The 144179-nt window shown below is 39.2% G+C and overlaps 1 protein-coding gene across 1 annotated transcript; it reads left to right on the top strand.

The window, feature by feature from the left end:
* The first annotated feature begins 63158 nt into the window (after positions 1–63158).
* On the top strand, positions 63159–137615 carry cspg4 (chondroitin sulfate proteoglycan 4). The gene is given in 13 exon segments (XM_038706402.1): positions 63159–65374; positions 103404–103567; positions 105025–108582; positions 110121–110309; positions 110472–110747; positions 114640–114816; positions 122995–123193; positions 123720–123851; positions 125740–125900; positions 131757–131940; positions 133076–133389; positions 133392–134037; positions 134040–137615. Coding segments are annotated over 13 exon segments (6969 nt in total). The 5' UTR covers positions 63159–65298; the 3' UTR covers positions 134933–137615.
* The last annotated feature ends 6564 nt before the right edge of the window (positions 137616–144179 follow it).

Genomic DNA, 144179 nt, shown 5'->3' with positions numbered 1-144179 from the left:
TAGACCAGTAAGTTTTTTGCCGAGGGGGGAGCGGTCAGCTCAGCTGGTAGGGCGTGCGCCCCCTGTACAAGGCTGAGGCTTACTCTTTAAAAAAGGTCTGTTATATGTTGTGTGTCGTTGAGCAAAATAAAGCAGCTGTAATGTGTAGTTGGTACTGGTTACAATAAAGTTTGTTGAAACTACAATTGCTATGTGTAATTTATTCTGACTTAATTGAAATAAGTTGATTATACTCGAAAAAATTAAGGTAACAATTTGCATTGACATTTCTGAGTAGATTGAAAGTAAAACAAAGAAGTTTGAAGAAAGTCTGAAATAACTTAAAATTTAATATTTCGACCACTTAATAACACCAAATCCTTATGATTAAAATTAAGTTGGTTCAACTTAATTAAGCTATGTAGATGACACAGCAAATCACATTGGTTATTAAACTAATTGCGTTAGTCTAACTATAAAAGACTCATGAAACATACTCAAAAATGGCTTGGAGTTGGAATTACTTAAAAAGATCAATGCAAATTGTTAGCTTAATTTTTTTAAGTAGAGCCAGTGCAGTGCAGAGTGTATATTAAATCTGTCCCCATTCCGAGGTCTAATCTTACATACTATTTTACAATGTACATCATAATGTCTAGTTAATAGAAACTAAGCATAGTGGAATTTCTAAATCAATTATTAAAAAGTTTTGTGGGTGCTTGCCTTCCAATAATGACATGTATCAGGATCTTGGTCTTCAACAGAACACACCAACTGGGTGTGTTTACAGGCAGAAAATGCTAAAACTGACACATCTAAAATCAAACTTTTTGGAATACACTGTCTGACAAGAAGAAAGAGAAACAAAATATGTAGTGTCAGCCTGGGATCTATGATGACTGAGTTTACATTTGGTTCTATTAAAGATCATGAGATATTTTACTTATTTTATAAGGAAAGATACGCACTTGAGAAATCCCAGCCTCAGCCAACTTTTCAATTGACTCATTTTGAATCCAGATCTCTGTTTTGCACATTCCATCATGCTTTTTCTAACTTAGAATTATAAGCACAGTGCTTGGCTCAAGAGTCCTTACAAATACATCTGAATTCATCCGGACTATTCATTTATGTGATAGCAGAATGCAGCTCAGTGAATACAAAAGTATTTTTTCAGATACTATAGCAAGCATAGAGTGAAAACTGTGCGTCCTGAAAAATAATGTAAAACTGTGATGGTAACCAACATACAAACAATATTTGTTAAATTTTGCTTTAAATATAGCATTCTGTTAGATAACAGAATACATTATTTAGCAAAAAACATATTTTTAGTCAGTAATTTAATCTGTAATTTTGGAATAATTTCCTCTGAAGTTCCCTGGAAAGGACTGTGTAATTTAGTACTAATTATAGGGGAAATGGAAACAGTGTTCTGTGACAGTACACTTTGTTATTAATTTTTGTGTTTGTAAAAAAAGAGCCAAGGAATTATACATAGGAAACAGAAAAGGATAGTTGACTGAATATTCTAGAAAGAAATGCTGTAATCGTAATAATTAGAAAAAATTGGCAAAAATCCATTGAAACCCAAGTAAATATTAAGCCCTTTTTTTGAGAAATGTGGACTTGGCAACCTCTAATGGTAGCTTTAAAAAGACAATTTCATAGACAACAATGCACTCCTCTTATGCCTAAAAATACTTCCCAAATGAATCTGATCTGGGTGATTTCAATACACATTATGCTGATTTTCAGCAGAATTGTCTTTTTTCCACAAATAAAAGTTATGATATCAAAATAATTTTAAAATTGCTATTATCACATTGAAAATCCTGCTGTGCACAGAATAAGACTCTAGGCTATGTCGAATATTAATTAGAATTAATTGTAAGTGTAACATTTGAAAACTGTCTCCATTTACCATATAATTAGTACCAAATTACACAGTCCTCTAAGAATCCCTTTAGAGTTACACATCAGTTCCCTTCTCACAGTTCTACTAACTCTTTGGAAACTATTGGACCAAGAAAATAAAGTGTTATGCACCTGGATGGGCCCATTTATTTTTACAACCTTCTCAGCTCTTTGAAGCATGCAATCTACAAGGTGCTGAAAATGTTCCATGGTGATCTTGCTCCTTGCTGACTCATAACATCACACAGTTTTTGTTGTCCCTCCCATTCACAGCAAACACTGTAGTGCACGCAAGCCCCAAGAGGTTGCCCGCTTTCTGCGATGGCTGCTAACGGTGCTGGGCAGCAACAATCAAGCTAACTTCACTGTCACTTAGATAACACGCCTCCCCCGTCTAACATCAAACAAACTTCCCTTTCTGCATGCTTTATAAAGTGAGTAATAGTCATGTAACTGCCTCAAGAAGAAAGCTGCTAGTGCTAACATGGGAAGATAGGTAGTAGCATGTATCAATAGACAGTTGTTTTTTTTTTACAGTATCCACAGTGGCTTCATTCATAATCATAATTGGTAAATTGCCATCAGTATTACAGGTAAATGAATTAGTCTGTTTTGTGAGTATTGCAAGGATCTTGCAGGGATTTTATCCATCAACTTTTATTTCTGCTGTGGGGTTTAAGAACTAACTTCATTTTATTTTCCCCCGCCAAAACCCATATCTCATCCATGCCTCTTCACGTCATCCTATTGATCTTGATGTATTGATTTCATATGAGTGATGGAATGATAATTTGGTAAAGTTGAGAGGATGGCCAAGAATTCCGACTTCTTCTGAATATGTTGGCTGCAGCTGTCGAAATGTAAATGAATGACAAGCTGGCATTATTTCAAAATTGGTAACTTACAGGCAGTAAGTGAGCTTATTAAAATCTGACACATGCTCACATGCATGAGGGGAATTAGTAACTAGCAAAAGTATGCAGTATTTTGCTGCCCGTGCAAACAAACAACAAAATATTAAAATTTTCTAGCTCCTGTATTTTTGCATAGCAAAGTTTGTCACATCATGCCTGGTTGTTGACGGCAGTAAAAAGTTAAAATAATTTAATTTTGTGACAGCAGACACCCTAAATTTCAAAATATTGAGCAATTTTACAGTTAGTAAATTGCATTTGAAGTTTTCTTAAAAACTGATCTGTTAACAGTGTCTGCAGTTTTGGTCTTGGTATATTTAGTTTGCAGGTACAAAGTGAGTGTCTTGCACAAGGGTATTTCAGCAGAATCCTTGGCTACTAAATGGATACTGTGTTGCGGGAGAGATTCAGCTATGTTGAACAACTGTGATAACAAATTTAACAGATATACAAACATCTCAATGTAGTGTATTTGCTTTTCAAATATGTTTTTAGTCACCTGCTATGCAGGTATATTACCTATTTAAGTCACACAAGGTTTATTTATCTGTGAAGATGTTTTAAAGGGATAAATACAGACAAAGACAAGTTTTGTAACTTGTTTTTAGTGGGTTTGTTTGAAACATTTAAGGCATTCAAAGCTCCTAGAGAAAGAAGGACACAGCTACAACCAACTGGGAAACAAGAAGCAACTGGAAAAATAGTTTTTTATGTTCTGGGGAAGAATCAAAACTAATACCAGAAGTGCATCAGACTTGTCAGCTGCATCATATAATAGTTAATTACGATAGCTACTACATGTCTTTGTTCTGATTTTAATTCTGATGAGCAGCAAAAGGCTGAAAACCTTGAAAGAAATCTTGCTTTCACATTTGTCCTCATTACAAAATCATCCCCATGCATGCACATGTCTCTCTTTTGTTTGATTTCCATCTATCTGGATTGACAGAATAAAAATCTAGCTTTACTTTAAACTCATTTGATGATGCTTTAAACCATGCAAGACCAATACATACACAGAATCAGATTTTTGCCCTGTTTAGACAACCATGAAAAGATTTGACCAAACGGTTAAAAAAACAGATTTTCTGTTCTTGTTTAAACCCAGCCAGATGAATGAGAGGAGGGCATGTGAGGGTCTAGGGCCTGTCATGTTTTAAGATGCAGAGGATGGTTCTACACCCAGAGGCATGCACTTTGGTCTGAAAATGAAATCTGTGTAGTCTGTCATTTGAATTTTATCACCCCAATCCTACGCAGTTCTGTCATAGGCAATAGATTTGTGTGGGAGTTTGGGTGTGAGGGAGAAGGGGGCGGGGTGTCAGGGTGCGGGGGTAACATCTGTTTCAAAGCAACCCGGGGCCCATGCCTGTGTGTTTGACCTTGCGTCAGCAGAGTTGGCTGGGGCTCTCTTCCATGGACAACACGTCGCCCATGGCATAAACAAGAGGAAGTGATGCTTAAACACAGCCCCGTTGTGTATAGAAAAGAGCAGCATTATTCCCCCGAATCACACTTGCATTCACTAGACACAAACACTTTTCTTTGCTCGTGCGTGATGCACAAATATCCATTCACAGACCCACACGTTAATGCTGTTGTGCTGAGCTCCATATTTCCTTGCCTTAGGCCTGGAGTCTGGCTTGCATGATTGCAACATGGGGTCGGTCTTCAGATACACAGCTGCTCCCCCTCACACATCCCACCCACACTTAGCTGCATGCTTATGACAATTATATTAATGTTTGCCATGCACACACACATGCAAACACAAGCAAAAACGCAGCACATGTGCATCCACAAATCCAAACGAATGCAGAAGCGTGTATGCACCAAAACACACACATAGACTGAGACTCTCAAACAGCCCTCTGGGGTTTATTTGTATAAACAGAGGCTCTGCTGGAGCTGTGCAGCCAACCTGCTTTTCAGTGTCTCTGCCTCATTGTTTTTTTCTGTCTTCAACAACAGCTGTCTTGCTCCTGTAGATCTTTCTTTCTCTGACACTGTCTCTCTATTACCCTCTCTCTCACTCTTCCTCTCAGCCTTTGTCATCCTCGTTTCTCTCCCAGCTGCTGTCCTCTTTTGCCTGCTCACTGTCTGTTTATTATTCTGTCTGCCTTTTGCCATGTCTCATTACCAGAGAGGGTAAGCAAATAATGTTTTCCTTCTGTTTCTCTCCCCTACCTTCTCTCTTTCCCTTAACTAACTTCCACTTCACTCCCTCTCTTCCTCTTTCTTTTTGCAGTTTCTCCCCCTTGCTTTTTCTCACCTTTCTCTCCCAGCACTCGCATTACTGTCTATCACAGGCAGGAGTTGCCAAAGCTCTTGCATCCCTGCAGCATCAGGAGGAGGAGGAGAAGGAACGGGGGAGGGTGTTAGCGGGAGGAGAGCGAGAGTTGGCACTGATGTTGGCATCTGACTGGCGCAGGGAGCACCCAGCTAAGTGGAATCAGATACACTGTGCGTCTCTCCAGTGCAGTGCAATGCAGGAATCTCCAGTGTTCCAAAAAAACTGCACCCATCCTCCTCACCCCTCTGTCTCGGTCACAGACTTCCTATAAATCAAATTAGAATTGTAACTACTTTGATTATGAAGGATTGTACAGGGATGTTAGAAATACTTTTATATTTTACCACTGAATGGGTGCCCTAGGACTCCTAGACATGTTGAAAAGGTGGGTACAACAGATGTCCAAAAGTAAGTGGACAACTGAACGTGATTGTCTCATTCCAAAATTATAGGCGCTACTATACTTATACTTATATATTTCCTCAAATTCAGCTACAGGCTCCTCCAGGAGGTCGGCCACTGTTGTTCAGTCATAGGGCCTTGCTTGCAGTCGGCGTCCAACTTCATCCCAAAGGTGTTGGATGAGGTTGAGATCAGGGCTTTTCCACACCATACTGGGAAGCCCTGGCTTGTTACATGCTGACCATATCATGTTGAAACAGGAAAGAGTCTTCCCTAAACTGTAGTAACGGTCTGCCAGTTACCTTACTTAAGACTGGAAACTGCTAGCCTGGCTCTGTCTGAAGGTAACAAAATCACACTTCCAGCACCTCGAAAGCTCACTACAAAAGTCGGCAAGAAAGCAAATAAATAAATAATAATTTATTATTTTATAACTATTTCTTTAAAGGCAATACAAATCATGTAAAATCAAAGGTGGCGCAGGATTTCTTCTTGGCTAACCACTTGGAGCACTGCTCAGCAGTGTAAAAATGCTATTATTAATCTTCCAGCTACTCATTGTCTAAGATATCATTGTGTGCTGAAGCATTAAAATTTTCCCCAGCTGTGCCTATAGCTTTTACAGCTCCAGAACATAAATACACAAAATTATGTGGAAAAGGGTGTCCACATACTTTTGGCCATATAGCGTAGCACCTACAGTAATTAGGCTACAACAGAAGTTCGTAAATGAGTCACTGAAATCTAAATGTTTTTGTTTCCTGTCTCTTGATCTTTTCTACTTCCATCTCTTAATGCAACCCCCCGCTGCCTGCTTCCATCTGTCTTCCACTTTTCCTCTCACTCCTCCTGTCATTATCCTCCTCTCTCTTTCTGTCTCCCTTTCTCTACACTAATCTCCCATTACCAGAGATGCCATGTTAGAGAATGAGTGTTTTGAGGCAGCAGAGGCGTGTGTCTCTCAGTCTGCAAAGAAGCCAGCTAAATCTGAGACTACTCTTTGAAACATATACATCCAAATCTCTTCTGCCCCACACACTTCCCATTGCGCACTCTCAATGCCACTTAGAAAGCTATACATTTACAGAGCAGTCGATGGGAGGTGAGCCTTGTTTTCATGGCGTGTTTATCTGACTTATGCTAAGAAAAAACAAGGGGATTTATTGAAGCACAATGTGGCCCCCTGGTGGTAGGCAGGGGTAGTGCAGATACTCTGCAGAGGTTTTCCTCCCTAAGCCTCCTGACCAGTGCTCTCATTCTGTTCACACACAGTCTAGGCTTTCACTGTCAAGTCTGCAGCTGATTTAAGAAGGATGCTGCACACTAAAGTTCCATCCAGAGGCTGCAGAGCTCTAGTTTGAAAGGCAGATCGTTTACCATGTTAGTGATCGTAATTTCTAAGTGGTTAAAACATTTGCAGTCTGTTTATGGTTTTAATAGGTTTTAGTCCAAATCATGACCTTGTGGTTCTGAGTAGCTCAGTCAAGACAGCATGGCACCAAATTCACCAAGGTCAGGAGACAGATTCCCACTGTGATTATCCACCTGTAACAGGTCAAATATGAGTGTGAGTAGAATCGTGTTGGTGGTGTTCACAGTATTGGCCACATGGCAGAGCATTGCATGACTTGACTTGCATCAACCTTACAACATATCGGACATGTCATTCAAAAAGAAGTAGTAGTTAAAGTACAGTAGCTAGAATGTGATAAAGTTGCTCCTCTGGCCTTACATATAAAACAATAAGTGTGGATGTTTTTTCACATCCGCAGTGGTGTTCTGCCCATAGATAAGTTTATAGCTGTGCTAGCGTCTCTGTGAGGCTGCACAGTGGTGCTTTGAGCGAAATGCTAATGTCAGAATGATGAAATGCTGATGTTTAGGAGGTAATGTTTGCCATTGTCACCATGTTAGTTTATTGTGTTACCATGCTATGATGCTAACAGTTGCTAACAATTGCAGCTGGGGCTGATGGGAATGTAATTTTCTTTGCATGTAGTGTCAAAAAAAATGATTGGACACATTCAAATTTTAACCCAACAATGGCATTAGATGGTAAGTCAGGAATCATGTGGGAACTATTATTGCCACTTTATCTTATAGACCTTTTAGGTGAGCCTGTTCCAGGGTGCTGGTATTATGCATGCTGGCCATCATCAACAAAATGTGTTTCAGCTGTGCTTTTCCTGCTATGATGGCTGCCGTGAAAGAGGTCTAAATCTTGTCTGGACCAGAGTGATGGACCAACCAACCAACACTGTCATTCCTACAGCCACATCTGTAGCATGGCTAAAAATTCATCAGCAATATCTCTTTTCAGAAAGTGACCCTTTAAAACATGAACACACTGACTAGTCATACATTGTGATCTATTAATCGGCTAGTATTTTAAAAACTATCCATCCATACATCCATCGTCAACCGCTTATCCTGCGTACAAGGGCGCAGGTTTTACAAACTAAGACTTTATAATTTTACAAAATTAACATCAGCTTAATGCTGAAGCACATCATGAAAGGAGTTTGGGTCCTATTCACCCTTCCTGATATCTTCAGCTGCAGTACATTTAAACTAATGGTTGAGTTTAAAAGTTCACGTTTATTTGACTGAAATCATTTTTACAGTCAGAACTTTTGAGTAGTGCAACCACATAACAGCTAAACAGGTCTGATATCACATGTATTAGGTGTCTAAAAGCTTGTTGATATTTACTGGTGCCATCCGATCATGATTTTAAATAAAATCCTTATAAGCCTATTATTCAGCCAAAGTCATATTTGAATACAGCTAAACCTTAAATGGCCAAATAAATTTCAGATTGCATTTTTAAAGCTGCAGTGACATAATGAAAACAATACATCCACAAAGGCAGCCAGGCAGACATGTTGACACTGCCTGCACCATTTCCAAGTGTTGTTTTTCTCTTTCCACAGATGCTGAAGCTGGATGGCAGGTTTTCTGTCAACATGAAGAGATCTTATCTAAGGCTGGTGACAATGTGAGATAGAGAGTGCAAGGCACATCATTATACAGGTATTACAGAGAGCATTAACGAGTGAGAGGTAATTGTATGCATACTGAGGTGCACGCAGCTAATGAACAGTGCACTCAAGAGCATGCACAGAGCAAAAGTAAAAGCATAAATGTCTTTGTAATGCCATACTAAAGAGTTGCTTGCCTTGATCTTATCAGTCCTTACCTCTGAATATCATTACAATCAATGTAGGCCTACATCATTATTGTTTAAAGCCGAAGTTTCCATGTAAAAACATTATATCAAAGTAGGTCTACATCATTATTGTTTAAAGCCAAAGTTTCCATGTAAAAACATTATATCAAAGTAGGCCTACATCATTATTGTTTAAAGCCAAAGTTTCCATGTAAAAACATTATATCATTCTACATAGTTCCATCAACATCTGCCAGTAAGTGCAGCATCATTGCACAACACATGAGAATGATTCATCACTCAGGGAATACTGTACGCAGAGCAGTTGGGGAAGGAAAGGAGGTTGGTAAAGAAAGCAGTTAATTGCTGGTTTTTTTCAAACTTAAAGCAAAAATGTGTCGATCAATAAATAATGAAAAAGCACTGCCGCTTTGCTTTTCATAGGGAGCAAATTCCTTGAAGTAGGAAAGCTCAGAGAGGAACATGTTCAACCTGCAAGCACCCCAACGTACCACCCACAACCTACCATCCACTCACCACCCTCTTCCTCACCCCCAAACCTCACCTCATATCCCCACAACCTTCACAACCTTTTTGCAAGCTGTTCACAGCCTCGCCTCACTTAGACTTGTTTCTGATGCAGCAAGGGGCCCTGTGGCTCCAGTTAGTTTCTGCAGCATCCTGGTACACTCACACGCAGGGAAAGGCTTTGTTCAGTGGGTTAGTTCAACAGAAGGAGAAACATATATGCAAGCACATTTTAGTTTATGTGGATTGGGAACTTTCCAAGACACCACTCAGATGGTAAGAAAAATTAAAATAGTCGTGACAAGAATCGGCTCATACTCTAAATGGTGCGCAGAGGATACTTGAGCAAGCATTGCATTCACGAGTCTTAATGGTTTAGTCCCATAATATTTTGATGTTCATTCCTGTATGTTAAAGCTATGGGGTGGAATATAATCTTATATACTGGAGCTATGAAGTGGAATTAATTTAAAAATATCCACGTTCCACTGATCATTAATGGTGGAACTAAACAGAGATTGCTAAAAAGCTCTCCCTTGCAAACACTGGGTTATGTAACCCATCTGTTCCCTGCTCCAGGATGTTTTCTATTAATTGTTTGTAAATTATGCATTTAAGAAGAACATACTGTATGACTTTAAATCAGGGTCTGACATAAGGCCAAAACTCATTAAGCGTGAATTTGACATGCATCACATTGAGTGCTGCTTCTGATGTTGCCATGGGCGCACCACAGATGGGAGAGTTGAAGCATCAAGGGAACAGCTCAACAGAGTTTTGAATTTCACTAGGCATAGGCCATATTAATACAGAAAATATCTTTAAAGATATTTTCAAGCATTTCACATTGGAATTAATCCAACAAACTTCTACCAGTTTGTCCTCTATGTTGCCAAACTGCTGAGAGGCTGGAGACCACCCCATGACGAAGTGAAATCTGAACAAGAGGCGGAAGCTTGCTCCTTTGTCTAGCAAGTCAATAATCAACATTTCATCAGTTTACTAAGCCACAATAATACCCACAGCAGACATACTGTCTGACTCAGACTCTATAAGAAGTACAAGAAAACACACACACACTTTTGTATTGTTATATGACTGATTTGTCCAGTAGAACAACTGCAGCTCACTTATGGTTCTGGTCACCTCCTGGACTCAGTCACTCTCACTCTCTTCTTCAGTCATTTTGCCTCCCTAATTAAAGGAGTCTTTCTGCATTCTGTATAGCTGTTTAGAGAGTGTCCCTTCAATGGGTCCACCATCTGCCATTTTGAGCAGGTTTACACTGATCGTCTACAGAGATGAGGCAGTTCCCTTCCTGTTTCTGCTGAGGCATATCCTTTGTGACAAAAGCCAGTCCTCCACAATCTGTGAATATTCATAAATGACGACACAAAATATTATACACACAGCTGCGTTAGCATATGGACTTTTAAAGAATGTTTTATAATATCTGTAAAGCAATCCTAAACAGTAATCTCAATGCACCTTTAATCTATATTTCTATATTAACAATGGATCACTTGTATGTGAAAAAAGTTGTTCATAACCCCACAGAGAATTATCACCTGACAATGCTGTCTCCTCAGTTTGACTGACTGCTTAAGCATCCTGACCAGCTCATTGTTTAGGTTTTACAGCACAACGTTATTGTTTTGGTTTACTTCCACCGCTTTCATCAGCATCTTTTCCAGGAGGCAAATTAAATGACTATCTAGTGAACATGGTAAAAACAAAGCTAAAAGGAAAGTGAATATTGAAATCAGGTGGCCAGAAACACAACTCCTAACGAATGCTAATGTTGTTGCATGTCTGCTGGATGTGCAACTGTTTGCTAACAACTCAATCATATAAACATAAAAGATGACGAGTTTTTTGCTGCCAAAAAATCTGTTATTGCAGGTTTTAAGTGGTGAAAACATTTATGATTTCTGGTTGTGTCTTAAAGAGCAAAACCACACTGGCCAAAATGTGTACAATTCAACCATTGCCCTTTATGGAAAACAATAACAGTGCTCTCAATTTAGAACAAGACTGTGTTTACCTCTTGGTAGCAAAGTAGCATTCAGTAACATTTAGCATTTTACCAGCCAGACAAAATGCCTTGTTCAATGATAGGCACAATAGATTGTAATACCAGTAACACAGGTCTGAGCTACTGTTATGAAAGGTCTCTTTACCACTGTGGCAACAAACATCTCACGGGGTGGTGCTGATGCTATCAGAACCTGCACAGTGACATTGCTGCTAACTGTAAAGAGGAAAGGAATTTCATTACACATATGTCAAACCTGGTCTAATGACCTTACACAGAGAGAGTGCTGGCTCTGAGTTCAGACTGCTGACTGTCACTCACACCCAGCAGTCTGATATTACTGAAAGACTTGGCCTCTCCTGGCAAATTCAAACTTAACTATGAAGGATTGTGAGGCCAACTCAATAAGGGGCTGTCTATGCTTTGTTTATCCAAGATTTATATAGGCTTGGCCTCTCACCCTTATCTCCAACTCCTGGACTACTGACTTTTGAGAGCTTGTGTAGATATGGTTTACAATTTGATGTGATGAGTTTTGCTTATGTACAATGGTCAGTGTTGATTATGTTGCTTATATTAACATATGCTTATTTTCTGAACTGGCCAAGTTATGCTTGAAAAGATGATCTTTAAACTAGCTGGTTAAATAAACAGTACAAAGAAATTAATTCATGAAATAAAATGTGTTTCCATTCTTGATTTTCTTTGAATAAATGTGTATTTAGAAGTACCGTTGTCCTTTTTTGAACTATTATATAACATATTCTCCTGTCCTCACTGTATTCCACAATAACTGAAGACAGTGGATGACCAGCAACAAGTACCTGTTGTAATTTTACAACAAAAATGTGTTTATTAGATAAGAAACTGACCATAATACTTGCAAGTGCAGTAAGTAATTTAAAAGATATTGGTTCAGTGTTCTCTATTGCCCTCTTTTATGTAGCTTGAGTGTTCTAAGTCTAAATAGCGACAGGCTTTTCATAATATAAATGTCATTGTCAAATGAGTTCATTATGCACTGTTATGATGTTAGATGCACTAGCAATGGCACTGCCTGAGACTTAACTTCTCACTTGGCGTGAGAAGCCCAAATATATTTTGCCAGAATTCAATACCGTAATTTAGTGCTTTGCTCCCTTTCTTGGTTCGACTAATCCTTTTTACTCCCACACTGACGGCTGAAAAGGGAGAGAGATAGAGGGACGGAATGTGATAGAAAGAGGACGAGAACTCATGAGGGAGGTGAGAGTGAGAAATTAAGTCAGAAGTTGTGAGGGGTAGAGGTAAGGATAGAAGAGGGGAGTGTTTCAGTGAGGAAAGGGTGGGAGAATGAGAAAAGTAGACAGGACAGCAAGGAAGAGAAGGTGAGGGAGTGAGGACAAAAAGAGCCCGAGATGACGTGAGGGAGCTCTAGACATCCATTTTCACTAAAGCTTGGCAAGGCACTCTCAGCCTCTGAGAGAGAGTGCTGCCACAATGGTTCTATTACCAAAGGCCAAACCATCACCAAGGACCTCTCCAGGAACACATCCCTTATAAGCTTTCCATGTGTTCCTATCAGCTTGCGCTTCATCAGATTAGTGACAATGGACATGATATCCTTAAATGCAAATAATCTGTGCCCAGAAGAGAAATTCATTTTCACAACCACAAAAGAGGAACATGTGACATTGACATTAAAGTACAGCTGTGGAGGCAATGGATGAATGGTGGATGAGTGTACACATTTGCCCTCATATTTTCTAGTTTGTGTTGTATGTTCTTTTTCAATTTTGTAGTACATCACTCACTCACTCATTGTCAACTGCTTATCCTGCGTACAGGGTTGCCAGGGTTTCAAGCACATGCATCTAAATATTTTCCACAATATACCACTCTCAAATTAATCTTGCACCATAGTTTGATGGCAGGAAGAAAATATGACTGTGACCTTGTAAAATAGCTAATTTGTGTGTTTATTTCATTTATCCCAGGTATTCCCTTTTGTTTTTGCCTTATTTGGTCATATACAGAGGTAACTATCATCTTATCTGTGAATGTTTGACAACAGCAATGTCACACAAGTCTAACATAAATCCTTTTGTGAAATTTCACAAATCACATAACCAACTCTAGCAAAGACAAGAGAAAACAAGTATTTTGTGAAATTTGTTGTAAAGTTATTTTTTTTTCTTTCTCGCAGTATTTGTCTGAAGAAGATACTGACCCTCTCCAAGGTCGAGTCAGCATACAAAATTCGCAGTTAGATACAGTGCTGGAGCTTCAAGTGCATTAAAATATTTTGTTAAATCAATCTAAATCACTATAGTCAATTAAGATTTTAAAATTTGTTTTGGTTGCCTCTAGCCATTGATTGGATTTGGTCACTTTGTTGTACATTATTGTAATTTAAATATATTTAAAAAGCAAGAAATGTGAAGATGACTCCTTGAGCTCCGGGAGATTATAATAAACTGTATACGATGTATAATCTTTATACTAACCGATGTCTAGCCAAATATGTGTTGATGTTGTGCACTCTTGGTGTATGTAGAGTAGACTGAGATTAAGTACTGACTCAGTGTTCACATTAAATATTTTACATGAAGTCCCAGGCTGGAACTGCATAATGTGCATGTATTTGGTTTGTGTTATTAGACAGAAAGATTTACAGTTTGGGAACAAATTAATTTCACTGCAAGGATAACAGGGTGAAAATCAACTGAATCATTGTATTGGCAGGATTATTGAAAACAGCTTCCTTTTTTTCCCATTTTTCAATATACAGAGGAAGTTAAATGACATTTATTGAGCCTATACAGCTAGGCCAGGGATAATGGAAAATTGCTTATGAAAGCGAGGATGAAAATGCCTTGAATAGAAGAAAGAAAAACTGCTTTAAGCTATTACAATAGTGTAAAGGCAGAAAGAAGAGAAAGAATGTAGGGCGAGAAAATGATTGGCACAATTTTGTGGGACCTGAAATGGTTGATTTTGGGAAAGTGGGGGTGGGAGGGGGTTAAAGGATGGCGTGCCATCTTGAAATTAACAACTCCATCTGATCTGTCTATATTTGGCCTGTCATGCGCAGTAGGTAGAATTGAACAGCACGTCTCTCTCATCTTCCGCTCGTGCAGCTCCTAGAAGAGCACATGCCCAGTGCTCCAACCTGCGTCCCTGGCAAACAGGGAAGCAACATCCCCTCCTGCCAGCTTCACGGCTGACTGACCCTCCCATTGCAGCTTCATTTTGTAGCCTAATAAATAATGGAGGTTTGGTTTCTCAAAGGGGTGTCTGCAGACTTTGCACCTGGACACCCTGCATGTCTGCTGGCAGGCATTAAAAAGAGCCCACCAACAAAACCCACATAACCGTTACTACTTCCGGCTTGCCACTACATCATGTTTAGATGAAAGAGGCATTTTGAATAAACTGATGCGTTTTCTCGTGGGAAATGTTGGATTTTTTTCATAGCTTGAATTCACTGGCAATTGCCAAGATAAATTAAAAACTGCTATTCTCTACAAAGTGAGCACAATATTATAAACAATCTGTCCCAGAGGTCAAAATCACTAGCTGGGTGCCAAGATGCATTTTGAGTTTCAGTGACTCGGCAATGACATGACAATAATGAAGCTCATTTGAAATGTTTGTTTGTTCCGTAAGCTTTGGAGAGCAGTGTAATTATGGTGTCATTTCAATATGCGTATCTCTCCTGAACTTTACAGGATATTAATCTAATAAAAAAAAACTCAGGAAACATCAGAGTGGAGACCTAATCTTTAATAAGGGAATCAATCCTTCATATGGAGACAAGTGTAGTTTTATGATTAGACAGTCAGTGGCCAGTTCAAATATCCACACTGACTGTAAACCTGAGTGAAATGAAACTGAACAAGATAGACTTCTGTCTCCCTCAAAAAACACTCAATTTCCTTTGGGCAAGGCACTTACAGGAAACGTCCACCCTCAGGTACTCATATTATTACACATCACAGTCTGATGTTCAATGCATTCCATGCTTTATTTCCTGAGGAAATTGTGTCATTTACTTTTTTTGTTGTGTGCATTTTCCCTCAACCTTGTCCACTTCTACTTTAGTAAGCAATTTCCCACATTGCCCCGAATGACTTGAAAATCCCCAGAGAGCAGGCAGCTGTGGGTTATGCATGTAGGTAGTGAGAGCAAGACTGATAGCAATAGCATTAAAAAAGCAAGGGAGCATGAGCTTTTGCACTCTAGTGAAAGCTGCTGCAGCACACAAAATATAACATGTCTTGTGGCTGCGTTGCCTTCTGGTCGAGGATCCTGTCAGGGTAGAAATGTGTATCTTCTATAATGGATTTCTGCTTATCCGGTAAACATTAGTGCACAATGGTGGTAACCTGGGATTCTGAGGGACTGATGGCAAAACCTGAAAGAAGAAAGAAATGCTGAAAATAAACAAAGAAATAGAGAATAGATGGCAACAAAAGATTAAAATGTGAATTAGACATTTATCACTTTGTTGCCAAGAGTTAGATGAGAAGATCACCCAGTGGTCTCTGATGTGAAATGACTACATTTGTGACCTTTGACTTCTGTTTAAAAAACTAAGCCCTTGGGGAAACGATAAGCATTTTCTGTCAATAAACCAATTTGTATTTGATCTTGAAATGAAATTGAATTAATCAGAGTTCTTATCAGTAAAACATTTGCTGATAACCAGGTGAAATGCAAACTGGAGCGAGACAGCACAAAAGCTCTGCTCAGTGAGTTTGCAGGTGCAGTCCAGTCTAGCTATTTCTTCATTTTCCTGCTGACCGGGCATCAGTACTTTTTAATAAGATTCATTCATCTTCCCTTCATGCTCTCTCTTCTTACTTCTTTATTGGATCAGACTGCTGACGGCTATTATTCCCCATGGAATCTATTTACTCACCATTTAGGTAATATTGCACTCACTTTATATCAGTGTGAAGCAGCAGGATAGTATATTAAGCCTGGTTTTAATAGCTGGATAACAGATAAGCATGTTAGTGGTCTGGATTGACTGGTACATTCCTGGAGGCTAGATGAAGAATTATGCAGTAAAATGCAAAACACTTGAGTGATTAAACATAAATATTACTGTTTTCAGTTGCAGCACATATTAATGCAATAGATTTCTAATGTCTAGACTCACAGATCAGGTGAAGCAGACCGCTGGCATGTTTTGTTAGGGCATTATAATCATTGAATGCATTGACTTCAGCATGCTGGGCATTTGAATGGACATTTAATATGAGCGAAAAAGACAAAAAAAGAAATATAACATGCATCATTGTTGAATAGAGCCTTCAATGGCATTAGCATGCAACAGTATAAGCTTACATACTTAGCCTTCTCTTTATTGGATTTCTACACAGTAAGCCTTTTTCATATTTGCCACCATTTCTTCTAGTTGAAAGTTCAAATATCTGAACTAATACCTCTTAGGTTTTTATTAATACCTCAAAGGACGACAATGCTTTGTGGAGATTCCCGCACTGTCACTTTCTTTTTTCACATTTCAGACAAAAGACTCAACATCCTGATTTAACCAGAATATTTGACAGACTATTTGATTGATCTGATCTTGAAAATGCTGTCGTATCTCACCATTGTAGGCCACAGAAAGCTGTCTGCTTTATATCCTATTGGTGTCAGCTGTAGCTGAAGGCAATGTGATGCATCAAAAAAGCTCTGGGACTCATTACCAATTCTCCCTTCCAAAGAGGGATTAAATATTATTTATAGGGCAGGGGTAGACTTAAGTTCACTTCAATTGCTTCTGCCTCTGTTGTCAATCTAAATGATACGCTTGCAGGCGTGAGGCCTTTATTGGAGAGCTGGATGCATTGGAGAGTTTAAATTCTCCATTTTCCTGTAGGAAGTCTGCAAGATGAGCTGCAACCCAGATTACACCAGGAAAAAAATGATATTGACTGACAACATGCAAGCAATTAGAATCCATCTTTAAACTCTGATCTGCAAGTAATCCTCTGAATATGACTATTGATCACTTTCCCTTTTAGTTAAATATAGATTGAAAGGGAGTAAACTACAGGATAATTAAAGCTTTTGCTAATTCAAGACAACTACTCAAGTACAAAAGACACCCATGAGTTTGTCTTAAATACTCATCTCTAACAGAAAGTCACATAGAACAGGGAGTTTTTTTTTTACTTGTCTTTTTTTTTGTAGCACCTTGCCCATTAGTCTGAGGTTATGGTGCACTAAAACACACTCCACTGCCTCCACTGACCCTGTCCAGCATCATAGATCTACATTACAGACTTGGTCCTGCATAGGCTGTCTGTATGACTGATTCTACCATGTTCCCCTCCCCTCCTCCTTCATTCACAAGGGCAGATATCTGAGTTCTTGTAAAGTTTTTGGAGGGTGGCAAAGCAGTAATGTGCTACAGTGAAGCTGTAATTCACAACTTTTCATTTGTTTATGGAGACCCTTTTATTAGTCGGCGAAGCTTCATCAATTAAGAAAGTAATCTTGGAGAAGGCTTTTTTTTTTTTTAGATAAATTCCTTATACCAGTGATTAATGAGATGCTATGATACTTGCCTTTGCTGTTGTATCTAAACATTTAGAGTTCCTTTGAATCATCTTAACAGTCGAATTTGTGTTGGAGAGACTGAATGATAAGGACAGTGATGTCCTTGAGCACAGCCAAATAGCACTGATCTTTTAGATGTTTACTTTAAATCAGGACATCTCTGCCACCCAAATTCATTTTGTCTGACTGTTTGAACGCTGCTCTGGCAAGAAGCAGCATGGGATTTAAAAGGCTTCCTTTTCATTAGTGATGCTGCTCGTCAATTAGCTACCCTTGTCAAGATTTGTGCATCTGTCACCTGCTTTAATGTTAGGGTCCATATCCTTTGTCACAGGACCATGTCTATATGATCAGGTATCCAGCTCAGTTTTTGGATGTTGATTTAACACAGCCGAGGATATTGATGGGCTGTACCCAGTCTGTCAGAATTAATTTAAGCAGTGGGTCTTTTGATGTGTCCTCCCACCAACGAGGTGTGGAGGTATTACCTCTGTGTCTCTGGCTGGCACCCCTCCTCTCCCGTCTTTGCTCTACCCCTCTGTCTCTCCATCTATCTGTCCTTATCAATGTGTCTGCTGTCAGAGAGGGTGGAAACAAAGGGGGAGGAAAAACATCTCAATACAAAGTAGCCTTCAAAATCTCAGCTCCACTAAAAGCAATTCCACCATGACGCCAGCAAGGCTGAGCTGTACTGTATCAAAGGTGTCAGTTGAGTGCCTGACACAAGCCGTTGGATTTCTGATGGGGTTATTTTCCCAAAGACTTACTTGACAGCACCTGTTTTTGCCTGAACATTTACAGCCTGTCCCCAAACTCTGGATTTTTTGTAGGCAGATACATGGGAGGGTTGTTGAACACGCTTTTTCTCAGATTTACATTTTTTGCCATACTTTTATTGAAAGATGTCAACAAGAAAAGCTGGTAAACACTGTTTCTGGCTATTTTCACCTAGTGCATTGTAGGGGCATTCTCTATATATTTGAAATATTTAACTGTCAAGAAAAAAAAAAAACCTTGAAAACAGAACTTTCAGATTCCAGAAATACCAAATAAAATGTTGTACTGTTTTTGAAAATGAAAACAATAAGGTAGAGCCATTATTTTGGCCTTGATAAATGCTACATTTCTCATATGGACCACTGATCAACTAGAAAACTCTATGAAAATCTGTGTGCATGTCCTAGATATACTGAGCATGAATTTATGAATTCTGTGCATTGAGTCCTTCAATCTATTTCACACTGAACAGCTCTTGCCTTACATAAGCTAACTGACAGAACATGCGTCCTGTGTTGTTCAGTTTAATCTTATTGAAGACCATTAAACTGTCTCATGGACTAGGTCACAGTTGTCCGTCATACTGGAGGGAGAGAGAGGAAGAAGGGAAATGGAAAGTGGAGAGGAGTGTTCAGGATGACTTAGCTGTACTCGCCATGATAAATTGACATTGATTAACTGAGATTAAGACGTAGATGCCTGGCCTTCAGTTTGCCACTATCATTTTGCTAAGGGCAGACAATGTCTCATAATTCCTTCACACTGAGCGACATATGCTGTTGTTTTAGCACCATTGTTACAAAGTACTTCAGTGTCCATGAAATACAATAGCTCATAACTTCTTCTATCTCCTGCTCTTATTACTTCACTGTTATCCTCTTCCTCATTACCTCTGCTCCTTATTCTCATCCTTGTCCTTTCTCTAGGTATTTTTTCAAAACTGGGAATGTTTTTCTCAATGAGATACTACCACTGTCAGTGAATATGGGGTTTCAAAACAGTTGTTTTTGTCATGACATATTAATCAACAATATTCAGTTGAGTCCGTGTGTAAGGTGTATGCTTTACAACAAAATTAAAATAAACCTACTGTCAACTGCAATTTGAATAGGCCTTTTAATAAAACATCTGCTTCACCTTTGCCTTTGCCCTTGAGGTAAAATTGTGATTTGTGATACTGGGATATATAAATAAAATTTGTTTGACTTGACAAACAAATAAAATGCAATGCATTTTAAATTAACTTGTTTTATTGCAGGGGACAAAATAAGCTCCACCTTTTAAAACCACACTTGTGGTTTTTAAGTCTTGTAGTTAGGAACTGATTTGCGATCAAATACATATGTTGAGGGAGCTTGGGTTTACTATTACATATTTTTTCAGAACATACTGGAATTATTTTAAAGAAAACAGAGATACAAAATGAGTACCGACCTACGACCATATTTACACTAAGCAGTTATATATATTTTTTCTTGACTTACTGTATTTCTTTTCCAGAAAAGGCTGGTGGTCTGCACTGATGTGTGGCCATAATGAGATGCCATAGTGATGATGGTGCATTTAAAAGATAACACTTTCATTAAGCTTAAAAAAATCAATTTAGGAAGGCAAAATTAAAATTACCCAGCTATGAACAATTTGAGGCAGTTGCATATTAGCAATCTGTAATTAAAGTGAAATGTAAAACCAGTTAGTCATGGCTCATTAAAGGCAAGAAACCCACTTGAAACTTTAGTTCAAGGAGGGTTCAGAATTTAAGTGCAGATACAAGTGTCTAAATACTAAATATAGACACTGGAGAGGGCATAGCCAAGTACCAGTTTTTGATCAGGCAATTGAAGATGATTTGCTGTGATCTTGATGCAGACCTGGCCAAGCAGCTTGCTGATTTTCTTTCTCTAAGAAAGCATGAAGCTGTGTTTAATTCCTTTAATGCTCTCTAGTAACTACATCTAATCCTGCACTCTTAATTTCACAAATTCTTGTTTCTCATGAATAACTGACTGCTTATCCCTCAGAGCCATTTCTTCATAATGAAATATTAAAAACGCTGTCAACAGAGTGGACCCCAGTCTGTATTTCGTTCATATAGGAAATGAAAGGCTCATGCTAGTTGAGTTTTAGCATGAAAAGGGCATTTGCTTATTTGTAATACCCAGGGCACAGCTCTGACCAGCCATGCTGGAAGGACAAGAGCTGGGCAATAAAATGCAAGGACATCGGGCCCCCTCTGCACCACCTCCACCAGTCGCACATCATCCTGCTCTCCCCTCCCCACTCACAATGAGGGAAATGATGCGTTAAACACGGTGGAGCCACTCATTCTATAAAAGAGTGCCATGGAGGAGAGGAGATACTGCCTGTAAAAAAGGCAGAAATGACAACTTGTTATTCACACTTCTCAGACACTGTGCTTTTTGTTTTATGACTATGAGCTCCACGACTGTGTGCAATGATGAATCTTCCCACAAATATCTCCACATAGCAGATGCAGACTAAAATCAACAGCTACGTAGGTGGTCAAAAATTCATCATCACTAAAAACGGATATGAGGATTGACGTCTAATGGCTTTTGATTATTTATGAAAACTGTCTTGGCAACATCTCTTGACATGCAGTTGTTGAAAATGCAGGTATATGCAATTGCATACTTAAAGGATTCAACTGTGCAAACAACTGAACCGTAGCTTCTTGAAAAATCTCCTCACAAGTCTAAAGGCACTTGGGTTATGTAGGTGTATCAAGTTATGTTTGCTACTGCGGTTAATGTTTGTGCTCTGTGGACTGACAAAAGATCAAAAGATCTCAGAATGTAGCAGGTTTATTGCAGAAATCTCTCACACACAACACAAATATGCACAATACCCACAATGTAGAGGAAGCACAGCTGAAATGGAAGAGATTAAGGCAAAAATTGTATTGCTAAACCTTATTTGTCAGTGAAGAAAGACCAGAGGAGGTGGAAGTAGAACAAAAGATCAACACCAGTCTGAGAGACAATGAAATTCCTCTACTTCTTGTCTTGCTTAATTGCTTCCTGTTTCCTTTCATTTCACCCATTGTAGAACAGTAGAACAATCACTTCTCTTACTTCTGCACTGTTCTGACATCTGTAGATCTTCTGTATCTCTGTAAAATGTTGATATATGCTATATATGTTATTTAAACGTTTTTATTCATGTGTCAAATCCAGCCATTGTAAATGTATTGTGGCTGTTGCACTTCAGACTTCATGGGCCGATCCGGATATATTTTAAAGGATCCGTTTCGGCCAAAATAAAAAGCTCCAACTCTGTCTTTCTCGCAAGCAAAGCGCAGTCTACAAAAAATCAGCTTCTCATTTTTCGCTTGCTCTGACCAATGCTTTCACCTGTTAAAATGACAAAGTTGCCCACAGCAGGCCGTATCAGCTGTCACTAATTAAGGTTAATTCTGTGAGTAACTTGACGGCAGGCCAAAATTCAACTCATCTATTGTCGGGTTAAAGTGCTCTCTGCAAGCCGGTGTCTGTACTCGGCCAAATAGCTTTTGTGAGAGAAGAATCATATTCAGAATCAGAAATACTTTATATGAGGGAGTAGACCTTTTTTTGTAGTTCTAACAACTCCAACAGAGCGATATGTCTTCTCTCTAGTGGGAATGCTTCACCTTAATTTCGGGAGTTGCATATTCCCAGTTAAACTTTTATTCCTATCATGTCAATAATTCAGGCTTGTCAGCTTAACAGTTTTGAAGCAAGATCTTCAGAATTTAGATGAAGTTGCTCGTGGAAAATAAGCTGTGTCAGGTTTGGTAGGCTACAGTGTATCAGGTACATATTTAATTCAAATGTAGGTAAATATCAGATCGTGCTCGGAATCTTCATATAATGTCAAAGGATGAGGGTCACAACTAAAAAACTTGATCATTTTCTTGATCTTGATGTCTGGGGACGTCCAGCTGGACAACAGGACAAGGAATATTACTGTAGCAACACAGCACCCCCAGATCTCAATTATGAAAAATAAGGGCAGGTTGTAAACACTACATTTTCTATTCAATACACCACACATGGTGTAGTTTAGATGTTTTTGTAGAATAGTCCTCCAATTTTTTTCCTTCCTTCCCCTTAAATGTTTGAGCCAACATCAGGTTGTCCTTTGTCTGTTTCTGTCAAAAGTACAATTTGAACTGAGCAAATGAAAAAGACAGTAAATATTGCTGATTGCCCTCAGGACAAAGTAATAAAGATCTGTGCCATGCTATCATTCTGTGTTCTGCGCCGTTTTGCCCAAGGGCCCCCAAAGTCGTCATTCAGCGGTGAACAGACAGCGTTATTAAAATTTTGCTCAAACACACCGGGGCAGCTAATGAACCTGGTCATGGCTGACTGCCTCTCTGAATCACGGCACATTTAAAGTCTGTTTCCTTCATTTGTGCATCCTCCACTCCAGTAGATATGGCATTTAAGATGAAAACGACCTGGTCACCAGCTGCTTGTGCCAAAATACCCAAAATGAATTCAAACTCATGAAAATGAGAAAAGGTGATGGTACACATAAATAGGCATTTAATTTCAGAGAACTGTGAGTCACTTTGGACAGATTGTCTTCTGCTTCCAGACAAGGCAGGTACATGAAAGCTTGGGTATTTGTTGTGCAGACAGCTATAGCGTCAGGGTCTATTGATTTAGCAGCCAGCACCAGGCATAATCAAAGCCCATCCCAAAGGCAGCACCGTCACTGCTCCACTGCACTCCAATCATATTTGCGCTTGATCACATCCCAAAGAGCTTGTCACCTCAGTGTTTTGTGACACTTAAACCCAATATATACACCCCCAACTTGTAAAATGGAAGTTGACCTTCTTCTCCTCAGGTAAACTGCAGGTGCCAGTGCCCTCCGAGTGAGATGTTGTTTCACCCTGGAGTCCTTGTTAATGCCGTGCATTATTCCACTAACCCACTAATGAAAGCACAGGGCTGGCCTGGCCTGGTCTGGTAAATTTAATTTTAGTAAGGACTTGTGGATAAGTAGCCCTAAGGTTTTCATCTCGCAGTTTTACTGACTTCACATGGATTTTCTTACTATATCAAAGCACAAGCCAGAAAGGCATGACTATGTTCATGACTATGTTCAACATGTATATTGAGCTGTGAGTGAAAACAGAAATGTTTGCATTACAATGTCATGGCGTGCAACAGGCCTATAAATAAGAAGTGCCTTGTCAGCAGCAGGGATTCTTTACCTTACAGTATGAAAGCACAGATGTTAAGGATAAGTGCTACAGAGGGAAGCACAGTGGGTCTCCAACAAGCAGTAGCTCTACTTAAACCCCCACCATGCTGTGAAAAATCATCTTGTAACTGCCCTGGTTAGTATGACCACCGTAAGAAAGCAACTTGTTTATTGTGTGGGTTAAAACAAACAAAACAAAACAAGTGTGCAGGCACGGTTCACAAGGGAATGAGGCTTTGATGTACTACGCAGTGAGTTAAGTAGGTCTAAACTATATGATTAATTATTAAATACTGTTTCCGGAATGCACTATAATATTAAAATGTTCAACTAGGAATGTTTACCATGCAACTTTGCATTATACAACACACTGTAGGCATACATGTAATATTCTCATGCCCTGGATGCATTTATTACATTGCTCTGTTTGCCAGACTGTAGACATGAATACACGTCATCTGGGGAAATGGAAGAATTACCTATAGTGGAGACTGCGAAGACAAGATTTGCTCAGAGTTAGCTCAAGCTGTCTGGAGTGTTCAGCATCAGTGAGTTTCAACCAATGGCAACTCCTCAGAGACAAAGCAGTATCTCTCTCCTGTCTATCCAACTGCCCCAGACTGGCATTATTTAGCTTCTGGTCGTCTCAGTCTATCCTTTCGCAACTCTTCACTTGCCTTTAGTAATCCATTCCTTCACATTTCTGCTGCCGTGTCTCCAAATTCACAAGGTATGGGCTTCAGAATAGACAAAGTTTTATAAGCTTCTCAAAGTTTTTCTCCATCAAAAGCGTAAAGAAAGGTAAGTCATGGTTATGATTTGTTTTTGGGTGCAAACTCGGATGTGTGTTTTCTTCCTCAGGCAAATACAGCCTGTTGGCTCAGAAAAATATCAATGAAGCAGTGCCACAGCTCTGAAACATCGCTGTGAAATGGAGCATGTCACATACAAGCTTGACCCTGGAAAAGGAATTGATTGATAGATCGTCGGATGAATTAATGGCAGACAGCATTCCACCAGAGACTGGCTGGCAAAAAGACATCCCCGGTAAACTGTGTATGAATCGCCATTCAAGCCAACGTGCCCCTTCCTGTCAACCTGCATCTGGCTGGTGGGGCAAGTGATTGATGACAGCTGTCAGTCTGCTATCCGCTCCACCTCGTCACCCCCGCCAGATGCAACTTCTGCCACGGTAAGAGTCCATCTCCCTTTCCTGGCAGGTTTGACAGAGTAGAGCCACATGGAAACTAGGTCTCATCCACCCAGGCAACAGCAGCTGCCCTGTCTTTCCCTTCAAAACCCCCTTGCCAGGGAACTAGGCATGGGGCTCGCAAGAATGATGTGGATATATTCTGATTGAAGTGTGATCAGTTTTCTAGGACAAGTACGACATTTGGACATTCAGACATGTCTTAGCAGCCACCACACTGTAGAGAGAATCAAGCAACTAAATGAATGAATTTTGGTTTAGCTGATGGAACCGAAGGAAAGACAGGGAGACTGAAAGAAAAAGGAAGGAAAAGTCAGACAACCAATGTCAAGCAAAAGCCAGAGCTGCTGATCATTACACACCAAACGTGGTTTGGCTGTAAGTAAACCTGCCAGGATGACGACGGAAAGGCTTTGAATGTCATTAATTAATTAGTCCAAGTAAGATCACAGGCCTCAACATCTACAACATCAAAGAAAGTAGCTTTACTTTCATTTTGCTAGCAGGGCTGGGGAGCAGGATGCAGCAGTATAGATGGGTTATGCTTTTTTTGCTAGTGAATCTAAAACAGGTGCTCCTGAAGCACATAAGCTTGCACATTCAAAGTGGAATTGCAGAGAGACATAGACCAATGACCAATTTTGGCTATATATCAAGGCACAAAATTGTCGTATAGATTGCAGATGCACTGCATTGCATCTTTAATCAGGCACCAGAGGCTAGTGAAATCAATCCTGATCCTGGATGGTAAACATAAAAAAGAAAAACATCTGTTTGGGTATTAAATGTGGGTAGATTTTGTATATTTATATGACTCAGGAGGTCTTTGCTTATTCTGCATTTTATGTACTTTGTAAAAGAAATCTTTTCAGCATTTGCATTCCCAGTTGGAAATGACATATGCTCTTTCTAGTAACAATCTTTATCACACACCTTTAAAATGTTGCAGGTATGAATCATGGCACTTGGTTTACCATCTGTTTTGTACCCACATCGACCTCATCAGCCACACAACTGCCTTGAATGCCAGCTGCCCATTGGCTAAGAGCCACAGATACAATATTAAAAGCTCAACATCTAACTGTATGACAGCATTCTTTATACTGTATCACACAGCCTATACACCTTACCACAATAGAAATACTGACACATTCTACGGGAACCTTTATTAGAGAACAATATGACCATATATGAGCAATGATGTGAGGGTATCAGTGTAGTGTCACTCAGAAGTGTTGTTGCTCGTAACTGTAATGCTTCAGTGAACTTGATGATTCATGAAATTGATGATTATCCATAAAATATCTCCATATACTCTACCCTAACAGACTGCTACAGGGCCAGACTGCATCATGATTAATCTACCAGTATATCAATAACTTATGACCTTCCAACTGTGTGCAGACAAGTTCTATTACACAGACTTTTATATGTTCACGTGACATAAAGCAAACCTAACATGATATAAATTTGTTAGGCGTGTCTTCTTGAATAAGAGGAAGGCCAACATGGCTTATTCATTAACCATTGTAGGGTTCAAATGTACCACAGTTGAACAAATGCAGCGGAGCTGTATATTCTGTGTGGTGCATTTTGTCTTTCTACTTTTAACTGCTATACTACATCACGTTCCTCTTTTTATTTAATTAAATAAATGTTTAAAGCTGTGCTAGGAAAGATATTCAGCACAAATCATCAAGAACACTGCAACAGATAATAGTGGAGATGTCCACGGACACTTCCATGGACACAGGAAATCAATTCCATGCGCAGGGTTTGGTAACACTGAAAAGCAGAAAGAAAAACTTATTTGAAAAGCAAGATATTGCTCCTTAATATAAATGTTGACCTCTGCTTGTTACTAAATGCATTTTACTAGTGGGTGTTAAAGTTGTAAAAACCCTTGTTTGAATTTCCCTGGAGTAGCTTTAAATATATCAATAATAATAATGAGTAATATTAATAGCCATATACTGTAAAGATGTTTTTTCTAAACAAACAATATGAGCCCCTCATCAGCTCAAGTGTAATTTAGAAACTTGAGGTCAGAACTGTTCTTTTAATATTTCCATTTCTTCTTCAACATTTTTGTTGTGTTTGCCACTATCAACATATCATGAGAGACTAAGCTTTGCAGGTAAGGAACAAGTGATGCCAAGAAGAAGAAAAAAATATAGGCTGAATGTTTATTCAAAATCTTTATATCTAAAGTGTCAGTTCAAATCCTGTGCAGATAACAGTTAACGACAGTAACAGATATATTTCCTGTGGTGCGAAACAGCCATACCCAGGGCCATTTAGAATTAACTGAGAGTGTATCTACTCTTCAGAAAGTCTAAACAAACTGATTTTGCTATTTATCTCAAGGCCTCCAGCCGTAATGCTCTGAGGGTAAAATGATGCATATTCTCACTGGACTCGGTTGTTAGCAGCAGATATGGCTGGTTATATGTGCGTGTTCCTTCAGGTGACTTTTGTCACAGGGGATTAAAAACATAAATATGGTCGGGAAATCCAATAACCTAGTGCAGTGAAGGGAGAATATGCATCATTTACACCTTGCAAACACAAAATGTCAGCAAGCATAGCTGTAACCTTGACAATGACAATAACGGCTATTAAAATGGAAATAATGAAGGCTTTAACCAGAGGGATTACCATGGGATGACATGATCTGTCTGTGCAACAATATTGGAGTCAAAAGTGGCTGGAATCCTAAAACCCTATTACAGTGTGATCATAACACCACCGAATCCGGAGATTGATTACATTGTAAACATAGTTTACAGAGTATCATATCCTGTTTCAACAAAGCTAACACATGGTTCAGAGGAATGTCTTAACCCACTTTACAACCCAATCACATATCATTAATAACACAATGCACTTAAACAGGAGCAACCCATTTTTGAAAACATACTGTTACAGAGTTTGCGTGACAAAAGATATAAGTGGAACTTGACACTAAATTGCCCCAAAACGTCCAAGTCAAAATTATAGTTGCCCAGTTCCCCTGGCTGTTTGTATTAGCAATAACTGACATTTTGTGGTTAATATTGTGTCTTCTGTTTTGTTCCAGTGACAATTTTACCCAGCTGATTTTGTTAAACTCTAGCCAATGCAACTAAGACACATAACAACATACATCATTATAATCAAAAAGCATTGCTAAAAGGTGTAGTTGGCTGATTTTGCTGCAAATTAATGAGAATTCAAAATTGGCCTACAGAGCAACGATATTGCTAGTTAATAGAATGTAATGTTAAAACAGCTAGCAGGACTGATATTTAGCATCATGGCCGATGTCTTTAGGTGAATAGCCTTTGATTTGAAAAATCCTAGCCAATTTGACCTCATGGTCTGCTCATCACTAAATAATAATTTTAGGAAATTTGTTGCTGCACGCCAGGAATGATAAATTAAAAATGGCTGCGGCGTGGGAAAAGGGAACACCACTAAATGTTATTCCATTTAACTTGTTTAGCTACTGACGTGCTATTTTTGACTTGGATTATGGAAACTGAAGCTGATGGATTGTTTGTGTAAGTATGTGTGTGTCTGTGAGGAGCCATCTGCTGTGCTGTGCTCTGCAGTGTTGCAAGTCCCAGGCATGCAACTATGCAAGCAGTTAATCTGATAAAAGGTGAAATGAGCAGACGGGACAACGTTATGCTGTTGCTGCATTGATTCCTCGTAGCAGAATATTTATTCACATTTTCACAGTTCAGAAAGACAAATAGTCAACAATAACAATATAAAAATATATAAATATAATAATATATATAATAATATATAAAGTTCCTCATGCTACTGTATATAAGATCAGCTTTTAACTGGTTAACAAGCGTACATGTGTAAAATAACTATAATGTTACATATTCAGATGAATTCAGTATATCAGTTATTAACCTAATTAACACAGCAATTCTGGTTACAGGAGCCCTCAGGTCTTCAGCCCAAACAAGTGAGGAGCAGATATACACAAAGCAACTAAACTGTTAGCCCGCCATGACAGAAGGACTTAAAGAGGGCGCTAGCCTACGGATTAGAGGCACAACAACTAATAAAACAGGACTAATAAAACTTCCTAAACCTACTTACAGGTCAACTAAAACACATTTATACATAATAATATTCATACATAACTTATTATGTGTTTTCGTGCTTATTTCGTGACATTAACCTGATAAAAGGTCAAATGAGCAGACCGGACAAGTTATGCTGTTGCTGTTGCAATGACTCCTGTAGCAGAATGCCCGAGTATTGCATCCAAAATAAAAGTCCACAAAGACTGAATAAGAGATACATTTCAAAAATGTGACCATGTATTTTATGTGCTATCACAAAAGCACCTACGGTGCATCTGAGTGGCAAGATGGATGAAATTGCTGCATCCATTTCTGTGTTTTCCCAACTGCTGATCAGAAGAAGTGTACGCTAAACATACAATAAAGCGCCCAGTGGCCAAATATACATGACAGGGGATACAGAAAGCTCTTGGCAGACAAATCAATACAAATGAAGATGTCTTTTTGAAATAGAGCAATGGGCCCCTGCTTCTTCCTGTTTTGGCTCCCCTAACGGATCAATTTGACGGGGTCATGTGTGAAGGAAGGTCCATAAACACAAGTCACTTAAGCATAAAAACTGATGTTGGCTGTGTGCCATCCCAGAGATTTGTCCATTTAATAGCACACCCCCTCACAGATCTTTGGTGATTGGACATAAAGCCTTCACTCTTTATACCTTGTTATTTACACTCAGTAATTCTACTAGATCTCTATAGGTGGGAGGCAAGGAGACTTTGTGTGTGTGAGGATGTGTTTGTGTGAAGGGATTTCAGTGCCAGGAGAACAAACAAAGGTTGAAAGCCACACATGTTTAATTAGGTGCATCAGCTTTAATGGCAGTAAATATTAAAGCTGATATCAGTTTGAATTTGGATTAGACGTATCATCACTAGAGGGTGCAGTGCAGTAATCAATGGGAAAATCAGTGTTCGAGGTAATTGCAACTGCCACATATCACAGTTTATTCTGTTAGCTGTGAGAATTGTGGAGCTGGCAGTTCATTTATAGCATTTCATTGTTTGTCTCTGTCTCAGTTACAGTAAATATTGTTCAATTAGTATTCCAAGTATGCATATTAAAAGGAGGAACAGCTCTATTCTTAAATTAATACAAGTTGTTGTTTAGATTAGACGGTCTAATCAGTTTTTGTGAGTGTGAGCAAACACCTTCCTTAGAAAAGACTCATATCACATTGCATCAGTTTAAAACTCCTAACCTGACATCCTTTGTAAAATAAATGGATAACAAGCACAGGCAGTTAATTTGTTAGCTCTTTAGTAGATCATCTTTGTTGTGGTGTTTTGCTCTTGGTATGCGTGGGTATGACAATGAAATTCCCCTGCAGGGAGCAATAAAGTAAATGCTATCTTACCTCATTATCAAATCTGAGTGAATTTGTACAATATTATATCTGAATCTAACTGAAAAGAGAGTTTACTATTATAGGTGTAATAGATATCAAAGTGCAAAATGTACTTTAATCCGGCTATTGCAGCCATCTCATGTATATTTCTCATTGTGGCTTAGAATTCAAATTGAGTCTGGATTTTAAATTACTTTTTCAAAGAACTCATACTCATCAACTCATAGGATTATAGGCCCATTTTAAGATCCACTATTCAATATTTATACTGAACAAAATTATAAACGCAACAATTTTGTCCCCATTCATCATGTGCTGAACTCAAAGATCTAAGACTTTCACTATGTACACAAAATGCCTATTTCTTTCACATATTGTTGACAAATCTGTCAAAATCTGTGTTAATGAGCACTTCTCCTTTGCCGAGATAATCCATCCACCTCACAGTTGTAGCCTATCAAGATGCTGATCAGACAGCATGGGTTTTGCACAGGTGTGCCTTAGGCTGGTGTGACGGCCCCAGGTTTGGGCCCTCTCTTGTTGTTTGTATCTTGCTGTGTTTTGTCCCTTTTAATCTAGGTAATTGGTGGGTGGAGTTGATACCTGGTGTGAGATGCAACACACCTGAGCAGGCAGGGCTTAGGTGGCTATAAAGGAGCCTGCTTGATGATTTGACTCTCTCTTCTCCTGGCCTGCTGACTGATTCTGTTCTGTTTGTTTTTTTGTGTTCTACACCCATATACTTCACTCACACATACACTGCATACATACTAATCTGACAGACACCTACAATTTTATATTTTGCTTAATTTACTTATTAAACTATTATTATTTTCAGACCGTGTGGTTTCCCGCTTTTGCCACGAAAATGTGCAGTTCCATCACACAGCACAATGCCACAGATGTCGCAAGTTTTGAGGCAGCGTGCAATTGGCACGCTAACAGCAAGAATGTCCACCAGAGCTGCTGCCCGTCAATTGAATGTTCATTTCTCTACCATAAGCCGCCTCCAAAGGCGCTTCAGAGAATTTGGCAGTACATCCAACCAGCCTCAGAACCGCAGACCACGTGTAACCACACCCCAGCCCAGGACCTCCACATCCAGCATCTTCACCTCCAAGATCGTCTGAGACCAGCCACCCGGATAGCTGCTGCATCAATCGGTTTGCATAACCAAAGAATTTCTGCACAAACTGTCTGCATGCTCGTTGTCTCGACCTGACTGCAACTTCGCACAGCCATTGAAGAGGAGTGGGCCGACATTCCACAGGCCGCAATCAACAACCTGATCAACTCTGTGCGAAGGAGATGTGTCGCAGTGTTTGAGAGAAATGGTGGTCACACCAGATACTGACTGGTTTCCGGACCCCCCCGAACTCTCCAATACAGTGAATCTGCAACACTACCTGCCCAGCAATTAACTACAGGCAAGTTAGAACTAGCAGGTGAAAATACTGGAGCATTTAGCAATTAAAGACAGATACCTGTGCAAAGAGTTTGTGGAGACCAAAACAGAGGTAAAATGAGGGATTTATCAGGTGGCCAGAAATATAACACCATATTGCTCCCATGTGTGCTGGAAGTTTTATTGGGTAACTGTTTGCCATAACTTGTCAGTGTTCTGCTGCCCTCAAGAGACTAAACAAGTTATTAATAGATTTTAACAAGCAAGAAGAATAGCAATGAATAACTAGCAAATAATTTTAAAGCTACACTAATTAATGTTTTCATATTAACAACAGATGAAGTGACTGTGTGCATGTAAAATATTTTGCTTGTGCTGGAATGCTGATAATTTGACAACTATTGATGTATTTTATGACTAAATAGTGCTAAATAGAAGCCGTTTACAATTCAAAAAATATTTCATATTGTAGAGCTAATCTTGTAAAAAAAAAACGTTGTACAGATATATACAGAAGGTGTCACATCACAGCTTAGAAGGCAGAACAAGCTTTGTTCTTGTATCTAGCTGTAAGAGGCTGCAGAAAATGTTCACTAATACAGACAGTTCTCTTGGAGCATAAGACCAACACACAAAGCTAAAAATCAGCATTATCTCCCTTTTAAGCTGTTGTCAACTAGAGACAAGAAATACTCCATCAAGCTTTGGGGAATTGTAATACTCCCACACAGACTGTGCAGTATTGAATAACAGCCTGATTTAAGTGCCCATCACTGTCCTAATTGGTTTCCTCTGGCTCCGTGTCTACTCTGCTTTCACAATCTCTCGCTAACATTCGGACCATCTCTCTATCTGTCTCTCTCCCTGAGGCATCGGGCACATCTATCCTGCTCCTTTCTTCCTTACAGTACTTTCCTGTTTGGTCTTGTATCTCATTGGCTTGCTGTCCCTCCACAATGGCTGATTAAAGTGGAGTCAGGTACCACTTACACTGATCCATCCTCATTCAGCCAATTATGACGGCACACCAGCAATAACCAGTCGTTTCATTGACATATTTTATTTTGACGGCTGGTTTGATCACCTCAGTTGGTGTCGTGATGAAGTCCTGTAAAACTCAACATGGTCAAAATTGTGCTACCAGCACCAAAAAATGGGAGGTGTGTACTCTTTCAGAAAAATCACTTTGTATCCATATAAACATTTTACAGAGTACATTTTATTATAAGGACACTGACGTAATCTGCACTCTGCGCATGCGTTAGCGTCTGTAGCCACCTGTCGGAAGCTCCGTCTTAAACCGGATTCTTATCCAGTTTTAATCCACTCTTTTTTTCCGTTACATTTTTTATATCCTTTTTATTTAACTTAACTTTATTTAAGTTTTACGTGGGTTAAGGATTTTAGTCATCCGACATGGATTTTAAGCTAGATGACCGTAAAAACGCGATCAACGCTACTGACCACAACAAAGCTCCGGTGACTATGCTAGCCGAGATAACTCTGCCCCATGAGGACTGCTCACTCCTTAAGAAAGCGAACAAAAAGATTGCTGACCTTATGGAAGACATCCGACGACTTTCAGAGGAACTCAAAGAGAAAGATTCCCTGCTGACTGGCTTTATGGATGTGGCTTCAGTACAAGCCAAACAGATTGTTTCTCTTAGCGCAACCGCTAACATCCAGGACACCGTGTTTTGGGACCCCTCTAGTCTTCCCAGGCTTTCATCCTGCTCGACTCCGAAGCATCAGTCAACCTGGGCTGAAGTGGTGGTCCGTGGCTGCAAGAGAGGCTCGGATGGGGGCTGCCTCTCCTCCGGACATCGGCCTCTCCAACCGCTATGCAGCCTTGTCTAACGACACTCCGGTCCATCCAGCTGATGCACCTGCGGCTTCGAGTCTCCCTGATACGGATCTCTTTCGGCGCACAGTGCCTGCCGACACTGTTGCATCTCCTCCACCGGCTACATCTCCTGCACCGGCTACATCTCCTGCACCGGCTACATCTCCTGCACTGGGCCGCCGGTCTGCCGCCGGACCTGATGTTGAAGCAGATTCTGCTCAGTCCTGCTCTGGAACCACACAACCAGCATCTCCTCGTCCTCTTTTCTCCCCAACCACAGTAATAATTGGTGACTCCATAACCAGAAACCTCCGTTTCTTTAACGCTACCACTCACTGCTTCCCCGGTGCCACCACGGCTGTCATTTTAAAAAACTCCAGGACCTGATGCCGTCGCTCCCGTCCTCCATCACAAGAGTGATAGTCCATGTCGGAACAAATGACACAGCTCTTCGGCAGTCTGAGCTGACAAAATTAGATTTTAACCGTCTTCTTAACTTTTTAAAGCAGTGCGGAAAGTCCGTTTTTATCTCTGGTCCCATTCCCACAGTCGGTCGCGGTGCTGGCCGCTTCAGTAGACTCCTTGGCCTCCACGACTGGCTCCAGTCCGCCTGCAGGGCTCACCGTGTGTTTTATGTGGATAATTTTAATATTTTCTGGCAAAGAATGTCTCTTTTTAAGACAGACGGACTTCACCCATGTTGGAGGGCTGCAACCTATCATATTTGTTATAATTTATCGCCCCCCAAAACTGCCTGGAGGATTTTTATCAGAACTTCCTGAATTTTTATCTACTCTGGTTTTAAATTATGACAGAATTGTTCTTTGTGGCGATTTTAATATTCATGTTGATGACCCCACCAATGTTAATGCAACTGACTTTTTAAATATGGCCACTTCTTTTAACTTCAAACAACATGTCAAAGGGCAAACACATAACCGTGGTCATACACTGGACTTGGTTTTTTACCCTGGGTGTCAGCATTTCCTCTGTGGAATTAGTGGACATGACCATATCTGACCACAGATGTATTGGTTTTAGCTGCGATTCGCCTGTTACTCATGCTGCCTCACCAAGCTCCGTGTGTTCTCGCTTCTTTAATACTTTAAAGTGTTTCAAAGTTTTGCGCATTCTTTCAGAGCCAAAGCCAACACCTGTTGATTCCAACACCAACAATCTGGTCGATCACTTCAATCATATCTGCTTGTCGTCACTAAATATTACTGCTCCTCTAAAGGTTAGGCCTACGTCTAAAGCTAGTAAGCAACCCTGGATAAATGACAGCATTCGCAGCCTCAAAAGGGAATGCAGGAAAGCAGAGCGCAGATGGAAAAAATCCAGTCTCCAAGTCCATTACCTCAGTCTGAAGGATTTATTAATTAACTACAATAAAATGGTTAAGGATGCGAGAACACACTATTTTTCTGAACTCATTACTACACATAAACACAATCCCAGGTTTCTGTTTAAGACTGTGGATCAGCTGGTAAACCCAACGCCTCCTTGTGCCTCAGCTGGAAGTAATGATGACTGTGAATTGTTTTTATCTTATTTTACCAATAAGGTGGTGTCAATCAGAGCCTCTATTACCCCCGTGGACTCTTACTCAGAGGTCCCTCACCAGCAACAACAGAGTTTTAACCAGTTTTATCCCATCGACTTGTCTGAGCTTTTAAAAACAGTATCACAAATGAGAGTGTCCTCCGGCCCACTTGATATAATACCTACAAAATTTTTACTGAAAGTAATAGATTCTGTTGGGCCCCATTTGATCTCTGTTTTCAACAGCTCCCTATCTACTGGTTGTGTCCCTGATTATTTCAAAACGGCTTGCGTGAACCCACTTTTAAAGAAACCTGGTTTAGATCCTTCCCTCCCACATAATTTTAGACCAATTTCAAAACTGCCTTTTATTGCAAAGATTCTAGAAAGAATTGTGTCCAAACAGCTGCTCACTGTGCTGGAAAATAACAAATTATTTGAAAAGTTTCAGTCTGGTTTTAGGAAGTACCACAGCACTGAGACTGCCCTGCTTAAAGTCACCAAGACCTTTTAATGTCTGCTGATGAAGGCATGTGCTCAGTCCTGGTACTCCTGGACCTTAGCGCTGCTTTTGACACCATTGATCACAACATCATGTTAGACAGACTGAGGCACTGGGTGGGGATCTCTGGTACTGCTCTAGAATGGTTTTCATCCTACCTGTCAAATAGGAAGTTTTGCGTGTCTGTAAACAACTATGTCTCTTCATTCTGTCCAGTTAAATATGGTGTGCCTCAGGGGTCGGTCTTAGGACCCATTTTGTTTTCCTTGTATCTGCTTCCCCTTGGACATATTATCCATAAACATGGCATTTCTTTTCATATTTATGCTGATGACACACAAATATACTTGCCCGTCAGATCCACAGACCCTGGAATGCTGAGTTCACTTAACAACTGCCTTTGTGAAGTAAAAAAATGGATGTCAAATAATTTCCTCCAGCTGAACTCAGACAAAACAGAAATCCTGGTCATCGGGTCTCAGCAGATGGCAAATCAAATACTGCCATCTGCTGGTTCCCTAGTAAATCACATTAAGCCTGTGGCAAAGAACCTTGGTGTTTGGTTTGATAGTAATTTAAATTTCGAGCAGCACACTACAAAGCTTGTTCAATCATGTTTTTATCAACTTAGAAATATAGCTAAAATTCGATCTATGTTAACTTTTAAGGACACCGAGACCATTTTACACGCCTTCATCTCATCACGCCTGGATTATTGCAACAGCCTTTTCACCTGTTTAACCCAAAAATCTATTGATCGACTCCAGACTGTCCAGAACTCAGCTGCCAGGCTTTTAACCAGAACAAAGAAATATGACCACATTACTCCTATTTTAGCTTCATTACACTGGCTCCCAGTATGTTTTAGAATTGACTTTAAAATTCTATTGATCACTTTTAAAGCTCTTCATGGCCTCTCGCCTTGTTATATTTCTGACCTTTTAGTCCCATACGCACCAGCACGTACCTTGAGATCCTCGGGCAGAGGTCTGTTGTCTGTTCCAGAGTCTCGACTGAAAACTAAAGGGGACAGAGCGTTTGCTGTCAGGGCCCCGAGGCTCTGGAACAGCCTGCCCGAGGAAATCAGGTCGGCTGAGTCAGTGAACTCTTTTAAGTCCCTTCTTAAAACATACTTTTATAGGAGAGCCTTTCCCGATCTTATTTGACTTTATTTTATCCCTTTTATTTTATTGTATTTTACAAATTTTATATTAAATTTTCATGCTCTTATCTTTTTTGTATTATTCTTTACACTTGTTAAAGCACTTTGTAACTTGTTTTTGAAAAGTGCTCTACAAATAAGGATTATTATTATTATTATTTATATCATTCTGAACTGATTTCACTTGCTACATTCAGTACATGTATAGGGCTTATAGGACTTGCATCCCCAGAAATATTGCCATATTTTACATATAAATGTGAAAATGCCTAAATTATAGTATATAATAGTATAGTATGCCTAACAGAATCACATACCAGCAGTCATAGTGCAGGGCCACCAAGGCCTCATGTGGCTCAAGAGGACAACATCTGACTTACAATGGACTTGTCCAACTGTCCAAAGCCCAAATATATTCAACATAGTAATCATTGAGGTCCACAAAACAGAAAATTTTCACATTTGAGAAATCAGACCCAGCTAATTTATAGCACTCTTGCTTAAAAAAAAGAAAAATCAGGTTGCTATTTAGACATACAGAGTAGACCGATAACCTATTTTTATATCTAGTTTGAAATACATGTCAAATGTAATCAAATACATAAATAACATTTTCTCATTTATGTAAACTTCGAACCACAAACTCTATGTTGTTAAACCTAGTTTAAAAGGAACTGCTAACCAATGTGTCGCAGATAACAACGCATGAATGCGTTAATGAACTATGTCAAGTCCACATGCATGCATTTACATTTATTTGTTTAGCTGACACTTTTATCCAAAGCAACTTACAATTGCTGTACATGTCAGAGGTCACATGCCTCTGGAGCAACTAGGGGTTAAGTGTCTTGCTCAGGGACACACTGGTGGATAGGTCACAGTGGGGATTGAACCCTGGTCTCTCACACCAAAGGCAGGCGTCTTATCCATTGCACCATCACCACACCACACACTTACAGAGACTCCCATTACTTCCTGTGGGTATCAGGTGATTGACAGGAAGTAGAGCGTGACATATTGTGTGCAACACTTGAGCACAATAAAACAACACACAGAAACAGTGACAAACCCAAATTTAGGCTGAAACAAACACATTGTTTAAACATTGTAGTGGAAACACCAAGTTTCTGATAGGATGCTCTTTTTTGCCAGTGTCTATTTTTGTGTGTATGCATTTGTACATGTCCTACTGTAAGATAAAAAAAACTACTAAAGTTTGATGGACTTTTTAATAACTGCAGATATCTTAAGTACCCTATCTTTACATATTTCAGTGAAGTGAGGTTTTCGAATATTGGTGAGAACAGACTCGTAGTATTCTCAGAGACTGCACAGAAGATCATTGTGACAGTGACCACAAATAGGAATTCTCACAAACACATATTAAAATACAATCAGAATAAAATCAACTAAATAAAATGATAACACTTTATAATAATTTATAGTTTGCTCAACACTGTCCTAACTAAAAGCTTTATTAAACAGAAAAGTCTTGAGTCTAGCCTTAAAAGTGGTGATGTTATCCGATTCCCGCACCCAAATTGGAACCTGGTTCCATAGTAGAGGCCCTTGATAACTAAATGCCCTTTGTCCCACTCTAACCTTAGTTACATTAGGCACCATAAGCAGCCCTGCATTTTGAGAGCGCAGTGCTCTAATGGGGCAGTAAGGTATCAGGAGTTCCTTGAGGTACAATGGTGCCTGGCCATTTAAGGCTTTGTAGGTAAGTAGAACAATTTTAAAATCTATTCTGTACTTCACAGGGAGCCAGTGAAGGGAGGCCAGAACTGGAGAAATATGCTCTCTATTCTTGACTCTAGACAGAACACACGCTGCTGCATTCTGGAGAGGCTTTATAGACTTAATTGTGCTGCCCACTAGTAAAGAATTGCAATAGACAATCCTGGAAGTAATGAAAGCATGGACAGCGTTCTGCAGTGTTTTAAGACAGGATGTTCCTGATTTTAGCAATGTTACGTAAATGAAAGTAGGCAGTTCTTGAAATTTGCGTAACATGCAGATTGAAGGACATTTCCTGATTGAAAATAACTCCCAGGGTTCTCACAGTGGTACTGGGGGCCACGGCGATGCCCTCCATAGCAGCAATGTTGTTGGACAATATATCTCAAATGTGTTTGGGCCCAAGTAAAATAACTTCAGTTTTGTCTGAGTTCAGCATGAGAAAATTACAGGTCATCCAGGCTTTGACATCTTGTAAGCAACCTTGAAGTTTGGCTAACTGATGTGAATCATCCAGCCTGATTGCTAAATATAGCTGAGTATCATTAGCATAGCAATGAAAGTTTATGGAATGGTTCCTTATAATTCTACCGAGAAGAAGCATATATAGGGTAAAAAGGATTGGTCCGAGCACCGAACCTTGTGGTACTCCATAGTCAACGCTGGTATGCATGGAAGAATCATTATTCACATATACAAATAGGGACCGACCGCATAAATAGGACCTAAACCAACTGAGGGCCGATCCTTTGATGCCAATAAAATTTTCCAGTCTCTGTAGTAGTATATGGTGGTCGATGGTATCGAAAGCGGTGCTCAGATCTAGCAAGACAAGTGCAGAGACAAGTCCTTTGTCTGATGCAATCAGTATATCATTTGTAACCTTCACCAGTGCTGTCTCAGTGCTATAATGTCTTCTAAACCCTGAAAAGCCTCGAACAAGCTGTTTCTATGAAGCAACTGCTTTCTTGAGGATTTTGGATTGAAAAGGAAGATAGATATAGGTCTATAATTATTTGAAACCTAAGAAGAGGTTTTATTACAGCTGTCCTGTAGGATTGTGGTACATGGAATGTTTGTAAAGAGAAATGTACTGTATTATGTATAATAAGGTAGACCTGACCGAGGGTAGAACTTCTTTAAGCAGCCTAGTTGGGATGGGGTCTAGGAAGCAGGTTGAGGCTTTCGACGAGTAAATCATTGACGTTAATTGCTGAAGATCAATGGGAGCAATACAGTCCAGGTACACATCAGGTTCCACAGGTGTCTCCAAAGGTGATAAATGAGAAGATAAATCAATGCTGGTGTGAGGTTGAGTGTTGATGGAATCATTTCCTTGAATTTGGCCACAGCATCCTCTGATAGACATCTAGTGTAAGAATATTTGACTAAAGGCATGTAGTCTAGTAGCAAAAACTCAAACGTTATCAAAAAGTGGTCAGGCAGAATAGGATTTTGTGGAAAAATTGTTAAATGTTCAATGTCAATGCCATATGACAATACAAGATCAAGGATGTGGTTAAAACTGTGAGTGGGTTTGTGAACACTGACAAAAACCAACTGAATCTAGTAATGATAAAAATGCAGTACTAAGGCTGTCATTATCCATGTCCACGTGAATATTAAAATCACCAACAGTAATTACTTTATCTGATTGAAGAACTAGACATGATAAAAACTCAAACAGCAAATTCAAGTAGAAATTCAGAATATGGACCGGGTGCGCGATACACTATGACAAATAAAATTGGCTGCAGAGTTTTCCAGGTGTGAAAGAGTAAGCAGAAGACTTTCAAATGATTTAAAATTTTGTTTAGGTTTAGGATTGGATTGATCAACAGGCTTGTGTCGAAGATAACTGCAGTCAAGACCATACTTTTGGGAATAACAATAAATTGCTTTTGCATTGTCTGATTTATTTGTTAACATCCTAACTTTGATTGGATGTAAAACGTATTGCGTCCCACCACCCCGCGATGGTAAACATGGAAAAGAATTGTTGAATAAAGATCCTTAAGTTGATTTCAGCTCTTAGTGTTTTTATGTGGGTGTTTTTATGGGAATGTGGATCATTCAGATCAATTTGAGAAGTACCTATGATCTCATTCCACATTTAAGTGCGTGTCATGTAATGTGGGGAAATGGTCTTGGTCTCGACTTGGTCTCAGCCCCTAAAAGTCTTGGTCTCTTCTCAGTCTCGATAAACTTTGGTCTTGACTTGGTCTCGGTTTGGGTGGTCTTGACTACAACACTAGCGACAGGAATAATATATGGTTCCCGTCAGTTTTGTCATGATAGCCTTTTTCCTCATAACACAATATGCTTCTAACATGTCATCTAAGTTCATCCTCTTCATCCTCCCGGCTCAGGTCCAGTTTCTGAGTAGCTCTAGTTTTTTATTCCCTGCCAGTCACAGCTGTAAAAGTCCAAAATTCCAACCCTTTGTAGCTGCCAGCTAAAAAGTCTTACAAAAACACGGTAGCTGATATCATTAGCAAAACTGGAAAGCTTGCTATCTCCTCTGGCTGCTCTGGCTGTTTTTTTTAAACATAGCTAACTGTCTGTTGTTTCATTGTTGTGAAGCTACAGTGGCTCCCTTAAAAATCGTCTTTTCCACAGAGTCTTGACCCTCCAGTTTCACAGCAGCATGAATTCACTAATGAGCTTCACCTTCTTCTTTTACTTCTTCTTCTTCTTCTCCTTCTTCTTCAGTATGCTTGACATGACTCCTTCAGTAGCAGCCTGGTAGCGGCACTATACCATTTTTCACCATACAGGCTGAGTGACATTTACCACACAAGGCGGATTTTAATAAATTCAATGAAAAGTGGCTGCTGGCTTGAGTTAACTGATGGCATGGACTGCCATAACTCCAAAAATACAAACAAACTTTGCATATTTGCTTGGAGCCACACATCCTCACTGTCTCACAGTTGGATAGCACTTAAATATGCTGGGATGTCTGATGATAACTGACTCAGTAGCATCCCTAAAATATCCTAAAATATTGATTGTTTGTCTTGTTTAACCTGCTAGCAGCTGGTCTTAAGGATATCAATGTTGTCCAGCCAACAGTTTTGTCAGTAGAATAGATCTTGCCCAGTTTGCTATGAATTTTGTTGTCTTTTGCTGTAATATTGCTGTATTGGGGAATAATTATCTATTGGATGGATGGATCAGAAATGACTTGGTTATGTAGTAGGATGTCACCTGACGTAGTTAGCTATGTTAGTACTTCTGTTTGTTATATGTATGCATAAAGGTTTCATAGGGAGTTTTGAAATCCAGAATCCTATCGAACATCCAACCAGATATTATTGCTACTTTGTCACTCAATCATTGCTCATTGTTATTTGCACTTTCATTCATTTATTCATTTGATGTTTCCCAAGTAAGGATCCATCATTTATTAAGTAAACACACATTTACTTCCTATCATGGAGAAATTATATGATGTTATGTGTCTCAAATTGTTTACTTCTGTTTTCTGCGGAGCTGAATATGGAGATGCAGCATGTTATTGTTGTTCACACAGTTGCTTTCTCACTAGAATCAGGCTTTGACTCAGAAGGACAATCTCCTTGAGACTAAAAGACGGCAGCGCCGGTTTTTCGCTCATTCTCTCAGTCTCTTTGAGCTGTGAAAGAAAAGTGCAATCTGTTTCAGTGATTACTGGCTGACTCACAACAAACCACCAACACTGAAGTGCTAGTGGCATCTTACCTCCATTTTGCCAGAGACTTTTTTCCAAAATGTCTTGTGGCATCTTTAAACGGAGAAAAAGAAACAATTCTGAGTCAGCCCAGGACTGTTTTGTGACGGGACATTTTGTCTATTACAGTACATAAAGATAGCAATGTAATACTCAACTAATCTTCCCGCCATGAAACAGCTTAATAATGTTTACAAGAGCTGCAGAAATGGGATGCCTTACAGCCCGTTAAATGCTTGTGAAACCACTTGTCATGTCAGTGAAATGGCAAACTTGTGGCTTCATTTCCATGTGCATAAGTAACCCTAATATGAATTCCTATTTAAAATCGATTCCCTGGATTTTGACTGCCTCCTATTCAAACACTTCACGCTGACATCTTAAAACAGAGTGACTCCTTGTGTTGCTTACCTGTTTCCAAGAACACTTCTCGAAGAAAAACCTGCAGTAATAACCAGGTTTGATGTATTCCACCATCAAAATCATTAAGAGAAACGGCTATTCTCACTGTAGCATTTCTTCAGAGAGAGTACCAGGTCCATGTAAGAAAAGTCACTCGTCATGCTTTGGGATCTGATATTTAATTCAGCTGAGTGGATGTGAGGCTCCAAAATGTGTCATTTACATATTCATTTGCATGTCACAGTAGATCTGTTTCAGTGTGATTTTGTTAGACTGCAGAATCTCAGCTGTCTGTGCATACATTGTTAAATGTGAATGTCACTGCCTGTTGGAAAAGGACCTTTGCAAAATGTGTTTCATCATTGGCTCACTTCAGGAGCAATGTGGACTTGTTTTTCCCGTTTATTGTTCTTTAATCCATCCAGTAATTAACAGTTTTTACCCCTTTTAGAAATGTTGTCTTAACTTTCACACCGAGGTCAGAGATCAAACTCAGCCACACAATAGTGCCTGGGGAGCTGGTAGGGATTCACTTTTATACTCAAGGACATTTAGCAGGGCAGATCCTTGTTGTCTTAACATAGCACCTGACCCAACCACCTCCTAAACTCATGCTTCACTTAATGAAGATACACTGTACAGGATAGATACAGATCTATAATATGTAAAAAAAACTAAACAAAAAACAACAACAAAAAAAAAAACAAGCTACAGCAAGAGCTTTGTGCCCTCTGCCCACCTTTAACTAACTGTAGTGTTCAAGTTGATGTTCTTGTGACTGTACTGTGTTCCCTTTGTCTATGTTGTTGTGTTAGTTCTGTGTTCCTTAATTGTTCTAATGTGTGTACAGACTGTGGCAACAAATTGCCTCTAATGGAGGACAATAAATGATCTATTTATCTAGTCAGTGTATTACCTGCAGTAGAAGCTCCACCCCCAAATTCATGGATATTCATTGCCAAGGCAACCAGTACTACTCTGCTGAAATATGGCAAAATCCACAATCTGCTGGTCATCTACACAATAATTCTTATTAAATCACCCATAACAGGTACTAAAATTGCACGTGCAATATTTTAGAATGCACATGCAATTTAGCACTCTTTATTCAGGATTTTAGTAAATCGGGGCCCCTAGTGTAGCATTTCATATTATGCATCAACCAAATAATCCCATCGTCCTAGCAAAACTTGTATTTTTGGGTCTCAGTGGCCATAAAACTCTTCACAAATGTTTTACGGACAAATACTATCATATAATGCTATAGCGGACAAACACACTGCAAGTAATGCAACTACTCCTAGCTTGGTAACTGCTGTGGCAAAGCTAACAAAGCTAACCAGTTAGGATCAGCCATCACAAACAGACAAAGATTGTTTGTGCAAAGCAAGAAAGCTAACGTTACTCACCTGTCAGGCAGAAACAGAGCACCCTCCGTATCGGTTTTCATTCCTTTCAAATCTCTGATCTTTCTCCAGCATTGAAATGCCTAACCGATGTTAATATCGTTCTTAGCCCTTGCCTGGTCGTATAACTTGTTTCACAATTTGTACTCTTCAGAACCTTTTCCTATTTTTTTCTCTCTCAGTGCCTTGCACGAGCGCACTACAACCACCTGTTGCTGATTGGCTGGCAAACTGAACTAACACACACAAAATGGAGAGCTAGCGAACCATGAGGAAATATTCACTGAATTTAACAGAAAGTTCATTGGATTAGAATCTTACTATCCTTTAAATGCCAATCCTTTGTGAATGTTGGTAGGACGTTGTTTTATTTATATGTATATGCATTCTGTGCGATGAGTGAGTGGGATTAAGCTAATTTGAAGTGTATTGTGTTTTTTTGAAATGTAAGTCTGTGGCCACTGTGTCAAAATACTCATCTTGGGGGCGGGTCCTACATCAACAGATTCATTTTCTTTTACGCAATGAGATACATATTTCTGTGAAAATTTAGAAAATGTCACAGTTGTAAAAGGACTAGTTTCGCATTCCAGAAAGCGACAATTTGTTTTCTATCTAGATTCTCAAATGCCATGAGGTCTTATAGAGGGCGTGGATCTTGTGCTGTATAGAGACTCCATTATAATGATACTGCCCAACCTTTTCATGATACTAAAAAATAATTTCAGAAAAATTGGAATGATTTGGCAGAATGCCTGTCTGTTTTATTATCATGCAAATGATGATAACTAGTGGAAACAGTGAGCCCTGGAGATTAAAACAATTACTATTATTGTTAGAGATAGCAGCAAATGAAATTGGCAAGCCCGCAGCTTTGAAGAGGTGACAAAAAAGAGGTTAGGAAAGCAGGGAGGGGGAAGTAAGCCAAAGGCGAGCTGTTGAACCATCTCCATCAGGTTAAGTGCTTAAACTCCTGACAGTCTTATTGCAAATGAGGTCTGTGAGCTCCCATGAGCTGTGGTGTGACAAGCTGTCTCTCAGCAGACTAACATCGGCCTACACTGCTGCCTGGTGATCTGCTGAGCACAAGGTCGGCAGATGTTGAGCTTTAAGCAACAGCTCCCCCTTTAGAGCATTGTCAGCTCCGAAATTTGTGTCACAAATAATGTAGGAGGAAGTAAGGCCAATTAGTGTTGCATCTATTGAACTCCACAGTCCAGATGTGCCCTGAGGGAGAATTTGGACTGTCTCCACTTTCTTTTCTCCTTCCTGAAACAGAGCAGACAGCCGTGGAGATCTGAACACATACATCTTTATACTGACTGCACTGGGTTAGACAGATGGGAGTCTTTTACTTACTGTGAGCCTGTTTCTTTTTCACTGTAATTGTGTTCAGATTAAGGTGACTTTTAGAATCTATGCATGTTTTGTGTGTACAGATCATTAACACATTAACACATTAAGGGCATAAACCAGAAAATCTAGAAGTGTCATCAATATGCAGAGCTAAATCCCATATTCTGAGAAGAAAGTTGTGTTTTTGTAGGGGAAAAAACTCATAGAAAAAATAAATTAAATGTTTTTTTTGAATGTCCATTTTGTCCTTTGATAACACCTGCTTTGAATGTGCTGTTTAAGTGGCATTGTTCTCCTCTGAGAACACACAATGCATTTGAATTAAATGTTATGTCTTGTAACTTGGGCCATGTTTTTTAATCAAACGTTTATAGGGATGTTTTGCAAACTGTCTGAAAATAAAATAAGTTTTAATATAGTCTTTTTGCTTCACGAGAATTACGGATGTTATTTTTAATCTTTTTTTGGTCTTATATTTTTTGTTCATATGTAAGCTTTATCGCATGTGGAATACATTATTAGAGCATTTAAAGAGTATCTGAACCAAAAATAGAATCCCCTTAACATTGAAGTACAATTAATCTATAAACGTAAAATAATTTAGGATTAGCAAAGCTTCTCAATACACTGCATTTTATGTATTTTAAAAAAATACAGTATGTTTAACATTTAATATTCACTAACACTTTCATTGTTTTCATCCTTAATGAGCCAAGGAAGACTCAAATGGATTTTATATCCCACTAGCTGTAATTATCAAACCACCGTTTCAGTTCCTAATTTCAGTGCAGTTCAGAGATATGAGCAGCTCCTCTTGAGATACTTGTTATGCTTAGTCTAGCAGTACTGCCTGCCCTCACACGTCCTCTTATTCCCAATGTCTCTTTGTGTCTTTCTTTCTTCCTCTCTCTCTCTCTCTCTCTCTCTCTCTCTCTCTCTCTCTCTCTCTCTCTCTCCAGCTTAAAGTGCAGAATGTTTTGTGTCTCTCTGAACACCCCTTTAACATAATTATTTTGCTTTTCATACGAAATTGAAACGTTGACACCTTGACCCTGAATATCAGAATCTCATTGAAACCGTCACAATGGCCTTATGGACATTATAGATTTTACATAATCTATAAATATGCTACCTATAAAAGATGTACGCTCACTTACCTCTTGCATGAACAATAAGCTGCTGATGTTATACCTGCAGGTCATCTCAGTTGCTGCTGTCACTGGTAGAGATTATGTACTGCAGAGGGTTCATAAGGCTGTAGGACATCAGAACCCTGAGGGCGCAGGAGGTGTGAAGGTAAAGGTGACGATGCTCTGCGAGCGTCAGTGGTCAGAGAAGCAGGCAGTGGCGGAGAAAGTATTCACATCCTTTTCTTTGGTAAAAGTAGAAATACAATAATAATAATAATTTAATAATAAAGTCATAAATCTTGTTTTTAATACCAGTTGTGTTTTTTCAGCAATTTTCTCAGTTCTTCAGTTTCTCACAGCAGATATTTTGGCAAGCAGAAGTGTAATATGCATTACAATTAGTTGAGCTAGTTCCACGTGGCTGGTATTGTGCATGCTAGTTCACTGGCTTGACCTACTGGGACACTTGTAACAGAGCCATTGTTAACAACATTTGTTACGACTGTGCTTTTCCTGCTATGACTGCTATGCTTTAAGTCATAATGTCTGCTGTGAAAACGGTTTATAGTCATTCAGTGTGTCAAATTCTGTACCCAAGCACAGTGATTCACAAATAATGATGCAAGCATGTACTGCTCGAGGTTTCTGGCTGTTAAAAGGGAGTTTTTCTTTGCCACTGTCACCAAGTGTTTGCTCATGGTGGGAGTTGTTAAGGCTCTGTAAATAATATTACAAAGAGTACGGTCTAGACCTGCTCTATATGAAGTGCAATGAGATAACTTCTATTATGTAATGGTGCTATATAAAATTTCTAAATTGAATAGAATTGAGGCAGAAGACAAAAGCCAGTGTGTACAACATTGTTGATTGTCTTTACTAATAAGTGAACCATTATCCACTCAGTCCACAGATTATTCAGCTCTCTTGTGAACAGTGGCAAAGGTACAGAAGGTTACAGTGCAATGCACCGGAGCCCAGCTGATTACAAGGGCCCATGAGGGACAGCGACAATTGCCACGTAGATCATGATCAGTTGCCGTCATCCATTCATTCATACTGTGTTGGGATAATGACTTGCTGTGGCTTTTCTTGATTGCTGTTTGCTCTGTGGTTATTGACATACTGTGTCAGCTACTTTATGTTGATTTGTTACTGTAGGCTGGCTAAAGCTATTTCACTTGTGTGATAGTCAAAGACAGTAGGTTTGAGTTGAGGGCAGGTTTCAAGATTTGTGTTTGGCACTTCAGCTGCTGTCCGTGGTGCTGATCAAAGGCTGCAGGTTTGCAATTGCATGGAACTGTTTTGTGTCTGTACGCTCTCATGTACACAAACATGCTTTTTGGGGAGAAGGGCACAAGAAAGATATTTGCACCTGGGTCAGTCACAATTATGTTACGCTGCTGGCTGTGAACATAAAAAGAGTTGCTTTTTTTCTGTTAGCAGCCTTTCAAGGCATGTTTGCTGCCCCCAGTGGTCGATATATGTAATATTTAAAACAAAACTGCTAACACCAATAACTGCAGAAATTGCAGAATATTTGAGGACCGAAATCTTTATTACGATAATAGTGTATAATATTTACTTATTATTACTTTTTTAATGTTGCAACTTATCACAATGGACCTTATTTTAACTACATTAGTACTGTTTGCTTTATGTTACAATAATGCATCATATTGTAAATGTATCATATAATTAATCTGTGAATAATCTCAGAATAAAATAGACTAATTATTGCTGTCAAATCAAAGTAGTAGATTAAAAAATTCAATATTAGCAAAAAAATGCTCAAGTAAGTACAAGTAATTTACCTACGGTATTTTGTTATTGCTGACCACTAGAAAATAGAATTCTAACCTGTCTGTACCCACCTAATGTAATTGACTAATTGCTGTCTTCAAAGCTCATGTGGACAGTGCTATGGTAGTATCTGTCTTCTAATTGTTAATTTTCTCACACTGTGTTCTGATGATGCAGCTAGTTGCCATCTACTGACAAGTCAGCTTTATTTGTGTAGACTCTTGTGAGGCGTCAGTATGCTGTTTGCCCACTCATGTTGCAGGTGAAAACTCTTGGGCAGACTCAGTGCTGAACCTGTCACCAAGCATACAACCCTTGTTCAGGAGAGCCTTTGGCAAGTGGAAATGGGGCCTTTGCTTCACACTCCTGCAAGGTTCTCCCCTGTTTCATTCATAGATATTTAATGAGTTGACTTCAAAAGCTATTGGCTTTGTTTGTTTTTTTATGTCCGTGTGTGTGTGTTTTGATTTGGAGGAGTGAGTGTGTTTGGTCTGGGGAAAGTGAGAAGCTGCACTGTTTGGGGTGAGGTTCCCAGTTTGTAAGGCATAAAGCCCATCTGATATAAGCTAATTTCAATAGTCCTATGTTGATTTGCAACAAGATATTTACAGCTATCCAACTTTGCTCAGCTTTTAACTAGTGTTTAAGCGGATAGTCTGTTTGTTTGTTTTTAGCTGATTAGAAATAAATGCTCAACCAAGTAAATATTGTTATTCCCTTTCTTGCCAAGAATTAGAGTAGAGAAGCTTGATACCCGCTGGGACTGGCTCCAGCCCCCCGCGACCCTGTATGCAGGATAAGTGGTTGATGATGGATGGATGGATGAAAGCTTGATACCTCTCTGATATCTCTCTGGTGAATGTGAAGCTGGAGTCAGAAAACAGTTGGCACAAAGACTGGAAGCAGGGGGGAATGGCTAGTCCATAGATTAAAAAGTGTGTGTAAAAACACCAAGTTGTGGTTTTATGGAGGATTATGTGCCTGACTATTCCTTGTCCAGGTGCAATGACTTCTTGCAGTCCCTGCTATTTGCTGTAAAGACAAGGTGGTAGCCTGAAATGATGTGCACTTGCTGAATTTGTACGACATGAACTAAAAAAAAAATTTCATTATCAATTATAATTCTCTATATTGATGTTACCTTCTGTTTCATTATATTTTGAGAAAAAGTAAAGTATTTTTAAATTCCTTGTGTCATTAAAATGCCCAAGCTTAATTTCTGGCTACCTAGAAAAGCCGAACATTGGAAATTCCATATGCTTAGAAGAGTATGTAAGGATCCTGGAGGTACTGGATACTATACTATACTATACAATCCAACACAAAACTGAGCACCTTTCCTCCTTTGTAAGCTTTTATCACTGCTCATGGCAAGGGTAATGGATTGTGGATGCAAACTGACAAGGACGGAGCTGCAATCACTTTCAAACTTGAAAAACTATCCTGTGAGTACACAGAGTTAATGTGACTTTGAATTTAATGTGCCAGGACACACGGTGCAACAATGTAGGTAGAATGAAAATGGTGCACATATACAGGAGATGAGTGAAAATGCATAACATTTTTTTTTTCCTTTTTATTCTTAAAGTGCACCCACTGGCATTCAGACATTAGAGTGAAAAACGCTTTGGATGGCTGCCTGGGTGTATATTCATAGTACTGCACCGACATACCAAATATTCAAACCTGCAGCTATTTTATCTCCATCTGGAAACAAGATCTGCTTTTGAGGGATGGTTAAATAAGTAAATATGGCAGTACTTCAAGAAAAACTAAGCAATCAATGCTACTTTGCAGTCATTAGATGGTAAAACAAGCTCTCCACGGTAGCTCATAGCCTCTGGATAGGTATTGAAAAAGAAGACCTGTGTAGGGCTGTTTGATGTTTGATAGGTCTACAGTAGAAAGCAGAATGCATAGATCACAATTCAAATAACAGAATAACACGTAACTATAGAGTGCTTTTTTTCTGTCTAGGATAAAAATAAAGATCCACCTCTTTCCCTCTCCACCTCCTCTTAATTGTCTTTCTAGTCCTTTAGATATCTCAAAGCAAGGAGAAAGGATTAACAGAGGAATTATTGACTAGTTTTACTTTGAGGTGAAACCACGGAGACCGTCCATTTGTCTCTGGCTTGGTTTTATCAAGTGCAAAAGTACAGCAATTACTTTTCCTTTTGACCTGAGGGAGATCAGGAAAGTAGGCTTCTGTAATCCTTGCTACTGTGCAATGGAAGAGTTGTCTTCACACGAGCTTACATTAGAATTCACTGCTGATGTTGATGGAGGCCAGTAAAATCAATGAACTCTGAAAACTCCAGCATGGAGAATCTTGGTTGCTGGATGCATTATTTAGCCGTCAAGGTCTACATTTAATTAACCGGGAGAATGTCAATTCCCAAGAGTCCGAAGGGTTTAGCATCTGGTCAGGTCAGTAGTGCTAGTGAACTGGCGTCCAACTTTGTCATCATTATCACTCCATTTACTTTTTTCTTCCTCTATATTAAATTACACCTCTTTATATTAACTGGTTATTTCAGGCTCGAAATTCTGGCTCCAGAAGGCTTCATTTGAGCACTCACAACTGCGCCCAAGATGCAAATCATTTTTTCTGCTTTACTTTGGGACAGCATGATGTTGAGGGGGCAGTGGCTGTTTAAGGCACTCTACAATAATGTAATCAATGGCGTTAATGGAATCTGACTTCCATAAAGGGCTAATGTTGGTCAGCCTCTGCCACTAATTTGAATGGAGAAGGCTATGGAGTCAAAAACACAGCAGAGAGCCATCTGGAACTGCAGCCCGACGGCAGCTGCCAGCATATGCCGTTTGCAGTAAGTGCTGCTATACTGTACTAAGCCAGTCAACATAAGGAGCCCACCGTGTGGAGGCGGCTGGCAGTGACTTGGTCCCAGTCACACTCTTTGTTACTCCATCTCTTCCCCTGTGTCATGTCTTTATTTCTGAATGTCTACTAGTCTCCAACTTCACTGAATACAACTGAAATTAAATTGCATGTGTTTTTCTGCTACAACATACATCTGCTCTGTACATTTTTTATTTTTGTTTTTCAAGACAGGACCCCTTTTTCTGTATAAAATCAAACTTATTTGCATATTTACTGTACAGTAACTGTAGCTGAAGGTCACATTTGACTAACAGACAGCTGTGACAAAACCCCAAAAGAACCACAGACTTGGAAGTGCATCCCATGCTATCTTTCTCTGTAATGCCTCCTTCCCCTCCCACAAGCATGGAGACATGTCTTGTGTTGCACCTTAACCTCTTACACTAGACAAACACCCACTAAGGAAAAGAGCACTGCTAATGTTTGTTTGCAAGCTCAATAGCTACAGTAATAAGTCAGCTGCAGCAAGACAGTTAAAAATTTGCCTGAAAATGTCAACATCAGTCGTTTTAGATGCTAAATGGGTTAGTTGTTGTTCTTCTGCACCTCTGCTAACAAAATGCTGTCCTGAGCTTGTAAACTTATTACCAGCAGAGCTTTTTTCTGCTAACTCAGTTGTCAATCAAATATGTACCCTCTCAGAGGCTGTAAGAGTAAAGAAGTATTACGATGTATCACTATTGACCTTTTTTCTTCCTATCAGTCATAAATATACTGACAATACAAATAGAAAAAAATATGTTATGTTATTTTAATTGTAATTTATTTACTGATCTACTCGGTGGAACTAGGCAGTAAGTAGATTTTCATCGTGTACGCCGGAGCACTCGCAGGAGCAGGTAGGAAGTGTCTTCCTAACTTCTTGCCTACTCAAGAAAACTTCAGGAGTGCAAGTATTTGCAGACCTACATACTGCATCCTTTTGATAGAAAAATAATCATTATTATTTTAATTTTTCTTATAAATGTTTCCTTCCTCCCTCAGATCGTAGCGCATGTAGTGTATACAGGACCAATGTGTTAATATATATGTGTGCACTGGTGTCAGTATGTGGGTGGGAAGATAGAACCTTTACTGTGTGCATCTACTCACTCAAGATGTTTCACATTTAATTAGAGATTATTTATAATATTATAATTTAAATGCCTCTGTTTCATTTTTTCTATGCAGATGCTAACTGCCAAATCAAAAGAAAGCTTCCATAATGTTCTTGTTCTTGAAGCAAAGAGATCTGGCTTTGCATGTCTCCTGTTGAGCTAATTAAAGGGAAATTCATATTTCACTTTACATACTGCCTAATCCATTTAAAGAGGTGGTATTGTGCTCATTTTTAGGTTCAAAATCTTAATTAGGGGTTGTACCAGAACAGGTTTACATGGTTTAATTTTCAAAAAACACCATATTTTTGTTATACTGCACATTGCTGCAGCTCCTCTTTTCACCCTATGTGTTGAACGCTCCGCTCTTGAGCTACAGAGTGATGCATCTTAAAATCTTTGTTGAGAGTTGTACAAATGTGCAGTTCCGCAATGATGATGCAGTGATTAGTGAATATTCTCTATGACCAATCAGCAATCTGTCGTGTTTTCACGTTACATTTTAGTATCCCTCAGCTCGCTTGGAACCTCGATGGAAGTGAGGTGATACGAAAAAAAGTACCTGGAAGCAGGTACAGGTACAACATTTCTACAATGTAAAACCAAACAAAGGTGAGTCGAGCCAAAGGTCCTCCGTTCAGACTAGCTTGCTTGGAGGGCGTCCCTGACCCCGCTAGCTGCTTGGCAAGCTTTATGACGCGTTTTCGTTGTGACATCACAAGTAAAGGAAGTGAAGGGCTGGACTACAAACGAGTTGTTTTCAAGCGGTTCAGAGCAGAGCTTTCTGTGGGAGATGGGAACTCCCTTTGGGCTGGATTTTGGGCTTTCTCACTTTGCAAACCTGTTACACGCACAAAAAAGATATATAACTCAATAAAGGAGAGCCAAAAAGCATAATACCACCTCTTTATGGTTTTTATAATACCACCCATTTTATGGCACATATATGCTAACATACATGCTTATTGGTCATTAACCTCCAGTCTTTCACTGCTGACAGTAAAAATATAAATAAAAAAGGACAAAAATTATTAGGGGCAAAATGTGGCAATGCACAGCATATACAGTTGAAGCAGTACAGAGATTTGCTGCAGTATTTTCTTTTGGCAGTGTGTGAGGCCTTATTATTGCAACAGAAGCCAGGAATCCTTAATCCACAGGGGTCTCAGTGGGAAGGAAAAGCTTCTTGAACAATCCCCGTTCTTGGAGCCTGTGGTAAAATCCAGCGATCAGTCAACCCTGAGCCCCTGAGCCTCCTGAGGGCTTGGGACTCAGGCCAGTGTTTTACAATGGCCCCGGTGCACTGAGGAGGAAGAGACAGGGAGAGGAAGTGAGAGGAAAAGACAGAGGGAGTGAACGAAAAGGGACAGAGATGTAGCGATTGAGAGAGAGAGACAGCCATGGTCTGCTGGGGAAAAAAACACCATAACTCACACAGACATAGAAAATTGGCTTAACTTTGGTGTATACATAGAGCTGAGTTACAAGGCTGGTGGAACACAGGAGTGGGTGTTAATTTCTAAAACACCTACACACACATATACACGTCTCCACAGACACTGCACCTGCACAAGTTGATTTTTTTAGAAAATGAATAATGAAGAAACTAATTTGTTTGAGTGAAATTGTCTTGAATGCTAATAGATTTTAACAGTTTCAAGTTCAATGCACTAAAAGCCCAATTATTTATACTTAAATAATAAATTCTAAAAAATGTTTTGTCCAACTATTCAACTCAGCATTTTAAGTTGCAATGACTACATTCTCCACTCATATTTAGTGCACTTTATCATTCAATTAAGTCAAATAATTAAGTTGAGAAAATTTGTACCCCAGGCACGGTCTATAAATTGGGCCAGCCAGAGAGCTGTCTGAGGTGGGTTCTTCAGTTAATTTATGACATCGAACAATGCCTGTGTTGCAGATATCTCCTGCTTTGGATGGGGTCAGGTGAGGAGAAGCCATGTTTTGGGCCACATCTTCCTGAAGGCCGAAGAATCCAATAGGAACGTCTTTGAAGGTGCTCATTGTTAATATTGTAAGACTGTGAGAGACAAGAGAGAAAGGATGTAAAATTGCATTTGTAAGTAATACTCCCATTTTATTAATGAACCATGATTTGTTTGCACGATCTGTACGGAATCACGGAGCATCAAAAGCCTAAAATATAAAACAGAATTGAAGAAAAAATAACTCACTACTCTTGAAGAAAGAGAAGAACCTTCCCAAAAATGTCTGGATGCCCTCCGTCAGACAGGGCAGTTATTTCTGTTGGTGCAGAAATCTGCAAAGCACAGAGAGAAGAGTGCACCACACACTTAAGAAAAGTGGTCCTCATTCAATTATGATGACTTCAGTCCCCACAACAACAAGAAAAATAGTCAGTATTTAACCTGGTCCATGTTCATCCTATGATGGTGAAAAAATGTAAAACATAAAATATAGCAGTGTTTTGACTACAGACAACTTGGCTAGTCCAGACAACTAATCCACTGCTAAGGAGAAGGCTCCTTAGTAAGATACAGACTGAAGATGTGGAAAATGGTGAAGAGAACATGACGGTTGTTTTGTTTGTCAATTAACAAGCCCAGATCTTGCCCAGACATGTTGAGCGCATTTGCTGATTAGAAACTGGTAAAGTACTAGTGCTGGTGTCATCCAGGCAAAAAAAAAATACGTTTTAAGTCTGTTAAACTCAAGAATGCTAGTGATCCCTTCATAATCATACAATATACTAAGATTGATTAAGTAATGCAATCAAACTCAATATTTTAATGTAATTTCTGGGCTAACTGTTAGTGTGTCTGTATGCATTTGTATCTGGATAGAAGGAGAGACATCTTTGCAAAGGGGACCATTTCTGCGAACAAAGCCACTTTTCAAACTTCATCGATATCATTCCAGGCATCAGGGTCCGGCAGAAGCCCACAGGAGGCCATGTTGTTCATTTTAAACCAGTGATTTAGAAATCATTCATGCTGCATAATCTTGCAATGGTACTTGCCAGAAACTCCTCTATCACTCTGGGATGTTGTATTGTTGAAATGTGAATGGACTGCCACATGGTTTTATACAGCTTATAAAATAAGAAAGGAGGCTTTGAAAGATGGGAAACCTTTTGCAGATTGATTGCTGGCATGAAAATACAATTTACTGTTAAATGTCACTGAAATTATGAGCTGCGGTGAGATTTTTATTAATAAAAGAACAGGATTTTAAGGATGGAACCAGCTGTCCTTTGCAAATAGTGAGAAATCAACATCAGCTACAAATATTACATTTACCACGGGTACACACACCGTCATACACAGCAGTCGCACTGCTCATGTGAGACGAGATTAATTTCTCTGATTCATTCAGTTGCCATTAGTGATGACAACCTTTGACCACAGCAAACTAATGAAATTACATCCACATGCATGACTTAATTTTACAAGCATCCTGTACTGTCTTGTTCCCAGGGACTCAGAGACTGACCTTGCATTTCTGACCATCTCAACTTGACCTGCATGTGAATGCAACAACACACCGGAAATGACTATTCACCACAATGTTTGTTAACATGGCTGACTGAAGTGTTTTGATGTCACATAACAACCCTTAAAGTACCGACTGTGTGAACCGGAAGCATTTACTATGAAGATTTTCCACATGGAACAGATTCTGGTGAGTCATACATCCATCAGACTATTTTATAGGAAAACACTATGCCCCTTGCAACAGTCTATTCATTACTATAATTGTAATTATACTTTCAAGTGTATGCAGGCACAGAGGCCTGATGGGTGGTCAAGCTCATTTGATCCTCCACCAGAGGGCAGTGCTAAGTGCTCTCTTGACCTCAGAGTTCTGTTTGACTCCCTGGCGGTGCAGTAGCTGCATCCCATCCCACCCACATACTACTGTACCTCAGAACTGTGTTTATTTGTACTCGGCATACTCACGACATTTGCATGATAAGATCATGGGAAAAAAACAAAAAACACTAATGTTAATGCTGTCCAATAGATTGCTGATATTTTCTGTATCCCTGCAAGGTACACTACTATTTAGTAGACATTGCTCAGCTTTAATTTTCAGTTAAAGCAGCACTGTGGGATGACACTTTTATTTTGCTGGCTCCAAATGGTATAAACCCTCATTGCTTTTTCACAAAGCATAGATGGAAGGTTCTTTGGATCTGTGTCGGTGCCTCTCAAAAAAGAATCGAGAACACAGGATGTACAGAATCACTGAGAGCGCTGAAATTGAGATTTTTTAATAATCGTCTTGTCGCACTGTGCTTTATATCTGAGTGTGTCTGAACAAGCCTGGCACAAACACAAAAGTCAGCCAAACATGTTTCAGGCTCCCAGCAGGTTTCTTTAAATATCAAAGTGAATGATACTGGGTCTCCACATGGCATCCTCAATCAAGGTTACAGAATAGAAGGTAATTAAGTCTTCTATGTGCACCATGAAGCTTATTTCTGCTCTTGACAGGAAGGCCTGTGCCAATGACAAGCTGAAGAATTACAAGGCTAATTTTATGATGTATTAGTCACTATAAGAATATTACAAAAGAAAAAAAATACAACACATCTCCTTAGCCTCCAGCCTCTTCCATCAACACATTGTTTGTTGCACTTTGTATTATTTAAAAATAATACATTTGTCAAAATTTTCTTTTTGAATATTATTACTGCAAGCCAAATCTTTTCTCTGCCTGTGTAGTCCCCGGTGTGACAGAGGCTGTGCACTGACCTCTGTGAAGATAAGCATCTCACCACTCAACACTTCATATTATGTGATATAAATATATGTTTCCCATTCAGGAATTAATAAAATACATAAGTCTTGTTACATTACTGTCTGTGAGCAAAGTGAGAGACATACAGTATGTTTTGCAAGGATGAAAAAGTAACACTGAGGATACAAAAGATTTGGTGGGTAAATATGGCCAGTTACATGTAGAATCTGTCAGAGAACAATGATGTACAGACAGTAAAGGGTTAGGTTTAGGGATCAGGGTTAGAGGAGACAAGTTACCTGCTGTCCAAACAAAATATGCATACCTCAAAAGTCCACTAATGAAAATGTGACATCCTTTTCAGTCCATGCAAAAACTGCCACTGTTACTAAGGATTAGGCAATGTGCTGGACTATTGAGATTTGCAGTGCTCATAGGCATATTTTGTTACCCTTGGACATCAGGCTAGCTGTCTCCCTCTGTTTTCAGTCTCTGTGCCAAGCTAAGCTAACCGTCTGCTTCCTGTAGCTTTATTTTTACCGTACAGAACTGAGAGTACAACAAAAACCTAAAGATAAATTAGTTTCAGTGTCTTACAAATTGTATGGATTCAGTTTCACGGACAGCAGTCCTCTCCTGTGCGGTTTCCGGAATATGCTGCAACACATTACTTATTGATTTCAGGTGGGAAATCAAAGGATGTTTTCTTTTACTTCAAATAAAAAAGCCACAGTCGCATGTGTCTCAAAGTTCTTTTCTGAATGTTTAGATCACTGGCTGGCTCTCTCTCCAAAGAAAACTAGCGGCTTTATATGCTCTGCTTACTTCATGCTGCATATTAAAGCACCATGATGCTCAGAGCACAGCAGGGGAACTCAGTGTTACAGTAACAATGTTTGCCACCCTTCTTCCTTCCATTTAACAAGTTCATATGCGAACAGCTGAACGGCTGACAGTGCTCTCTTTATCAAGTGAAACAGCATGTGAAATTCTGAATTTAGTTTTGTGTACATGCTGACTCTGGCACACAACTGATTGTTGAAAGATTTCTGTCCCACTGTCACACTGATGATCTGTTGGCTTTGATGGAGGGAAAATCCGGTTTTAGATGATCAGCCATGATGTTATGCCTCACAGTATTATGCATTAGACAAAAAATAATATTGGAAGCATATTTGTTAGAATTTAACCTTGAAATTATTACAAATTCAGTACGGATTCAAATGCGTAAATAGACTGCTGGTAAGTGAAGCTAGTCAGGTATTATTTTTCTGAAACTGAGAAAAAATCATATAAGCCTACGTTCTGTTTTTACTGTCAGATATTTTGGTGTATGCTATCTTTATCTTTAACAGCTCTAAGACTGTTTTCATTAACACTTCTGCTTAGTTATCTATTCTCGCATTTTCCATGGATCCTTGTGTTTAATTTATAAAAATTTTTCTCTAGAAGCTTCATTTAACACCTAAGGACCCACATGTATCTGCAGACAATGCACCCAAGAGCATTGCATTGGGGACAGAGATTCAAAGTCACAAAGCTGTCAGGGAAAAGATAAACAAACTGGATGTGGTGAGGATTTAGCCAGGGAGCCCTGTGTCTTTGAAAACTACATGCTAACAGAAATTAAGACCCTGAAATGAAGTTTACAGCAAATGCCAAAACACAGTTTAGGCTGCCACCACTTAATATCAAGTTATATTGCTATATAGGCTGTGGAATTATTTGATTGGCAAGCTTAATCCTCTTCTCTCCTTGAGCAAACGTATCCAAACAAGCAATTATTGAACTTGAAAAAAAAATTTACGTGACACAAATATTGTCATAGGAATTAGCACCATTAATAAACGTGGGAGACACAGCATTACATGTGTATACACTGCAAATGAGTCAACCATTTTCCAGAGGTGTCATGCATTAGCCGAGGTGAGAAAAGCAAATTAAGTTGACACTGCTGATGGATTGTCAAAAAAGGACTGTAATAGGCTTACAGCGGGAAGAAAGTAACTGACAACTAGTGTGTGCTAATGTTGCGACACAAAATAGAAGCCTGAAAAATTCCATTCGCTATGCTTTTTTATTATTGGAAAATGTTGGCTGTTGGTCATTGTGAGTCCGTTGAAAGTTACAAATGTGTCATGAGAAGTGACTATCCGTTACTAACAGTCAGGGTAGAAAATCACTGTGGTTGCAAAACATGCACCTGGGATGATTTATTGATTAAACTAACCCTTCCTGTACTTAATATTAATAATTAATCCCAATGATTCTTTAATTTTGAAGCTTGACATATACATCAGGCTACAATCTCAAAATCTAAGTTTAATCAACACCATTCTGACAGTCTTAGGCTTGTTAATCACAGTGTAACACCTCTACCTCTGAGGTTTGGGCAGACATAGATTCTCACAGCTTAGAAAAGATTTATTTTCATTAATATTCCACCAAAATGTATCTGTATAAACCTGTTAACATCTCCTGTGCAGGACATATTTAGCTATTTGGCAGTGAGCCCACATGCATATTTGTATACTGGAGCTGGAATCCTAATCTTATCTTAATACTGTATGTGATAAATTCCTATCTGGAGTCCAGAGCTTGTTCCTGGATAGAAACACTTAAAATTCATAAAATCTCTGCCATGCGTGTGTGTGTGTGTGTGTGTGTGTGTGTGTGTGTGTGTGTGTGTGTGTGTGTGTGTGTGTGTGTGTGTGTGTGTGTGTACAGATAGATGTAAAAATAACTCTATCATCATTTGGCACAATTTGTAACAGGAAGATTGTTTTCATTATTGATTAATTAATAAAAAATAGACAAAAATGTCCATCACAATTTTGGCATTTGCCTGATTGAAATGATTTATTAGTTATCCAAATATTTAATGATTAATAATCTGTTGATAACTAACCTCATTTGTAATGTAACAAATCGATAAAAACCTAAATCTATTAATTTTATATTTATATTTTGTTATATAACAATAGAAATATTAAATTAATAGTAAACATTTCCTGTTTCATCTGTTAATAATCACTGATTAATAATCATCCTGTACCTGTATAGAATTAATGTCACCATGAACTTTGCCACTCAGTGTGCTGCTTTCTCTCACAGCAACTCATCAACGTTTTTACCTGTGTTGTTGAATGACAGTGTCTGCAACCTGAAACCTCCTCAAAAAACTTTTCCACTCATAAAATCCTGTCCAGCAACCATGCTTGAGGCATATCCTGCACGGGGAGCATTTACGTTATGCAGGTGTTTTAAGTTTATTCTCAATTTGGTTGTCATGGAAAGGGGAAAAATGAGGAGTGAGGAGTCATGCATTAATATTATGAACCTAGTAAAACAGTTGAGCTAATGAAAAGTGAGCCATTATACTGTAATAAAGAGACAAAAAGTGTGTGGACTCACATTAGTTGAAAAGGCATAGAAAAGCGATATCTACTTGTAAAAGTTAAGTTAATCTCTTATTATGAAACAGTTTTCCCACAGCAGGATCCTTGCTACTGCCAATGCCACTAAAGCTCTTTGTTCAGAGGCCACTTGATTATTACAGTGTATTTTAAAAGCAATAAATCATGCTGATCAGCACAGGCCACTGTAATAATCTGGCATTTGGCTCAAGTTCTTATCCAGACAAAAAGGTTTACAATAACATTGCCATACTTGCTGCGGTTTAATCAAGTCTGGATCTCTGAGAGCATGTGCGGTCTGGCCAGATGACTGCAGCAGCACATGAGGTGATATTTGAGACCATGTGGTGAAAGCTGAGCTTCTTCGCTCTGCTGATGACGACTTGAGAGATATTTTGGCAAAATGTCCCAAGTTACTGCTCTGTGTGAAGATTACATCAACTGGGAGAGAAATTAGATCTGAACTGCCTCCAAGCGCAGGAAAGTTACTAGAGATATAACAGTAAGGTTATATGGTGAGATGATAGAATAGAATCTTGTACATTGTTGAGTAGTGCACAGATATTTCTATTTAAGGGATAGGTTTAGATTTTCTTTTGTGAAGAAACATGACAATTGCGACAATAGTCCAAAGGCCTTCTTCAGTGTAAATCATCTGTCTGAGTTAGTCAAAACACATGGGGATTTTTAAGTACATAATGTCAGTTTTGTGTTTCTGCGGAGAGTGTTTCCTTTGCTAAGCTATAAGGGAGGGACAGTATTTTAAAAGACTGTTTTTGGAAGCTACTATCTTGATTGGTTTAAGTAAGACTGCTGAAGCCTGTGTGTTAGCTTCAACTTAATTTTTTAAGACATTTTTGCAAGAGGAGTGTGAATTTGTCCCCCATCTCCTACATTAGACTTAGATTAGAGTGCTAGGACGGGATCCCTTCACTGTATGGAGAGGAGGAATGATTACAGTATGATCCTGATGGGAAATGTGAACCTATTTTCTTAAGCTGAATGAATGTTTTTTATATGAAAATGACTAGGTGGCCCTCAGCTATGACCCAACAGATAATTATCATCAATTATGCAGCTCTATGGAGCCTTTTGCCTCTTTTAGTTCATTGTTTTCTGGTCTGCAGACACAGCTCATCAACAACATTTCCAGATCATGAGACAGTTCCAGATGCAACAAATAATCGACGTAGTCGACAGAAATCATTAATTATTAAATTTGTTGCCACGAAGTGATTATTGGTCCTCTCTTGTAAAATCAGCAAATGTAATGCATGAAGTTATTCCTTTCTTTGTAGCTATTAAATATAGAGTCAGTTTGTTTCGGTGTGTTGCGGTACCAGTGTGTAAGCTCCTCCATCTCTAGACATCAGATCAGCTGTTCAGATGAGTGCTCACACTTTCTGTTGCTGCAGCAGAAACGTTTTTTAAAAGATGTATTTTTGAAAGCAGTATTCATTTTATTGTCTTGACTGTTAATTAGCACATGCCAAACCAACCACAAGTTTAATTTTAAAGCTGATGGCTAAATCAGAGACATTGTGTATTTTGCGATTCATAATCCGAATAGTCATCGATAGAATAATCAACTATCAAAATAGTCGTTAGTTGCAGCCCTGGAATAAAGCTCGGCTAAACTCACTGTAGACTGTAGACAGATAAAGTTAGCAGCCAGCTGCTGAACATTATGGAGCACTTTAGCAGCTTAAGATCAGGAGTTGGTGGAGACCAAAAGAAAGATAGGCAAATGTTTGCTACAACAACTTTAAATGTCAGATGTTCTGTTTTCCGCTTGTTCTGTTGCCCCCAAGTGGTCAATGAAATAAATGAATGCAGCTTTTAGGAGAGGCAATATGTAGTTTTTAACGGCCATTAGGGGTACTTTTTTTAGATTGTAACCAGGTGCGTGCTCGTACACATGCTTGAACTCATGAGTGAGCAAAATCCGACACACGTACAAACTCACTGGGAGACAGCTTCACACAACATGCTGGAAACTCAGGTTAACTCCTACTGCAACGTTAGAGAAATATTTTTATCAGCTTGAGGTTGAACTAATCCATGCTCCTTACATAATAACGTTACATTGCCTGCATTTAGCCAACGTAACACATATGCATAAGCTCACCTGCCTGCTTTTCAGTAACTTAACGTTATTTGTTTATCTTTCACCTTTCACCGCCTTGTTGTTTCTTATCCTTACGAGGAGTTTGTGTTGGAGTCTGTGTTGTGCTGGGAGCCAGTTGTTTTATGGTATTAGTGGACTGCATTTTGTTAGCTGTGGTGTTGTCTCTGTAGTCGGCAAGAGGCTCGGGAGCTTGCATGCAGCATTAACTAAAGAAGCAGAATAGTGACTGTTCCAAGCAACAGAGAAAACAGGCATGTGGTTCATTCTAAGTGAGATTATAGCCAGTTGACAAATGGTTTAGAAAAAGTTTTTTTTTGATAAGTAGTATTCATTGAAAACTACATATAGCCCCTTTAAAGTGACTTTATGGAGTTTTCATTCATGTAGTGTTATGTTATTTGGATCTTCATATTGTTTTTATCTTGTGTTCAACCACCACAGGGGTGCACATGCACTACAACATGAACAGGAGGTTAACATGATATATATTTCATCAGCAAAGCAGCTATAAAAGAGGATAAGAAGAGAGCATGCTGATATAAACAATACAGGTTTCAAAAGATTAAAAAGGGGTTTGCAGATGTTTCATGAGGTGAGAAATGCATTCAACATGTTTTCAGGCCTTAAGGATACATATAATTTATTTTTGTGAGAACAGTTGAAAGTAAACAAAACCCTGTTTGTTTACAATTAAGACTCCACGGGACACCCTTAATCAAAGCATATCCATGCATTATTAAGCCAAAAAACGGTTCTTGCAGGTTCACTCGCATCTATGCGCTTATGGGGCAACTGGTGTTGTGGATTACATAAGACTGCCTGTGCTCTCACATACTGTGGGAGCCTACTCATATCAGTGGGTGACATCCCTCCAGGGCAAATTATGCATCCCCAGGGAGGCGAGAGTATGTCATCGGTGCAAGCGGTTGGCTGAGGCTCAGAAGGAGCATTTTAATTGTGGCTCGTGTCATGCTGAAATAATCAGGGAGGCTGTGGCATCAGAAAAGGTTGCCTGCAGTAAATAGTGTTGTGTCACAAGTGCCATGTGTTATTTTACAGGTTTTCTTACAGGTACAATCACTCATACCATTTGGAAGAGTAAAGAGAAGATCCACTTCATCTTCACTGTGTCTGATGTTTTCTCAACAAATTAATACCACCTCAATGTTGAGCTATTATATTTACCACTGGAGGTGCTGTTAATCCAAAGGAAATACATATTCAGATTCAGTTTGGAGGAGAATATTCTCTTTTCTGCATAGATCCAAGGAATCAAATTAAAGCCAAATTCTTGTGTGGTTATCAGTTTAAGTCATGAATGAGAGTATGAAAACTTCATATTTTGGATGTTTCGTAATGTTTATTCACACGCACGTCTTTGTCAGCTCTCTACTTTTTCTGTAAAATGCCCCTCTGATTCTCATCTTTTGGAATGATTAATCATATTTTATATGCCAGCTAATTTGAAGATCATTTTTGAGAAATTGTTTGTTCAGTTGAAAAACCTCTAATTGAACTGCATGGGCTGCGCTCAACAGAGAATTACTGTTGTAAAGTTATTCCATACATGAGAGGAAGTGTTTAGAAAATTCTAATTGTATTCCCATTTCAGCTGTTAGAAAGAATGGGAATAATTTGCCAACCAGCTGACTGTGAGACAGGTGAAATTGAACGTTCAGGCTTTGAGAGTGAACTTGAGGTTTAATCTTAGCATTCAACTAGAAAATACTAATCCTTGTGAGGAGTGTGCATGTTCATTATCAAAAAAAAAAATGAAAGTAAAAGCCAAGTGGAAAACAATCAGTGACAGCACTCGCCACGAGTCTCTCTCTGAGTGCCTTAGATAACTTGAGCAGTAAAACTTTAACACTGTCCCTGCCCTATCAATAGAGGAGAGATAGTGAATGCAAATCCAACACAACACACCTCTACAGCACGCTAAAGTGTGAGCCTAATTAGCTTCAGGAGCAGGTTTGTTGAGCAAAAAACATAAAGAACAAGACAGTGATCAAGGGAAAGACTAGGAAGATAAAGCGCCAAGAGAGTTGGACAACCTGATTTGTCTTTAATTAAAAGTAAAAGGTTTATCCTTGCAGAAGGCAACCGCTGGTCTCCAAAGGCCACTCCAATTACTGAGTGAGACAAAAATTAGGGAGTCCTAAAAAACCAGGAGTGGCCAGACTTAGAGAAAGGCAGAGAGGTAGAGCTGATAGTTGAGAGGTGGTTCAAAAGGCATGCTTGTGAACTGATATATGTGATGTGTTTGTATGTGTGATTCTTTGCACATATGTGTGTATTAACAGGTCCTGCACTTGTGAATGTTTAAGTGCAGGGTCAGGAGGGAGGGGCAGTATATAATTTTCCAGTCTTGGAAGATGCGTGTGTGTGTGTGTGTGTGTGTGTAAGTGTGCTGGAGCCGGGAAGGGGGGGGTTGAAAGAGGGCGTCCCTCTCATGATCCCTCCCCAGCCCTGCCCCTTCTCAAAGAGGAGTATCCTGTAGCAGGTCCCAAAACTGGAAACTCATTCAGTGCCTACTGAATGGAGTGCCTTTAACGTGAGAGTGGATGACTTGACTTCCAGCACGAAAATATGAGAGCCCTGAATTCAGTCCTGGTCGGTGCCTTCCTGACCCTGCTCCTCTGCCTCCCCAGCCCTGGTCTTGGAGGTAAGTGAAGCTACAAATCTCTTCTGCTGTGGGATGCAAAAGAGGAGATCATATCACTGTCACTGTATGTGGCTTCCCCTATGCATAACTCAAAGCATGATAAACTTATGAGTGATATGTTAATGCCTTAAAAAAACAAACTTTAACAATGACCAGCACCAATACTGTACTGAGCAAAACGTTTATACGTTTTTTTTCCCCTTTATTTTCATTGTCCACACTCTCTGTCCTCATGCCATTCATTGCTCAGCAGTGAAACTTTCCTTTTGTTGGATGAAACTCAATACATGAGGGGAAAGATGTACCAAGGGTCTGACCCTGGTCCAAGGTCTGAGACAGCATCTGTCAGTTTTTCATCAATTTCATATTTCTTTGCCTTTTCCTTCTGTGCCTGGCTTTTTCTGTGTGCTTTTACCTTGAGAATGTTTGCATTGAAACGGTGTTGCCAAAAGGCAGGAGAGGTAGTGAAGTTGAAGCCCTCTCTGGTTAGGAGGTGAGCTGAGGTCCCTCTGCCGGCAGCAATGAATGGCTCTTTCAGAAGGAAGTGCATAGTGGCAGGCAGAGCAGCTCCTTATCCACCCAGAGAGGAGATGAAAGTGAGAGAGAGAGAAAGAGAGAGAGAGGCTAGTAAGGGAGTGAGAGAGGCAGTGTGTATATTGGGGAGGGGGATGTTGGAAGGCCAAGGCACATACAATGGCCCCATAGTGCAGGAGTAAAGTCAGCTACAGATGTACCTTTCTCAATATGATTTGATGCAGCAGGTCTTCCTCATATTGCTACTGAGAGTGAGTACTGTTAGTGTGGGTTGTACAGTGTTTGGGTGAGGCAAATCTGGTATGTGAATGGGATAGTGTGTTCAAACAGCTTAACCAACTCACCTCAGCGCAAAATTGTACATATGGCAAGTTGTCAGGATTAGCACTGGACCTAAAACAGCTGTTGAGCCCATTGTCTTCCGCCAGCTGTCAGAACTCTCACTGCAAATTCCACTCCAATTAAGTCTGGGCAAACCTCTCCATGAGTGTCTCATTGGCAGCTAAAGTGAAAAAGTGGCTGTTGATCTGAACAGAAGAGTATTGCTTTGTTTCAGTGGCACAGAATCAAAGCTCAGCTGGAGAGCTGGATTCATTTCTCCTGCACTGTGATCTGTTTGCCACAAGCATGAAAACAGTCATCTGCCCTTCTGTTTGCTCATTTATAGATAAACCCCACTGACTGGCGTGACGATGACACCTCCGCTAAAGAATTAGCTGTACACTGAGCAAACAGTGAGTGCCGTTTCAGTGTGGTCACATTGCATTTACTGACAAGAAACCTTTTGCGTAACAGTGTGCAGTATCTTAATGCAGATATACGTACAGTAGTTAGCATTATAGTTCTCGCTGACTGGTTAAATGGTGCAGTAGATGTAATTTTCCACATATTTTAAACCAAATGTTCCTCTAATCAAAATGATGGCAGAATAAAAGAGGAAAACTGTATGATGGAACCATTTCTCCTCATCTAATTATCTGCTGGCAGAATCCTCGCTGCCTCAGTGTGTACAACAGTACTCACCCACTGACCCTGGAGAACTAAATGCTAATGTTGACCAGATGTACCGAGTCACTGATTAGATTTTGGCCCCCCACAAAAGCCCCCACTGAGCTCCACAAAATGCTTGCCACAAGCTATCAGGGGACTCTTCCGCCAACTACCTAGAAAGCTTGCAGAAGGTTTCATTTTATCCCTGTGTTTACATCTTCAAATATCACAGGCCAAGCACCACATGACATCCAGATACCTGGGTGTTCTTCAGCTCATTGGCACCTTTCTTTACAGAAGCAATATGCATTCCAAAAGTGGTCTACCTGTACCTACTCGTACTATATTTCAGAAACATCTTGCTCAGTAACAGAAGTGAATTGAACTAAATCATCAATGCAGCACAGGGAGCCTTCCATGAGTTTTCTTCAGTGGTGCAACCTCTGTAGCCTTCTGGTGATTTCATGGCCCTCACTTCAGCATTGTACCAGTGATTGATGACACCATAGGCGCTTTTCAACCAAAAGTCCCCAGATCTTTTTTAAGGAACTAAAAGGTTCCTTCAGCCCACTGTTGTGTGCGTTTCCACCGTGGTCTAAAAACCTATGAAGATTAGGCAAATTAACCAGCTGACGTAGGCTGTAGGCCTGGCTGTACACAGTAATGCACAGGCATCATTATTTGTAACCACTATCCATAAGCAACATTTATAAATGACCATCAGATTTGACTGGAATATAATGAAAAACTATAGGCTTAGCTTGACCATTAAAGCAGCTTTTTTGTGTGGGAGTATAATGAGGAAACGCGATAAAGTTCATTACACATTTAATACCAAACTGGATAAAGCCATAAAGTTCTTAAAATAACTCCAGTACAGAGAAAGCAGCACAAAAATAAAATCGCGACAGTTTGAAAGGTTATTAAAACATTTCCAGCTAACAAGAGCTGCAGATCAGCTGGCAGCACATGTCTGTGTCTGCCTGCGTCAGAGGAACGGGATGTTCCTTTAATTACCTGCTGTAATCAGCTGGTCCGCTTGTTTTGGAGAGGAGGAGACCGACTTCGTCTCCTTGTAGAAACAACCTTCCTGACTGATGAAAACTCAAAACAACAACTTCTGACCCAGTATTTAGCCTAACCCCATCAGCTGCTCGCTGTAAAAACTGAAGAATGCAGGCTGCTGTTTCCCAGCTATAAAGTTAATGCCGACATACGATTTCAGGTGGACATCCGCGAGACATGTGTGGATAACAAACTGGATAAAACCACCAAGTTCTTAAAATAACTCCAGCACAGATAAAACAATGCAAAAATAAAATCACAACAGTTTGGAAGGTTATTAAAACATTTCCAGTGACAAGAGCAGCAGATCAGCTGCAGGACTCACGTCTGTGTCGCCTGAGCGTCGGAGGAACGTGATTTTAACAAGCTTTATTACCTGCTGTAATCAGCTGTTCAGCTGGTTTTGACGAGGAGGAGACTGACTTCAGCTCTGTGTAGAAACTTCCTCACTGATGAAAACTTAAAAACAACAACTCTGGACCCAGTAGTAACTCCATCAGCTGTTCGCTGTAAACACACCCAGGAAGGCTGCTATTTACATTTAATGCCGACGATTGATCTCAGGCGGACCGCGGCGAGACATGTGTGGCTATTTGACTGCTGATTGTTTTTTATTGGTTTGCAAACAATGGTGGAAAAGAGAGGAGCAATAGCAGACAAATACCCGACATTCTCCAGTTAAAGCCAGTAGCCTCTACTCGCCCATTCAGAAATTCACTGCAAAGCAAGCCCCGCCCCCCCCAAAGTACCCGGTACTTTCGGAAAGTACTACCCCCCGAACAGGGTCTTTTTAGGGGGTAAAATGAAGACCCCAGAACTACACTAAGACCCTGGTCCCTCTGGTGGAACGCAGTAAGTTCCTCCAAAGGTTCCTAGTTCCTGCGTAAAGTTCCTTTAGTTGAAACGCAGCTGTTGATGTTTCACCTACCCAAGCACACTAAATACCTGCCAACCCCTTTAGATACTACATATCAGTGAATATCATTTCACCATAGAATTTAAAAGGGACACATCTTTTTTGACATGGGTTCTGTATTCAGCAGCCATGTGACAGCACTTTTTTTCTTAAATAGACGGATGCTCACTTTATCATGGCTCCATCTGAAATTGGACATGACATGTTCCTTCTTTAAAAAACCGCCTGCAGCTCTGTATCTCTTCAGTGGACAGTAAGGCTACCAGTTAACCAAGGTTTGGGAAAATTGCCAGGGTATTTATCATACATTTCTCTCCAGTGCTTACATGTTGTTTGGTTGGCCTGGTAATAGAGGTTGTTTTTCCTGTTTTGCTGTCTGTTGATAGGCACACAAAATCTGATGCAATGTAAATCTATTTGGAAGTTATGTGCTCCTAAGGAAGCCACTTCCTTCTATTGGCCAAACAGTTGAAAAAGTTACGAACTTCCCCATTACTAACTTTTCTGCAATGTCTTCTGTTGGTTGTCTTTTGTTGTTTTTCTGAAAATTGATTCATAAAATATTGGCATTTTCTAATATGTACAAATATGACCTGACAAATGAACAGACAGAGAACAGACGAAATGGGGAGAAAATAAAACTCCTGTCCAACTCGGTTGGCAGAACTAATGATGCTCCATGTAAAATTCAACCAATATTGATGGTGTTAAAAAAGCTACTAGAAAACATTGAGCATTGCAAACCGAATTGCTGGTGCTTGTCTTAAATTGCTTAAATAAAACACAATAAGACAACAACATCTACTACAAACATTATCTAATGGTTTATGCTCACTTGTGAGTGTTTTAGTGACGTCTTGCTCTTGAATGTGTTTGCATTTTCAATTGCAAAGCTTAACGAGGGGATTTGCATTCCAAGACTGCATATGAGCCTGCTATCTCCCCTAGAGTATAATGTCTCTATGGTAACAAGAAGAAATAAACATGAAATTTGCCTGGGCTTTGTGAAGTGTCTGCATTACAAGGCCTCCATGTGTTCTTTGAGTTGGCAGGGAGAGTGGTGTGACTACAAGTGTCTGCACAGAAGATTAATAAGTCCAATATTTGCATTGGGAAATTGATGAGATTAGTGTTCTGCCGGATGTGCCGGACCCATAGACACACTTTGTGACCCTCCTCTCACCTCTTAGTTTAAACACAATACAATGTTAGGAGAGCATAGAATTTGCTCCAAATACATGGGGTATTTGGAGTAAATCCAAACAAGAAAATCAGAGTGTTTATAAATACAGAGTAGAATGCACAGCCCATGGTCTGCTTCCTCTCTGTTGAAATTCCACATGCAACTGAAGGAATGAATGTCTTAAAAAATAAGTGGTCATAGAAATGTGTCAGGACTAAGATATATATGTTATTATTATTTTCAATGACTTCAGTGTACATTTCCAACACAAAATTTACAATAATACACATTCCATGACTGAAAAGAAGCAGAAAGAAGAAAAATATTGCATGAATATTAAGGATGGTTTAGTAGACTTGCACAGAATATGCAGAAAAGTAATTTGCAATTTACCTTTTTATCTTAACATATTTCATTTTTTAAAAGAAACTTTGAACTTTCTCTGCTGTCGAACAAGTGTTTTTCTTCTAAAACTTAAGAGCAGTACATGAGTCATTCTTGCTCGCTCACCCTTTTGGCAAAAATGAAACCCTAATAACTCTCTACGCAAGGGATCCAATCAATATTGATAACATTTATAATATGATATAACCTGCCTCACTTCTGCCTTCCTGATGTTTTATCCTGCACTTTCAGAGAGAAATTTTCAGTGAATCATGGTTTATTAACTATTTTGGGGGGGATTTTGGCCTGAGGCAAACATCATTACACGAATCCAAAGTTAGCTGTATGGGTAACCTGCCTCACCCCGCTCATTTCCTCTCTATAACTTCATTTTGTTACTACAGGTAGAATTTTATATCTGACCCGCAGCAACAGGATGGGCAGCATGTCTGCCCGATGATTACAGTGTTGGTCTCATAATGGAAATGTTAGAGGCTTGACTCCTGTAACAGCATTAACTCCTGTCAAGGTGTCCTTGAGCAAGACACTGGGCCACAGATGCTCATTCCCAGTGAGCTGCTGTAGTCAGATAAGACTGTCAGCTAAAAGCCAGAAATGTTAAATGCAAAAGAGTGCCACAGAAAAGCCAGGGTTGATGACTGTTCTATGACTTATTTTACCCAACTACAGCTATTGAGAGGAAATTTCCTGTTTAATTCAGCATGGGTCTTATTTTCATAGTTTTGACCATCATTTGTAGCAATAACATACTCACTCACTCAAATTACTGCTAACATCTTGAAAATAATTTTGTGCTTAATAAATCACCACAAACGAATTGCTAATGCAAACAAATACATACACGGTGAAAAACAGATTTGGAGAAACGAGGGATCAATAGGGGCCCACTAGCTTATTATTGCCCCAAGGCCCCCTAGTTAGTTAATCTGGCCCTGCCTACAGGTTTCCTTGTCTGATCCTCTGACTGCTCACGATTTTACCCTATTCTTTGGCAATGTCACCGTGTTACAGATTTAAAGCAATTAACTTGGTAAATACAACTTAATAGTTACTGTCAGGAATGATGACCGTAACTTCAACAATAAGACCAAAGTTGAAATAAATCAGAATAATCCTTTAAAAGAGGACAAACATGTGATGAAGCTATGAAGTTGTCCTTCACAGGGCTACAGATTTGCCAGATGCACAACCCTTCCAAAATAAAAAGATTCTGCCTTCCTTTTGAGTGTATCACTAGCATTGTTGTCACACTTAAAGCAGAGGACTCACTGACTTCAAAAGCACATATCATAGCTCAGTTTATTCTCATTGTGATGCAAGAACACTGAAAATAAAGACATGTCTCTTGCCTTGAGGACTGTATACTCCACTGGCAGATGATCTTTCCCACATTGCTCTCTTTGAGGTTGCTTGCTGTCAACGACAGTGCTCCTTGAATTATATTTTCGGGCCATGATCTGCTTAGAGCAGGCAGACAGCCCACACACAGACCTGATTTAGCCCCGGGTGTGTACACAAAAGAGTTTCTGTACATAAACACAAGCGGAGATTCTGTCCCTATATGGAATGTCAAAGGCCATGTCATGGTGTGCTCCTGTGTTTTTTTAACCCTTTCCACGTCAATCAGATAAGTTGGTGGAAGGGGGCTTTGCAGCAGATTAGTGATGGTCTACACTGAGATTTCAGGTCTGTAAGTGGCAATTTGGGATTTCAGATTGTTGTTGATCTGTCATTACATTGTCGCCATGCAATTTTAGGCAATTCTAAGGACAAAGTCTTAGGAGGAGCAGCGTGGGGTTAGAGCAGCATGGATGAAGGAGGAAAGTAGTCTACATTTGCCCCAGAGGACTGCTGAAGGGCGCTCAATAGCTTTGCAGGTATTTGTTCATAAATGAATGAATAATTAAACGACAAATAACATGTTTGTCCTTAAGTAATGGCACTAGAGGTGAAGTCAGGGGATCAACAAAGTCTATAGGATGGGGACCATGAATGCTTGTATAACATTTGATGACAATCCATCCAATAGTTGTTGAGATATTTCAGACAGGACCAAAGTGGTGGACAGACTGACATTGCCAGTCAGAGACAAATCCATCAGTGGACACAGTAAAAGTTCTTGGGAAGAAGTCCTTTTACATTTGTGTCCTCTGCCAAAAGCTTGATATACTCGGAAATCTGGAATAGTAGATTAAATTTGATTCATGATATTTTTGAGCATATTGGGTTTTTGCAGCAGCAGACAACGTCAAATGGATAAGAATAAGATTAATGTTGATTTCAGAACATAATAAAGAGTAAACACAGTGAGATATAAAAAAATAAATAAATAATTAACCAAAAGGGTGGAGAAACACCCTAAAGTCAAATACTACCTACCGAGATGCACTGCACTGATAATGTTGTGCACATTAGGATACCTGTAGGACCACAATGGGGCCAAGACATGAAGTGGAACATTTAAAATCAGTGTGTGTTGTGACCCTGACACAGACAGGCTTATATTCTTCCCCCACTGCAGCAAATGAACTCTGCGTGTTTATTTTTGATAAGAGCTGTTGGGGAGTTTAGTGCCCAAAATGAAAACTCCAGAAAAAATTCTCATCATCACAGAACTGCCAAGTTTTCAATAAGCAAGAATTATGCATGACCAGATGTCTCGATACAAGTGGCCTCTATGGGTTTTTTCCATTTTATTCTAAATTTTTTTTAGAGAATAGTCTGTTTTATCGTATTTTTGGTTGAATAAAGAAAAATCAGCTCTATTCTGGCTGCCATTGTTTCTCTTATCCATTGAAAATAAATTAAAAGGAAAAAGGAATAACAAAATGTCTTCTTACCCCAAAGGGCTTTTATGAAATTATTCAGTTGGTTCATTCTCTCCCCACCACCAACGTCCTCCACCCCACCTCACCCCACCCCACCCTACCCTACACCCTAAACCTATCCATTGAAATTAAATTAAAAGGCAAAAGGAATAACAAAATGTAATTTTGCCCCAAAGGGCTTTTATGGAATTACTCAGTATTTACCCCTCAAACCATTCTCAAGATCCTTCCTTCTTGTTTATCGTGAATGTTATCAGCTGGCAACAGATATTGTTATCTAACATCATCACTTGACATAAATTAATTTCTTAATCAGATTCAGGAACAATGCTTGCTCTGTTGAACACTCTGTATCGCATGTAACTCACATGCCCTGATCAGTGGAATCAGACTGATGTGGCCAGTGGGGTAACAAAAGGCTGCTCAGGCACTGGAAAAGCAGCGTGAATCATGGGAAATGTTTCCAGTGTTTGGCTGATTCATCTGAGACATGTTAGGAAAAGCCTGAGGTTTCCACTCCAACATCTGGAGTCTGCTTGGTCAGTTAGTAGCAAGCCAAAGCTGGAGGCTTTAATCAAATTGTCCCTCCACTTCTCTTGCCTAATATAGACAAAAAAACTGTGGTGAAAGAATGTGAGTGTGCTGCAATTAGTCAAGTTTTGAAGAATGCCCAGTAGTCTGAAGTAGTTCTTGAAACTGGGACTGAGAGACCAGTTTGTTATCAGATGTGTTTTACTGTATGTTTGTTCTCTCAGCAACCCTCCAACTCCTGGGAACTTGTTCTTACATTTTATATTATATAAAGTAAGCCACGCACAGTAGTGACTCAAATACATCAACATTATCCATGTATGCTGTATTTCACATGCATTAAGTTTTGATCTACATAACTCTATCCCTTAGAGACTTGAGTTTGCTATTTTTACAAGTCCAGCAGGGACAGTAGCTTGCACATGAATATGACTCACTATTTTAAATATAGAGAAGTCCACTGCGAATGCAGGGACTCCCTCCAGCCCAGAGGGTGTATGACTCATAAGCACAAGGCTGCAGTGGTTAATCATGAGACATCAGACTCCAAACGAATAGTTTTTTGTGCTTTTAATTAGTTCTCGACTCCAAAAAGTTATTAGCTTTTACTCCAAGACTAGGAATTGAGCTTTAGCCACAAGGCGCTATGATATGTGCATCTCCTGAGAGAACTAAAATATTTCTACTTAGTGCAGTTGGTCACAGACAGTTTTGACAGTCTAACAGTCTAAGAGATTCTCGCAAACACCTGGCACCTGGAGGATATCTTCACCTAGATTGTGACTTAATTGTCTTTATTTTCCATGAGGATGACTTTGAGCTACGTAAAATAAATATGAACATCCTATTTTTCATCGAAATAGCTAGTCTCTTGCTCTATCATTCCCACAACATTGCAGCGGGAGGCTGCAGTTAGGAGGGCCACTTTTCACAGCATGCTGACATGAAGGCAGATCTGCGCCAGCTCCCATCCTGTTGAAAATCTTCATCAGCACTGCCGAGGGACCATGAAGAGTTATGAGTAATTTGACGCCAGACAGCCTCATTACATAGTGGGTTCAGACAGAATCAGGGGGGCTGGGGATAGCACCAGATCTGGAATCGGGCAGATGACAGTCTGGAATAGCTTGCACCAGATAAATATAGCTAGACGGGAGAACCAACAAAAGAGCTTTTTGCTTCACATGAGGTTGATGAAAGAGGTAAGGGGGGAAGAAAGGGATCCAGGGTGTGGATTTTGTGTGTTATGTGTCTGTTCATGAGTGTGTTTTTGTGTGCATGTGTGACAGGGCGTGTATTCTGTGTGCTGTGGTTCACACAGATCCCAGTGTTAGGAGGCCAGAGCCAATGTCATCATCCTGCTGGTTAGGAAGGCCTAAAATAACCAGAGGAAATGATGTGTCCCATGAAGTTTGGTTTGAGTGACTGACTATATGGTCGCCTGCAGTAGTATGAAGCAGACAACAGCTGCACAGTGAAGCTGAAGCACACATCACTGGTCTGCCAAGCCCGACAACCCAGCTACTTGTGCAATCATGTGTTGAATCTTTCACACAGTTGTGGCACAACAGATGCTAATAAGTTCAACATTGTTTTATGAAATATTGTGAAGTGAGAATAAACTCAGATTATGTGTGGCCAGTTATATGTCAGTTTAATTCTTCCTTCACTAATTAGATTCCATTATCTATATCTACATATGTATATATCTATATCTAACCCACAGAAATTAAACAAAAAAGTTAGCAGTGTGCTGCTTTCCTTCCTTAAGGGTGGTGTAAGCGAATCTAATCCAATACACGTCTTTTTGTCAAATTCTACAACCATGTCCTCACAGTCTGCTAGCTATCTGTTGTGTGTGTGTGTGTGTGCTGAAAAGCTCTGTAAATGGGAAACAAACATAGTGGCTCGGACACCACACACAACATTATTCCAGCCATTCCATTATTTTTGTGTCAATTATGTTAAATAACTTAACCACCGACATTCAGCTTTCAAGTTTGCCAAAACATGTTGTTGTTGTGATGTTAGCTGTTGTAACAGGAGAGCTGTTGTGGTGGCTCTAGGACAGCCTTGTCCTTTCTACGTGTTAGCTTCGCAGCAGCAACTGTGCAATCGACAACTTATCTAACATTAGTTACATTACTTACTGTGTCGCTGTCCACTCCATATCATAGTATTTGTCATGTTGTTGGATTTCTCCAGAATCGCTTACGCTACCTTTAACATACAGTATAAAGTAAAACATCCGTTCACCACTCTTATCATAAAAAAAACATTTTTATTGCTTCATGATCAAACCTCTACTAGAAATTATGAGGAAGACTAGATGAGTCTCCATCATACATTCTTCCTGGTTGAAAATTTATGTCTCGCTCTTCGTGTCTCACCTCCAAGCATATGTTTGCATTTCCAGACATAATTCACATCTCATGAAAATTGGGGAGATCAAGCTAAAAAATGGTTACATGCTTGATTATACAAACAGAGAAAGTTAGCACATTCCTTAAAACGTATCTGTCTTGTGCAAGAGATAAGAGAAAGATTGCAAGAGAATGAGAAAAACAATTGGATTCTTTGGGCAACTGACAACAGCAGCCGAATGCATTGAAGTCAACAAATGGTCGGCCAAAACCAGAAGAAATGCACATGACAGGAGAGATGAGTATGTGCTCTGAGAACAACCAGTATTTTTGTGGCCAACTGTGTAATCTCATATACCATATTGTGCCAAACTAGGCCATGGGAATAGGCCCATTTGGAATGTCAAGATACTGAATAGGGAAGCTGACCGCGTGTGACCCCGGAGCATCCCGTCACTTTACAGCCAAAAAAACATTCCCAAGCTTCTCTTCAAGACAAATCTCTATTGTATAAGTGACCACATAGGAGACACTCTAGATCTTTCAAACATTGTTGAGTTCAGTTTAGATTTGGTGACCTTAATTGCAATACTCTCAGAATCATTTTGTTTTTATGGTCCTTTGAAGAGGAATGTAAAGCAAACCAATGATACACATGGCCTGTTCAAGTAAAATCTAACAGCAATGTGGTCCAATTCTTGTTTAATAACCTCCAGAGGCCACATAGCTAATTTGAAGCGTGAGAGAGCATTTTGCTACACATAAGGGTACCAATAATCATTGGATGGCAAATAGCTTGAGGTCAGCCTACTGGCTGCCTGATTTTTTATGCACATTAATTTTTTAGAAAGACATGAGCAAGCTCCTGGTGTTTATTTGCCCTTTTTCCATTAAATGTAAAAACTAATCATGGTGATATATGGAAAAGAAAAATTAATGTGTTATGTAACCAGATGGCCATTCAGTCGACGCGGACGGAGGGGAAAGTCTGGTGTGTCGCATTTATTATAAGTCCTAAATATCAAAATTATTTTGTGTTGAACCAACACTTTAACTCACTGGTCTGTCTGTGAACATCCATATATTAATAATATTAAGACCATCTTTTCACCTCAGCAGGTGAATCCAGCTGAAAGCTATGATCCTTTATTTATTTAACTAATCAGCCTGAGTTCAGTCTCCTGTGGGAGATGTAGGTGAAGAGGAGGTGACACTTTTAATCAGGTGTTGTGAGTCAATTGAGACATCATGGATGGTGGAAGCAACTTTAAGGAGGGTGTGTCTAAAGTGTTGTGCACACAGGTTAAAGAAAAAGCAGCAGTTTAAAATAAAAATACTATCTCTGGATAGTGTGGCCCAAACTTTAAAATAGGAAAATCTTCCCATGATCAGATTTCATTCTCATTTAAAAAAAAAAAACAGTTTTACAGCTTCAACAAACTTTCTCCAAACAAAATGAATGCTTTCCACTTTGCAACCAGACATTATCAAAACGAGATAGCACATCATGGGACAGAAATACAGTTTGATACAATCAGTCATAGTAAGGGAAATATAAAAACTTCCACAAAAAAATAATAATAACACAGAGACGTTTTCTTATCTCTGCAGAAGAAAGGATTTGCTTTCTGTTATTTGTCAAATCATGTATTTGGGTGGAAGTCTCAACTCTAACTTGCTCAGCAGCTGTTGTTGCTAAGAAATCATAGTGTCATCCAACATTCAGCTACTTGTGAGCACAAATATTTTCCTGGCAACTGAAAGTGGAATAAACTGGGTTCACTGCCATGCCAAATTGTGGATTCCATTTCCAGACATAATTGAACATGGTTGTCTAAGGAAGAGAAGTCTGTCATGTTATCTTAAAGGTTGCATATATAGTAGTAGTTCTTGTGTTCCCGATGCTTTTGCATGACAACTAAATAACAGAGATTGTAATTATGTTGATAATTGAAACAAAGTAAACATCTTATGCCAGTAGAATTAATCAGTTTGATGACTGATTGCGCATAATCAAGAATAGATCTGAATAATAGCTCATTGATAAGGTTTAATCATGAACATCCTTATTAGAGACTGCACAATCTAAACACAAACAGGACCACTTCAAACTGCCACTTCTGCTTGAAGCCTATAACAAATAACAGTATATGCTCATTAAACACATGTTGACATCACCATAACCTTCCCTTCTCCTCTAATGGGAAACCTTCCGCCCCCCTCATAATTGACAGACTTTTTGAACATACTCTGCTGAGCAGCCACATCTACCAATAGAATGAGACTTTTTTCAACATGATACCCACCTATAGTGCTATGTTAAAAGGTGAAATCCAGTCCACATTCTAATAAAAACATCAGTCGCTTTAAATTTGAAATAGTGCATTTGTGCCTGGCAATGTTCCGCCATTACCTTACATCTGTCTTTGTGTATGTAGGCCAGCATTCCTGAGCCAGTTGTTGGGTTGAGTGGATACAGTTTGGGAGCTGATACAGGGAATTACATCTGCAGTACCTTCAAGTGGCAATGAAATGTAAAACTGCTGCATGGAAGTGTCAGTGAATTTAGGATTAAGGTCTGGCTGCAGAGTTTGTTTTGTACACAGCACTTAAGCTGCTATTTGTGATACCCAAAAGACAAATAACAATACTATTAAAGGATATGTTTACATTTTTTCAAGTCTATCTTACTGTAAAACAGTACTTATATATGCATAAGTATGGTACATTGAAAAACTTATTGCTCACTGTAAGGCAAATCTGATGCTGTAAATAATTTTGAATTATATGTTTCTGCCCCACTAGAGAGGCCAAAAGTACCAGATGGTGAGGTGAGCCTGTCCAATACTTTCTTCCAACTATATAATTCATTGGAGTACCATGAAACTTTGTATGGATATTAAAGGTCACAAGAAAACAGTTCCTAATGATTTGTATGAATCTGTGAATTTTGTTTAGTGTCACCTTCAGGTCAAAATTTCCACTAGACCATTGATATTTGAACAAGACTAAGTCTACAGCAATGCTGGTAGCTCTTTCAGGCTGTACTGAGCTAAGCCCAAACACACTCTCAATATGCTACCATGCTGATGCTAGGTGGTTATAATGTCTAACATGTTCATTTTAGTTCAGTGCGTTAGCATGCTAACATTTGCTGATTAGCACTAAACAAAAATAAAGATTAGGCTGATGGGAATGTCATTTGTTTTTGGTTTAATTTGGTCATAAACCTAATTAATAGACAAATTAAAATTTTGACCTGGTGATGGCGCCATATAGAAAGTTAGGGGATTCTTGGGTGGGGGGGCCATGAATTTTGTACACAACTTCTAGACAATCCAGTAGTTATCAGGCCTCTCACAACCAAAACTGTCAACCACATGGTGGACCTAGAGGAACAACGAAGGAGATCGCCAAAGTAGGTAGGATTAATTCTCTCGAACCATAAGTGTCTGTAAGATATTTTGTGCCAATCCATTTTGTACATTTTGAGATATTTTAAGTGAAACCTTTGACCTGCTGTTGGTGCCAGAGGTAAGGTCAGAGGATCACCAAAGAAAGACTGTGTGTTAATAGTTTTTTTCCAGTATCTTAATGTTGTGGGGTGTAATGAAGACTGCAGACAATACTGGCTTATAGCAGGGATCAAGATTTTTGTCCTTTTACTTTATCACCAAATTCACCTATGGGCATTACGGCAGTACATACATTTAGTCAAACATTCCATTTTAGCCCATAACATACTGATCTATTACACTGTGACTCCCTCATTATCAGACTCTTTTTCCCCCAAAGCATGTGGTTTCATTCCTGTAATTAAGGTTATGTGAAGTGTTACTATCAGATGTATGATGATTCATTCACAGACGATAACAGTTTTACCTTGACCAGAAAAGAACTGCTCAGGCCTCTTTTAAATGCACGTCATAAACTATTGATGGTGGTCTCCATCTGAACTCACTGCTGACTCCTGAATCACACTGCTCCAGAGTGAGGTCATTTGGAAACAAAGTTAATGGCCCAAAATAGTGTGTCTGCATGGAGAAATAGGGGAGTTGGATAATATGTACTGTAACCGGCGGTTGTACTGGATATAAACAGTAAATGAGGCTTTAACTGTGAGCAGGTGTCTTCTGTTACGAATATAATATATTTCCTTCCGGTCAGTCTTCAGCTACAGAAATAAAGTGTTTAGAAAAAAGGGCCCCATGGTATTGCTGAGTGAAATATAAATAAATAATGTTAAAATACTTTACATCAAAGTCACATATGAGCACATGGCAAAATTTTAGTGAATCGCCGTGAAGAAATGAAACACACATTGTGTGTGTGGAGGATGCTGTGGTGGTGTAGAGCTGCACATATCTATTGCCAAATCCAACAGGACCAGCCGTGCACTGCCTGGCTCCACCCTGCCTCGTCCTTCTGTGTCAGCTCACCTCAGTCTTCTCCTCAAAATCCAAGAAAGGATCTTGTTAACAATATGAATACAGTGACTTCTTTTTCTATATTATATATATATTAATTACTATGGCATACATGATGAAATTAAAATCAGATAACAAACACAGCTTTGATAACTTACTATGGCTGGATTGCAGTTTTTCAATTAAAAGATGCAGCGAAAGTTAGACTTCACAATAATAGCTACCTCCGCTTTCCTCTCTTGGCTCTTTCAATACACTTCAATCCAAATTCTGTGGTTTTGTGGCTGAATAGACATTTCTCAGTGTATAGTTAATCCAGTGTACAGCAGCACATCCTTACGATTGTGCCAGAGAATGTACACTATGTTTTACAGAAAGATTGCATACTGTAAATAGGTGTTCAAAATATGTTTTTCTGTCATTTCCGCCATAATATACACAGTAGACAACAATAACACATGAGCGGATCACATGTCTCATCTGATTTGACTTTATGAGTGCATAGCCTGAACCACAACATCCTGCTTAACCAAGACACTGGACAACAAAGGAACTATTGTAACAAACTATTGTATCTCTACAGTGTTACTCAAATCCAGTGTTGGCTTGGAAGCCACACAGCTGAGTATTCACGCCATCCCATATTTTGCAGTACAGTTTTCTGGATGTGTTTATTTCCATGGGTCTTATTCTTGGTGAATTGAGCGCATCTGTAGAACATCTGAATGCCAGCTGGATGGTATTGGATGCCTTTGGCGGGATTATCGAGAATCAGTGCATTTCGGAACAACGTGTGTTAGTAGTCAGAAATATATGTGCTTCATTTGGCCGGTGGAAATCAATTCCTAAACCTCATTTAAAATCTAATAAACAACTGTGAATATATTCATAACTAGAGGCCAGGACTCATTTACATCGAATTCACAGGGCCAGTGTTGTGAATTTTGAAAAGCAACACATGCTGTGTTACATACATGGTTCAAATCCATTATAGTATCTAGAATCCTAACACTGATGTATTAAACAGAGGCAGTTAATGGCTGAACTTAGAGAAGTTTTCATTTCATAAGCATGTAAAGAAGAAATGTGAGATCTTTGAGTGAACTGCATTTCGGAGTGACAGTCATTTTCAAATGGAGTCTGCACATGCTTACCAGGAGCCCTTTCTTCACCGTAGACATCTTGTGCTGAGTATTTTCAATTGGAAGGATGGTGTGGTCTATGTTCCTGACAGCTCTGAGAGAGTGGCATGTTGTTAAGTGCTCAGAGTGCTTTAAGTTACATGTATATAATTTTGTTGTAAATGGCTAAAATGCTTTAAATGGGTTTTCTATAGTTACATAGCAACAGCTGAGAGCATCAGTGTCCATTAGCAGTCGTCCAGAACTGCAGCTAAAAGAGAGGTGCTCAGTGTACACACAAACAATACAACACATTTCTCAATTATGTTGTTGGTCAACATAAATCCACACTTGTAGTTTGTGTGTGCCTTAGTTTAACTACAGCTTCTCATTGAACATGACTGTTGCGGTTAGCACTGCCACATCAGATGAACTGAAGCAGTTAAAAATAAAACACATTATTAAGGTCTTATGAAGCTGCTGTCACACAGAAAGTGACGCTATTGGAAACAAGACCAACGCCCTGACACTATGCCAAGGCCTTCTGGTGAAACAGCAGATCAGAAGCCTCCAGAAGGAGTTCTTTTCCCCAAAATACATCTTTTGCTGCTCACCAGAAAATCCCCTCCTCCTACTGGGTACATTGCGTACTTTCTCTTTGAGTCTTTCTTTCCATTTGCCCTTTCCTTTGCTGCCCTTAGTCAAGTGTCGGTTGGAGCAGATTTTTGAGGACACAAAGACTCCTTTTACAGTAGCCATCTGAAAAATAACTTTTGGTGCCATTTGTTTGATTTGCTTTTTTTGGGGAGGCGGTTTGCTCCACAGCCTGGGTTGGATGGCTCCTCCCTTTTGCAAGAGAGTCTGCAGCTCATAAATGTTTAAAAAAGAGCCTCCCTCTCCTCGATCCAAAACCACCTCAAAGCTTGGCAGAGTTAAAGGACGAAAGCAGTAAAACATAGCAAACACATTCCATGTCATCAGCTACACAAAACAGTGCAGGTTGTGCATGCAAGGTTGTATGTTTGTGAGCTAAATCCATGTGTGCAGTTCGGTTTTCAAAAGTTCTATCAACTCACTGCAAGTCTCACAGTTTATGTTTGCTCACCACACCCTGTATGTTTGTTTTTTATGCAGCAGAAACATGATTGTTAATATACTATCCATATGGCACGTGTAGACGGTGATGAGCACTTCACAGATAAGGAACATTTAGAAACCCCAAATTAATGTCATTAGGCACATTCAGACTGGGCAGTCACCAGTGGTAACTGTAGAATGCATATCTTGCTGAAAGGAACTGCATTTTTAGGGGGAGGAACTGACATTACTCAACCCCCCAGATTATTTGGGGGTTCAAACTGACATTCCTGCAGTCATAAACCCTCCTCTATAGCCTTGATGCTACCAGCACATATGCTTTCTCTTAATCAGGGGGTCCTTTATCTGCATTGAAGGCTGTGTGTTTTCGCCTGAGTGGATTGAATTTAGCATGTCTATGGCTCATAGGATTCTGTGAGAGCAGGAAATGAGGATCCTTGTGTGTTTACATGTGTGAGTTTTCATGTGTGTGACCATCTGAAGCATGAAGACAGATGGATGAGTCATACATTGTGAGCTCCTCACTTTTGTTGTTGCCAAAACATTCAGATCCATTGTGTTATTTTTATCCATATTTATTTCCTTTGTTGTTCTGTAAAAACTTGTTAACAAACCTGTTTGCCAAAAATATGGTTCAAAAATAAATGTAATGTAGATTTCTCTCAATAATTAGACAAGTTCAGTTCATCTGCACATACACAGTCACAAAACTATTTATCTGTGTATGTATCAGTAGACTATGTCAGGTAATGTTTAGACAACGTTAATGATCTGTTGTACAGTCTAATGGCCAGGGGGACGAAAGAGTTTTTAAATCTGTTGGTGGAGCAGCAGTCTGCCACTGAACACACTCCTCTGCCCGATGAAGGTCTTGTGCAGAGGGTGGTGGGCATTGTCCAGTATGGACAGCAGTTTGTCCAGGGTCCTTCTTTCTGCCACTGTCACCACAGAGTCCAGCTCTGAGCCCACCACTGAGCCAGCTCTCCTCACCAGTCTGTCCGGTCGACCGGCGTCTCTCTTCTTGCTGCTTCCTCCCCAGCAAACTACAGCATAAAAGAGGACGCTGGCCACCACAGACTGGTAAAACATCTGCAGCAGTTTTTTGCAGATGTTGAAGGACCCCAGCCTTATCAGGAAGTACAGACGGCTCTGCCATTTCCTGTGGAGAGTGTCAATTGTTTTCTGTCCAGTCCTGCTTGTCATCGAGCTGCAGCCCCAGATATTTGTCCTGACCACCTCCACATCGACCCCCTCAATGGACACAGGTTGGAGATGTGGTTGCTTCCTACTGAGTTCCGCCACCATCTCCTTGGTCTTGGAGGTGTTCAGCTGCAGATGGTTGGTCCTGCACCACCTCACGAATTCCTCAACCAGGCTCCTGTACTCCTCCTCCTGTCCATCCTTGATACTAATGGGGGGGAATACACGGTAGCTCCGCTTTAATCTTGAGAAGCTGCAGAGCTGCAGTCTCTATTCATTCAACTTACTGTAAATTTCCAGCTAAACTGAGGCTTTTTCAAGACCCGTACCTCTCGCCTGCCATTCACAGGTCTTGTGCAGAGTTTTGCGTGCATGTCATGCGGCCGACAACTGCATGCACATCACGGTTCCTCACGGGTCTAAGTAGCCGACTATTTAAAGCGATAAAATATCCTTTGTGTGGTTTATCAACGGTGATAAATTATCTGAAAGTCCTGCGAGGTGCGGACAACTCAGCACAACACCAGTGAAGCTGGGGCTCAGTCTCTTCAGCAAATCCTCGGCCACTACACACATACACGCTACACTGACACACGCGCACTGACGACTCAGGGTTAGAATTACAATTTTGGATTTATTTGCGTACTTTGAAAACATTTATTGAAGGTTTTACAGCATTAAACGTTAATATGTATATTGTAATGGGCTGTACATTAACCTATTGGTAGAAAACTGGTAGTTCTATATAAAATCAGACGTTAAGCACCCCTGTATCGCCAAATGGCATGATCCTCGTGTCGCTGCGAAGCTTCGACTCTGAGATTGACAGTCAAATCAGGCTCTGCCCATCGAAGCATTGAAACTTCGACTATTCAGGGTCAGCCCTAGAAGTTATAAAACAGTACAATAATTTAATTATTATTCATTATTGCATTATTATTCATTATTGCATTAACAAAAAAAGTAAATTAAAGAACTTACTGAGAATTATCAAGCGTCACACCCTATGAATCAAAGAAAGGATCAAAATGCAGTCATGCAGCTTTCACTGCTGACCAAACTGCATTATACGTGCTTAAAATACAGCGTCTCATTTGTCTGAGAAAGACAGCCACATACACAGCCAACTATTTGTAGCGATGGCTTGTTAACCATTAATTATGCTGCCATTGCTGAGTACTTGCACATTATTCAATTAACTCAAATGTAAACTATCTCTGCAGGTGGGCTGCCAATATTCAGACAGTAAATAAATAAAAGAGAGCACAAAACAGCAGTGAATTACCTTTAGTAACCTCTCTGAAAATGGGAGTTGTTGTTGTCACAAGTAACTATAATGTTTAAGTGAAACCAGGTTTTCTCAGACTGAGGCTGGTGTCTTGGATATATCAACCTTTCCCTACCTCCTCTTGGGATGTTCTTTGCTTAAAACAATAGTGTGTACAAGCTGTCTCTCCAAAATTAGCTGTTTTTAATTTGTCAAAAAACTAACCATCTCATGATCCCTCAAAGTCTGTTAAAACTGAACCATCTGAACATTTGGAACATCAAACCAGCCAAGAGAGGCTCTAAGTCTTTTTGTCTTTTTGGTTAGACTTTTGCTTGTTATTAACTTTGGGTTAAGTTTGGGTGCAAGCAATCAACGGATTATAAATTGGTTCAAAAGGATTGAGTCAGTGGAATCAAAGCAAGAAAACTGCACACCCAAAAAGAGATAGAAATGATATCAGCCACCCACACACATGATGGGAAAAATTGCTAATGAGTCTTTATGAATGTCTGACCCTAATAAGAGTATAATCACATTGGGAGCTGTGAAATCATGTGCTCACCCATTAGCGAAAGGAACCCACTTCTCACTCTCTCCGATTAGTGCAAGGAGCTCCCAAAAGGGCTGTTAGCATGCACACTCGAGAATGTATTTAATTCCAGAGGAATTTTAATTACACTCAGATAGCTTTCAACTGGGTTAGCTTGTGTTGTTTAGATAGTAAATTAATGGTTTTCTAAGCTGTTTTCATTACATCCGCAAATTCAAACAGGAGCAAACATGTAGACAACAATATCACAGGTAATGTTAGTGCGTTCTTTTAATCATGAAAAACATTTAAACATATTTAACCAATTATACTATCCAGTCATGGGGCTCTAAGTACTTGAATCCAGTCTCCATTGCCCAAGATTGATGTCTGTTTCAGATTTCTGTGCTCTCAGAGTCAGATTCAAGTCTGTTGAATGTCCACTGCTGATGATCAGTTGAGTGACTGATTGGTTGATTGGTTTGAACACTAAACTGTATGGTTCTGTTTTTCAAGCCTTTTTGACAAATAAATTAGTGAACTATTTTACTCATTGAATTAAAAAAGAAGAATCTAATAGGAAAACATCCATTTTCTCAATTCATCAAAGGTTACAATGTTGTAATGTTGTTTGTCTGATGAGACAAGCTGTGAAATACCCAAGACTTTTTATAGGAAGAGTGTTGCCAGCTTGACAGATCATCCAGATCTGTGAAATACACAAGAAGCTAATCCTCAGATGTATGATTATCATATTCGCTGGCATGGAATTTGATCTCCCTGTGAGGTATGAGATGTAATATATGCATGTTGAGACCATGTGGCGCATCAGTTCTCACACATATTGACATTCTGCAAGGTTTGCTTACTTAGCAGGTAAGCACCAGTGAGCACATCTGCAAATGGTTTGGGTTTCTGCTGTAGGAGGCATCCTGTCCCATTTCCCCCATGTTTTACAGGTGAAAGTATATCATTTTTACTTTATTGAGGCAAAACTGAACAGAAAAGTTTAATCTTCACAAACTCTTCCTCCTCCATCCAGATGGCATAATGCATTATAAGACCCTTTTTGGAAAAAGTTCAAATACTTTTATACTTTTATTAACATTCAAGTAACAAGTAATGAATCACAATGAATATCCCAAATACAGTTTTGCAAGGGGGATTTCTGCAGGAAGTCAAAAGAAGAGTGAGTATAACAGAAAAAACCTGCCTGAAGCCTTAAAACATTTTAACCTTAAGAAGGGATTATAACTATGACTTTTGGATGTTTGGCTCCATGATTGAGATTAAGCTTTTTCACACAGATTGAAGTGCTTCTGTGTGTCTACTGGGAGAAGGAATTTAAAGGCACTCAAGTTCATTTTAACAAAAATTTATTCTGTAATAGTTCCTAATACACACTTGATTATGAATGAGCTGAGGAAGTTAAAAAGGCATACATCAATAGACACTGATTAAAGTGAATCAGTGTAAAATCTGCAAATTGTTTGAAGCTACATTAGGCAAGTTGTTACTTTACATTAAAACGCTCATTTCTAATTGAACTAATGTGACTAAAGTGTGACCGTAACAGAGAGGAATATCAGCAATTGCAGAAGTGAAATTGTGATGTCGATAATATACTTTTCTCTGCTGAATGACAAAAACTAGGATGTACTGTAGTGTCTGTGATGCCACCCATAATTTCTGAGGGGACATTTTTTTAGTTTGGAGTTAAAGAAGACAAATGTTGTGCCAAAGCTGTCGCCATAACTACCAATGGTTCTTCATTGAATCCTGGAAGACCTGTCAATTAAGTCAACACATTGCGCAAACACACCCTCTGCACATCCTGATGTCATCTTACTGAAAGAGCAATTGTCAAAATTGACATCTTGGTACAGTCTAAAGGCATAAAATTAGCAACCAGATCATTACTTCTTATGGAAAAACATGTATTAAGAGTTCTCATTATTTATTTGGCATGAGACACTTGAACACTTGATTGAAAGGATCTTCCTAAACAGCAGTGACCAGTCTGTCCATAAGAAAGTTGAACTGAACAAAATAAGATGTTTGGCCATACACCTACTTTTTGGCACCATTTGCTACCATATGTAGCTGCAGTGTATATGGCTTTAAATATAAAGCAGAAAATGTTACATCAGAGAGTGAAAGTCTACTTTTCACCACTAAAAGCTGATCCAGTGCATTTGCAGTACTGGATAATTTCCCTGCAAGACTGTTAATCAAGACATGTGGTCGGGGTGCCAAAGTCTGCCAAATGCCAGCATGCAGAGCACATGTTCATAAAACATTAGTTGGGAAATGGAGACGAAAGAAGGTGAAGGACAGAACATTTGCTCCAGGGGGGACTATTATCTGTAACAGCACCATTATGACATACTTTCACTCATCCAGAGGGAGTTTGAGATGTAGACTCTTTAGGATAATGAAATTAATTTGCATATTTTTTAAGATTATTTTGGGAGTGTATTTTGCAGTGACAGCTGCAGATAGAGACAGCAAAGGTGGGAGAGAAATGCAGCAAAGGGCCCCAGGTTGGAAACAAACACAGGCGGCTGCGGTAAGGACTCAGCCTTAATAGTGTGCACTTTATTACAAAGAGTACGACCTAGACCTGCTCAATGCATAGTGCAATGAAAATTAATGAATGAATAGACACTAAATAAACAAAATTATGTTGATTTTTTTGTAACCAGGTATGTTCATTTGCATATTCAAAGCAAGGTACACAATTCGTTCTTAGTTTACTGGATGCTAATACGACTTCATGTGCATGTAACAAACTGAAACAGTAACAAAATTTCACTGCATGCTAAAATTACACTTGCTCTTATATTGCTTTTCTGCAATAAGCTCTACTACCTGATTATAAACTGTAACTGTCAACACCATCATGTATCAAAACTTGTAATGTCTTTAAAGGTTTTTCACTCTGTTACTTTTTGTAGTTTTAAATGAACAGTTCACTAAACCCCTATTGTGGCCGAGGCTGTTTTAAAAAGTAAAGATATATCTGTGTTGAGAAGTGTCATTGTGTACAGATTAAAATTATACCCTTAACAAGTCAAACCTTTCATACAATCAATACTCGGAATTATCAGCTGTCTGGATAGACTTTGAAACCCTCAGGGGTTTGTGTTTAATTTTGTTTTCCACCAAGTCAAAGTTTACAGTGGTTGCCTCTATGAGGTTCTGTTCTGTTTTCAGCTACAGGATTTTGTGAAGGCAAGCATTGATTTTAGTCATGGGCTTTGTTTTAGTCTTCAGTCAAGACAGCGACTCTGTCTCAACTGAGCTTTCGCCTCTAGCAGTGAATAAAAAACACATTCCTCTCTTTCCCTTTCGTCGGTGCTCAGTTACTCACCGCTGTTGATGATCTCTCTCTTTCTCTCTCTCTCTCTCACACTCGCTCTCATTGGCACTGTGTTTCAATATTGTGCTCCTCCAAACCCAGGATTCATCAAAGTCTGACAGCTTTGTCAATAATCACCACACAAAGTGGGCAAAAATCCATCTAGCGCCTCAATGAGATGTACAAATGTGCTCATAAATCTAAATATAGCAGATGACCTGTCAGCATTTTATGTAAAACTATGTGAAGTGATGTGGGTATAATGTACAATATGTGCGCAAGCCATCTGTGCCCATGGCATGTCTTATACCATCAAGTTACTCACCCATGTGTGGCGCTTTTATCAGTTGATGTAATTAGGCCAGGGCAAGATTAAATATTTGTCTACCTGATGATGGATGAAAGACTGACATGATGCACCAGATTATGGATGGATTAGCAGATACATTCCAACACAGTTTACACAAGAACACATGTTCTGAAACACATGCCAGTCCAATCTTAATCGATGCTTTGATAGTTTATTGATGAAGCAGCCTTGAGATACAACGTACAAGGTAGGTTTATATTATACAAAATTATACAGTAGATGGGTGAATAAATAATAAGTCATAGAAATCAAACTCCCTTCCTTACAGTCTCAAAGCTTTAGGGAAGAAGCTGCTTTGAAATCTGATGCTACTGCAGCGGATACGTCTGCCTTGAGACAGTTGAGAAATGGATTGTACAGAATTTCAAAACTTGTCCACTGAAAGCAGATGTGGAGAGTTAATGTACCATCCTAGTTAGCTTCTGTTCCACTAGCTTTTGCAACTCAGTTGTGTGGATGCTTTTTATCGGCTGACTTTCCAAAATCAGCATCCTAACCCCTAAGGCCTGTTTTTTTTTTTCTAGCCATACTCTACCCAAAACAGATATCTGCAACTGTACTGAAGAGAAACATTTGAACTTCTCATTATTTAAAAAAAGACAAAACCATTTTATTGTTAGCACTTAACAATATCTTTTCAGGTAGTATTCAACAGCCTAACAATGGCTAAGATTCATATAATGTGTTGTTGTTGAAAGCTTACAAAATATATGTGAGTTCATCATTGTTAAAATTTGTAGCTGTTCAAATTCAGAATGCTTCATCGCCACAGTAGCTGAATTCATGTCTAGACCCAAAATCTAAAAGGGGATTGATTTAATTGCTTTATTCAGTTGCACATCTTTTGTACTGATATCCAACCAGGAATGATTCAATATCTTGTTGGGCTGTGAACATACAATAGGTACAATATGTTCCCAAACGTATTCTCTACTGTACATTATAACTAACACAGCAGTTGCTGTTACTGCCTTTTAAGATCATGGACATGCATATGCTTCATAGCTTCTGAGCATACCTGAAGGCTACATTCAACTGTCACAGATGATTAGTCCTTGCATCCAGTGTTTTGGCAATTTAGACAGATCTTTGACTATAGTACAAAAGTTTCACTACACACACATCTCCATAGATCAGTGCCGCAGAGAAGCAGTCAACCTCCAACAATAGCTGTGCTGATCCGCTGTCATACTTGAGCTGGTACACTACACAAGAGGGAGTTTGATTTCTCCACAGTCATCTGCAATACATATGGTGGTTTCAAACACAGTGATGAGCATTTAGTTGAATCAGCCATGCACATTTGGGGGTTACACAAAGGAAGATTATGAGCAACTTCTCACAGATGAAATGAAGAAATAACCCCATAATCAGTCAGAGGCAATGAGGTGCATTACTCGTAATTACATCTGTTGGATACACAGAGAAGTTGTTGGAACAACAACCCATTCAAGTTCCCTGCTCTTGTTATCATCTAAATGCAAATTGAATGTAATAAGGACCTTGTGTGTCTATCTGCTGAAGTTCTGTGCCAACTTATAGGAACAGTATAAAGAAAAAAGGCTTTCAATATTTCTGCACATAGTTTATCAGCTTCCCAGAAGCATGCTTCTAAGTTTGTCAGGTCTTTTTCAAAATATTTCTTTCTCTCTGAACATTTTGTCTTTCTAATTTTTTTGTGAAGGTTTTTGTGCTTCCTGTCTTCGAGGCATCCCTGAGGTTCAGCAGGCTATGATGCACATGAACTCGTGGCACTGTGGCTTCAAATCTGACTCGTAACACGAGTTACCCTTTCTCTTACGACTTACACTCATAAAACCAAGGAGACCTTCTTCACCAGCCAAAAGACAGCACTGGTTGTTCATTCAACTGCTTAGGACAATCTGTGTTCACATTTTCCTGAAACGTGAACTTTTGCGGTCATGCAAATAATGACATAGAGTCACTTTGTATACAACCACAAAACCTCTTAGGATAATTCAGCATACAAACAACTTCAGCATCAAAGAACATGTTTTTTATCCCCTATCAAAATTCAACATGGGTAACATTTAACCCAGACAATCTTTCCCAAACTAAGTTTTTTGCTACCTAAATGTAACCAAATATTAAACATAGAGGTGATTGACTTACTTTTCTCCTTCTTACTATCTCTCTCCTTTTTGACGACGATTTAGACAACACGTTGTATTGTCAGAAAAAGAATATGTATAAGAATAAGGTTCTCGTTTCTCCTTCCTGTCTCAAATAACACAGGCAACAAATATCTGGTGAATTTGTTATCAGCAACTGCAAAGTCTTTGTTTTGAAAACTATGACAGATGGCTGTAAAGAAAAAGAGTTTTTTTTCACCAGCAAGGTGAAGGTTGGAGCAGCCATCATAGATTACACAGTTGGACTTCTACTGTTGCTACATCTGTACACAGAACAGCTGCCAAAGGGCGTGAGTTATGTACAGTAAACACTGGCTTGTGTTAGAGGACGCATGTTGCCACGACGTCCCTCCAGGCCCACTGGGGTGTGCAGAGTGGCCGCTGTCAGTAAATGATTTGGCGGGGATGCAGTTTGTTTCCCCCTGGGGCAATTTTGTCACCACATGTTCAAACCATTACCACAGATGTGGCTTGAGCGTGTAGGCCCAACAAAACCAGTGTTTACATTAAATGTGTATTCTATGTTGAAGCCTCATATGCCATGTGTAAGCAGTAACGACTTTATAAGGCAGATGGCACAATTTGGATTTGGATTGAGAAAATTGAGATGTGAAAAACGAGCTGACTTATGACCAAAATATTGTTTGTTCCCCAGACGAGCTGAACAAATCTGGGAGAGAATAGGCAAAGAGCAGTGCTTGTTCCTTCGTCATTACCACAATTTAGGAGCTCTTGAGCAAGGAACTTACCTCCCATTGCATTGTCCAGGTGTGTGTGTGTGCGTGCGTGTGTGTGTGTGTGTGTGTGTGTGTGTGTGTGTGTGTGTGTGTAAATATGTAGAGCAGGGCATTCCTGGAAAAAGTACCATTGACGCTCAGTGAATCTACTCTGGTAAAAGAAAGGTTAAAGTACCAATTTTGCACCGGACCAAATCCCCACTTGTGCCACTTAGTGCCTTTTCAAATAATCATTACTGTTTTGACTGTTTTGTTTGAGTCTTAGTATGTAGGTTAGTATGTAATAATTCACTGCAATAACAAAGACAAACTATTATGAAACAAAATCACATAGATTGTTAATAAAGCACTTAGCATTTACGGTTCCTCACTTAAATCAAAGTCAGCCCAGAAATACATTTGTATGTGGTAAAGAGGAGAGAGAAAGGATCATGTTTCAAATTCAAATCCCCAAAGGGTTTCTCCCAGCTCCACCATTTTCCACAGAAACAAGTGCTGTCCTTATTCAAGTCAGTACTTCAGTAATGAAACCAAACTGTGGAAAAATGAAATGGATGTATAAGTTGGAGCTGGAAAATTGGAGTGCTGTTTAAGTTGTTTCGCAGCGTTCTGGGGCTTTCCATGTTATACTGTATTTATTTTGGGTTGAAAGCATTGGGTAGAGGAAAAGTGAGAGTAGGATAGAGAGGCGGGAAAGACAGTTGTGTGTGTAGGGGAGGGGGGGGGCATCTCCCGAATGAGAGTTGAGCTGTTGTAGGGAGAAAAGCGGGTGGCTGGGTGGAGCAGGGCGGGCCTCCTCAACGGTAGCCTGGTGGAAAACAGTTGTGTGAATGGCGGGATATGGTGGGCTGACTCAGCCAGTAGGCCATGGAGGAATGACTGTTAGGTTGTGAGACATCTAACTCATGATGGAGAGAGTTAGAGAGTGTGTGAGTGAGTGTATGTGTGTGTGTGTGTGTGTGTGTGTGTGTTCATGGCCACTAATATGTGCATGGGTGAGTGTGGGTGTTTATGTTTACACCATGTACTTCTGTCTTTGGGTGTGTGCACTGGAATAGTTTAGAGTAACGCCGGTTGATGGGAGGGTTTGAGAGCAAGCATCTGGATAAAGCATTTATCTGGGCCTAAATTCAGCCAAGTAAAGCAAGAGAAAGGTGTCTCCAGGGTTTGGGGGAAGGGGTGATGTGGTGCTGGGGGGAGGTCAATCTAAGCTGGAGAAGGTCAGTCTGGTGGTGTGTGCCTTCAGCTGGTTCTCATTATGGGACTAATGTGACGCTCTGATCTCAAACACACACTGACTTTGCAGACCCAGGTTAAAGCCGGATATGGGTTTTGGGAGGCCCCTTCACTACAGCTTCTGTATCACAGTTTCCCTCCTTGGAGTACAACTAGACTTGGGGCCTCATTTACAGAAAGACCTCACTATCAAATTTGGCTGTGGAAAACTGTGCAGCTAAGAAGCTTGAAACTGATATGACAAAGGGTCTCTTGACATTAGATCAGTGTGAGGTTTAAATGAGGTGAGAAATATGAGACGTTTTAATGTTTTTGTTTCGCTGTTAGGCATCATTTAAAAATGAATTAAATATAAAACTGGGGCTATAGAGGATAGAACCTCAGTACATTTGGGCTGTAGATACCGCTCTAGTGTCATTTCTGGAGGCGTCACTCTAGCAATCTAGTAATGTTTTGATGTGGTGTTGAAGTTAGGGGATGTAGTATAAAGAGCGCAAATAGTCTGCATAGGGATGAGGTTGGCGTGGTTGGATGGGTCAAACATATGACTTTCACCCACGAGACCACTGTTCATTTCCCAACTGTAACCAATGAAGTCAATGTTACTAACATACTTATTTGAACCCAAATCATGATATTTTTCTAAACCTGACCAAGTACCACTTGTTTTATTTTGAAAGTCTAATTAGACATTGCATATTTATTATTGCTAACTTGACAATATATATATATAAACAACACCGAGGTCCAAATAAAATCTACTAATCTTTCTGATAAATGAGATAATGATGTACATAGACAAAAAAGTGGATCAGTTAATTTATGAGATCTGTCTGGGACATATTTGGATAATATAGAAGCCGAGTCCAACTTAAACACCATCTCTATCAAGTGTTCCTGTGCACTGGAACCCAGCTGAGCCAGGTTCTCAGGGCCCAGGTCCTAAATCTCTTTCCCTGTGCTGACGTTTAAGTGGAATGATTTATGATAGTGAGCTGCTTCTCAGACAAGTGTTTTCGAGCCCACTGAAAAGCCAATGTCATTCTGATAATTAGTGGTGGAGTGACTGATGCCTGCACTCATACTCATAACTGCAGTCATAAGGGCACTCTGAGTGAAAGCTCAATGGAGCTATTGATATGTCAGAAATGACGGTGAACGGTGAATGAGGCAAACCTGGAAAGAATCACAATGAGAGCAAACATAGAGACATACCTTTTCAGTACAACCAAAATAGTGTGATGGTGGAAAATGATGAGACCAACTTATAGTGTCCTCAAGGGCTTTCTGCTCATTCAAACTTAAAATTATGATAATCTCAATGATGCCTCAGATGCTCTCAATAGTGTGCAACAGCATACCAGTCGTATGAATGATGGAAACATAAAAACCCACAGAATAACTGAGGACAAAAGCCTCAAGAGTTCAGAATGCTGACATTAAGTGAAGTACCAAGGATTATAGAGGGGTGTTTGAGTCACGACATAGGGCCGCAGGCTACATCAAGAATGTCTGACTGCTTACGTCAAAGCTGGAAAACACGAAATTCAGAACTGAAGAAATTCTCTACTGAAAAATAAATTTGTGCTCTCTTCAGTGCTCTTAGCGGTTTGACATTGATGTACGTAGCACTATTGTTAAAGCTATGAGAGGTTCATTTGCCAATTTATATGCAAGACACTGTACATATGTAGAAATTTTGGAAACTGGTGCACTTTAGCTACCTGAAAAGGAGTCACGGGGCAGAAAAAATGGGGAAAGCCCTTAAACTAAGCTGCATCATAGACTTCAAACTGTAGGCCTAAAATAACCAACATTAAAATAATTTAGTTTAATTATCCGTACTAATCAGTAGATGTAGCAGAAGGACACATAACCTATTAGCGCTCTCATTTTGTGTTTACATTGTAAATATTAGAAACTTAAGTGGCTGTACTTAACTGCTGTCTAATTTCCTCCTGCTATTACCTTGAATCATCAGTGCTGTGGAACAAAGCCAGAGCAGTCTAACCTGTCATGCGTTACATGCAGTGCTCTCAGTTTGTTATTTCAGCTTTACGTTTTTTATGAATATAGTACGGTAGGAAAATGAAACTCCTTTATTTACCTTTAATTAGATTTAAAAGGATCAGTCAGTCCTGAAGTGCGGGACGCTTTCTATTCTGCAAGATGAGAAATGTATTATTATAAAAGTCTTAAGTTTAATAGCCTATTCGTGATTTCAATTGCTATTTTGCAATACTTTCTTCCTTCCTGTTGTCTACCTTGACACACTGTTCTACTCACTTTTCACATGGTGAGATATTACACTGCAATTCATTGCCAGTGTATGAAAAAGTTCAGTCTATAAACAGCCGTGCTCTAGCGGAGGGAAAACAGAGAAAATCACAGCTATATGTGTAAACAATCACTTGTTGGACCGTTTCTTGCTTCGTGAGTGTGTGTAAACGGGCGTAGAGGGGATCAGTTGGTGCGAGGAGGGATATAGGTTGAAATAGTATGGGGGGGGTCAATCCTCTGATGTCACGGGGGGATTATTTTAACAAGACCCACCCACTGGGACCTTGGCGGTCGATGGCTTCCGTACCTCGGCTGGGCTGACAGAGGCATGCTTTGTATTAGCCTTAGTCATAAACTACAGCAGAGCCCTGAGTCACTACAATGCTTCTGTTCACGTCTGTGTTTGTCTTACAATGTTGTTAGGTGAGTGAGATCATCAGTCCAAAGTCATTATGACCAATGAGTCTTTTAGTTGAGTGTGATGAGCCAACAAACAGTGAATTTGTCACGCACCTTATTCAACTGGAATATTGAGTTTGAGGAAAGATGTTTACCTTGTAGCTGAAAATTTGAGAATGACCCACTGTGTACTTCAGAGCCAGCACAATATTTCTTTGTTCGCTGTTGCCTTAGAATACAGTATAGCAAAGTTAACATGAAACTGAAATGCAGCCAACATTTGAGAGAAATATTTTCACTGGCAGCGGTGCAAGAGAGTGCACAGACCGCAAAGAAGAGTTCATGCCAAATTTCAGAAGTATAAAATAATGATTTCCAATTATTTGATTGGATGTTGTGTGGTCTTAAGCTACCTCTCTGGCCCCTTCTGATTTCCTGTTCTTAATCTCATCTCAACTCAGTGATAAAGGACTGCAGCTGATGCAAATACGTCTAGGTGTTAGTCAGTAGTTCTCAGCAAAACAAGTCATAGAGTGAAAGGCCCTTCCTTTCTTCTGTATCCCTCCAAAGAAAGTGGGCTTTTCCTATTAATTTTGTATAGAAACCCAGCCTTTCAGACCCCCTCTTGCATTAACAGCACAAACCCAGACAACACTGAGTCTTTCACATCCTTTCCACACTTTCCCTCCCTTTCCTCACAGGTCCATTTTCCTAAGCTGAAATTACATTACACTGCCATTTCTCCTTTCACAGGGAAAGGTCATAATTTTTCCTTGCTGCCGCCACCCCTTGTCTGTTGTGTAAGTGCAAGTTTTATAGAGAAAGAGCCTGAAAAGTTTTAATTATTGCCAGCAAGAAGGCCACTCGCTGAGGCTCCACAAGCCTGTTTTTTTTTATGTATTGTACCTCTTCACGCTGGCTAGCATTGGAGTGTCTCAGAGGGATGCAGAGGTAGGTTGGGATTTGAAAGGGGACTAAAATGATGATGTGTTTGCTTTCACACTGACATAGCCTGGTCTGAGAAATGGCTCTATAAAGCCTGTAAAAGCGTGTCCCTGGTGACTTCTGAAAAGTCAGTGGGGAAGGAGAGGGTCCTTGTAAAGCAGCTCTGTCAAGATATGTAGAGTTGTTGCTCTGCTCTCCGCTGTTTAACAGTGCAGGAGCAGTATTTTCTTATACAGGCAGCTGTATTCAGAGTCAGGTCTGTAAACATGTTGCACCAACATTATCACTTCCCTTAAAGAGCAGCTAGCGGTTAGTTAGTAGCTAGTGTGAGAATATCATTTGTTGAAAACTTTTCAGTAACACTTTCTATGAAGGTCATCGCTGTAATGACTTATATAATGCGTCCATAAGACGTTATAACAATTGTTATAATCACTTACAAACATGCATTAGGCGCTATAGCAAAGGTCATAACGTATTATGACCTTTTGATTAAATTTTTAAAAAACAACCAGCAAGGAGACTTAATACAAATTAACTCGCTCCAAACTCACTCCTCTCCCGCTTGACGCAGCTTCTGTCCCCAGAGTCAGAGTCCTGCTTGGAGCCGCCTTAAATCACCTTGGTACTATATTCCCTGTGATGAACTTACCGCTGTAGGCCTCAGAAGCTGTGTTTGGTCCCGGTCTGGCTGTGTTCACTGGGAAGCTACTGAGACCGGTTCAACTGCCTACTCGTTCGCCTCTGATCTAGTGCTCATTCCGGTGCCTCTCCCCAGCAACATCCATCGTTAATCTGCCGCATTATAGTCAATGCTTGCGAGTCCACCTGACGTGGCCGCAGCATGTCCCAGAAGCGTCTCTCCGCTCCGCAGAGAATAGTTAGAAGGTCTATTTTTGACGCAAGCCGTGTCAAGCAGCACAGAGCAGATTGAAAAGTCAGACACAGAACGGTATAGAGAATTTTCAGAATAAACCACCCTGTGGTGACTCCCAATTGTAAAATAACAATAAAAACAGACATAAAAAGAAATCATTTAACTACGTAACCTACTTAATCATAGTAGAAGCAAAAAATACAAATCACCATATTATTACCAGATGATCACCAAATCAACAAAATCTAAACATGTCAGCAAAATCAGGCAGGCAAAACGCTCTAATTCTGAAATGTTCCTTGTGGGAAATGTAGCCTGAAGTTGACAGAATGAAACAGGGTCACATAGAGCTGTAAAGAAGGTAGTAGTTAGCAAAAAATTGACAAATTAATAACAATTAAATAACGTGGGGCGGGCTGTACGCTATGAACGCATCAAAACCTCAGTGTAGCTGTAACGTCAGTGGATTCCCAGCGTATTTGTCTTCTGTCTCACCGCTTCAGCTGCAAAAGCTTGACCAACAGTTAACTGTTAACAACTAACTGGTTTTGAGGATCTTGTGGAGGAGCATGTGTGGGCACATATCACATTTGAGAAGCTAAAACTAGCAAATATTTAGCATTTTTGCTTGATACTCCTATATACTCATACAGTATATAGTATAATCAATGTTGGGCAAGTTACTCAGAAATTGTAATAAGTTACTAGTTACTTATTACTCCTTAAAAATAATAATAATAACTTATGGTTGAGCATTTCAACTTGTGGCTGAAAATTTTTGATATACGGGACTCCCTTGTAAAAGAGACATGCCTCAATGGGACTTTCCTGTTAAAATAAAGGTTAAATAAAAAATATTACTTTACTTATTTACGTAACTAGTTACGTTACTCTTTAGGTTACTATATTACTTTATATATTACTAAAACAAAGCAGTCTCTTATTACAGCAGCATGTTTTACTCGTTTCTTAAGGCCACCAGCTGAAATAAAAAACTAAAGCAAGTAAATCCCAACTTTTGAACTACTGTTTTTCTGCACATGCTTTTAAGTGCAGTATTCAGTGTTTTTACAAAACAAAAATATTGCTTACACCACTCTCTCCCAACTAGTGCATGCATCACTTGGAGTAGCGGCCAGAGTTTCTTTCTCTGAGTTTCACGTTCCTGTGCTGCTTAAGCAGATACTTCAATAAATTAGATGTATAATTGTTCACGGTTAAAAGCTTTTTGCTAGTCGCCCAAAGTTTACAATGTTCTTTGCAGCTTTGACTGTGACACAATTATCGCAATACTTACAGCTGTGGAAAGAGCACCTATCTCCCTCATTTTCCATTCTTCCTTTAGCTTTTTGGCTAACAGCTGACTTGAACAACATATGGTCCGGTGCCGCTGACCTGCATTACTTGCATTACTTGGATTAGTAACTGTAATATTATTACTGTTTTGGAAATATAATCCCTTACACTACTAGTTACTGGGGAAAGTAATAATATTCCGGTAAGACGTTACTGCTCAACACTGATTAGAATCTATGTTCTGATGAGTCCACTGGGTTGCTATCTGCAGACATAAAAGGAAAACTAATGTTTATCATAAGCACAAGTGCTTTTGACCCTTATGAGAGATGTAATTGCTCATTATGGTAATGACCGTGTTGCCACATTCTAAACGCCATTACACCCTTAAAAGCTCTCTAATTCTATCTATGGTCAACAACACCCTACCCTTTGTATAATCATATCCAGAGGCCATTATACCCTGTTGTAGTAGGCACAGCCCAGCAGAGGAACAAATGACCAACATAACTACTATTTATAGTCAAGCTAACTGTGGTTTAACCATGGGTTACACAAGTAGGTGGTTTGTTTGGATTGGAGACAGTGTTACCATGGCAACATTTTTGTAGAGGAACACACACTGGGTATCCTTGGTTCTGCATAACATTTTGCAGCAGCAGGTCATATTATTTGAGAGAAAAGTGGACCGTTATGTTTACAAAATAATAGCATTGTGTGTTAACACTAACATTAGTCAAACCAATATAAATTAGAAACTTCTTCTTTAGGGTATCATGCATGACAAAAGTATTTTCTTTGATGATCAAAATCTTATCTGTCTGTAGCATCTCATAATATGAGATATATATATATACTCATTGACGCAAACAAGTCATGGGACAAAACTTCGTCTGAATGTCTCAAATCTTCCTGCACTTGTGGTCAGCGTGTCTCTCCTCCCCAGAGCTTTTCCGGATGTGTGTCGATAGATTGAGACCAAAAGAGGATGGAGAAGAGGAGGAGGAAAGGGAAAGAAAGACAACAGGGTAATTCATTCAGCCGTCTGTGAAAGAGAGGAAGACTCAGTTTCCTCAGAGCATTATAAATACAAGCATAGTCAGTCATCAAATTATAGCCATCTGCATTGGCCTGAGACCAGGATTCTGGTTGATGCACAATAAAGTAGTGTGAAGAGTGGTGTGGTAGCTAAAGTGGATTGGAGACTGTCCTCTTAGGTGGTTAAACCTCCACACACAGTGTGGCAGCAGCTTCACAGCTCCAGCTTACACTCTAAAGGAGCAGGGATGCTGCTTTACAGATAATGATGCCTTGTCAGCGAAATCACCTCAGCTAGATCCCATCTATACCCAGCCCAAAGTCCCTGGAGAGTGGAGAATATAGCTGAGTGTTATATTGCAGTAGAAAACATGAAATGTGCAGACTGGTGATGCACATTGCTATTCTATCATAATTATGTTTTCTTTCATCCTGTAGGTATGAGTCAATTTTTGCATACTTGTGAAAAAGCGTGAACACAGGAAAGGTTTAAGCAAGGCTCGCAGAGACAAAAGAAGTGTCACAGAGCAGGGCTTTTATACAGATAGCATACTGCAAATGTACTTTTCCTACATGAAGCCTACTCTATACAGAGCTTTACACAGTTTAGCTTGGGAACTAATGAATTCCAGGTCCAGGTACACTGTAGAGAGTAAAGCTATTGTGTGTATCATTAGAAAATGTGCTTCTTTTCCTGAAGGCAACAGCAGCAAGATGAATTTGAACCAGAAAATCCCCAGGCAGAATTGTCTTGGCATCGCTCTCTCTTTCAGCTTTTTATCCCCATGCTCAGTGAACAATCCAACAAAAGCTCGGGTTTAAGAACCATGGAGCTCATTGCGATTTTCTTTGTTAATGCAATTGCCTGTAAGAAAAGATTCTGTTCCCCCATTTTTCAGTTTCAGCCTGAAGGCTCCTGTGCAATTAGCCCCAGTCTTTCATTTGGAATACCTTAGCCTTAACAGAAACTCTCTGAACTGTTCCATAATAGCCTCCGGCACAGTCAGTAACAGCTAACGACAATAGCCTCTGAAAAGTGACATTCTGAAAATGAATGATGTGTAACTGTAATAATTTCATTCAACTTGCATGTTCAGCTCTATTCTAGTTTTGAATTGCCAAGTAGGATCTCACTGCTTTAGTTTTGCCAGTTTTCTAAAAAAAAATAAAATTGAATTCACATTATATGGAAAGTTCAACATGTGATAATAACACTTTCCTGTGATATTTATTTCTGAGAGCCATCAACATGGCGTTTCTATGGCTGCAGGAGGCTGGTGCTGTGCAGTAGTGTATAATTGAAAGTCTTTGTGTATTTGCACTGAGACCGTTCATCACTGACTTTGTTCATGACAGAGCAGCCTTGGAACCAAAAGCAAATGCCTCTTAGTGAAATCACAAAAGCATGGGCACAACGATAAAAGCTGCGCTTTCGTCCTTCCTGACATCAAAATGATTGTGTTTGTTCACATTTCCAATGTTTGTTGCAGATCTGGGAGGAGGGGTTCATTTACAGGATGAGAAACAAAATGAAAAATTAACCCTTTAGTGTTTTGAAGTTGGCAGCATGGCATAAATGCAGATGCAACACAGACACAAGCTGCCCTTTAGAGAAACACAAACACACGCACACACACACACACACACACACTTGTTCTCACATGGACACCTTCAAACTTGAGAGACTTGAGAAAATTCTTTCACCATTTATAGCTATGAATGTGAATGTTTAGTTTTTTCCTCTTCTATTTTCTGTGTCTGAGAAGCTATTCTGTGAGATGTTTGTCTCATGGCTTCAAGCCCACCGTCCTGCAAAGCTATGGGATGCTACTTGTGATTTTGAGGGAATATTTTGGTCCTCATGATCTCATAGGAATGTTCTAACTTTGACACAGCAATGTCTCTCTTTGCTTTAATATTCCAAATATTCCAAAGCATTAGCATTGCGTGTTCAGAAGACTGCCTTCTTTGCTGTATTCCAATGAGTTTCTGTCTTGAACTATCAACCATGTGAGGGTGAGTGGGTGGCAAATGGAAAGCCCCTTTTCTATATCTCTTGGCTAAGGCCACGGAAAACCCATGCTGAGGAAACGGGGTCTTGGAGGTGGTCCAGTTTAATTTCAGAGCATGTGCACTGGGAAATAATTGACTTCCTCCATGGTTTACATTTTGTCAAGGGCCCCGGAGAGCACAGTCCGAGGCAGGTGGCCGAATTTGCATATCATTGGAAATGAGACAGCTCAAGCCTGGGAAATCCTGCACCCCAAGTCTCTATATGCCCGGAAAACCTCCGCAGGGGTAATGACTGATGTCTCAGTGAGAGAATCCCTTTGAGGCCAGAGGAGCTCCTCTTCAGCCAGGAGCAGATGGAGGACACCTGATAATATAGAAATCAGTCCAGAGCAAGTTGCACTGTAACGTTAGACTCCGAAAAATGCTCATCTAATTAGTGTCTCCAAACTCCCACATTAGAATTCACAAAGTTGCCATCCAGCAGTTGTAGGATATGACAGCAGTTATATAGCATCGTATGCAGATTTTTGTATGTTGTCTTTGTATAACATTGCTCATAATACTGTATATAATGAGCCATGTAATGTTGCCACACCATAGAAAATGCAAATTGTGTCAGGTAAATCAGGTGATTTCATTTTCCACTAAAAATGTTGGTGTTTTTCTTGTCTAAATGGCAACAAAACTATGGCATTTTTGTCTTTATTCAAAAGTAGACAGTTAAAGAAAAAATGTGTTTGTGTTGGGTGACAGACAGTAAAAATCACTGATTGTTGCAGTTATGTAGTATGCCTTAGACTTCTAGGCTAACATGACACATACATGTTAACTTTAAATGCTATGTTCTATTTTCACCCTTCACAGAATCCTACTTTGGGGACAGCTTCTGCAGTTTACAAGCCGTTCAAGATGTCTCCACCTTCCACCTGTCACTACAGATCAAGACTAGTCGGCGAAGTGGGCTGCTGTTACTGGCTGCAGGAACAGAGGACTACTTGTTCCTTGAGCTCCAAAATGGGAAAGTACAGGTGAATATTTAACAATGTGCGGAACCAAGGTTGAAATGTTTTCACACACCTTCAGATGATGTAGATTAGTCAGTCCCAAATCATCATCTGTGAATTTAAGACTGGATGAGCATGCATGTATTATATCAGAAATGAGAAGTTTTAGCACTGCACAGGCACTTATTTTAAGAGAAAGTATGATACCTAAAAGACACAGCAGGACTTTAGACAGACAAGACAATAATGTCTGTCTTTTGTGCCTAAACAACTTCTTCCACTACCAAAAAACAAAAATATTATCATTTTTATTTTCCTTTGCGGGAGAAGCAAGTATGAGAAAAAACACTTTAATTAACTATAGTAATACATACATATATAGATAGATAGATATATATAGATATGTGTATATATATATATATAGATATGTGTGTATATATATATATATAGATATGTGTATATATATATATATATATTTAATTATATTATATAAATAAATATTATTATAATATAAATATTATTATATTATAATTTGCAGTGACAGTACATACCATAAAATGACATCCCACATGAAAGTACTTTTGGGCATTTTAACTTTAAAATATCCCATACATTTTGAATGCATTACAAAGGTGTAAATGGGTTGTGAAGAGTGTGACTTTAAATGTAGTCTTGAGAGCCATTCAGTTTGTATATGACCCATTTCATAGGTGTCTCTCTGAAAACAACCGAATATGATTTGATTTTCCTGTTGTCTTCTCTTCTTCTCTCACTGGAATGAGAACCATGACATTTCACATCTATAATTAATTGCTTGACAGCTTCAAAAAGAAGCAGAATTAGAATCAGGTGTGCTATCACAGAGATTCATATAGCGTTTCCCCAGGAAGGACAATAATGCTGCGTTTTCAATGAGGTGAAATCTCAGGGTACGTGTAATAAAAGGAAATATTACTTTCTTAGTCTTCTTCATTCTCTTCCTCCTGTGATGAGGAGGATATGAGATGCACTATGCAAATAGACTCAAGGCTTTACAGAAATTAAATTGCCTTATCTGTCATGCATGCAAAGAATCATGTGGTTTAACCTATCAGATCTTATTCTTGAAGTATCTTAGAACTAGTTCATTTTCTAAATCTAGCTTAGTCATCACTGTGAGCATACCTGAGGAATTTTCTGGGATACAATGACTAGATCATAAATTTTAATATTGCAATAAAATTAGTCTTTTACTCAAGTGTTTTATGAGTCAGCGAATTAACCCTCCATAAATGTTAAGTGAGAGGATCCAGAAATGGTCATGAGCATGGATAAGAGTACTTGGTTTTGTATTTGTGTGTTGTTTCTTTTTTTATAAATATTGACAGAACTGTTCAAAGTTGTTATGTTCATTCCATTTTAGGGGTATTCCCTTTAAAAATTAGCCCTGAGTCACATCCATGTGTTGCCCATTTATTATGTAATGTTTTGTTTTCCTGTAGGCACGGATGAACTTGGGGGCTGGCGAGGTGACACTGTCCTCATCCCAAGGAGTACAACTGAACAACCTTTTGGAGCATAAAATCTTACTCACACTGCATGATGGCAAACTCACCATGACAATTGATGAGCTCTTTCCGACATATGTTCCCTTGAATGATGATGGGGAACCGCTCAATATTGACTTGGGCATTTGGCTTGGAGGAACAGGAGACCTGGATGCTCCCTACCTCAGCAATGCTATTCCCCCTTTCCGTGGCTGCATGACTCAGGTCAAATTTGAATCCCATCAGTTTGATATTCTCAGCAAAGCATTTAAAGAATGCCATGACACAAAGGAATCCTGCAGCAGTGAGTTTGAGGCTGGTGATGGGGAGGCAACTAGTTTCAGCACACCTGATTCCTTTGTGTCATTCCCCACCTGGAGCGGGGCTAGTGGTGCTCCTAGGGTCTTAGAGGTCCTAATGAAAACCACCATTGAGGATGCGTTACTTGTTTTCCACCCTGGCCGAGAGTCAGACTTTATTGCTATTGGTGTTGTGAAAGGCTATCTCAAAGGTGTGCTGGACTTTGGCAGTGGCATGGAGGTACTGGAGAATAATATGGTAAAGCTGGATGATGATCAGTGGCATAGAGTCAAGGTACAGGTCAGTGAGGATTCCTTTGTCATTTATGTAGATAGTCAGTTTTCCTCCCTCACTTTTAATTCATCAGAAAAATTGGACTTGGTTGGAAACTTATATCTGGGAGGCATCCAGAAGAAAATGAAGGATGTCTTTCGTGAGAGCGGGTCCTTAAATCGCGCAGAAGAGGAGGAATTAATAATCGAATCCTTCATTGGTTGCTTGTCGGAAATCAAAATAAATCAGAAGGATAGAAGCCTCCAGGATGCTTTGGTGACCAAAGACGTTCATGTTAAATGTGAAGGAGAGGACTATGACTACTCAACTTACTATGACACAGACACAACCACAACTTCCCCACCTGTTCGCAATCCATATGGTGATATGGACATCAACGAACAGCACTGCTACCCAACAGATGACACACCAGAGATATTCAAAAATGTAACAAAACTTCTTGATGTCACCCCATTGCTTGTGCCTGAAGGTGGAGAAGTTCTTCTTGATATCAACAACCTTAGCCCTACTTTTGACCTCAGTGCTGCAGGAATGCGTCAGTCTGAGATAATTTTTACTCTCCAGAATGATCCCTGGTATGGCTTGGTTGACATGAACATTAACACAAGACGCACACAAAAGTTCACTCTTCTTGATGTTGTCAATGAGAAAATTAAGTATATGCATGATGGAAATGAAAGGCATGCAGATCAAATAGAGCTACATGTGGTTGTTCACACTGAGGGCTACCTTCCAGAATGTTTAAAATCTCCTCAAAAGTATGTCCTCCCAGTTGAAATTCTTCCCGTCAATGATATACCACAACTTGGTGGAGGAGAAATCACCATCACAGAAAATGGCAGGACTCGTTTGAGTCCCAGCCTTATCAAAATCATGGATTCTGACAACCGCTGTGATGAATTAGTAGTAACTGTAACCTCAGAGCCTTCAACAGAAGTTGGTTACTTAGAAAACAGCCAACAGCCAGGAATAAGCATCTCAGAGTTCACTTGCAGGGAGTTGAAAGATGGAAATATCTATTTTGTACACAGAGCGGGTAATGCTGCTGGAATTACACTGGAGGTATCTGATGGACAGTCAGTAAGTCACTCAGCTACTTTTAAGTTATCTGTGGCACAGCCACATATGACTATTGTCACCAATACTGGCCTTTTCTTGTTCCAAGGAAGCAATGCATCTATAGGTGTTCAAAATCTGGCTGTCCTCGCTCATCCTCGTTATGGAGATATTATTTATAACATTATACAACCTCTGCTGTTTGGAGAACTACAGGTGATGACAAGTGATGGAATGTACAAACAGGTTACAACTTTTCATCAATCCGATCTGGAACAAAACCACCTTAGGTATGTCAGCACAGACTCAAGTGACCAGGAAGATATTTTGGTCGAGCAGATTCAGTTTGATGTCCACCTAGGGCACTTCTCCCTCAGTAACAACACCTTCTTAGTCAAGATCATTCCAGCACTAGTGAAAGTTTCTAATCTGGTTCCACTGGAGATGCAGGCCGGTGAGGAGCAAACAATCAAACTTACAGAACTTAAAGCTGAAATAAAAGGGAAAAACCCAGATCCACAAACTGTAAAATACATTCTCATTAAGCCTCCAACGCTCGGTAGTCTCCAGCTATTAGACAGAGAGTTGGCTGAAGGTGACCTCTTCACACAGAAGGACATTTTGGACAGCATTGTTAGCTACAGGGTGCGTGTGCAAAGAGCTGTGAATAGTATTGATCAGTTTCAGTTCAGAGTCCTTGCTGATGATCAGTACTCCCCTCTATACACCTTCCCTATAAACATCCTTGCAATTGCAGATGCTCCCGTTCTGACCAATGAAAGGCTGGTTGTCTTACAGGGTGGTGAGCTCACTCTGAACAAAAACTATCTTTGGATACAGTCTCCAGGTATTACAGATTTTATGTTCCAGGTCACACAAGAACCAAAGTACGGACGACTAATAAGGGATTCCCCACCCGGGCTGCCTAGATTTGAGGGGGCAATAAGAGTATTCAGCAGTGAAGACCTCCAGCTTGGCAGGCTTATTTACAAGCATGATGGCTCCAAGACAAGCAATGATGAGTTCCATTTTTCAGCATTTAATCAAGGAGCGGAAATTCTAGACAGTCAGGCAACAGTGAGTGGTGTTTTCAGAATTTCTGTCCAATCCAAGAACGAGCATGCTCCTGTGAGGGTTGTGGATAGAGTCTTCAATGTAGTTCGCCACGGTCAGCGTCTGTTAACAACTGATGTCATCCAGTTTAAGGATGATGACTCTGATTTCAATGACACCCAAATCGTCTACGCTCGTGAGGGAATCCTTTCAGGCAATATCATCTCAACATCTAATCCCTCACAGGCCCTTTTCCGTTTCACACAAGCCGACCTACGAGATAAGAACGTCCTCTTCATTCACCATGGAGCAGACCGGGAACGCTTCTCACTGCAGGTTTCAGATGGCTTCCACAAGACCACGGCACTGCTTCAGATCCAGGCAGGTGAGCCGTACCTGCGAATAGTAAACAACACAATCATTGTCATCGACCATGGAAGCACCAAAACACTTAACACCACCCTGTTGAGCGCTGACTCTAACATGGACATCAGAGACGACAGTGAGATCATATTCCAGGTCACATCACCACCCAGCGATGGCAGGATTATTGTGAGTGGGATTGAAGCTTCAGTGTTCACCCAAGAGGACCTGAAAAAAGGTGTTGTGTCATATGAGCACAATTATGAGAGTCTGAGGTCCAAAGACTCCTTTAGCTTCACCGTCCAAGCAAGAGGACATTCTGAAGAGGGCACATTTAGGATTAAAATATTCAAGCAAGGTTACCTCTCAGAGCCTGAGGTGAAAACCAACGAGGTCATCATTTCCTATGAGGGGGAGCACACCATAATCAACGAGGATAATCTCAAGGTAATGTTTACTGAGCAAAACTTTTTATTTTTTATGTGATCTAGAGCTACAGTTCAAACAAATCTACTATTTAAATGATTTGCCCTGTTGACATTTAATCTATAAAGCAGACATTTGTTTTTATTCAATAAGACAGCATAATAACACTACTAATATTTTATGCTGTCTAATAATATTAATACTTCTACAATTTGGCAGTGATTGTGTGATATAACAGTCTTTTTCAAGTTTGTTTTCTCTTTCTGACACAGATGTTTAACATGACTCATTCAAGCGTACTGCACTGTTTTGTAACCCTGTCTATTATCTACATTATAACCACATGAAAGCAGGGCTAAATATGACCATACAGTTGCTGCTTTTAATCTAGTTTATGTACTAAATTACAGTCTATTAAGTGTGGAAAACAGCACTAAGGAACCCCTGAGGAGCTTCCTGAAGCCCACTGTAATTTATTAGATGAGCCTGCCTGCACTTCATCTTGAATGCAATTAATGAGGTTTAAATTTCCGGTCCATTCATAACTCATTCTCTATATAGAGCTTGACTTTTGAAATAATGAGGAATATTTCTGAAAGTAAAATGTTCTTTCTTTTAAAATTTAATTTTACCTTAGCACACACATTTTAAATCTACAGTATTGACTGGAGGAGAACCTAGATACCCAGTACACATGCTACTGAAATATGTATTGAACAAAGCCTTGACAGAATGGCCTTTACAAGAGGTAAAATATTGACTTGGCCTCTGGGAGCTTTTCCAATGTGTGTTCTTACAATGAAATGGAAAGTAGTATGATTTCTGAAATATTGTCAAATGCAAGCATGACTGCTAAACACTTCAAGGCTTCAGGCTCCAGAGAGTTATTAAATGTTTTCAAAGTGGGGTGACTATAAATCTGCATGTGTGTAAATCTGCAGCATGACTTTAAATGTTGCCAGATATCACAAATGTCTTCTTTTAAGTTTGTGTTCACCATACAGTCACAGTGTTGCAGTGCTGTTCTGGTAGGTAGTATACTAAGAGTTAATGTAGTATACATTAAGTCACAAGATTGTTCCTGTATTTAACAGAAATGATCCAGTTCTTTGAAACTTTGAAACACTACTGCAACAAAGTTTTTTTTTGTTTATTTCATTTATTTTACCAACTGTCACTGGAATAGCTGCACAACTGCACAACTGTGCTGTTGTTCCCCAATGCAACTGTATTGCATTGGGGGACAACAGCATTAATCTTCACCACACTTCAAAAGTCAAGCAATTTTAGTATGTATGCTGCATATGAAGGTGTATTTCATTAGTCAGAAAGCTTAGTAATTTCACTACACACACAAAACAGAGATGAAAAGGGTTTCTCCATGCATAATGCAGCATTATGCAGCTTCTTCTGAATTTGTGCATTGGACAATATGCTATTGATGTACGAGTTTTTTGTTGAGCCAACTGTATGCTTCTGCAAGTTTAACATTGGCCCTACACAAAAGAGGGATGATATGATCAAATAATACATTAACAGAGTGTACCTTTGCCTTTTAGGTGGATCAAGCTGATATTTTGCCTACAGAGATGGTGTTCACCATTAAAGAGCCTCCTCGTCTCGGTCATGTGGTCAAGCTGACAAACAGCTCAGACAGCACTGCTTCACCTGTCCCCAACTACATTCATTCCTTCACTCAAGAGGACATTGATCAGGGGCACATTCTCTATGTGTCTGCATCCATCCAGGTTTATTGTCATTTAATTTATTCTGCTGTAGTAAATCAGATGTGGCAGCTTGTTCCCTTCCGTAATCACACTGAGAGTAAAATCAGACAAAAGACAAACTTAGACTCTGATGAGGTACAAGGTTTATTTTTACTATTAGCAACATCTCTTTCTCTCTTTCAGGGAAACGACGCATTCACAGTAGATGTCAGTAATGGTTTTACCACAGTGGAGGACCTGCACATCTCCGTGAAAATTGTGCCACGGCTCATCCCCATCCAGACCTTCAACTTTACAGTGAAGGAAGGCCTCAGCAGAGCAATTAACACAGAGATTGTTAACATCTCACATCCTTTCTACAGATCAGCAAACATTGACTTCGTTGTAGAAGAGCCACCACAGCATGGGGAAATCCGCACCCAGGATGGAGACGAACTTACTTACTTTACATGGGAAGAGGTATGTAGTGATATGATGAAAGAAATAGAAATTATAAATTCAATTACAAGTAACAAAAATATCACCAAGGATGTTTAAACAATCTCTCCACTGCCTTCTCATTGAAATAATACTGCCCTTAACTCTCGTATATCACCACTGGTTTAAACATTTGAATGAACCCTTCCCACATAAGTGTCAAAGATGTTTTAATTGACAATCAAGTGAAGTTTCATTGCTCGCCAGTATGGTAGGTCATTGGTTATTTGCCTTTACCTAATTATCCAGCTCCTGTCCTCTATATGCATTAGTTTTAAATCATTTCTGTGCATGCATGTATCAGTTTCCAATCAATTTGCATATTTGCTTGGAATTTGTGATGTACCAGCATCAACAGAAACACACACATATATATATAGGGGTTCCTGCAGAAATATGATCATCTTAAATCCTTAAGAAAATAAAACTTGAGACTTTTTATTTACCAAATGGTTGTTTTCATTAAATGGTTAGCATATGTGCACCACATGTTTTGCTAAACGTACTGAAACAATGTCTCCTCTAGCTAACATTTTAAGGATTTGATTAATCAAATGGCATATACTGTCTGGACACAGCACCTGAATGTTTTTTGGACAGATATTTTTACACTTTTGTCAGTCTGGGAAAAAACTTCCCAGAAGACCCCCAAAAACCCAATTATCCATATTTTATCCCATCTTAATAACTCCAGGGAGTATAACATCTTCCTCTCACAACTAGATCATGGTGGTTGTGAGGATTACCACAGGAAAGCATCACCATGGAACTTTCCCCTGTTACTTCTCTGAGCTGTTTTGGATTTGTTGTGTTGTACCAGATAGAGAGGGGAGGGAGAATCTGGGAGTTGCTGCAGCAGAGCTATCTGGTCTCCCTCCGTGTGGTTCTGGGGCCCCAGCTTTAGGAAAATATTAAAAATGCATGAGTAGTTACTGGTGGAAAAACCTCATGCATTCTGAATGGACCACATGGTTTGGGGGAGCTAGTTAGACACATATCTTATTGCTCCTACATCCAGCCCTGGTCTGCCTCTACTCCTCTCTACTTAGCTGAACCATTGTGGAAAAACTGACGATGCCTTTGGACTGCCTGAAGCCAAGATAAACTGGCCTGGTATATTCCTATAATGTGTGAGTGTACACAAATCTCCTGCGCTTTGGTACTGCCAGACTCACTCATAGTGTCTCTCAGAGATCCCAATGTGCAACTCGGATGAGTCTAGTGCACAGCAGCAGTTGCATTGGTAGTGGGTAGACAAAAATGAACATAGATATCATCATCTTCCACTATGGAAATGTCACACTAGAAAAAAGGCTTTTCTATTTACTGCTACTTGTTTTATGTGTGCACAGTGTGTAATGTTTTCTTTTACTGTTATACTCAGAGAATGAAACAAAGTCAGGTCTCCCAAATGAGTACCACATTGAAGAATAAATGTCCAAGCCTCAGTCGGCTCAGCATTTTAACCAGACTGTAATTGTTCCAAAATGAAAGTCTGATGTGCGTGTACTTTTTTGTATTTTATTTTAAGCTCTACTGGGTACGTCCTCCCTGGGAATGGACACTGAACTTACTGGTGTGTAGTGGTAGTAATTTTGCATTAAAGTCATCAGTTGGGGTGGTTCACTGAGGTTATGTAGGCGTACAGTAACACAGGGGTGTGCAGTGAGAAAAACTCATGCACACCCCTACATGAACACCGACCACAAGAATGTTAAGTAACTCTAGGTGTCATGTGGTCCAGATGTGTCACATAAGTATAAAAACTGTCAATGTATGGCTAACCACAGCATTGAATATGGTTTACTCAGGCTTTGAACGGTAAAGTCATGTTCACATTCAGTAATATATGCAATATTGAGTTGGATCCAACTTGTTTAGGAAATCTAAACACTCAAAATCAGAACCCTTTGATCTTATACACCTTTGTCAGGTCTTAATTAGATCTTCCATCTTTGGAAACCTATTAAATTCCCCACAGGCATCTTTTTTTTTTTTTACAAAATACAACAGTTTTCCAAACAAAGTGGGCAAGCTTCTACGGTTTATACAGATTTTCCAAAATACATTGAGTGCGCTGACCCTGAGATTTTACATCAATCAAAAATAAAATAAATAATGCAGCTAGTTTAAAATATTTACACCTGCTTCAGTCTTTTTCAAAGTGAATCTGAAGGCCATATGTCCAACAACCACCCACTGTTTATTGTCCCAGCGAGCAGACTGATTGTCTTGCTGACTTTTCCCGATCAGTAATGATGATGGGGGTTGTTAAGGATGCAAGTCATATGGGATCCATTTAGCACTTCCTGCTCTCTGAAGCAGGTCCCCTCATCACTGCAGCTTATTGGCTTTTGTATACAAAGTTCTAACAGTCCTCTTTGCGGGGAAGGACCCTGAATGTCTGTAAATTTCGTACAGAATAAGATTAGGTTGCGTATTATATGATCGATATAGGACTACAGAACTGGGGAACAAGAACACAGGATGCTGAGTGCTGAGATTCCTTTTCTTTATGTAGAAAGTCATCAGAGTTGGCTTGGCCTGGCCTCAGGTGCTGTTTTCCATCTAGTTCACTTGACATTGGATGACTAATTCCTTTGTGCATCTGGTTTCCCTCAAGGTTTCATACTACAGGGGAGATTCCCCTTGTTCTCCTGCTGCTCCCAGTAGCCTTTGTCTTAAAAAGGCTACTGGGAGCAGCAGGACTTTAAAAACATGTATTAACTGCATAGGACAACACAATATATTGTTTCTACTAAACAGAGATACATGTCTCTGTAGGTTAACACAGAATGCTATTGTTTTTTCTCATCTCCTAAAAACATAAAGGAATAGTTTGACAATCTGGGAAATACTTATTCACTGATCAATATCACTGTCATATCTGTCCGTTACATATGATGCTACATTAAGGAAACACTTAGCTTAACAAAAAGACTGGAACAGATAGCTTGACTGTGTCCAAAAAATCTGCCCATCAGCACCTCTAAAGCTCAGTTGCATGTTACATCCTGTTTGTTTACAGTAATACATACAAAAAAATGGCCAACGGAAGACCAGTCTTTATGCCACGCTAGGCTAACTGTCTTCTGGCTAACTTTCCTCTAATTCTAGGCAAAAAGCAAAAAAGCATATTTTTCGAGAATGTGAAACTAATCTTTTAAACTCAGATGTTCAAAACCAAAGTTACAAAGTACTAAAAAGAAATCTGGTATAAAGTTATGTAGTGTCCTATGCCAACTTACATTGTTATTGACATTATTAGACATTAAAACATTATTCATGATTATACTGGGTAAAACGGTTGTAATAGTGTAATTCTAGATCAAATGTATGTTTTTCTGTCACTGTTGAAAGCCCTTCAGCTTATAAAGATCAAACAAATTAACAATTCGAGTTAACATCCCTATGTCATGTATTTGGAGATGATAAATAAATAGCAATGGGATAGAAATGGATCCTGCTTTCCATAAATGTGGACACAGGATATCTTTATATATAAAACACTGATGAAGATTAATGGTTGAGTAGTAGCCCAAATGATAAATAACCTGACTATTATGAGACAAATGATTGGAGTTCCATGTATCAGGCGATGGACAGCTATCTGAGCACCAAAACATTTGAATGAAATTAAGAATTTAAGCTTCTACCAATTCTCATTGGAGTTTGTCCAAGTTAACCAGGATATGGTGGCTTCATGGTTTTTTAAAATTTTTTTTGGATGTGGGTGTAAAGAGACACAGTCACACTGTTAAATGTTATTCCACCTTGTAGGCTCACCCAGCTTCTGCCTATTTAATGATGTTTCCTACCATTCAGGTCTGATTCAGAATTGAGTGACAACTGGATCCTTTTTTGTCTTCTCCAGATGGAACTTGGACACATCTACTACATGCATGACAGCACCGAGAGCACAGAGGACAGTTTTACACTCTCTGCCACAGCTTATGAGATTGAGCGCCGGAGCCTCCCTGTCACCATCTCAGTGACTGTCATACCAGTCAACGATGAGCCGCCAAAACTGACACGTAACACAGGACTGGAGGTAATGTTTTGCTCTTTGAAAGTGCATTTGCTGTTACTTTGAGCTTTCCTCCAACATACTCAACAGTAAATGGGATGGAAATGTTGCTGTAGGAAGATCGTTTATATCTATAAAATGTAAACTTTCTGTTTGTTGGAAACTTTTAGTAAATTTGAAGTGATGAGAATTTAATCTGACCACAACCTTCACAGTGTGTGAGGGAGGAAAAAACTAACATTTGACCTTTGAAAACAAGGGAAGGAGTATTTTATACTAGAAAGATGAAACTATGGAGGAAATAACTTGCTTCCCTACAGGTTTGTGTTGGTTCCAGTGCTCTGTTTATTTCATGATACTTTTGTGGATATATTTGCTTTCTCTCCTGCAATATGCTGGAAATAAAAACCAGCACAAGTTGTGAAATGTTACTGACAGGTGGTAGGCGTTCCCACCTGCTCCTGCATTTGCATAATTGTTCTTATGCCCAAGCCACAAAAATTTGAAGGAATGGTAGATAAATGGCTTAAAAGTGGTTGATGAGATTCTAAAAGGGGTCATTTTATGAAAAGTGAATTTAGTCAACTGCTAAATTTAGAAGTCCAGATGCACTCAACACTCAAAGGTCTTATGTTTGTAGGGAATATCTTACATTACAGTTTAAGTTGATATAAAATCGTGTTAAGATTTAAAATACTCTGAACTCTGAATGAACTCTGTACGCAATGCTGATCTTTCTCACATCTTATTGGATAGTCCAGCTGCAGTTACAGTCCACTTTCATGAATCCTGTATGAACTGAGAATTAAATTCACTTCATGTAGCAAGTACAATAAATGCAGAGAATTTTTACTGACCTTACAGACGATGATGCATGCTGCATCAGTACAGGAGTGGCGTCCACAGCAAATTTGTTTTTCATAAAGAGCCATGAAATAGAAGTGAATTAACATATTCTCAGCTTGACTGCACCAAATGTGGAAAGCAAATCATTTAAGCCACATAAGTGTAAGAGGGCAGTGATTCACTACTGTATGTACGCAATACAGTGTCAAGCAGAATTTCAGGTTTACTGTATCATTATGCATATTAATGCAGTTTCAAATTTGCTGATTCCCCAGTTTGCAGTAGAACAGGAGGAGAAGATAGTATTATTATAGCAGTACCTTATCCCTGTATCTCAGAGGCATGTACTTGCCATATATGTATAGTCCCACATTCATTAGTCAACATTTTTTTTGAAATAACATTTTAAATATCACATGTGTCTAATTTATAAACATATTTCGTGGTATGGGGCGGTGATGGATAAGACACATGCCTTTTTGTGTGAGAGACCTGGGTTCGAATCCACACCAATGTGTCCCTGAGCAAGACACTTAACACTTAGTGGCTCCAGAGGCGTGTGACCTCTGATATATATATATATATATATAGCAATTATAAGTCACTTCAGATAAAAGCGTCAGCTAAATGAAAAAATGGAAATGTAATTTAAATATTTCCATCTGTAATTAACTCTGGTTAATATTTTCTAATTGATTGGGGTCCTAGCAGAATTACAGCCTAAAGATTCAGAAGTTTGCTGGAATTAAAAGATTTGCTTTTATGAGGTCATTCTTTCTTATCTTCATTCAAATGGACAACATTTCAATCTCCGTTGAATATTCATCAGATCAAAATCTTTGGATACCTCATTCATAAATATGCCACTACACTGATGGGTTCTACGAAGACAGGTGTGGTTAACCATCCAACCCTCCCAGAATGATAAACATCTCAAAACACTTGAGTACACAGTGAAAACTCCGTCAAAATACTCAATCTATCAATTTCAAAAAGTGGAAAATGAATCCAATATATCAATCCATCCATCTTCAACCGCTTATCCTGCGTACAGGGTGGCAGGGGGCTGGAGCGAATCCCAGCTTACATCGGGCGAAAGGCGGGGTACACCCTGGACAAGTCGCCAGTCCATCGCAGGGCCACGCATAGACAAACAATCACTCACACTCACATTCACAACAATGGACAATTTTAGAGATACCAATTAACCTAGCCTGCATGTCTTTGGATGGTGGGAGGAAGCCAGAGCACCCAGGGAGAACCTACGCAGACACGGGGAGAACATGCAAACTCCACACAGAAAGGCTGTTGTTCAAACCCACGACCTTTTGCTGTTAGGCGACAGTGCTAACCACTGCACCACTGCGCCGCCCCCAATACATCAAATCTATTAAAAAGATCTTGAATATATCCAAAATAGCAAGTAACATAAGAGCAAACAGTATATATTAAGTAAAGTATAATAAAAACATGTTTTTGCCAGAAACACTCATATGCATCATATTTTTCTATTAACACACACTAAGATATACAGCATGTTATCGCGAGACTATACAGCTATCAACAAACAGCAACAACAGATATTCCCAAAATGTGTCTAAATTTACAAAAGTTAAGTTTTTCAAGAAGTGTTCCACTGAACTGTTACATTTCTGACATGGATCAATCTCGCTTATTACGCCCTATCACTATATCATTTCATCACAATGATTACAAGTGTTTATTGAACATTGTCCTTATTTAATTGTATCTACAGTAGGTTCAGAGCGTGTTTGCAACACAAGTTTTGAAGGATCAATGAAGTAGATTCTACAGGCAGGCAGTGGGAAATAAACAGCAGTAATCAGCTCAAAGAACTGGAAACCAACTGTGTCATTCAGCCTTCCCTGCTCTGCCTGTGGCTCCGCGTCTCCCTGGCAACCCATATTTTTGGAAAACCAAGATGGTCGACGAGACCATGGCTTTCTGGCAGAGTGAGGGCGGCATAGAATCCCTGTGCCTCCTCTGCTGCGGTTGCAGAATGTAACATAATAATACGTGGATGTCTCCCCACACAGAGTCAGGGCTGACCCAGCAGCACTTGGATTGATTTAAAGCAGGAAGTGTGTGTGTAGTGACCCTGCAGCAGATGATCAGACATGATGACTAACATGGCTGTGCTCAGACTCTGTTCTAGCTCACCATTGATCCCATTTGGCCCAGTCTATAGGATACAGCTGGTTTCGATTAGGGTTTACACTCTGTCTCAGTCTGTCTCAGTCTGGTTATGTGTGTCTGAATAGTTGTTTCTCTGGGTCTTTCTTTCTTTCTTTCTTCTTTCCTTCCTTCCTATCTATCTATCTATCTATCTATCTATCTATCTATCTATCTATCTATCTATCTATCTATCTATCTATCTATCTATCTATCTATCTATCCAAACACTCTTGCTTTGAATGCCATCCTAATCCCTCTTGCTATTTGTGCGCATGACCATTGAGTGTATATGGAACACCACCACTGTCTTTTTTTTTCATGGCCATATATTACATCATAGCCACTGACAATAAACTAGCATGTTTCTTGTTGTTGTTTTCCTATAGTTTGTGTACCTTTACTTCACCACTCCCCAGTATAGAGTTAAAAACACACTGGTGTTGCCTGCACTTAAACCAGCCAAGATTGCGGATGCCGTCTGGGGGTTGCACTTTCAGACCTCTGGCGCCCCTCAGAGTCTGAAACATTTAAAGAGACGGTTGTATCCTGTTGAGTCATCGGCAAACTAAGTCATTTGCCTATAGCAGCTCTTTCATTACTGCCTCCAAATGAAATATCAGCCATTGTGTCCGATCAAATTAAATTTGCAGCCCATCCTCTTAGGTGCTAAATGCATTGATTGTTATATAAACCATCAATTTTTTCAGATTACCTGCCCTATATAGCCTAGTGCCTTGCTGTTGTGTAGCGTGGGTTGATGTGGCCATCTAGTGTCAGAGATTGGGTTTGCACTGTAGAAAAATGTCCATCACAACTACTGACAATACCTTTAACCTGGTGATGTGACCTTATTTTAAATATTGACACATTTTTTAGTATTTGAGAAGGCTGTTTTACAGTGTAAATTGTGTTTTCTTATATCTGGTGTACAAATTTGGATTTCAGCACAATAGATAATCAGTGTTATTATCATCTTCCCAATGGACATTACAAGTCATTTGTGTAATATAGTCATTACATACATAATCATTTGTGTCGGGAAAAAAAGCACTGTCTCACATCAGCTTCCCAGTGAAATTCATTGGTGTAGGGTGAGGTCATATTTACTGTTTTTGATTTTGTTCTCCATACATGATTTTTTTCTCCGTACATCTAAAACAAATTGCACAATACCCTGAAGATCAAAAAGTCACTTGTCAATTGCCAAGATGACTAGAGGCTTTTGTCGTGAGGTTGTGCTCTAAATTAAGACATGTTTTCTGTTGGCTCTTGTCAGTAGATTGTTCCGACCATCCTTAAAAAAATAAACCTTTGACAGCATCAGCTGCGTTAGTACTGGTGGAGGAAATGATGGTGAGGTAAACACTAGTTTTTGCCTGCAACAGTGCTCTTTAATGCTAAGAAATTGGTGCTATCATCTGCTAAGTAATCTCTGAGTCATCACATTCAAAGTTACCAGAAGGACTTTCAGCCTCTCTCTCAATAGGGGGAGGGATAAAACAGAAGGAACGCATAGAGCATCTGTCTCATCCATGGTGCACTGAGGAAAGTGGGTGTTCTGCCTTAAGGCAAACAATCCATTTCCACCTTTACAGAGTCCAGATTTGGCTCAGAATTTTTGGGTTCAGTTTCTAATCCCCCACAAGGGGTGTCCTACTGGGGTGTGCTATTCAGGCTTTACTTTCTGCTGGCCTGAGATGTAAACTACCCAGAGGAGGTGAAGATTCTCCCATGCCTGATATCACAGGTTCTATGTAGGCTTCAGCAGCAGAGTGGTTTGTTGATGTTGGCTGAAATGATGTAGTTGTCAGTTATACCAGAAATATCCTTGCAACCTATCAGTGGCCTTAAAGTGATGCAGAGCCATAATTTCCCATAGGATGATATGACATTCTTCCTGTTAAGGTGACATGCCACATACCGAGCTCTTCCAGGCAGGTTACCCCCATTTTGTCATTGAGGTATCTGACACATGAAAGGTTTTTCTCTCCACTGGTGATTCTTCAGGCAGGAAGAATATCTCTGATAGTCTAATTCCCTCATGGCTAAATGGTCACTAGATCCAATCGCAATCTGGTTAACAGTCTCTGCAGGTATCTCATGTGCAGCAGTCCTGGTGGAAGCATGAGCTACTGACTTCTAGTGTCAATCCATGTTTCACAAATTACAGCTGAACTCTTTAGTACAGTTTGGTACAGTTGATACACTTGTTGTAGCTGGGATCCCCAAATATCTGCAAATGCAAGCAGCAGGCCTCAGTCCCTTCTGAGCAGACAGTGTAGCCACCAGATTTAGCCACCTGCTTACTCTCAAACATCAGCACCTCTGCTCTCCACACCTGGGCAAAAAGGCTGCCCACTAGGCACTGAAATGACTAGTGCAAAAAAGGGTTAAATACACATTTGAATATAGTCATTTATATTCTTATAAAACAACAGTTACTGTGACAAAAAACTGATTTAGTCTGCATTTAACCAAGACGTCCAGACATATTTTGACTTGTAAGTCATCAAATCAGCGCTCATGTTGTTTAAACAATTGATAAATCAAAACAATGTACATAATTGTCACATTGCTGAGGTATGTTTAAAGTATGTTTTTATTAGTATTTTAGTATTTTAATTGGTTTGCATGTTGACGTCTTACTTATGTTTCTTTTAAACTCAGCACACACATTTGAAATTTATAGTAATTTAGAGTTTATAAAGTATTTATTGAAAGGTTAAAGACTTTTAACAGTTATCACCTTAATGCAGGTACACATAGGTAGGACTTTCAGATAGAATATACAAGCTTGTGACCTCTGATGCCACTGTACAATACAGTTTCTTAAAAAATGTATAGCAGCAGAAATTGTGAACATGAAATAATGAACATGAACAGAACTATTGATTTCAACTCAAAACTTACTTGTTTGTGAAGTTGTTACCAGTTGTAAAAGTTATCATTTGAGAGGAAAAAAGATGCAATCTACACGCAAAAAAAGAGTGTATTGTTGAATTATGGCTTTGAGCTGTTGATGCTATGTCATAGTGATAGAACTTTGATGGCTGAAAGGGATGTTATGAGCAGTGGTCTGTGAGGCAACTAAATTATACACTTCACAACACATTTGTTGTATTGAACGAGTCTGGATGGGTCTGAAATACCAGAAATTACACAGAGGACTGAAAGAGACAGCAATTTAGTCGGTTTGTGTTGTCATTAAGTTTGTCTCCAGAACATTTCATGTAAAAATGAGGGGAAATGGAACATGTTTTTTAGACACACTGGCAATGTGGCTGTAGAGATCTCAGTTGGTCATTCAGACCTCCACTTTAGTGAAGACTGAAATGCTTCAAGCCCCACTTACTAAAGGTACAGCCTCACAGAGCCATTAGCATGGCTGGAGAGTAGACTCTTACACTTGTTTTGATTAATAGTTTAGTTCTGAGTCACTAGAAACTTGCTACTGTGGTGATATATTGTTTTAAATTGTTGTTTGTGTGTAGATCTATGTTTGGATTACATAGCCTACAGTATAAACTTAAATACTAAATTAAGTATTTAGGCTGCTATTACAGTGAATTAAATAATATATAATATAAAGTCTGCCCTAAAGCACTTAATCGCTGTTGTAAACTGCTGTTGTTAATGTACTGTGGCTTTCTGGCTCACTTGTGTTGTTTTCAAAATCCCATGAAAACTGAGCACATGTAGACAATGTGACATCATACAAAGATTTGTAGAGCACAGATCTGGTAACATCAGCAGCATTTTCTGCACTTTACATGTCAACAATATTTTATTTATATTTTTAATTTTTTTGTATAGCACAAACACACAGTTATGAAGTGCTTCACATATAGGATACAATGGACATATACAAAAACAAGTATAGATACATACCTACACACATACATACTATATTGTACATATGCATGATACATAGACAAGAATTAAAGCAGGACTAAAATAAACAAAACTAAAGGCAAACAGAGGTTAACCTGTAGAAATGAGCTTTCAGCAGCCACAGTCGCCACAAATCACCACAGATTTAGCAGATCTGATGCAATCGGGAAGGCTGTTCCAAAGTTTCGGGGCCTCAACCTCAAAAGCACAAAAGTAATTTATTTATTTAAAATCCAGAAATCAGAAGTAGACCAGAATGCAACAGAGCTGTTAGACAGGTTGAGTTTAAAATTTTTGAGTCTGTTATCTCCTTCTTTACTCACACATGCACAAATGCATGCCACAAGTTCATGCCAACTCTCTAAGGGACTTAATAACTGACATAGAGGTAAGAAAGGAAGGCTGAGAGAAAGTGGGCTAAATTTAAAAGTTAATTACCACACTTAAGAATTCTAGTACTTCCTTATGAAATACCTCTTGACGTATGTGTTATGGATGATAATGATATGTGCTTGCCTGTGCCACATAGCAAAAACGAGCTTCTAAATACAACTGACTCTCAGTGGTTGACACCTGAAGCTTTAATATCTACAGCTGAGACTTCTCCTCTGTTCTTCCTCATGCCTGAGGCTTCATCCTGAGTCTTGAGAAAGACAGAGCGAGAGAGATGGCTTTCGAGATCGATACGTACCTCTTACTGCAGGGTACCCTCGGCTCACTCTCCCAACTGATTCCAGCTATTTAAGAATGTCTTTCTGGGGATCTGGCCCATTTCTTTCAATTAATGCTCCTTTCAGCCAGCCAACCATTAGAACTCCATTAAAGCCCTCTCCACCCAGGGAGAGTCGTTCAGCCTGCACTGCTGTGCTCCATCTTCTGATAACAGGAGCGTCTAGACTGCCAGAGAGAAATAATTAACCTCTAAAATTGTTACTTTGGAGGTGGCTGTTTGTAGGATGTTTGTAGGAATTGACTATTTCTTGTGTTCCTGTTGGTTCCCTGTTTGGCTGGCTTTTTTTGCTTGTTTCTGTTTCTTTGTTTCTATCTATATAAGAAATTACTGTTGTACTTTGAAGAACTTCCGACACATGTTAACAGACAGCATCATTTTGTCTTATATACACTAAGCAGCCTCTAATCATTTTCAAATAAACTCATGACACCTGGCCTTAATTACATTCCTCCAAACATAACTCAGACTAAGTAATCTGTGGTATATTTTCATCTCCGTTTCTCTCTCTCTCTCCCACTGTCTTTGATATTTCACAGGTTCTTGCTGGAGAGGAAGCTGACATCACCACCAGCATGCTGAACACTGATGATGCTGATACCACTGCAGAGGAACTGGTTTACCACGTTGAGGTGCCAACCAATGGGATGGTGGCGTTGAAAGAAGCGCCTGAGTACAGCATACTAAATTTCACACAGGCTCATATAAACAAAGGGGAGGTCATCTTCATTCACGAGGGTGAGTCCACTAGGTTAAGAGGACAGGAAGTAACTGTTCAGTCATATAATGCCTCTATTCGACTTTTTTGCATTAGTATATTGTATATTAATCTAAGACCTTTATCGGCATCTATCTTAGACTGCTGGTATTACAACAAACATTACTGTGTAGAACATCTCACCTTCTACACAAGTGTCTGTGTTTCTAAGCAGAACTCTCAATACCTGGGAAATTAATCAATAGTCACTGGTATTGATCGACAACCTTATTAAGCCCCACAGATATTCTGTGGACATTTTGTGTCAAAATAGTACTTGAGAGTAATCTTTATTTGTCCCTTTAGTGTGCCAAATAGAAGTATAATTTACTACAAATGTATAGCAAGTTACATTCTGCAAATTACATTCTGCTTTTCTAAATTAGTAAGTAGCAGATATACATAAGCAGAATAATATAAATGAAAATATAAGAGGAAAGAAATAGACTAATAAATTACCTAACTAAATGACCAGTAAGTAACATCCAAACTCTTCTGTTTCTCCAGGGGAGGATTCTGGTGGTTTCAGTTTCACAGTGACAGACGGAGAGCACACGTCTCCTCTCTACCGATTTGTTGTCACGGCCAGGCCTCTCACCATCACCATGGTAACGCAGGAGGAGCTCATGGTATTTCCAGGTAAGATGCCAGAATCCTTCAGATATTGAGCCATGAAGATGTCGGTGATGAAAGGATAACCACAGTGCCAATTGTGCGGTCACTTCTTCAGCTTAGTCCTTACAGCAATATATTAATAGTTCCTTATACCATTATTTTTATTCTCTTTTGTATCTATGACAGACATACAAAACATAGTCAAAAAATAAAAATTACAAACTAAAAATGATGTTGCCTACATTTTGTCAAAACCTTAGTAATTCATTTGTGAAAAATAGAGTGCTTGTATTGAAGAATACTACTGTGAATAGTCCTTCACATGTTTCCAAAGTCCTTGAATTTTCCCTTTATTGCGAATATTAATTTTTCAGTACATAGCAAGCTTGAAAGTCCTTTTAACCACTGGCTAATAAAATGTTTTTAGTGGATTTTTTCAAAAACTCAACAACTGTATATTTGGCGTGCAGATAATAAAAATGCTTCTCCTTCCTTAAGAGTAGGAAATATACCAATAAATATATTAAGGAAATAAAGGAATATCAAAGTCAACAATACAAGAAACACAAAATACAACTTTCTTCCCAATATCTTTGAGTTCCATGAATAAAGTGTCCCTCTGTCCTTCTTACATTTAATGTAGTTGGTCTGGGAAGTCTGTTTTGATCTTGTGTAAAACTCACGTGGGGTGATATTGATTCCCCTTAACTTAATTTGAATGATGCATATTTAGTTTGTTTGGTTATTGTTTATTTAGCAAGGACAATGTACAATACATGTATTGTATCAGATATAGCTAAAGCAAATTATCATTTGTAGTCCATGGGTGGTGGCCACTACTGATGTGCAGGTTATAGGGATAAAATATCAGTTGTAGGAAATCAAAACATTACACTTTTTTTCTCAAAACATTTTAACATTTTAATCTCAGAAATTCAGATTTTTTTTCTCTGAATATTACACCCTCCCCAGGCTCCATAATTATTTAAATCTACAATAGCCCCAATACCCCGTAGTAGAAAATTCTGCTGACTTAGATGTAGTGTCAATTTTGTGTCAGAGTAAATATGCCAAAGAGTTTTGGATTTTAGTTATTTCTACTAATTTAATTTGAGACAATGTAACCTATGCTGAACAGTAGCCACTGTGGCCAGAAGTGTCATCACTTCACTTCAATTGTCATCAGAATCAGTTTAAGCATATTATTATGTTAATCTGAAACATGCTAAAATGTTGTGTAACTGGAGAACAAGTAGAGAAAAGTCAAAAAGCCACTAAACTCACTGATTAATATCTATGCTAAGATTAGCCACTACAAGCTACTGGTCATACCCGACTAAGAAAGCTTGTAGCTTCAAAACTCCTGAGTGTATTGAATTCAGCAAGGGTGCATTTTATATCTTAAGAATTCAGGTTTTATTCATAAGGGGAATATTGTAATTTTACTTCTTAGAAAAGCTATACAGTCTTTAAGATTACTCTTCCTTTTACAGTAGGTGCTTGATTTAAGTAGCGCATCAAAGTTAGTTTAAATACATTGAAAATAAAATGTACCTGTCACTATTTAAACTTTTGAGAGGTGAAACTGTTTCATGAGCACAAGTGTCAGCACAAGCAATAACCTCAGCTCTATTCATAACAAACTTTACTTTTATGCATGACGCAGGAAATGAGCTTGAAAGCTTGGATAACATTTTGGAATGAAACTTTCACCATCAGGAAACTCTTCTGCACAGCAATGTGCATGAGTTACTGTAACCGCTAAAGTTTGAGGCAATTCCAGACTCTGCTTAATATCACAAGCTCGAGTACACTTCCAAAAGGCCATTTTCCACAGAGTCATCTCAGCACTCAGAGGACCGTGTGTGTGTGTGTGTGTGTGTGTGTGTGTGTGTGTGTGTGTGTTACACAGGAACAAGGCAGCCCATCACGGGTGCCAATCTGGGGGCTGTAACCAATGAGGATGGAAATGAGATAAGCTACTCACTTATCCGCCCACCCCGTTTGGGAAGACTTATCCTGGCCAATGGCAGGAGCCAGTATGAGGAAATTACCCGCTTCTCACAATCACAGGTAATTACTTTTTCTGCGTGTTATGATAAATGTGTGTTTCTGGGATGTATTTCTTTGAGGGAGACATTTAATCAATTTCACTTCCTACCTTCTTACAGTTTTTTTCAATTGCTAAAATGCGATGGTCAAAACTGAAGCCACTTTTTCAAAACTCTTCACACAGTCTGCATTACCAACATGCATCCTGGCCAAACAGTTAATCTCACCTCCAAAAGTCACTCAAACCACCAAAACACTTCATATAAGCCTCAAAATAAACTTGTTCAGCCAAAACACTGGCAACAATACCCACTCAGAAAGCATGCAATCTCACTCATAACACACTGACCTACAAAACACTAACTAACTAGTAAATTTGTTGAACTTTTATTCTTGAAATGTTACTGATATTTTCATATAAATCAGTATTTCATTACAGAATACAGTTGTTTTCAGTCACATTGATAAATTTCTCAGATCAGAATTTAAATTCTACTTGTTCAAATTCCACATCATCTAGTCACTTGTGCACATCATATGTAAAAGCAATTTTTCAGAAATTGCAAATTGCACATGCTTTGACACATTTATGCAAATTATTATGTACATTTGTCTGCTGTTTCCTACATTATCAATTGCTTACTATATGTCATTGCGTAAGTCACTACATGCAAAATGGTTGAACACGTCATAATATGCATTTTCCTACGTATGTCTATTAGACTTGTTTTGTAAATGTGGCCCAATAGACAGGAACATCAACCGGAGAGGGTATTTTCATGTTTCCATTTCTTATTTTGTAGTTGTTTCCGTTGTGCTATGCAGTGCTGTAAAATAGTCTTGTTTGTTTATGTCACAAAGACATGCTCTGTCAACAAATTACAGTGTATACACTAAAAGTGTAACTGTGAATCCTGTCCAATCTCTTGCAATGCTTACTGTAACTCTGTACTGTTGAAATTGAACTATGCCATACAGAAAAAGTACAGCCTTGTGCATTTTCAATCATTGTCATCAAAAGTTTAGCCATAGTTTACCAATACAAATAGTTTTGCAAATGTACCAAAGCGACTGAGAAAAAAATGGAAGAAACCTGTAACATATTTTCCCTTGCAATGCACTGAGGGAAATACCTCATTGCATGGCGTATCCATCCCTGGCAGTCCTCTGCACCTATTGCCAGGCAACCATCATTCATTGCCTCCAGGAGGGGCATCTGCTCATATGGCCGGTGATCATACACCTTCCACCTCCAAGCAGAGAAGAACTCCTCGATTGGGTTCAGAAAAGGCGAGTATGCATGGAGGAATTGCGTGATAATACGAGGCGAGAGTTGTGAAAAACCCCATTATGACATACGGAGTCATGCCAGGCCTCAACAGCCCTCTCTCTTTGGGTGCAATCAATATTTCTTCCAATGCATCAAGAAATGTGATGAGGCATTCTGTATTGTATGGGCCAATAGTTGGTATGTGGCAAAGGACCCCATCATTGGAGATGGCAGCACACATGGTGATATTGGCACCCCTCTGACCTGGCACTGTGCCCTCTGCCCAATGATGTTCCTCCCGCGTCTCCTCACTTTACTGAGGTTGAAGCCGGCTTCATCCACAAAAATGAATTTGTGATGTGCCCCTTCAGCTTCAAGCTCCATTATTCTCTAAGAAAAAGAGCAAATTCATAAAGCAAATTATTCCAGTTGCATGTAACTATGGTAAACAAGGTATTACAATAAGAAATCTGTACCTGCACATACTGGAATTGTGCCTCCTTTACGATGTCAGAGTTTCTTTTAAATGGAACTCTGTACAGTTGCTTCATTCTGACATGGTTTCGTTTAAGGACTCGATCTATAGTTGCCAAACTCACACTGTTTATATTTCTAAATGCTCCCTGATCTGCAATTACTGCTGTCTGGATTTCACGCAGTCTGATTGCATTGTTTGCCACTACCATTTCTACAATGGCAGACTCCTGTTCAATACTAAATATCTTTCCTCTGCCACCAGTGTGTGGTAATGTGTGGATTCTATAAAGTAAAAGCAAAAAGCATGTCAAAGCATTGACATTACTGTATGGCAGTCACATACATGGGATTGATAAAACATCTGCATTACTGTAGACACAGTTTGTTCTGCTAATAGGGCAATCCAGTAAAGCTGAAATACACAGTGGTATACATTACAGTAACACTGTGAATTACCTGTTCTCATTCCGAAAAGGCCTGACAATAGATGCCACAGTGCTCCAACTCAGAAGGGGCTGGACCCTTTGTCCAGCCTCTCTAAATGATTGATGACATGGTCAATAATTTTTGCCTGAATTTTATTTGAAACTTGAGCTCGATTTCGTCCTCTTGCTGCTGCAGCTCCTCCACCACGCATACAAACTCCTCTGCCATGGCCTCTTGCTCTCCTTCCGTGCCTATGGCCTCTTTGATCTATGCTTGCAAATAGCAACACAGAGGTGGCATCTTTTATAGATGGATGGGGACTGATTGCTGATTGAAGAGTTGTGCAAATGAGTTTCACACAGGTGCATAGAGATTTATAATTATGCAAGTACTTTCTATCAGCTGTGATTAGATGTTTTCCTTTTGTTCAACACAGTGAATCTAATAGAGTTCGGGGTGTTTCAATGAGATCCGTGGTAACTGTTTTGACAAAGGGTGTGAAAAATGTGTGAAACAAATGAAAAAGTGTTCTGACTTCTGCTGTGCTAATAATGTGATGATGAAGATCAAGCAGATCCCAGTTTCATTTAGTGTGTCTTAGCAAATGAGAAAAACTGTATTGACTGTACCATAACATATGTTACAAGAATGAATCAGAACTACATTTAGTAATTTACTTGTGAAAAAAAGAAGTTTCTGGCATTTCAGTGCTGCAATACACTTTTTTTCAGTTGTGATGACCAATGACCACAGTCTGTAATTGATGTAGCATCCCCTTGAACCAATTCTGCTAAAATAAAGCACATTTCTTGCTTTACTCTCAGCTTGCAGTTTTACAGTAAAACCACATTCAAAACATTACACATATTTCTCTAAAACATAAAATGGATGTAAATGTTCTGCAAATATTTTCTATATATATCTGTCCAGCTACAGCAAAAATCCAGGAAATTTGCAAACATTTTGTTTTGAATGTGTTTTTAACAGTTTTGGACACAGTATGTTGTGCTGCAGATATATAGTGTTTTGCAGGTGGTGAAGTAGTAATGGGGAAAGAGTTCATGGATTTTGGAGAAAGTGGTCACTGAATACATTTTGTGTGAAAGCAATGAAAAATTATTCACAGTTTGGTCCACATACACTTGTATGTGGATTGTGTGAAGAGTTTTGACAATGTGACGTCAGTTTTGACCAATGCAGGTTAGCAATTGAAAAAAACTGTAAGATGAATGTTCTACAATAATCTTTAATGATAATAAATTATACAGTAAAAACAACAGTAAACAGTAAAATACATTAAAGCAAAACATAGTTTTTAAAAAAGCTTGTGGCCAAAAAAATGCAAAAGGAAAAAATATCTTTTAATGGATTTTTTAAAAATAATCTGTTGCTTGAGGGGGCACTTTAAGTTCAACTATTGTTTTTTTTGTAACCATTTTCTTTTCAACTAAATCCTCTCCACTTTCACTTTCAACATTCCTTTTGATAGTGAGTGTGTGTTACTAAGCAGTCATATATGTTAAAGGCACCCTAGTCATCTGCTGCAAAGACCATCAGACGGACATACAGTATAAGAAGACATAATGCCACTTTAATTCATTATTATTTATATCGGAGAAGTCTGTGCAATAAACTCGAAAGTAAAGCTCACTCATTCCAGACTAAAACAGCCATAACTAAGTTTGCTTACATAACAGAAAAATGATGACTGCAAAGAATGTGCTCACCAGAACAACAGTATTGGACGTTTGTTCAAACACTTGAAAATGACCTACTCTATGTTACGTTTTCCTAATAACTGATTATGCTGGTAAAAAGTGTCTGATAATCACACTGAAGACTGGTTTGGATCCAGTCTCCTACCAACAGTCAACATCGGTTTTGTTTTAACAACGAACACAATATTTCCTAACCTGAACCATGTTATGTAGGATACATATGCAAGTGTCCAACCCACATGGACTTAAGACACATACTATAGTGTGGTGAAACCTTTGTGAGACAAGAACATAATTTCTTACATATAACATTACAATGCAAACAAAAAACTTGCTGTTGCCTGTAAATCATCATATAATAAAAAACATGAAATGGACATCTTCATGTATTTTGGAGAGACCATTAAATCTTTCTATAGCTATTAGAAATGTACTCACATACACTGTAGTTTTTTTCTTAGGTTTGTACCAAGCATCAACAGACTAAAACCAAATCTAAAACCACAGTCCATTTTGTTGCTTCAGTTATCTTTTAAACTCACATGTGAGGCATCAACACTCTTCTTCACCAGCAGGGGGCCTCATTGTTTAGGCTCATTGGGTTCATCTTTAGCATGAACTGTTCATGCTAGTAAGGTTTTAGCTCTTTGAGATTTTACAGGACTGGGTGACTGCAGTCTTGCATTTTCCTTATTATTTACCTATTATTGTCAAATAAATCTATCTCTCTGTCAAAGCCATTGTATGTAATGGGCATGCTTGAAGAAGATTCAAATATACAAGGGGCCACAGGCAAACAATAATACCTAACAAATTAAGTGTTTTCAAGGAATTTATTACAGTATTTTTTATTTTTACATGCACAAAGGAAAGAAAATTCCAGGCACTCTGGTTCTTGAGTATAATAAAATGCCTTTGGTTTTAAATGGCTGACACCTACGTGTGTCGACAAAACTCTTCATCAGGGTGTGGCCCTTGATTTCAAAGAGCTCCTTTGTTCACTGAAATTTTTTTCTTTTTTTACTGATTGTCTATAAAGGAAAGAAGCACTTCTGTTTTTCTCATCTTACTCAGATAAGCTAACCAAAAGAAACAAATGTGTATATCAAAACATTCTGATGGTATTTTCTGCATTTAATGAATTTGGTTTAGGATTATGGTATACACAACTTGACCACATATGCCCAGCGTTTGTCTGCCATGGTGGCAGTGTGTTCTCACTCTCATCTCCATCTGATTCAAGACTGTTTCTTCATAGCTATTGCTGTGCATGCATGAATATACTCTTGCGTGTGTGTGTGTGTGTGGGTGTGGGTGTGGGTGTGTGTGTGTGTGTGTGTGTGTGTGTGTGTGTGTGTGTGTGTGTGCGTGCGTGCGTGCGTGCGTGTGTGTGTGTGTATGTAAGAGAGAGAAGAGTTGAGTTTGGGACACAGTGACCTCAGAGAGCGAACACAGGCCGTCACATTCCAGTTCTCAAATCCGGATCCCAGTACAGCTGAGCCAAACCACTGCTGCAGCCATTTGAGCTCCCATTTTACATTGGGGCTCACAAATGTCAGAGGGAAAAAGAGCAATAAAATATTTTAGCAAACTAAAATGTCTGTGTCTTCAAAATCACTCCAATAAAAACTCAGTCATTAACTAGTGACTGCAAACGGGGTGTCAAAATTAAAGCTCATATTGACAAGATCAACAGATAAAATCCTGGATTTTGGAACCTGGAATGGTATAGTAGATGTTTGGCCAAAATACCCATTATGTGTATATTAAAACGGATACTGAAAACGGAAACTGAATAATATTTTTCCAAAAGACACGTGCCACAATATAATAAAGTAAACTTTGCTGTCTTTATTGGATGATAATTTTCTTTTATAATGCTTTTATCCACGCCAGTGTGTTAAACTTGCAAATTATGTTATTATGAGTTTTAAACAGCTTACAGTTTACATCTTATCTTCTGATTCTGTTTCCCCTAACACACAGCTGGAGTCAGGAGCAGTCTACTATGAGCACCAGATACCTGAGGAACCATTTTGGGTAGCAAGGGACTCCATAGAGCTTACTCTGTCATCCCAGCCAGCCCCAGAGGTCCGTCACATCCTGCCCATCACCATCTCTTACTATGCTGCTCACAGCAACACCTCCTCACAGCTGTGGAAGAACAAAGGTAAATGACAAAATTAGAAAATAACATAATGTTTTCAAATGACAGAATGGTATGTTTTTATTTTAATAAATGAGTATCCAAATAAATTGCCACTCTATCACACATTTCACACATTCGTAGTTATTGTATACACATTTCCACAGATGTTGAGATTCAGAGATTTGTGGCTAAGCCTGTAAAACCCCATTAGAGGGCTCCGCCTAAAATAATAGCTCTGGAGTAGCAATGTGGAAATATTGTTTTCACCATTTGCAGCCGTGGTTTATTTAAATAGATATTTCAGATGTGTATTCATTAATTTAACTTTTATTCATACAGGGTAGACTGGCTGAGCACACAAGCTCTTTTACAGCCTCAAAAACAAATATAATGAGACCATTAATACAACAGACATTGGACAGTACTAATTGTAGGTTGTGGCGTGACTGACTGACTCAAGTACTGTAGTCATGTGACTCCATTTATAATTATTTTATTCAACATACCTGTTTTCGTGAAAATGTCAAAAAGTGTTGATGTTTTGCAGTTTTGTAATGTTTTAAAGAGATTTTATTCTGAAAACATAATTTCTAAGACCAATATGCTGATGTATACAAATTCTCATTAAAAGATTCTGCTGTCAACCAATTTCTATGGCAGCTTGATTTAAATTTACATCAAGTTTGTTCTCAGATTGGAAAATTCACCTGGCAGTCACAATTGAGTCACTATTGATTATTAAAATATCTGGAAATAATCCCATGATAAGAGATGTATGTTCTGATCAAATTCACATTCATATGTATTTCTATTTAATTTGTCATTATGCTGGAAAATTTTACATGTTCTTCATTTTATTTTATTTTTATTTTAGAATAAAATTCATATTGTGTATATAATATATATATATATATAATATAATTCTTCATTGCCTGAATAGTACAAAGTTATAAAGGGATTTATCTTCTGCTTCTTTTGCTGCCAAAACAACAAGCCGCCTGCTCCATCTGTCTCTCCTAATGTGTCAGCAGCCTAAATATGTTGTGTGCTGCATAATTAAATATTGACAAGAGACAGACAAAACTAGATAGAAAGGATCTTTGGAAACTGAATTTGATGACATTTAATTCTGTTTGTTTTTATTGTTTCCGCTCAGGTCTGGAAATTGTGCAAGGACAGAGGAAAGCCATTGACGAATCAATTCTTGACGCCTCCAACCTTCTGGCTAGCCTACATGAAGATGAGCAGGGTGATGTGGATGTGGTTTTTGAGATTAGGCGTTTCCCTGACCACGGACGTATCACCCTGGATGGTCAGGACCTTCCCCGTAATGCCCCATCCTTCATGCAGGAAGATATAAATCAAGGAAACCTGGAGTATCTCCATGATGACTCAGGGGCCTCTTTTGACAGTTTCTCTTTCAGGGCCCGTCTAAAGTCTGAGAGCCGTGGTGTGGCCTCACCTGCCGAATTTGTGTCCTAGAGGAGATCTTTAACATCTCAATCAAACGGCGGGGCTCTGATCCTCCCGAACTAGTCACTATAGACATGCTCTTGGAGGTTCTTCAAGGCTCCATGACTATCATAACCCAGATGCATCTTAACACTCAAGACGAGGACAGTCCACCAGACGAGGTGCACTTTAAAGTGACCAAAGCCCCTAGCAACGGTCGACTAGTTGACTCCCTCACAATGGACCCCATCTCTGAGTTCACACAAGAGATGGTCAACCGTGGGCAGGTGGGCTTCTTCAGCGATGGCAGCCTTGCCAATGGCTTTGTGGAATTCATTGTGTCAGATGGAGAGCACCAAACAAAGCCACACACGCTCCACATTGGCATCCTAGCTCGCACCCTGGTTCTTGACAAAGCCCCTGAGATTAAGGTGAAACAAGGCGATGATGAGACCCTGGTGACGGAGGAGATGTTGAGGGCCACTACTGGGGGCCCTGTTGAGGAGGACATCCTTTACAAGATCACAAGTGTTCCTAAGTATGCAGCTGTCATGGTAGATCGGCAGCCTACATCCGCCTTCACCCAGACACAGATCAAAGAAGGCAGAGTCAGTGTCCGCTTTGTCAAGTCCACTTCACCTCGAGACAGTGTTGCATTTGTAGCCCGCAGCGGGCTGCTAATGTCTCCTCTGTCCTCAACATCACAGTCCAGCCTCTGGCCAACATTGCCCGGGATCCTCTCTTACCCCAAGGTGCTCTTGTCCAACTGGACAGGAAGCTTCTGGATGCAACTCCCCTGGCAAACAAGACCAGAACCTCCCCCACGTTCACTGTCATCCAACAGCCAAGAGAGGCTCGTTTTGTGAGGTCTGGAGGTCCTGAGGCAGGCCAGCCAGTGGACACATTCAGCCAGAAGGACCTGGATGAGGGCCGTATAGCTATGGAAATTGCAAATAGCTCTTCCAGATCACAAGGTAGTGTCACTCAGGACGAGGCTCGCTTCTTGCTCAAAGCCTATGGGGTTCCCCCTGCAGAATGTGTGCTATCGTTCAAGACAGGCCCCTACAATGCCTCTGGGGTTTACCCAGCCACGTTGTTGAGGATTCCCTCAGAAGCCTCATCAAAGGACAGTAATGATCTTCCCAGTGTGGCTGGTTCCCCTCGTTCCACTCCAGCTAGTCCCCACTGGAGGGGCGACATGGACTGGCCCCACAGAGATGCCCCCACTACAACATCTTCCCACAAGAAACCCCATGTTTCCCGGCGCAGCAACTTCTGGTCTATTCTCATCCCGATCCTGGTAATCCTCCTCCTCTTGCTGCTGGCAGCCATCTTGGCATACTACCTGATCCGTAAAAACAAGACCGGCAAGCACAACGTCCAGACAGCAGCATCCAAGCCCAAAAATGGAGAGGTGGCCGGCACAGAAACCTTTCGCAAAACTGACCCAGCCAATAACATACCTATGTCCAACATGGATTCCAAAGATGCAGACCCAGAGTTGTTGCAGCACTGTCGGACAACAAATCCGGCCTTGAAAAAGAACCAGTACTGGGTCTGAGACACTTTGAGACAGGACACAGACAGAGGTGGATCCTCAACAATTTGGAAGCCTCCTAAAATCATTCCTCTCAGTATTAGAGACCTCTTGCCACACCAGTTTAAATGAAAACATATTTTCACACCATTGGTTATTTACTTATCTTAACATAACTATGGGCAAATTCTCAGGCAATGAAACACTGAATACTTATTAGCAAAGAAAGAGGCAGTATCTAAGGAGGCTCATGCCAGGTCTATTTATTTTAGTTTTATCATTCCTTTTTGTCAAAGGGCACAAATGAAGACATAAACATGCCATGTGTTTGCAAAAAGTATTTTGGGTGTGCTCTGTCATTGTATTCCATATGATATCATAGGCCAATATTATTCATTTGAGTGGATAGGTAATTTAAAATCTTTGTGATAGTTGATTTTAGTTTTTGGTTAATTTGCAAAGTTGATACACCTTGTACATGGATGATGAGGTAAATATATGCTGTATTATCGAGAAGATGAAAAACTGCCTCTGTGTCTTCTCTTTATTTGTCTCTTTTTTTTCAAGGTAATTTTTTGGCATTTCTGCTTTATTTGACAGTGTTAGTAGAGAGAGATAGGAAAGGCAGGGTGGAGAGAGGGGATTACATGCAGCAAAGCATTTGAACCTAGGGTGATTGCGGTAAGGACTCAGTAGAGTAGGCTTCATGGTACGCTGGTGAACCACCAGGCACACCTTCTCTTTATTTTTCATTGTTTTTTAAGGCACTGTTGTATAATGTTTCTGAGGGCTAATTTCAGTTTAAAGTAGTAGTACAGCATTTTGGAAAACATGCTATTTCCCCTTTTTTAGTTAGACGGGAAGAATGATACCACTTTAAATATAAAGCTACAGCCAGGAAACGTTTAGCTCAGCGAAGCTTAGCTAAACGTCATGACTAGGGGGAAACTTATATGCTGGCTCTGCCCAAAGGTAAAAAATTTCTCCACCTCAAAAGCTCACTAGTTAACATATTCTATATCTTTTGTATAATCCACACACTTTGTATAATTAACTGTGTAAAAACAAAAAGTGTTGGGGTTTTTTTGGGGGGGGGGGTTATGACAGACTGTTTCTTGGCCAGGCACAGTGACTTCCTAAACCTGGCTAGCTGAAAGAGGCTAGCTGTTTCCCTTGTCAGAAATACTTTATTGATCCCCGGGGGGCAGTCTTTATGCTAAGCTATTGGTATAAGAGTGGTATCGGTCTTCTCGTGTAACTCTCTGTATTGCCAATATGTCAAGCTATTTCTTTAATGTCATCACACAATAATATTTCAGTCATTTGACTTTTGTGTGGAAAAGGTTGTTTAATACTAAAAACAGTTTAAAAGGAAAAACTTGTTGCCTCAACTTGCAGGTTGATTGAATTTAGCTCCAAGTAATGTCATCATCTGTCATATGTTATTATTTCTGCATGCTTCCAAAGTGCCTGTAAATATTCACTGGACTGGCACAGCACTGACCACAAAAATACACAGAACACAGTTTGTAGACCACAGGCAGGACGTTATTGGTCTTTAATGCATCCGTATTGGCTGACAGGCAGGGGTGAGGTCATCTCAAGCTGGGATGCTTCCAGTTTTCAAGTCTGCAATTAAGAATTTTATAAAAACTGGTTGGTGCTAAAGGGGATGGGGGGTGAATAAAATGCTCCACTGGTTAGGTTACATTGATTTAAACTGAAAACATTGACAGAGTTTGTTTAGTCTTCAAAGCTAATGTTGATTTTAAGCATTCTATATGTAAGATGATATATAGACTCTCATATACTGAAATCATGAGATTATTTTTTTTATTTTTTTATTTAGACTTGTTTTGTATGTTCAAAATAAGAAGAATGTTAAAGTAAATCTGACTCCTCTTGTTCTGGTTTACCATCACTTTGACCTGTGACTAATCTAATTGTACTTCAGGTGAAGTAGAAGGTGTGCAATGAGAAAATCAGTAAACTTTTTTTGATCCACTAAAGAAAAGAAAGACTCAAAGAACATTTTTTTCTGAAAGCTGTACATTTCTTTTCTCATACTGTATACCGATGACACCTTATACTTTGTTAGTTATATACTGAATATACAGTAATTTCTTTGCAGTATTCATCCTCTATTGATCTTATATTTTTGTAGTGTTTTGAGAGCAGTAGGTAGAGATTTTACAATCAGCACAGAGCTCAGGAAGTGTTGTGTTTCATCAGACTGTGTATTTCCAGTGACATTGTCTCTTACAGACAATTGAAATAATAATATTGGTTCCTCCTTCAGGATATCACATCCACATCTTACCAGTTTTATGTGTAAATATTCTAATTCTGCAAGATTTTTGGGATTGATAGCGTCTCAATAAAAAAAAATATATATCATGTTTTGCATTGAAGGTATATGTATATGTCTGTCACTCTTCTGTTTTCTACTTATTTAGGATTGAGTTTCATCACCAACCCTCATTTTTCATTATTTATTATTTCTGTCACCTCCAACACATCAATTCATACTCAAGTTATGTGCTTTGTCAGTGATTAAACTGTAATCTGTAAACTGCAGGTGCCTTTAAAAATAATGGTAATACAAAGCTATGTTTAGAGTCTGGAACAAAAGAAATATCTTTTGCTGCAGTATGCTTCTGAGCTTATTCTCGGCACTAATGGAAATAAAAACGTTCATGCAACAAAACCTGTGTTAAATGTTTTGCTGTTCTATTGTTGTTGACTTCACACTAGCAGAATCGAAAGAACATCATAAAGCTCTTTCAATTCTCTAAACATTTGTTAATTGGCTTTTTGGGCCAATTAAGAAATAATCAAAGATCAGACATGTTTTATCATTTGAAAGTGCTGATAAACAGATCCATGTTTTAGTGTAATTCAATATACTCTTTTGTCGGCAGGGGTGCTGGAGTTCTTCTTCAGAATGGAAAAGCAAATTTCTTTAGTGAGTGCATTACTCCAGTGATGGCCTGCCTTAATGGTCTTCCAGTGACGTTTAAAATTAAATACAACATTTTAGCTATTACTAAAAAACAAGGTGAACTTCTGAATTGTTCTCACCGTACAATAACTCTCTCTCTTAGGTCGGCTAGCTAGAGTCTGGATGTGTCCAGAGCTTGACTTAAAATGAAAGGAGATCAATTGACAATAAAAGAAAATATATTCTCTTGCTTTTCTGAACAGTTTTTGCTCTTTTGTTTTGTCATTTCTATTTTATTTCTGTTTTTTTGCTTTTTTGCCTGATATGTTACACTGAATGCTTTTTTGTGAAACTAGCTTCAATTTTTGTTTTGAAAAGTGCTATGTGAAGAAACCTTTACTAAATATTTTAAACCCAGAAAATGTAAGTATATAAAAGATTGCCTTTCTTTGAAAAATAATAGTGGTAATTTTTACTTTAGTAGTTGCTTTTCATGCAGTTATTAATATTATAGCATGTTTGGAGTTATGCTATATATTTCATTTACTTTCAGAACACTTTATTTTAAGGACAACTTGTGTATTCTGACCAAAGTGTTAGCATGTTATTTTCTATAACAACTGTGTTACCCTTCAGCACAACATAATGACACTATATATGCTGTTTGATTATAATTGGGTATTTTATTGTTACTTTATAATATTTGTAAATATGTATGTACAATACCAAACCAGACTCATGAATATGAAATATCTAGATTGTAAATGTTTTTGCTAGTTTTAATATACCTGGCAAATGTATTAAAAACACACTGGACACAGTTTTTAATAAAATATGATGTAAAAAAATATAAAAGAAAGTGCTACATCTTTCCCAGGGAATCATCTTTCTGTCAACCCTTTTTTTAATAGATGCTATAAGAGCTTTTGACCACAAGGTGGCATTAGGGTGCAACTAGGCCCCTGAAGAAACCAGAACAGTTCTTGCGGCCATGCTTCAGCATTTAACAAAGTTCTCTCCATCCGTCATTCTTTCCAGTGAATGGCCTTTGCTTTCAGTGTTTCTCCCAGCTCTTTACATTTTCCTTCTGTCCTGTCTTCTCCAAGTGTCATATGCCTGCCATCGGTCTGTCTCTGCTCTTCTGCCAGCGCTCATCCTGCAGGTTTCATAAACTGCTTGGCACAGCTGTTCCTCCACATGTCTGCTTATGTCACTGTGCTGTGGATGTCATGTCTCCAATGTGTTTTGAAATTAATATGACATGGATACTGTTTTTCATTGTGCTTAAAAACTATTACTAACACTGACTCTATGTTCATGTTCACAAATGTGACAGAACAGAATGAAAGAAGGCAAATGAAACTCTCACCCACAACAATGCTGACTGTCTCGTTTGCCACTGATGCCTATTGTGCACATCCAATTCTTAATCTAAATATAAACTGAAACTAAAACTAAACAAAACTAAAGTAAAACTAGCAAAAGTCCTTTGAAGGTGAAAATTAAATTTTAGTAGATAAAGCAAATAAAACTGATAATTGTAGTAAGTGTAGTAATTGTACAACGAGCAGTCCTGGTGGCCGTTTATACAGCACAGATGTGATGTGGATTTCACTTCAAATTAGGGCAAACAGTATCTAGGGGATATGGCAAAGCCCAAATGCAACTTTGTTTTCCTTGACTTCACCAGAAACAAAAGATTTGCAGAGAAATTGTACAAGTGTGAAACATCAACAGAGAGTTATTAGCTATTGTGAATGCCTGATCTAAAGATCAAACATGGATCAAAGTATTGTAAATAGCACTTCATTTTGCCATCATTTGTAAGCACTTATTAAGAAGAGTTCTAAACAACTCGGGGAAGCACTTCATGTTCGTTGAAGGGGTGTTTGCGGTTTTGAAAATATTAGCTCTGCTACCAAAACTGCAAACCATATGGAGACACAATATATGTATGTATATGTGTGAAAGAAATAATTTCCTTCTCCTGATACTGAATGGACACCTCCCACCTTCCACTCCACAAGATACACTTGTATATCGGAGTTGGATTTTTCTTTGTAACCACAGGCCTCTCACTGGAGCCATGATTTCTGCTTCAGATTCCTGTTTTGGATCGTAATGTGTTTCTTAATGCAGGACACCTCTTTTTATGTGTTTTGCCTAGTCAGAGAGAATGAGATGCTGATTGGCGGATGTTATCCAACGTTAGTTAGGGACAAACAGACTCCTCCTTTCTCCCAGAAGATGAACAGGAATGAAAACACACAAGGCAAGGAGGAGTAAGCATTTTTGAGATGCCATGAAGATAAATACTTGAACTCTTTAACTGTGAAAATGAAGGCCTAAACAAAGTGTCACATCTGATTTTGCTTTTAAAGTTTGCTGTAGTTTTGTCAGTTATGAAAGATATTATTGTCCAGTTGTGTTAGAGGATTACATATTTCTAGTTGAAGATGCTCTAATAGTTTTTAAATACATTTGGTGTAAAAGTTTGACCTCATCTGTCACAGACATCACTGTACAGAAAATGTTTGAGATAACCCAAGTGACTTTACAAGTAAAGCATGAAGCAGTTAAGTCAGCATTATTTCCAGCCTCGTTTTGGAACATCAGTTTGCTTGTTAACATTCAATATAAGTCTGAGCTGGGTTGTGTTGACATTGGCTTTAGCTCTTATAGGCAGACTCTGAGTCAGCCTCAGAGGAAAAGATCTGCCTGTTTGCTTTGGCCTTCACTGTACCACATTATCTACAGACTCCATCAGCTCTCAACATGCAGTAAGTGGCATGCAAAAGGACAGCCCTCCAAACCTGGATGTGTTTCAGCGTATGCTATTACCACCTTCCACTCACATCTCTCATGTTAGTGCAGAAGTCACGACCTGAAAGTGAAACCCTCTCCCTGACTGGTGCATCACTGCTGTCAAATTTAATCCTCCACGGGGTGAACTTCTTTTTAATTGATGTGGTTCCCTGCAAGTTCCTGTTTATTCTCATTTTGGTAACATAGTTGAAGTAAAGCTGGGCAATTCACAGAGATCGCCTGACAGCCAAACAGTGTGTGCAGAACTGTGATATCTTATTATTTAGGTTTTAGTTGATTTGCTTCTGTGGGTGGCATTCATCTATTTGTTCCAATAAATAAAACTCTGGTGTGTGCCAGAGGATTTTTCCCAGGAAAGCACAAGCAGAGCTTTTATATATTCAGGAACTGGTTACAGGACCTTGACCAGAATTTTAGTGTTGTGTGAATCACTTTTGCTTATTCCATGAATAAACCACTTTGTGTATATTTGAAGCACCCCAACAACAATTTCTTATGTTTATAAAATATGAAAATGTGTGTGTTTGTGATGAAATCGCTCTATACAGTTAGAGCTTACCTGTCATACAGACAAAAGAAATGAAGATCTCAAAAGTTATACGTAGGCCTACCGTTATATTGTTGACTTTGTGGGGAAATGTACTTTTTATATGTCCATCAAAATGTACTTAATGTGTATTTCCTGGAGTCGACGTCTGCACAAATGACAATAAGTCAGAGGAGTAAAATGTTTGCATGCAACAGCAGCAATAGACTGATGTTTTACTGGTAACTAAAACAAGTTACTTGTCAGTAACTTGTTTTAGTTACCAATTCTATGGCACTGAGGAATATGCTATATCAGGCTATGTAGGTGATCACCACTGACAAGGTTAAATAATACTCTATAAATATTTTGTGCATTTACTGTAGTTGGCAAAAGTATCTCTGAGATTCATATCAAACACATATAACACTGTCTGTGGTCACACGCAGCTGTCAGAGAAGTTTGGAGGTGGGTCTCCGGGGCCATATGTTGGGGTCAGGAGAGCAGTGTAATGTGCTGGGGCCAGGGTGAGAGTCAAACACTGTTGCTGCAGTCAGTCCTGGACAAAGAAAGGCCTTTCAGTCAGAAAGACACACACAGACAGCTGGAAGAGGGATAAATGATGATGTTTTTGTTGCTGTGTGAACAACCGGTTGCATACTGTACAGTGTGTGTGTGGGCTTTTCCATTAAAATGTTCATGTTCTCAAGAAAGACGGAAGAAGGATCACCTTTACCTTCTTTGGCATCTTTTGCAAAATCACTTTTTAAGAGTGGTCAATAGAACCAGTAACAGAACAATTAAACAAAATGTTTCACAAACAAAAATGTGTTGAATCATAAATAAAATAAAGATCTATATAAAGCATCACATCCTAGAAACAAATCAAGAAGATTAAAGAGAAACTTAACAGCAGCTGAAAATTTTCCTTTTGCTGACCTCTAGTGCTTTAACTTCTCACCTTTCTGCAATGATGTAAAAATATCATCCAGGGTGTGTCAGTACACTGTGACATCATTGTAAGGTATGCATGTGCCACATCTGACAACAGCCTGCTACAACCGTCTGGGATGCTGTGTGTGGCCACTGATCTACACCACGCCTATCTGACGGATTTCCACATCCCATCTCTTTTTATGTTTTAGAGTAAACGCTTATAAATAATATAGTTGTACTGTGGCTTTTGTGTCTTTCCAATTATTTGCAGCTTGACAGAACATACAAATAATGCAGATAGACAGCAGAGAAGTTATAAATACTGCAGGAGTCTTTCTGCTGAAGTTTTCATTCTTTTTGAATTGCAAAAACTTGTCACCATCAAGATTTATAGGCCATACAGCCACTGCTGCTCTAAATTACTAATGTCTTACAGCCACCTGTCCAGTTTTTGTTGTTATTTTAACGTTAGTGTGAAAGGGAGGATTTGCATTATGTCACTCCCTGAGGCCACCATCTAGTTGCACTTTAGATAGAAGGATTACCTTATCTAGATAATTTTCCCAAATAATGACTTATTCTGTTGAATTGTTGCTTAAACCTGGGACCAAGCAACAATGTTGTTTTCAAACAAGCATGTTCTTTAATAAATGTCTTAGCAATATCAATGATGTCTCATCAGTATTTACAATAGAATTTACAATACAAGTCACTTTCAGTAACCTAATTTTAAAACCTCTCAAAACATCCCATTGATCTTTCGTCTATTAACTGCAGAAATGTTAAATTGTTAAATTTTGTCAAGTATTACGTAACAATGAATGAAAAGATAGAAGAAAGGAGGAAGAGGGAGAAAAACATAGCCTATTTGATAGAGCCAATGAGATCTTTAAAGGTCAGGCCTATACAACGGGCGGCTTGCAGGCCAACTCCGGCATGTCACACACACGCAATCAAGTCACACAGGCTAGCGGATCAGTTCTATTTACAAATAAATCAAATTTAAAATCTGAAGGGAAAACAAATCATGTGAATAACAGACATTTTTGCCACAATAAATCATTCAAACTAGCACAGCACTCCTGTACTGTAACAGCCAATCACACATGAAAGTCCTCCTTTGACTGCTGCTGTTGCTGCCTGCGAAATCCAGCTTCACTCACATGAACACCATAAAAACTAATACTCTTGCCTCCTTGACAAACGATTTACTAATTTAGCTGACGCTTTTATCCAAAGTGACTTACAATTGCTATTTATCACGTTGCGTGCCTCTGGAGCAACTAGGGGTTAAGTGTCTTGCTCAGGGACACATTTCACATGTGTAGCAGTGTGAATTAACCCAGGTCTCCCACACCAAAGGCATGTGTCTTAACCACTGTTCCATCGCCACATATTATAAACCAGCCATCTCTGCCTCTGCAGTGTCTCTTCTTATAGCCTATACGTGTTTATGCTGGGCCTATATGTGTTTTTTGATTCGTGTGAGTTAAAGACAACTGAAGAATACTGAATGAATGTGGTGCAGGTTTACTGATGTTTGTTTAAACTAAGTGAAATAGTTCAGTGAAGATGAAGAAGTAGCCAGAAAACAAGGAAGAAGGAAATGCTATGATGTAGCTCGATGAGAGATGTCAGAATTCACCACATTATATGCCAAATGGCGTTCGTGATGTGTTGGAGACTACATTTGTTTCAAATATGTGTTTACTTTTGAGGCGATATCACAGCGTGTGTTGTAAAGAAAATTACATTAAGCACGTGTCCTAATTACTTAAAGAAGGGATATTTATTTATCTTTTTAAATTTATGATTAGGCAAATTTTTCAATGCAATGAATAAAAGTTTAAAAAAATATGGTGGCTCATTGTATAAAATGTACATACAGAATAACCCAGGCAATTGTCCAGCCCTCTGGCCCTAGATTTCTAAAAATGTGACTCCCTTAACAATATAGTTGAATAGCCCTGCTCTAGGTAATGCTGTGTTATTCTGTACTGTGAAAACCCTCTATACTGTAGTTTGCATGCCTCCTCTTGAAC

Source organism: Micropterus salmoides, unplaced genomic scaffold (genome assembly GCF_014851395.1).
Source record: "Micropterus salmoides isolate LMB-PRFRI ecotype aquatic unplaced genomic scaffold, ASM1485139v1 Ms_hic_scaffold_8, whole genome shotgun sequence".
NCBI lineage: Eukaryota > Metazoa > Chordata > Actinopteri > Centrarchiformes > Centrarchidae > Micropterus > Micropterus salmoides.
Note: the sequence above shows the minus strand (reverse complement) of the source record. Positions and strands in the feature narration are given on the sequence as shown.